The 140,539-nt window shown below is 43.4% G+C and overlaps 7 protein-coding genes, 1 non-coding gene and 1 pseudogene across 22 annotated transcripts; 3 read left to right on the top strand and 6 right to left on the bottom strand.

Annotated features, from left to right (window-relative positions):
- The first annotated feature begins 544 nt into the window (after nucleotides 1–544).
- MATR3 (matrin 3) lies at nucleotides 545–47,138 on the top strand. Of its 11 annotated transcripts, XM_054694338.1 has the most exons (17): nucleotides 545–593; nucleotides 1,786–1,823; nucleotides 3,141–3,226; nucleotides 4,023–4,096; nucleotides 35,022–35,083; nucleotides 35,920–35,961; nucleotides 36,302–36,414; nucleotides 36,656–36,708; nucleotides 37,127–37,252; nucleotides 38,035–38,160; nucleotides 38,326–38,493; nucleotides 39,415–39,546; nucleotides 40,252–40,295; nucleotides 40,381–40,750; nucleotides 43,292–43,658; nucleotides 44,159–44,280; nucleotides 46,074–47,138. In XM_054694338.1, the coding sequence occupies exons 4-17, from the start codon at nucleotides 4,067–4,069 to the stop codon at nucleotides 46,122–46,124; spliced, it is 1,806 nt and encodes a 601-aa protein (XP_054550313.1). In that variant the 5' UTR covers nucleotides 545–593; nucleotides 1,786–1,823; nucleotides 3,141–3,226; nucleotides 4,023–4,066; the 3' UTR covers nucleotides 46,125–47,138. The 11 variants fall into 11 exon arrangements, with proteins under 11 accessions (XP_054550313.1, XP_037365087.1, XP_037365086.1 ...); XM_037509190.2 differs by lacking the exons at nucleotides 545–593; nucleotides 1,786–1,823; nucleotides 3,141–3,226; nucleotides 4,023–4,096 and adding exons at nucleotides 18,698–18,794; nucleotides 29,159–30,244; XM_037509189.2 differs by lacking the exons at nucleotides 545–593; nucleotides 1,786–1,823; nucleotides 3,141–3,226; nucleotides 4,023–4,096 and adding exons at nucleotides 18,698–18,827; nucleotides 29,159–30,244.
- LOC119243843 (small nucleolar RNA SNORA74) lies at nucleotides 3,752–3,952 on the top strand. Its single transcript, XR_005124845.1, has one exon. It is a non-coding gene; the product is annotated as a small nucleolar RNA SNORA74 (small nucleolar RNA).
- Nucleotides 47,139–55,838: 8,700 nt separating the features above from the next.
- Nucleotides 55,839–72,812, top strand: PAIP2 (poly(A) binding protein interacting protein 2). 2 transcript variants are annotated; one of them, XM_037509187.2, is made up of 4 exons: nucleotides 55,839–55,952; nucleotides 66,430–66,593; nucleotides 68,784–68,963; nucleotides 71,781–72,812. In XM_037509187.2, the coding sequence occupies exons 2-4, from the start codon at nucleotides 66,456–66,458 to the stop codon at nucleotides 71,835–71,837; spliced, it is 375 nt and encodes a 124-aa protein (XP_037365084.1). In that variant the 5' UTR covers nucleotides 55,839–55,952; nucleotides 66,430–66,455; the 3' UTR covers nucleotides 71,838–72,812. The 2 variants fall into 2 exon arrangements, with proteins under 2 accessions (XP_037365084.1, XP_037365085.1); XM_037509188.2 differs by lacking the exon at nucleotides 55,839–55,952 and adding an exon at nucleotides 56,551–56,755.
- SLC23A1 (solute carrier family 23 member 1) lies at nucleotides 70,860–88,491 on the bottom strand. The gene is made up of 16 exons (XM_037509186.2): nucleotides 88,459–88,491; nucleotides 86,979–87,040; nucleotides 86,239–86,373; nucleotides 85,638–85,795; nucleotides 84,815–84,903; nucleotides 84,589–84,656; nucleotides 84,246–84,427; nucleotides 84,008–84,128; nucleotides 83,592–83,748; nucleotides 83,105–83,252; nucleotides 82,234–82,339; nucleotides 81,769–81,898; nucleotides 81,536–81,679; nucleotides 80,929–81,024; nucleotides 75,530–75,796; nucleotides 70,860–71,281 (listed from the first exon to the last, which is right to left on the bottom strand). Exons 2-15 carry the CDS (start codon nucleotides 87,012–87,014, stop codon nucleotides 75,549–75,551), a joined length of 1,818 nt encoding a protein of 605 aa, XP_037365083.1. The 5' UTR covers nucleotides 87,015–87,040; nucleotides 88,459–88,491; the 3' UTR covers nucleotides 70,860–71,281; nucleotides 75,530–75,548.
- LOC119243411 (60S ribosomal protein L9-like) lies at nucleotides 73,863–74,598 on the bottom strand (annotated as a pseudogene).
- A 1,210-nt stretch (nucleotides 88,492–89,701) lies between the features above and the next one.
- MZB1 (marginal zone B and B1 cell specific protein) lies at nucleotides 89,702–91,720 on the bottom strand. Its single transcript, XM_037508341.2, has 4 exons — nucleotides 91,510–91,720; nucleotides 90,612–90,736; nucleotides 90,157–90,267; nucleotides 89,702–90,061 (listed from the first exon to the last, which is right to left on the bottom strand). The coding sequence occupies exons 1-4, from the start codon at nucleotides 91,690–91,692 to the stop codon at nucleotides 89,905–89,907; spliced, it is 576 nt and encodes a 191-aa protein (XP_037364238.1). The 5' UTR covers nucleotides 91,693–91,720; the 3' UTR covers nucleotides 89,702–89,904.
- Nucleotides 91,721–92,368: 648 nt separating this feature from the next.
- PROB1 (proline rich basic protein 1) lies at nucleotides 92,369–97,108 on the bottom strand. Its single transcript, XM_037508229.2, has one exon. It carries the CDS (start codon nucleotides 97,106–97,108, stop codon nucleotides 94,106–94,108), a length of 3,003 nt encoding a protein of 1,000 aa, XP_037364126.1. The 3' UTR covers nucleotides 92,369–94,105.
- Nucleotides 97,109–98,263: 1,155 nt separating this feature from the next.
- On the bottom strand, nucleotides 98,264–104,794 carry SPATA24 (spermatogenesis associated 24). Of its 2 annotated transcripts, none has more exons than XM_037509184.1 (6): nucleotides 104,632–104,794; nucleotides 103,400–103,465; nucleotides 103,047–103,177; nucleotides 102,888–102,958; nucleotides 98,530–98,632; nucleotides 98,264–98,423 (listed from the first exon to the last, which is right to left on the bottom strand). In XM_037509184.1, the coding sequence occupies exons 1-6, from the start codon at nucleotides 104,746–104,748 to the stop codon at nucleotides 98,294–98,296; spliced, it is 618 nt and encodes a 205-aa protein (XP_037365081.1). In that variant the 5' UTR covers nucleotides 104,749–104,794; the 3' UTR covers nucleotides 98,264–98,293. The 2 variants fall into 2 exon arrangements, with proteins under 2 accessions (XP_037365081.1, XP_054550310.1); XM_054694335.1 differs by lacking the exon at nucleotides 98,264–98,423 and adding an exon at nucleotides 101,947–102,064 and having other exon boundaries at nucleotides 98,595–98,632.
- A 4,265-nt stretch (nucleotides 104,795–109,059) lies between these two features.
- DNAJC18 (DnaJ heat shock protein family (Hsp40) member C18) lies at nucleotides 109,060–140,321 on the bottom strand. Of its 3 annotated transcripts, XM_037509176.2 has the most exons (11): nucleotides 140,147–140,321; nucleotides 139,548–139,612; nucleotides 136,187–136,272; nucleotides 135,408–135,494; nucleotides 133,657–133,843; nucleotides 125,492–125,637; nucleotides 122,409–122,594; nucleotides 121,456–121,565; nucleotides 119,824–119,933; nucleotides 117,781–117,953; nucleotides 109,060–112,467 (listed from the first exon to the last, which is right to left on the bottom strand). In XM_037509176.2, exons 4-11 carry the CDS (start codon nucleotides 135,445–135,447, stop codon nucleotides 112,343–112,345), a joined length of 1,077 nt encoding a protein of 358 aa, XP_037365073.1. In that variant the 5' UTR covers nucleotides 135,448–135,494; nucleotides 136,187–136,272; nucleotides 139,548–139,612; nucleotides 140,147–140,321; the 3' UTR covers nucleotides 109,060–112,342. The 3 variants fall into 3 exon arrangements, with proteins under 3 accessions (XP_037365073.1, XP_037365075.1, XP_037365074.1); XM_037509178.2 differs by lacking the exon at nucleotides 135,408–135,494; XM_037509177.2 differs by lacking the exon at nucleotides 136,187–136,272.
- Nucleotides 140,322–140,539: the final 218 nt, after the last annotated feature.

The raw sequence follows: 140,539 nt of genomic DNA, 5'->3' as shown, positions 1-140,539 counted from the left end.
GCACGAGGTGCCGCGAGGTTAGGACTGTGGGAGGGACAGGCATAATCCACACGAAAACTTCCTAGACAGAACACGAAAACCAAGGTGACCTGTGTAGGTGGGGGATCCATTAGCCTAGTGACAGCTCTGCTAAGAGAAAGCTGAAAGATGGGCGTGGGCGGTGGAACAGGCGTGGGCCGGCCTGCGGGAAGGTGCGAGAGGAATCGGCGTCAGGGGGCGCTCGGGTACCGGTTGGCGAGAAGCAGGCCCCTCTAGGATGCACCGGGTTTTCTCTTTAGCCGCTCCAAGCCAGGACCCCCTCTCCATGCCTCTTTATTTGTAGATAAGAAATAGGACGGAGTCAAATAAACGTATGCCTTTCTCGAATTTGTATGCTCTCTTTTGGGGGGGGTATAATTCCTACGAGGAGCGCCCCTCTGCCACCGTGTTAGCGGTTTCCTAATTCGGCCTTTTGGGTGTGGCTTGGGGCCCCGCCCACTGGGCCCCGCCCCGCAGCCATCCCGGGGCGGGGCTCCCCTCGGCTCCAGCCTGCCCTTTCCCGTGCGGCTCCTGCCCCGGCTGGTGCACCTCAGCCTAGCTCCGAGCACGTGCGGGTGAGTACGGGTCAAGTGGGGAGAAACCTTAAAGGTTTAACTTTCCGGGGCGAGAGACAGCTGTGGGGCGGTTCTGCTGGGCCACTGGGTTCTACTGGGGCGAAATTGAGGTCCGTTCCCTTGTAATCCGGGGTCTGGAGGGCATCTTGAAGAAGCGCTGGGAGATCCGTAGCCCCCGCGTGGCCCCGTGTTCTCTCCCATCCCTTTTGTCCGTGGAAGCAACGATCTCGGTCTCGGAAAGCCTCGCTGGCGAGGCCTGAGGGACTCGGGGAAGGTTTGGGAGGAACACGTGTCCGGGTGCAGCGCGGTCAGTCCCTTCAGCCCAAGCCCCGGAAAGGGGCAGACTATTTTTAGATTCGTTTTCCGACCTGAGCATTGACCCTCAAGTTTCCTTTTCCTCTAAACTGTTTTAAGGAGGTTAGGCGTGAAATTGGAGAAGAGCCGGGAAAAGGTATGACCTTAGACATCCTAACCTTATATAAATAGGGTATATAAATGATAAGGGTGAGTGGGTAGGAATGTTTATTAACCTTCTTGCAAACATTTGGGTTATTGCTTTCAACCAGTAGTTGGGGTCCTTGTTAGGGAGGGCAACCTAACTGCCTCTAGTTCTTTCACACCCATTACTGCATCTTTATAAAGTGCTGCTTTTATTGTCCTTGAAGAGGTCCCATAACGAAGCCCTCCCCAATTTAGTTTTAACCAGCTTTTCCAATTTCCACTGCCCGTTAGTCTCTGGGATCACTTTACCCTTTCCACTCACCCATTATCTCCCTGCCTGGAATGTAACCACCTGCTAATAGCAAGTGTTTACTTAAATTTGCCCATTAAATTGGTATCTAATATTGATACTATCATATTGCAATTTATATTCTATTAAAGCCTTCCAACCAGTAGTTCTGTATACAAAGAACTACTAATCATCCCATTTTACAAATGGAGACCAAAGACTTTTTTATACGGGTGACTTTCCCAGTGTCACTTTTTTATACTGGTGACTTGCCCATTTGAGCAATAGAGCCACACTTCCTGATGCATAAGTAACAAAGGACGTGTGAAGATAAGGCTAGCCAAGGGAAAGCTATTAATCGTGTCATCTGCTATTTCTGTGGCTCAGCTTCACTAACTTACGGGATTTGAAACTATATAAGTGTCCACTAACTGTTGGCTAACCTGAGTGCTTTGATTGCAGAGGAGCCAGCCGTGGAATTTGGGCAAATGTGGTCCCAGGTGAGTGCAACTCCATTAGCCTAACTGGCCCCAGCTGTAGGCAGCTGCCTAGGTTGCCTTGTACCTAGGCAAGTGTTACACTGCTGGGAGAACAGCAGCCTATAGCTGGTTGGCATTCTGGGCTTGGTTCATGCCAACTCCCTTGTTAACTGTACCAGGATGCCAGCATAGTTGCTTGAACATTAAGGTTAAACCTGTAGGAGTATGATTTTATAGGGAAAAATTTAAAAACCCTGGCCTTTCTGAGTGGTTCTGGTCCGACAGGTTTGACTAGTATGAATCATACCTTGGAAACAGAACAAAGGTAATTGAGCCATCCGAGGGATGTATAAGTAGAGGGAAAAATAGATTTTTATATTTTGAGTGTCTACCAAGTGACCGGAAGGGACCTTATAGAGGGAGAAAGTCAATGGGATTTTTGCTAACTTCACTGAACTCACTCCCACTGCCCTCCCATACAAAACTTGCTGGGATGATCACTTTGTACAAGCTGGAGTTTACCTATGAGAATGCCATAGTAGGGAAATGGTGATGTGAACTTGCTTTTAAATTATAGGCATTCTCTAATGAAATGTAAAAGTAGCAATTGATTTAGAGTCTGTAAATAATAGGCTTACCCACAAAAGGTAATTCTGCTTTAGGCTGACAGTGGATTTATACTGGCTTACTGATTTGGGGGAGTGAACAAAGTTGTTGCCCCTTAGAGAGGTAAATTTCTAGTATCCTCTTCTAAAAAGACAGGCTTCTTAGTTCTAAGCAAACACTGATCACTTGGGGTAGTGCTAGAGATTATTCCATAGGATTGACTTAGTTTCTGCTTCTGTGAAAAGTGATATCCTCATTTCCACAGAAGGAACTGTTTGAGGATGTTGAAAAGGAGGCAGGAGCTATTTATCAAAGCTACTTTTTAAAATGGCATTTGGCTTTCACTTTAATAGGAGGCTCTGAGCTAAATGTTGAGTGCTTAATGAGAATACCACAGGTGTTCATTGAGACTAGCCTTTTACATATAGGCTGTGGGTTTGCTTTTTTTAATCGAGAAAGGAAAAACACCTGCATAGACACAGATGGGAGTCTTAAGGGACAAGCACTGTTGCCTTTTACATATAGATTTATAAGATTAGTGATATCACTAGAGCCTTAGAGGGATGGTAATCATTGACAATATAATGGGAAATAAAATAATTCCTAAGGATATTAAAAATACGGTAAATCATACTTGGCAGACAGCCTTCTGTTTCCATTTACAAAAAAGTGGCCTGAAGAGTTGCTGTTTTAGACTGGAGTGTTGCAACAGTGAAATCTTTTTCTTTTTAGGATGACTTGAAAGTAGGGCAGCCTTGGCCCTCCTGAAGAGAGGAAGGAAATTAGTGGCAGGTGGACTGTTGGAATGGCATTTTCAGGTAAATATCCCTATTCATTCTAACACCGACTGCCCTCCTATGTGCCAGGCTTGATTGCTAGTAAATGCCCATCAGAAACAATTGGGGAACAAAATCTTCTATATTGCACCTAACAAATTAGGGCTCTGGGCAGTGAAAAGCTGAATAGGATTTTGGTGATTATAGTCTTGAAGGGATGTAAGGATTTTTGAAATGATTTGTATCATTCCTTCTGAGGAACTTATAGTAAGATTTTAAGTTCCATGAGGGAAAGGATAGTATATCTTGCTTTTGTTCATTATTGGATCCCAAGCACAGTGCCTGGCACATAGTAGGAACTCCTTGAATGTAGAGTAAAATGACTGAAGACTTGGGAAAGTGATTCCTGTTTCCTATTTGTTTAAAGGATTTGGCAGCAGATTCTATAAATCAGTGGTATCAGGCCTCTATTTTGCAGTCAACATTCAATTCATAGAGATACCTATATTGATGTCTTCTAGGGTACCTGGGTAACAGAAACAAATAAGAAAGCTGTTTCAAGAATCCTCCAGCGGTTGTCAGCTGTCCAGGCCAGTGTGATGCCTTGGATAGTGTTACACTGTTGGAAGAGCAAATGCTGCCTTTATTAAGGTCTGGCTCCTAGCACTGTTTTGGTGTTAGGGCTGAGTACCGTTGGGCAGTATTTGGCACCTCTGAGAGTGGAGTACCTCCTCCTGTGGAGTTAGTCCTAGTCTGGGTGCAAACAATTTCATTTTTCTGATAGAAAAAGACCCTGTCTTAGGAACAGCCTATCATTCCTTTCCTTTTTGAATCCTAGGTGCCTTCACCTGAGTGAGAAACCTGTCTCCATCAGGACCTCAGATGTCTGACAGCCTGAGTAACACATGGAATGTATGTAGTGCTTTAGTCATATAGGTCCTAACTAACTTGCTTCAGCTCAGATGGGTGGTGTGAAATAATAGGAAAATATGTATGTCTATGTAGTGGTCTCTGCCCTCCCGTTCCTGGCACAGAGCTCCTAAAATCCCTATCATTTCTTAACCTGTTAAGAACATGACGGGCACCTTTTATGCTAATATTTGGTCTTTGACACTGGTTCCTTGATACTCAGCACATAAACCCCTTGGTTTTCCCAGTCATAAAAAGTCTTGTTCTAATGGGATCTGGTTACCAGAAAGACCAAGCAGCAATTAGAAGCTTGGAATTTTCAGCCCCACCCCCTATTCTCCAGAAAGGGGAGAGCTGCAAGTGAAGGTAATAACTGATTGTGACTCATCTAATGAAGCCTCATAAAAATTCTAATAGTATGGGCTTCAGAGAACTTCCAGATGGTGAGCACGTGGAGATGCTTAGAAAACAGCACTACCCAAGAGCATGGAAGCTAGGTGCCCCATCCCACATATTTTATCCTTTACATCACTAACATCTGTTAGTTTTTTATCTCTTACAATAAACTGGTAAGAGATAAATAAAAACTTTTTTTTCTGAGTTCTAGGAGCCTCTCAAACAAATTAGTTGAACTTGAGAGGGATGTGGGAACCTCCTATCTATAGCCAGTCTCTGGTAGAATCACTGATGACGTTCTGGACTTGTGACAATCTCAAATTGAGTTAAATTGTAGGGCACCCACCTAGGGACATACATTTGCTTGGTATGGGAACAAACTGTCACACATCTGGTATCAGAAGTGTGTGGTGGTGTGTGAGATTGAAGGGGGAAAAACAAAACAGGGAGATGTGAGGTTTTCTTTACAGGTGGAAAATAAAATTGTCATAAAAAGAAATACAAAAAGTACCAGAATTTTAAATACTATGACATAAACTAAGTGCATGACAAACTGCAGTGGCTATTTAAATTGACAAAATTTAAACAAAGTTTTTCCATCCCAGTATCTACACTTGGCTAGTGGTTACCATATTGGGTCGTTCACAACATTCCCACCAATGCCGTATGTTTCATTTTACATTGCTGTTCTTGTGCAGAGGTTGACAAACTTCCTGTAAAGAGACAGATGATATTTTAGGCTTGTGCACCATATAGTCTTGGTAGCAACTGTTCTGTTGTAACTACTGCACTTGCTGTATGGAAGCAGCCATAGGCAATATGTCAACAAATGAATATTACTGTGTTCCAAAGCAACTTTATTTATGGACACTGACATTGCAGTTTCATAGTTTTCAGTGTTGCAACAAAATATCCCGTTACCTCCATTCTAAGCTTGAGGGCCTTTCAAAAAACAGGTGGCAGGATGGAATTGGCTTTTGGGCTATAGTTTGCCAACTCTATTCAGATCTCAGTGACAGATTCAAAGCCAGTGCCAATATGTCATCCTAAAAAATTCTTGTTATCAATACTGGGCCTTATATGCTATATCATTTAAAGGACCAAGGTGACTTTAGTAAAATTATCCAATAGTAGAATACCCCTTTTTGTGTTTGGGGCTCATTATGTATACTATTTGCATGGGTTACTTTGATCATGGTAGTTCTTTCCACTTGTGTACACCTAAGGTAGAGATCCTAGGAAAGAACAGCAGTCTTCACTTTCCAGCAGAGCCTGATTGTAAACTCAGTCCTAGGCTGTGAAATGGAAATGGCTCTTCCATAAGGAAGAGGGAAATTCTGGGACCTCAAGTTTCTCTGAACATAGATTGCCTTCCTGATCATGTAAACCTATCAGAATGCAAAAAGAGTCCCCCGTGCTGCTACTTGAAAAGGGATAATTCATTTGATGATTGTGCCTGTATTCAATACCTCAAGAGGTTTCAATAGCTTAATCGTGCATATTAAAATAATTTAATGGGATTTTGTGCTTGACAAAGTGAAGTTAATTTAGTTACCTACTATTCCCTGTTGATTTTATTTCCTGGAGTGTCTAAGGTGAAGTAAAACATTTCAAAGCATCTCTATTCCTTTCCTTTTTCTATCCATTCCCCATTCCACGATGGAAAGAAACTGAATTGGCAGGGTTACTGATATGTGTAAATGTCCAAGTTGCCATCTCCTGCCATAGGCAGGAGTAAAAACACAAGTGCCCCCTCTTGATTGCTCTGCTCAAGTTTTAGGACCCAGTCCCATAATTATTAAGACATTGTTCAAAAGCAATGTTGAGTGGGCAACCTCAAGTATTGAGTGCTATGTCTGGCACCTATCTCCCTTTCAGGGTTAGAAGAAACTAGTGAAGTTTTGAATCACATCTCAGATTTTAATCAGGAAGACAAAACTCAGAGGAATAAATTTTGCAGGCCCCAAAGGGACACAAATAAGGTGGCGCTGTGCCAAGGATTTCACACAAAGGAAAACAGCGTGGTATGAGCAACTAATTAAGAACTTAAAAGAATGACAATGACTCCTGTGAATCTTGTTACTTAATTAGGGCTTTACGAACAGCTCCCCGTTAATGAACTTGTCAATATTCTTTTGGAAACAATTTCACTGAATTAGCAAGTCAACTATAATACTTAGAATGTCTACTTAATAACATCTTTCTCTTTACTGCTATTTAAGAATACTTTTAATGAGCCTCTGTGCTGGATCATATTTATCTGTCAATTTATTGTCCTAAGTCCTGGTTCAAAGGGGCCCTTATTTCCCAGTAAAGGCCCTTTAGGGTGTAAAAAAATTCTATACTGTTTAAGCATACTTAGTATTACCTACTACAATGGCATTAAAGTTTATCTTAGAATAGTTTGATTTACAGAAAAGTTAAGAGGCAAGCACAAAGAATTCCATGTTACCCAACCCAGTTTTTTCTAATAATCATGTCTTATATTAGCATAGTCAATCACAATTAATGGGCTGATACCAATACATATTATTAACTAAAGTTGATTTTCTTAGATTGGATTTTTCTGAGTGCAACAGATTTTGAGAGAAAGCACAGCGATAAAGTGCTATTCTCATCACATAAAATGATACATACTATCAACATGGCATAATTGTTTATATTAATCTTGGTCATCTGGATGAGGTCTTACTTGCCAGGCTTCTCCACTGAAAAGTTACTTCCCCACCCCTACCAAATACTGTACTCTTGGGAATGAGGTCACTGTTCAGCCCACATTTAAGGAGAGGGACGTTGTGCTCTCTTTGAGGCTGGAATGTCTATATAAGCTACCTGAAATTCTTGGGAAATGAATTGGTCTCAACCCTCGCTTACTTATTCAATTTGTTTATAGCACTGGGATTCTGGGTATTTTTAATAATCCTATGACACTATTTCTTTTGTTCACTATTTCTTTGTACTGGGAGTACTTTCAGCTTGATTCTGTAATCTTTCACTACACTCATCATTGTAAAGTTGATCTAACTGCTGTAGTTTTTTGTTTTTTAAAGATTTATTTATTTATGCATACAAGAACCAGGGTACAGCCAAAAGTGTGGTGGGTAGGACGGAGATGAGAGGATTCACCAGAGACAGTGGGGAGCAGAATGGGCAGAATGACTGAAATACACTGCTGAGGAGGGCAGCAAGTACGACAGAAGAGGTCTGCTGCACCATGTGGGTCACCTGGCCAGGGATAGCTTCATAGTGCTGTTGCTTAACTCCTTGCATGACCAGGAAGGCCTCTCATTTTTTGTTTTTGTTTTGTTTTGTTTTTTAGATTTATTTTTATTCATTTATACATACAAGAATAGGGGTATAGGCCAGAGGTGCAAGGGGTAAGAGGATTCACCAGAAGTGGGGGGCAGAACAGGCAGATCTACTGAAATACACTGCTGAGGGGAACAGTGGGAGAGACAGGAGAGGTCTGCTGTGCCATGTGGGTTAACTCCCTGGCCTGGGATTGAACTCAGGCCACAGTGGCTGTCAGTAGCTTGACAGTGCTGAGACTTTAAACCCCTGTGCCACTAGGGAGGTGCCTCTAATTGCTGTTGTTAAGCACTTCTCAATTTATGTCAATTTTAAATTTAGGCATATATATGTCCTGTCTTAGTTCTAGTCCCAGAGTCAACCATTTATCCAAGGCACCCTGGCTTCTTTTTTTAGAGAATGGTACACAGGAACCAAGAACTGGGCATTTAGACATGTTCTTGATACTAAGGTGCTGTCGCTCCTAAGCCCTGTCAGCTGATAGAAAAGTGACATGTGTGCGTACTGTGCCAACCAGGATCCTTAGGCTCATTGTCCCCTGCGGTCTAGAAACATTCCACGTCAAATATGCAATGTGTTTTATTCTCTGGTCTCTGTTTATTTCATCTAAAATAGCATCAGGCCTGTTGTCTTTCATAGTGGATGTTGTAGCCTTAGCGTGACTTATTTTTTTTTTTCAAAGATTTATTTTTATTTATTTATACAAGCACTGGGTATAGTCAGAAGCGCGGGAGGGTGAGAGAATTCACCAGAGCCAGAGCGGGGAGCAGAGCAGGCAGACGGACGAAGTACACTGCTGAGGGGAGCAGCTGGCGGCAGGGGAGGTCTGCGCGCCATGTGGGACCCTCCTCCAGTGGCTGGGGAGCAGCCCGGAATCAAACCAGCGCTGCAGAGGCTGCAGGCAGCTTCGCAATCCAGCGCTCAACCGCTGCGTCACCGGGGAGGCCCAGCGTGACTTATTTTTGCTCTATGCGCTCATAATAGATAGAGGGTGTGAATTTTGTAAGGGAGGAGCCAAATGCCAGCCCTGTTGTCCTAAAGAGTTGAGGAAGAGTGGAGATGCACTTACGGCACAGAACCTCTGAGATAGTATTTGGGCTTCACCAGTGTGGCAGATGGTAGAATATACTCTCCATCCCCTCCTTGTAATTCTGTAGAGGAGCACTGAGGTGGTTAAGTAAGGCAACAGCATGTTGGCCATCCCATCTAGTGATAGAGTAGATGTGAGACAATGAACAGAAGGGGAGAAATGCAAAATAGAAAAGTTATGTCCCAGTCTATACAACTCCTACTCCCAGGTAGCATTTTACTACATACTGCTATGGGCTTTATTATATGTATTATATATATATATATAATACAACAGCTGGGATATAGGCCAGAGGCACAGGAGGGTGAGAGGATGGGGAACAGAACAGGCAAAACATAGGAATCTCCCTGGCTGGCTGGGAATCGAACCTGCACTGTGGAGGCTGCAGACAGCTTCACAGTGCTGTGTTCAACCCGCTGCACCACTGGGGAGGCCCTGGGCTTCTATTTCTTAACCTTGGATAGTAGAACCCAATCATGATTTGTTCTTCCAGATGACACTACATGTTTAATTTCTCAGGACCCTAGCGTCCTTCTCATTTGTGCAATATCTCCAAAGCTAAGAGGTACTAACAACACCTATGCAAAATAATCATCTTGTCAAAAGATTGCTTATTTAACCCATACCCTTTTTATGAGTTTACAGCTAGATATTGGAGATAAGTGATAAAAAAGACAGTCTCTGCTCAGCGTAACATGATCTGTCAGGCATTGCACGGTCTAGCCCTTAACTAACTCATCTTATCTTTCCTCAGATTCCCTTCTGGCCACTCTGATTTCTTACAGTCCCTGATAATCCTATTGCTACTAGGTCTCCTCACATGTTGTTAACCTTTCTGATTCCAATTTCCTTCTGCTTCCTCTACTTTGAGATCTCAATTCAGAGAGCTTTTGGAGTTAAGTTACCTTTCCTGACTGACTGAGCACCCATTATATGTTAATATACGATATTTTACCACAGCTAAGCACAGGTGCCACTTAAAGAGTCCTTTGGAAAACATCTGACATCTATGTGTTGTAATGTATCCAAAATAGAGTAAGGCCATGGGCCTTAAAGTAATTTTAAGACATTTAAAAATTCCTCAAGAATTTACTTTTTTAAGAGGTCGGGAGTGACACTGGATTCCCTTTTTAGTTCTCTCTATATAGTAACTTATACATGTTAAATTAGGGAAAGTCCAATAGATACACTTTATCAATAAACTAATACATAAGAATACAGGTCATTCCTAGATTCATTCCAGACTACATCAAGAATATTTGCAATTAGGTGGTCTCAGTAAAAATTACATGCTAAAATTTTATTTTTTTTTTTTTTTTTTTTTTTTTTTTTTTTTGCTAAAGTGCTGAGCCACGTTCCTAACCTGTTAAAGTGTACCTTCCTTTCCAAAAGTCAGTAGAAGTCTAATATGGAAACCCTAGGAATTTAAAAGGTACTATACCAAAGGACATTAGGCAAGAAAAGAAAATAGATGTATTTATGTATATGGGGAAAGAGGTAAAATTCACTGTTGGTGCTAAGTTTACTTGGAAATTACTAGAGGTGTCAACTGAAAATAGTTCATTTAAGTACCAGGTAATCAGTCTGAAGATAAACTAGGAAGAAAAATAAAGCTAGGGATAATTAAAGAGACATGCCTAAGTTGTACATGAAGAAAATGCCAAAATGATAGACACAAATGAAACCTTAAGTGGTGAGTGATACTGTATCCAGGAAATGACAATATAAAATTCAGTTCTAAAGGAAACTTTAGCAACTTTGAAGTTTCTAAAAATCTCAAACAATAGGATTATTTTTAGAACTAGAAAAATTGATTCTAACATTCATATGGGAAAATTAAGAATAAACAATGTAAAGTTAAAGTCAAAGGAAGACTAGCCTTACCAGATATGAAAACATCAAAGAAATGAAACAGGGAGGTAATGCATCTGAGAGGATTATTTCATGAATAGAAAAGACAAGAAAGGACAAAAATAATTTTTTTCTTTACATAGTCATGACTTTGCCTTCTAAGTTAAAAACAAAATGAATCCTTAAAAGGAATGGTAGGTTGTTTTGTTGTTGTTGTTGTTGTTGTTGTTGTTTTTTTTTTTAAATTTTAATGAATGGCTAGATTTTAAATTTTTCTGTATAGGAAAATAGCATGAACCATTCCCCCCTCAACCTCCAGCAAAAAGTAAAAGCTGGTAAAAGATGTTTGCCAAGGGTTAATTTCCTTAATATGGTTTTTGTAAATCAAAAGTCAAAGCTAAATAATCCAATACATAGTTAAAAGATATGAACAATTAAAAGATGATGCTTAACCCCAGTTAAATAAAATCCATAGTTGAGGTTCCATTTCTAACAATCAGGTTGTCAGTTAGATTTTGATAAGTTATTGGAGAAAGAGGAAATAAACCGTCATTTATTCAGTGTATGATAAAAAGATAACATTAAGAATAGCATTCTAGTTTTTTTTTCCCCCAAAATTCATTTATTTATGCATACAAGAACTGGGGTACAGGCCAGAGGTGTGGGGGTGAGAGGATTCACCAGAGACGGTGGGGAACAGAACGGGCAGACTGACTGAAATACACTGCTGAGGGGAGCAATGGGCCAGTTAGGAGAGGTCTGCTGTGCCACGTGGGTCTCCTCCCTGGCCGGGAATCGAACTTACGCTTCAGTGGCTGTGGACAGCTTAATAGGCTGTGTCTTAACCCCTTGTGCCACCAGGGAGGTCCCAGCATTCTAGTTTTTTTTGTTTTTGTTTTTGTTTTTTTAACTTAAAAATGCATGTGCTCTGAAGCAATCCCAGTGCAATCAAAAGAATGTTTTGTGACATGTGAAAAGTAAATGAAATCCCAATTTTAATGTTTTTTGGAACACAGTCATGCTCATTTATTGAGGGAATGTTTGTCACTGCTTTGCACTATAATTGCAGAGTATTTCTGATAAAATTTTTAGCCCTCTACAGAAATTTTGCTGGCTGATGCTCTAGAACAGTTGTATATAATAAAAGTTTCTGCAATGACAGATATGGCCTCTACTCTACTAGCTAAATGAAGGTAATAAGATCAAGATGGTGAATGTGGCTTATGGCTGTTGGATGTTGCAGCTCTAGAAAATGAGGGGTTTATTTTCAACTACACATGGTTTTACATGTGTAGAGTAAAATGTATATAAATTTTTTTATATATCTTGAATAGTAGAAAACAGGAAATAACCTGTTGTCTATTGGAAAACTTTAAATATTGTACCAGCCAGACATTGGCATACTAGGCAGTTTTAGTGGAAGATAGCCAAAAAATTAAGTAAAATAAGAACAAAGCAGAACAGGCAGACAGACCAAAAGCACTGCTGAGGGGATCAGCGGGGGTGGGGGGGAACAGGAGAGGTCTACCATACCATATGGGAATCACCCTGGCCCAACCGGGAATCAAACCAGCGCTGCAGACAGTTTCACAGCACTGTGCTCAACCTGCTGCACCACTGGGGAGGCCCAAGTCTCAGCATTATGAAGCTACTAGTAGCCACTGTAGCACTAGTTCGATCCCGGGCCAGGAGCTAACCCACATGGCACAGCAGACCTCTGCTGTCTCGCCCGCTGCTCCCCTCAGCAGTGTATTTCAGTAGATCTGCCTATTCTGCTCCCCATTCTGTCTCTGGCAAATCCTCTCACCCCTGCCCCCCACTCCTCTGGCCTACACCCCAGTCTTGTGTGAATAAATAATCTTTTAAAAAAAAAAAAAGATAAAGTTTTGTTTCATGTATTGCTGGGTAATGAATCACCTTAACTTAGCAGTTCAAATAAGTATTAAAATTCCCTGGGTTGATTTGGCTTGGCTGGGTAGTCAGTTGTATGCCACATGGACTTAATTGCGGTTATAGCCACCAAGAAATTAATTTTTTAAGTAGCTGTTGGTGCTTGTTGTCACCTGGGACCTTGGCTGGGGCTGTTAAATGAAGTACCTTGATTCGTTTGACGTGATCTTTACATAATGGTTGACATTATGTAATATATGTCCTCAAATATATATGTCCGAAATATATGTCTCACAGTATGGCCACTGGGTTTCAAGTGGATAAAAGCAGATCTTCGAGTTATAGGGCTTTTCTGAATGCAGGTTAAGGGGACCTTGATTTCACTATTGAGAAAGAGTGGTAAAGAATTCGTCACCATCTTTAATTCATCATAAGAATGTACATATAAACCATGACTACAGATATAAAACGTTTATATAGGAAAAACTTAACCAACAGAAGGTAGCTTTATGTAGGGGAATAGAGATTGGGGGAAATTATTTGCTCTGTTCTTTGAATTTTATATGTATCACGTATTCAGAAGCTCCTTTTTAACCCACATATGCCTGTGAAAGAGCTACTGCTTAAGTTGGGTTTTTTTGGTTTGTTTGTTTTTTAAGATTATTCATGCATACAAGAACTGGGGTACAGGCCAGATGTGCAGGAGGGTGAGAGTATTCACCAGAGACAGAGCAGGGAACAGAAAAGGCCACCTGACTGAAATACACTGCTGAGGGCAGCCGTGGGCGAGACAGAAGAGGTCTGCTGTGCTATGTGGGTATCTCCCTGGCTGGCCGGAATTGAACCCGTGCTGCAGAGGCTGCGGACAGCTTTACAGCGCTGCGCTCAACCACCTGTGCCGCCAGGGAGGCCCTGGTTAAGTTTTCTGTTAAGTCTATTACATAATGTAGTGGACTGCCAGTAGATTCTGAGACCAAAACTGCTGCATGCAATAATGTATAATGATCAAAAGCTCTGGTTTGGGACTTATATAGAAATGGGTTCAGGGCCTCCCTGGTGGCCTAGGGGTTAAGTCTCAGCGCTGCCACCACTGTGACCTGAGTTCGATCTCTGGCCAAGGAGCTGACCTACATGGCACAAGAGACATCTCCTGTCTCACCTGCTGCTCCCCTTGGCAATGTATTTCAGTAGATCAGCTCTCCACTCTGGTGAATCTTGCCACCACCCCCACCTCTGGCCTACACCCCAATTCTATGCAAAATTAAAAAAAAAAAAGAAATGGGTTCAAATTCTGGTTTTGTCACTACCGAGCTGCATAATCTTAGGCAAGTTTCTTAATCTTATATACAATGGGAATACTTTGCCCTCGAATATTTTAATATTAATGCATAATCAGCTGTTTATAGTGATTGATTTCGAAATATATGTCCTCAAGATATCTGCTTTAAAAAAATGTGGAGGGCCTCCCCGGTGGTGCAGCGGTTGAGTGCTGGGTTGCGAAGCTGCCCGCAGCCTCTGCAGCACCTGTTCGATCCCCGGCTGCTCCCAGGCCACCGGAGGAGGGTCCCACATGGCTCGCAGACCTCTCCTGCTGCCCGCTGCTCCCCTCAGCAGTGTGCTTCGGTCCTTCTGCCTGCTCTGCTCCCTGCTCTGGTGAATTCTCTCACCCTCCCGCGCTTCTGACTGTACCCAGTGCTTGTATAAATAAATAAAATAAAAATAAATCTAAAAAAAAAAAACCTAAAGAACTTAAGAAAAATTACCATTTAAAAAAAAATAATAATAAAATAAAAAAATGTGGAAAGTCCACATCAGCTGAAATCTAGACTGTATCTTGTTACTGAGCAGAAGTTTTTTTGTCTTGTGGCCTCATTCACCATTTCTAGTGCACACCACCCCCACTCGCAAGTAACCCAGATTCGAGTGAGCTCTTATCCATCTCAACTAGGCCCGTTTTGAGGCCTGACTTCTTGTCTCTCTCCTTCATCAGATCCAGTACCTTCAACAGCTTGTTGATTTGTCTTAGCCGTCCTTGTATCCCTACCCCCACTCTACATTGTTCGTTGTCTTTTGGCTGTTGGGCCATTAAGCAGATCTTTAATAAATATTTACTCAATTGAAAAAGCTTGACTTTTCTTCTCCACACGATCAGCAGATGGCATTACAGTCTTATACAAAAGTACGGGTAAGTGCATATCTGAACTAAGATGCATTCATGTTTGTCTCTAAGGAGCTGAGCTTTTTGTTTTCATTTAAGATCTGGGAACAACATTAAGGGAAATTTTAGCCAAGATGAACTGGAGTAATATTCACAGAGTAGAAAGCAGATCAGTGGAAGGAAGACTGAATTGAAGAACTAGCACCCCAAAATTTCATTCTAAAGCTAATTATGTAATGGACTTAAACCACACCCTTAGGAGTCCCAGCCCTTGAATTCTACTGAACGCCTTTCAAAACCTGGAAAATCCTACACACATGCAGATTCGGGATTGCAATTCCAGTTTTTCACAGGAGATAAAATTTTCCTTCCTGCAACTCCAGCCCTCTGGATGAATTAGTCAGAAAAATCAAGTCACCTAATTTGATTCGTCAACCACACCTAATGAAACCTCAGCCCCCTCCTCTCCACACCTCATAAAAGCATGTCTACTTTATTTGGATCCCATCCTATTAGGTATGTACATTATGATCCCTTTCCTTTTTTATTTCAGTCCTTTCCCAAAATGCCCTATCTACCAACATTAATTGTGCACAATTACCTTCCTCAAACCTGCTTTCTGTATAGCCAAATCGTCTAAAAATTGGGCCGTTTCCATCTTCCTTTTGTCCATACACTGACTTCCTCTCCCTCTTGACTACAAGCAACCATGTTGCTAAGCCTTGCACATGCTTTTAGTCAGTCTTGACCTCTTGATACAATTTGACCCTGCTGATCAAGGCAGCACAGTTTATTTTTTATTTTTTTTTAATAATAAATTTTATTTTTATATTCCCCCATACAACTGCACATGCCCCATTCTGACCCCAATCCCTCCCCTCCCGGCCCCCACCCCCCAAAAAGTGTCGCTGGTTCATAGCTTTTTGTTGATTTTGATTTTCACTTTCTTATAGTTTTTCATTTTCCTGATCCCTTATTTAAGTTTTCTAGATTCCTGCTATGAGTGAGACCATCCGGTATTTTTCTTTTCGCTGAGCATGATCCCTTCCAGCGCCATCCATGTTGCTGCAAATTGCATGTGTTTATCTTTTTTGAATGCTGAGTAATATTCCATGGTATATATGTACCACATCTTCTTGATCCAGTCATCTATTTTTGGGCATTTGGGCTGTTTCCAAAGCTTAGCTATTGTAAATAGTGCTCAAGGCAGCACAGTTTAATGTCTCCCCCTCTTCATAATTGAAAGGTCCATGCAGCAGGCCGGAATGCAAAAGCCTACCCGGAAGCCCACCTGGGGGGCAGGAATGCGGATACCTGCCTGGAGGACTCAGACAATGAGCCTCCCCCCTCCCCCCTACGAGTCTCATCTCAGACAAAGAACCTCTACCTGCCCTACAAACTTTTCCCGCCGTAGGAGCCCAACTACCCACCTGACCTCTCCTCACCCTATAAAACCCTGCTTCCCCCTAACAACGTGCGCGACTCCACTGACCCCCGCCTTGGGTCTGTGAGGTCTGCCCGGGGCGCAATAAACTTTCCCTCCCTTTGAGAAATGTACCCTGGCTCTCCTTTACCGCGCCGAACCTTTCAATAATGTATGCGTATACCTAGAACTTTTTTTGCTCCCCTGGCTTGTGTACGCACTTGGTCACCTATGCCGTTCACTTCTGCCTGGTGATTTCTTCAAGGTTTGGTTCTAAGGCCTGTTTTAACCATACTATCTCCAGGTCACCTTTCAACTCCCCTTGCTTCTTTTAGGTCATTAACAAATTTGTCACTAATATGCACTGTTTCTCAGTATCACTCCTAACTAAAAGGATGTCAGAGTGAACTTACCTTACTCTTTCCCCAGCTGATCCTCTTCCAGTACTCCTTATCTTAATAGCATTGCTAACAGAGTTGTCATTAGTCCTCGAGACTTATCTTCCAATCAAACTAACAAGATTTGCTTCTTGTCCTAAATGATTTCTTCAATTTTCTACTGGTTTCTAGCCTAATCCATCTTTATCCCCTCCAGTATCTTTCACAGTAGAGCTAGAATGATTTTTTTAATGCAAATTAAATCTGATTCAGCACAGTAAAATTGGAATGCTGTTAATCGGGACTTGCATTAAATAATTCACTCAGACTTCAGGTGACTGCCGGTCTGTCCCTCTGCATTTGTCCACCTCAGTGTTCGCACATGTGCTAGTTCTTTTGCTCTTCGGCAATCTGTATCGGTCTCGAGCGTTTTACGTTCAAATTCACCAAATGGCGTTCTTCTCGGTGGCATGAGCTCGCTATCTGCCACCTCAAGGACACTCCTGCACGGAATTTCTGAGCGTGAAAACCAGCCGAAATGCTACCTCATTACCCTTTCCTAGCGCCTCTGACCAATCCCGGCCAATAATCAGAAAGTAACTAGAAAGGATGGTTACCAGGTCAGGGTGTTAGGGGGAAATGATGTCCTGAGTTAATCCCATACAGGCTTTGTGGACTCTACCCCCACTCCAGACTAAAGCCATCAAGACATTGGGAAAGACAAAACCCGTCACCACCAAAGGGAGGGTGGCTGGGACCTAAGGGTGGAGTAAATCAAACACGTGGGCCTTGGGGTCTCTCTCTGGCTCGCGATCGCTCGCCTCCTGGCTTCACTGCTCCTGGCTGGCGGCCAACTCTGAGAGTGCCATTTTGGGATTCCTGATCGGCAGATTGAGTAGGACTCATTTAAAACTTGAGACAGGGCAAGCTAGAGTTATTAGGCAGTTTTAGGGATAGTGCAGGAGGGGACCTCTGAAAAATTTAGGGAGGCTTCAGAGATAAGGACAAGCAAGGGAAAGTAACCCATTCCATTAGGAAAAACAAACATGCCAGGACCAAGGACAACATTGTTAATGCTGGTCCTGGTTTCCTTCAGGTGGTAAAGGGAGGCGGAGATTGGAGAAATGGAGAGTGGTTTAATTTATGGTCACATTAGAAGGGCAGCTGTTTAACTTCAATGCAGGGATGCCCATCCAGAAGACTGGGCCATAAATTTAAAGATGCAACAAATGGGGAAAGAGAAAGCTGTTAGATAAGGAATGTGAAGATCCCCACTCAGTAGCAAATTAAGTGAGACAGCCGAGAACTAACCAATCACAGAGACTGGGGCAGCTTTAGAATAATGAGGGGAAAAAAAGGTCTATATTCCCTGAGACACAACTCTACTTTGGCTTCCTTGCCCCTCCCAGGCCTGGTTCCCTGGCCTGGGAGTCCCACTTTATTTCTGCTCTTTTCCTCCTCAATAAACTTTTCCTTTCTATAAACGAACCTGCCTCTTCTCGCTTGCTTGCCTGAGCGTCTGCGAAGTTCCTGCTGTGGCTTTGTGAGACACCAACCCTTGGGGGTCTAGTGGCTGGGGCTCAGCGCTGCCCTGCAGCCTGGGATCAGTTCCTGGCTGGGAGACTAGACCTGACAATTCCGGTATCACTTTGTCTCCCACTTTTCTCCCAGAGCTGTACATTTCCTCATTTCCCTTTCCCTTGTAAATAAACCTTTTATTAACCTTTCACGTGTGCCTGCAGTAGAGCATTGATAAGTCCTTCTAAGTGCACGGGTGAGGACCCACAGTCAGGCACCCCGTTTTGTATCGGGGTTGCTCTACAACAAGGGCTGGGGGGTTCTGCCGACTGGCTTCTTAATGCATTACCCTACTCAAGTTTTGTATCGTGCAATTTAGAGATTGGCTAAAGCGTTTCTGAGGAACGGGACTCGAACTCGTAGGCTGTGGCTGTCTCTCCATTTCCCGCCACGAGCGGGCCCTGGGATGAGAGAACAACGACCGCCGCCGTGGGCGCGAGCGTTGCGCGCGCGCTGGGGAGGGGGAGGGGCCTGCCTCGCGCAGAAACGGGACCCGAGGGGGCGGGGGGAGCGAGTTCTCTCGCGAGAGTGGGTTTGTTCTTGGGCTGCCGCCACCGCTGCCACCTCTTAACAGCGCCGTTGCTGCGGGGGATTGTGGGAGCCTCCGCGTCCCGCTCGCTAGGAGAGAGGTACCTCTCCTTTCCCCTCTCCCTTTCCTTAAGGTAGGCGTGAAGCGGGTAAGAGTCGGGGTGGGGTGGCCGGGGCTCTCTGCGTCCGCCGGGAGGAGGCAGCGACGGCGACAGGGGCCGTGGGGAGCCGGCGGCGCGCCTTTCTTGCTCGCTCCCGCTCGTCTGCTCTGCCTCCCTCCGCGCTGCGTATGTGAGCCGCCTGATCGGCGGCCGCCATGTTAGGAGCGCAGTGGCGGCGCAACCAGCCTCCTCGGGCGGCGGAGGTGAGCGGCCCCGGAGGGAGACGCGCGAGCAGCAAGGGCCCCGGGTGAGGCGGGAGAGTCTGGGGGCGCGGAGGGCGGGCGATCGACCGAGCTTCCCGCGTCTTGGGCTTTCTGTGGGCGGGGGCGGGACGACGAGCCCGTTACACGCGGACTGTAGCGCTGAGGAAAGGCGGAGCGCTCGAGGCCTGAGGGACCGGCTGCCCACTGGGGCCTTGCCGTTTGGGGAACAGAGTTAAGCTAGCAAAGCCGTCGGATAGTTCCGGCCCAAGGTAGTTTTTTCCCCTGTGCGCCTGGAAATGTGCCCCAAAATGGAGGATTTCGCAGACTCTGAAAAGCGTATCCGTTTGACCAAGGGTTTTTTCTTTTCTTGGTGTCCTGGCCTTCGCCCGGCTCCTCACCCCCGCACCCCACCCCCGCACCCCACCCCCGCTTCATCGCGCCCCCTGAGACTCCCCTGTCCCCCGCCCACACACATGCGCGCGCGATTTTAGCCGGACCTCAAACAATTCCTCCCCGCCCCCCATCGCGTAAAAATGGCCGAAAAATGAAACGTTAACGCTTGTTTTTCGTATTGCGTCGTGGATAAAGCCTTCTGCAGTACGCCGCAAAGCAGGCGATTTGTTCTTGTGTCAAGAGTTATTTCACATTTCTTTTCTTTTTATTAAAATATTGCCACTCTTAAGTTCCTCTGGAGAGGATCTTATGGTTGGGACCTTCCGGTTTCCAGACAAAGGGTTTGGAGTACCACGGTGTAGTCGCCCCATCGCTGTTCTTTTCATGCGAGCCCTGTGCCTTGTTTTGTGTTCTGCCAGGGCTTTTCGCATTTACCGTGGAGGAATATCGCCGCGTGTTTTCTGCTCTGTGCCCCTTTTGTGTGGAATATTCCTGTTGGATCGGTTTCAGTTTTCCAGCTAGATATTTCTAGAACGGTTATGGCGATACCGAAATTTCTAGTCTTTAACGCGCGCTAGAATGAGAATCGCTGGTTTCACAGGTAGCAGTCACGAGATTTTATGTTGATAACTGCTTTTTACGTGTTAAATAAAGCGTGGTTTAAGATGAAACCTGTAAAAACCATTTTCTCCCAGGTAAACATTTAACCATATAAGCAAATTATTTTTTGGCTGTTTTCATACAAGTTCAAAATAAAATTTGCTTTTAAAAACTCAGTGGCTCAGTCATTTACCCAGCGTGTTGGCATAATTTTTCAACATCAATATTTTCAGAAATCAAGAAAGCGGGGACGGTGGTGTTGCAAAAACCCTGTGTATGTCTTTTCCATTTGACTAGAATGTTTTGGCAAACTTGACATTAAACACGATTGAAGTACTACTTGAAGATGCTTCTGGTTGGTTATGTAATATTTGGAAGAGAGCTCCCGAGCCAGAAAATGTTTGTGTTGAAATGCTTAAAACTTATGTTTCTTCCTTTGCACTTAACATTATATGTTTATATGTTTGTTTTACCCAGAAAGGAAGTTTTTGCTTTATCATCTTCACATATCTCCTTTTGGGCTATGTGTCCATTGCCTTGCTTTTCCATAGCATTTTGAACTAATTCGGAATGACTGCGCTACCCTTCTGAACATCGAATATGTTGAAGGAATTTTTCCACATACAAATTTTATTAATCCGTGTTGGAAAGTATAAATCATAAATATTAAAAGTCAGTGATAACTAAGCAAATTTTAACATTTGGGGAATGTAAGGGAAATGCTTTACATAATTTTTAAAATAAAATACAGTTCAAATTCTTAATGTTAGAGGAGAGAAAATTAAAGCCCAAGGGGTGGTGATTTTATAGTTAATCTGGCAATGCTGCTGGTGTGTTCCAGAACGTTTACATTTTGTTTGGGCACTTGATTCAGATTCTTATTATAATAAAGTCTTAAAAGTGGGAGACTTACTTAAAAGACATTTATCCTAAGGGAATATTGTGTCAAAGATGAATGTATATAAATTTTAATCACGGTTATTCAGCATATTAAAAATCTAAAAGATGCAACATTTGAGGATCTAATTACAGTGTGCCCATCAAATGAAAACCTGTACAGCTTTTAAGATAGTGCTTTAGGAAGAGAGAAGCTATGGGGAAATGATGGCAATGGAAATAAAAGTATTATTTGGAAAGGAGATGTAGTAAAACTGATGATGCCAAATTTGACGACGTTTTTATTTTTAAAGGAACATGTAAATAAACATAAAAATAGAGATACACGGGAAAACGTTACCTCTGAGTGTTGGCTTTATGGGCGATTGTGTGTCTTCACCTTAGTTTTTCTGTAATTTCCACAAGAAACTGTATTCACTTTTGTAATAAAGAGGGAGAAGTGAAACATTTTTTGTACATGCTGAACTGCTTAAGAGACCAGAATCTTGTGTTTTGGTTTTTAGGATCTCATGTATGTTTAAGGTGAATTGAAATAGATGTGGGCCAGCTTCTTGTAGTGCAGAGTATTCAAAAGTGACAAAAAGGTAGTGCTTGTGTAGACAAACATAGGGCTCTGAAGTCATTGTTATGTAAAATAATACTTTGCCACTTAGAGTAGCAGTAATTAGATTACAATATGAACTATGCTGTTAATTATTTTCAGAATAATCAAAACTGAAGAATTGGGGTTATGGTTTCTTAGAATTAAATTAAAACTGTCCCACACTTAGTACAGCAGATTCTGTACAGTACCTGACTGACTTCAATGTTTGGGGTGGGCAAATGCTAGGTTCATGGGAGGAGGGATATGTAGATGGGTAGACAGCACAGTTTTGTAATTTTGAATATACATCCTTACTATCTACTTGGACCTTCTTATTGAATCATTAGGAAAAGATTCTGAAATTCTTGAATTCAAATTTTATGTAGATAAGTTTGATAACAGCAGAGAGAAAAAATGAGAATTATAGATCTGTAGCCTTTAAAAGATTTTAAAATTTCAATACAATTTTTGACTTATTGCTGGTCTTATCTGTTACAAGTTTAAACATAAACTTACAAAGTTTCTGTGCTGTGCTGTCTTTCCTGATCTAAATATAACTCATTACTGTGGCAGGTCTGAGTGGATGGAGTGCCCTGATGTGATGCAGCTTCGTTATAATTTTCCAGTTGTAGATCAAGCTCTAATGTTTTCCTATATAAGTGAGGCTCAAACCTCTTTGATATTAAACAATTACGTGTATGAAGTAACAGTGAAAGCTTAGGTTAAACTTCCATTTAAAATCATTCTAGGTTCAAATCTTCAACTTAAACTTTAAAAATACTGTTCCAAAGTTTAAAACTTATCTTATATAAAATAATTTGTTTTTTCTGGAAAGTTTTTAAAATGGCGATTTCTGACATCCTCTTTGATCTTGAGCCAATTGCCTGTAATTGTTACTGCCAGTTTTTAGGCAAAAATAGGTTGGTAGAAAAAGAGGGTATCCATGAGGGTGTGGCAGTTGCCCCAGCTACTCCTGTTGGCTATCCTTCTGATAAAAAACGCAAAGTGAAAAAATTAAAATGACTATGACTATGATAGGTGTTATCTATTGGCAGACAGTAAACAAATGCAGGAAGTATGGAAGGTAATCAATTGATACAGGGTCTAAATAGGATCTCAGATTTGCTGATAAAGATACACAACTTCTGTGATGATCTGTATGGTTACTCTTTCCCTTTTATGGGGATTAATAGGCTTTTATATATCTTCCTTTTCTGTGGTAACTATATAATAGAATTTATACCATCTGTGAAAATTTAAGAACAAGCGTTTGAGTGCCTGTTTCCTACAGTAGATAGAAAAGTGATATCAAAGGAATACATACATTTGCACTTAAAATATTCTTGCTGTGAGATGTGAAACCAGAACAGTTGTAATGCTTGTGTGTTCTTGTGCGGGACATGATTTTCTGGAAAAGCACCATAGAGGAGGGAATTTTGCACTTAAGCATCAGGAGACATTTAAAAAAATATTCATAGCAGCAGTCTTAGTAATAAGAAATTGAGAACACCCTAAATGTTCAGCTGTAGAATAGTAGCTATCTTGATATGCACTGAAAGTATAGCTTTAACTCATGTTTTAAAAAACACAAACAATATAGCTTAAGTCAATTTGTATGAAATAGAGAAATGTAATATTAATACATTTTTTAAAGATTTATTTATTTATTTATTTATACAAGCACTGGGTACAGTCAGAAGCACAGGAGGGTGAGAGAATTCACCAGAGCGGGGAGCAGAGCAGGCAGAAGGACCAAAGTACACTGCTGAGGGGAGCAGCGGGCAGCAGGAGAGGTCTGTGCTCCTTGTGGGACCCTCCTCCAGTGGCCCGGGAGCAGCCTGGGATCGAATTGGCGCTGCAGAGGCTGTGGGCAGCTTCGCAATCCAGCGCTCAACCGCTGCGCCACCAGGGAGGCCCAATATTAATACATTTTTAAGGCCATATTTAAATGGAAATTCTAATAAGAGACTTAAGGGGAGAGGGAGATTCGTTGGAAATTGGCAGGTAGAAGGCATCTGAGGTCTTATTAATGCTCTGTTTCTGAACTTGGATGTTTGCATATACAGGCTTGTATAACACATGATGTAAATGCAGTAGTATTGGTCCCTGAGAATTACTAGGTTAACATTAAGTCAATTATTTTGCTAATGATTGTATTTGCTCTAGTATTGAGATTCTGCCTTTTTCAAAAGGCCCAAAGGAAATAGGGCTAGAGAAGTACTCAACCATTGTGAAAGGTTTTGGAAACCATATTGGGGATTTAATATGGTAAGTAGTAGGGAGTAGAATGTTTTTAAGCAGTGGTGTATAACATTATGAGAAATGTAGTAAGTTACTTATAATGAAAACTGAACATGGATGCAAGGAGGCCAGCTGAAAGGCAGGAGGAAAGAAGGTAAGAACGTCATTCTGAAGGATAAAGTAATTTAAAGATAGGTTGGAAATAGAGAATGAAGAAGGAAGAGGTTTAATTTGCCCATTTTCATTGGAATCAACTTGTTTGATCTCATTTATGTAGACTACTGTCTAAATCTGGTATTTCAAAACTGAGTTGTGGTTCAGTAACAAAGTCCAAATTTGAATTCCTGCTTTGAATAAATAGATGGAACATTAAAGTTGATTTATGAAATAGGGAATACAGTACAAGTGGAAAGTTTATAAGCTCTTTATTTGTATGTCTCGGTCAGTTTTTTAACTCACTTTTTCTCATTGGTTGTGAGGATAAGATTACATAACAGTGGATGCTGACTTTGTACCGGGCACTATTTTGTTTTATTTGAACTGATTTATTAAATCTTTACTGCTTTATGAAAGGTGTTTTTTATTCCTATGTGAAGAAACATGCTAATTTGCTCAAGGTCACACAGCTGTTTTGTAGTAGAACCAGGAGGATTTAATGAAGGCATTTGTGCTCCCAAAACATTACACCAAATTAAAGCATTTTTAGTAGTTGTTGGAATGTATGGAGGCCAAGAAAGGAGAATATAGAGTAGAGAGAAAAAAAAATTTTTTTTAAAGATTTATGCATACAAGAACTGGGGTACAGGCCAGAGGATTCACCAGAGACAGAGTGGGGAGAACAGGCAGATTGACCGAAATTTGAGGGGAGCAGGGGGTGAGTCAGGAGAGGCCTGCTGCGCCATGTGGGTTGCTCCCTGGCAGGCCAGGGGATCAAACTCGTGCTAAGGAGGCTGAGGACAGCTTCATAGGTTGTGTCTTAACCCCCAGTAGAGAGAAATCTTAGGGTGCAGAACAGTCCTAGAAAATCACTAATTTTGCTTTTGAGATGGGAATAATTAAAGTCTGTGTCATAGATCAAATCGAGAGTTACAAATTTGTCAAGTAAATGAAGTGACTAGTGTGAGTTTACTTAATGAGTTTCTGGATTGCTTTAATCTGAAATTTTTTAATGTCTTGTTGAAAGTAATTGGGGAAAAATTTAAATCTAGGAAGAAGAAAACGTTCAGAGTTTGAGTAGGAATGAATCCCCTTCTTATTAACATAATTTTCTGTTTAAGCAGCTGAAGGATTCTGCAACACTGTTATTATCATTAGCCCTAAGGATCAAATGTGGGCCAGAAGCCTATAAAACGAATTAAGGGAAATAGTCTCAAAGCCCATTAAAATTTTTTAGTATTTTTCAGCTTTCTGTTGCGTGGTGAGGTGCATACTGACTTATATACAAAGCTGAAATTAATAGAGCTGGGACTTTGTCTCCTAAGGGGTTTACTATTTAAATTAATTAGTAGGGTGTGTTTTTTTTTTTTTTTTAAGCTTTTAAGTCATTTAAAGGTATGCCATAATGGCACTTGAAAAACACAGATTAACGTTTTATAGTGGATCAAATTCTATATAAAAAATTGAATAGCTTCTCAGATCATTAAAAACAAACCCTTAAATAAGTTTCAAAATAACATTGAGAAAAGATAGTGACATTAAAATGAAAGTTTGCTAACACTTAAACTTAATAAATGAGAAGTTTAAATGAGCAGTTCACCTACCTCTAGGGTCAAGTGCTTGGTTTGGAAGTTCTTACCACAAGAATTAATGCATTTGTGTGACTGATGGCAAATATTAAGTTGCTTCCTCTCCAAAAGAGCTTCCTTGAAATTACTAATGAATTCTCCCTACCATATATCAATAACATGGTTAGGACCTCTTTACTATTTTGACATTGCTGGTTGCTGCTATAAACATATTTGGCATGTTTTTGCATTGTAATTTAAGTCACATGGATGCTTGACCTTGACATAGAACATTTGGGAAAATGGGGAAAATTCCACTATTTTGTGCTTCTTAACTTGGAAAGGGGAGATAGAATAAAAATTATAGTTGTTGACTAAGTTTTTGTGAGATTAAAGGATTAAAATGTGAATGGGTGTTCTGAGTATTTCTATAAGCTTTTATGGTTACCATTTTAAAACTGATTGTTTTAAAAGCATTACACAAATTCAGAACATAAAGATCTACTTGGTGGTAGGAGATAACTTTAAAACATGTTTTAAACGTTGCATTTGAAAGCTTACCCCCCCCCCCTCAGGCACACAGTATCTTTTAAAGAGCTAACATCTACTTAAGCTCAATTTAGTGGTCCTGCTAAATAACTGTGAGAAAAGGACTAAAGGCTGGAAGGGAAAAATCTTTATTTTAAATAAGACAATCAAGATATAGAACAGCCATTTATAGAACAGCCATTTATATGCTGCAGTTTTCTGTGAACTTTTTGAGTGTGTTAAACTTTTAATAGTTTAGTATTACACTATGGAGTACATAAACCCACAAAAGAATCTTCGTGCAATGCAGAGGGTTGAGTATCATTAACTTAAAGTTAGCATTATATACAGGAAATAATTGTTCAGCTGTTAAGCATGAAGCCAGCTAGTAGCATTTGCCAAATTGTGTTGTGAGCTAGGTTTAAATTCTGGGCTAATTATTTAGAACTATCTATAGAAATTAGTTTTAAGCATGATCATTAAGGATTTGAATGTCAGGTTAGTAAATGGTGTTTGTGAATTATAATTTGGCGTTTGTGAAATACAATTATGGATGTTCTTGTTTTTAATGTCCCTGATTTGGGTTAGAGATACTTCAAGGCACTGCATTGATGAGCAAAGTGAATTTTGACATTGCCTTCTAAATTAGTTATCTCAAAGGAACTGTTTTCAAACTATTAACATCTATAATTTTCTATGAAAATTCAATTTCATAATTATGGGAAAAACATACTGTTAAAGAAACAGCTCTTTTTTAAATGTAATTAATTAAATGACCATTGTTTGACTTCTGTCTTGCTTAAATGAATCCTTTAAAGTGGCTTGTTTGTCTTGTGTTCACCATTGATCAAAGATACTAAGGAAACTGTTTTCATAAATGCTTTTTCAACAGGACTGTAATGTCTGGTTTTTCTTTGTTCTAATAAAAAAAATTTTAAAGTTGTGTTTCAATAAAAACTGATTTAAGTTTGTTTTCTATAATGTCCTGTGTGGGACTGATTTTAAGTGGAAACTCAAGTCACAAAAATATTAATACTACTACGAAATTATAAGTTGTCATGGGATTTACATTGTCTTGCCATTTTCTTACATTCTTTTTTTGTTTTGTCTTAAGGTTCTCTTTTACCTTTACCGCTCTTAACCTTTCCTTTTTACAGATTCATCATTATCATATACACTCCAAAGAAAAGTAATTGAGATGGCTATAATCCAAGAATTATTCCCTTAAAATATGATCAATTAAAAATTTTACACATGATCAAATTAACATAATTTCCCTGGGAGGGAGAAAAAGATTCTTTTAAAAGACTGGCTTTACATAATACAAATAAAATACAAAGCTTTGACTATAACTTGATGGGCAAAGCTGCAGTTAATAATTTGATCCTTTGAAAAACCCTCTAAAGGTTTTGATTTTTTTTTTTTTTTTAATAAAGAATACTTGGAATTAGAGGGTTCTACCAATGTTGACACTGTATTTCAATTGCCATTCTGTATGGCATTTATAAGACATATCAAAGAAACCTTCATCCAAAAAAGTCCACTTAAGTCTTGTCTTTATTTTATTATTATTCTTTAAGCCTAAGTAGTTTACATAGTGGATCTCATCTAGAACTAGTTTCTTTGGTGTCTGTTCTCAAATTCATCTTTCTTGGTGTGCAAAAAAACATCTTCTGTAATTCCAGTCACCTCTGAGAGCATTTTTGTGTCTTTTTAACTTTGTTACATCTCTCTGTAATATCTAAGTCTTGCCTGTAGCTTTAAAGAAGGTAATTCTTCTACCACTGTATTCATCCAGTGTTTCCTTGCTTTAATCTATCATTGATGGAATTGATCCCATAATAGACTGTTAATTGGATATTACCTGGTTTGCACTATAATAAAGTTTAATATGTTGAACCACCAGTGCTAGGAGTGTGGGTAATCAAGTGTACAAAGCTTAACTGAACAATACCGCTTAACAATTCTATAGCAAACAATTGAGGAGTTAATCTCTATATAAGTGTGATTATAAAATTGTTTCATCAAAGACGTTATGTACATCATTTAGTAATTTATGAGGGTCATGCAAATGCTTTGCAAATTCTTGAGTAACAATATCTGAGGTAAAATGATTTAATTAAGAGAATGAGTTCATCCAGAAACACATCTTGGGGGATTGTATTCAGAATTTAAATTTTCCAGGTAATTGGACTGTTCTTCAGAAAACTTTACAAAAATCTATGTAAGCAAGGGCCTTGTTTTCTTTCTTTTTTTTTTTTTTCAAACCTGTTTTGAGCTCTAGCCATGCTGTAGCCCAGAACATTAAGTCAGCGAGAGCATTGATTGATGGTAATTTGGAGAGTTCACATCTTTAAATCCCCTATACTTCTGGTACCTGGGTATTTTCTTGGGATTCTCCTGGTTCTGTAGTGACTGTATTTGGTTCTCCTTCCCTTACAAGACTAGAAATGAAACAAGCACTGCCTCGTATAGATGGAAAGTAAGAAGGCAATTAGTTATGAGACTTAAATTTGTGCAGAAATCCTTAAACTGCAGGAAGTCACTTATTTTTCTTCACATCTGTCTTTACCTCAAATTGATTTTGCTGCATAAAGGTCTCAACTATTGTGTTTGGTCTTAGATCTTATACTAGGTACTTGACACTTAACGCCTTCATTTACTTGTGGTTTTACTTGGTTCTTTCTGATAGTGGTAATAGGTCTCATTTTCTAAAGCAGAATACAACTGATTCATCTTTGACTTGCTGACCTTGGTTTTTTGTTTATTTTTAGTCTTCTGGAACTTAAGCATCATACAATAGGTTGTATTTTTATTCTTCTGAAAGAAGAGACCCATCTATATTTTTATTGAAATTTTGATGTACTCAAACATCTAATCCATCAATTGAAATGTTTTTAAATTCAGTAATAAATTCCCTTTAGTAGTTAAACTTTAGCATGAAAGACTACTTTTTAAATATATGCAGGCTCTGCATACATCTGGAATCTGTTTGCTATGTAATAAATTCCTTGTAAGTTTGAGATCTTAAATGTTTTTTTTTTTAATCAACAATGATGCATAAGTTTTTTTTTCTAAAAAAAAACGGCATCTACTTAAAGGGATTTATGACTAAAATTGCTTATTTTTCTACAGAGTTGTCTGCTGGTTCTCAGCTTGAAGAAGATTCTACAGTCCTTATTGATCCTTTTTCTTGGCGTTACCATTTTTTGAAGCAAGTTAACTAGTTTTCTAGTTTGAGCTTTCTTTTTGGCCATCTTTAAAGCAATTTTTTTTTAATCTATAAACTAGACAAAAGCTAGTTCTACAATGTCCAAGTCATTCCAGCAGTCATCTCTCGGTAGGGACTCACAGGGTCATGGGCGTGACCTGTCTGCAGCAGGAATAGGCCTTCTTGCTGCTGCTACCCAGTCTTTAAGTATGCCAGCATCTCTTGGAAGGATGAACCAGGGTACTGCACGCCTTGCTAGTTTAATGAATCTTGGAATGAGTTCTTCATTGAATCAACAAGGAGCTCATAGTGCGCTGTCTTCTGCTAGTACTTCTTCCCATAATTTGCAGTCTATATTTAACATTGGAAGTAGAGGTCCACTCCCTTTGTCTTCTCAACACCGTGGAGATGCAGACCAGGCCAGTAACATTTTGGCCAGCTTTGGTCTGTCTGCTAGAGACTTAGATGAACTGAGTCGTTATCCAGAGGACAAGATTACTCCTGAGAATTTGCCCCAAATCCTTCTACAGCTTAAAAGGAGGAGGACTGAAGAAGGCCCTACATTGAGTTATGGTAGAGATGGCAGATCTGCTACACGGGAGCCGCCATACAGAGTACCTAGGGATGATTGGGAAGAAAAAAGGCACTTTAGAAGAGATAGTTTTGATGATCGTGGTCCTAGTCTCAACCCAGTGCTTGATTATGACCATGGAAGTCGTTCTCAAGAATCTGGTTATTATGACAGAATGGATTATGAAGATGACAGATTAAGAGATGGAGAAAGGTGTAGGGATGATTCTTTTTTTGGTGAGACTTCGCATAACTATCATAAATTTGACAGTGAGTATGAGAGAATGGGACGTGGTCCTGGCCCCTTACAAGAGAGATCTCTCTTTGAGAAAAAGAGGGGCGCTCCTCCAAGTAGCAATATTGAAGACTTCCATGGACTCTTACCGAAGGGTTATCCCCATCTGTGCTCTATATGTGATTTGCCAGTTCATTCTAATAAGGTGAGTTAATGCAACAGATACTTCTAATTTCTTTTACATTGTAGTGCCTATTCTGTATTTACCTATATCTTTTACTCTAATTCTATAGTCTGTTGACACTGAGTTGATCTAGAATTTTTATACTTTTGAGAACATTTATTTGGAAGGTAATTGTTTTTGGGCATTTTAAACCAGGGCTTTACATTAATACAATCTGCCTAGATTACTTCTGGCCACAAAGTTGTCATCCACTGGGATTATCTTGTTGGTTTTTGGCATCAATATGTTCTTCTTAATTACATATTTAAGCAGGTTTTTTGTCTGCTTTGTTGAATTGTTTTAAGTATTTTTTTTTGCAATGTGCTCTGCCATTCAGGATGCTAGATTTCAGCTTTCCATCTGTCTTGATTGCTGATTTGTATGTAGTAAAGTATTCTTGAACAATTCTCTTTTTTTTCCTTATCTGTGGCTACAGGGAAAGAGTTAATGTAGAGCCCTGGTGTTTGTTTCAGTGTGTTTCATATTTTAGATTAGTTCATTCTTCCTTTTTTAATTTCCCTCTAACAAACTCTCATACTATGACTGAAATTTTTCATCATTTTTTTTCTCCTTTTCCACAACTTTCTTAAACATACTTCAAAACTCACTTTTTATTATCCCATATTGCATCTATCCCTTTAAAGACTTGGAAAAATCAACTGCAGTATCCTGCTCTGTGTTCCTCATAAGCATATTCTTTTTCTGGTTTAGGCTTAGACTTCTGGTACAGTCATTTGAGAGGGGAAAAAAATCGAATTCTTTGCTTTAATTTATCACATCTGGCAAAATGGGAACTTTTTCAAAATGCCCTTTTAAATATGATGTGCTTTCTCTTTCAGTGTTTTCAATATAACTCATTCTCACAGGTTTTTTTTTTCCCCCCCAATACATAGTGCTGTTGACTTAAGGTCAACATTATAGCACTCCACTAGCTTGATTTATGTAATCTCATAGTCCATTTTTCCTGATGTGTTGTATAGTATTCTCCTTAACTGAAATATGTTGCTACCATGAATTGACTTGGTGGTTACTATTACTGGGCTTTTTCTTTACAGTACCATCTGGAAGGGTCATTTTCTTTTCATACCTATTCCTTTTAAATACAATTTTCAGTGAGTATTGATTGTTTTTTTTTAGTAAATCAGATTTTTTAATATGTCCTATTTAAAAGTATCACCAGTCATTCCCTCTTCTGTGTTGTCTCAGATAATTAAAGAGGCTGTATTGTTTGACTTTACAGAGTACTTTGAAAAATCTTTTGATAGTGTTTCTTCGCTAAATACATACATATTTATAAAATATGTAAATTAATAAATAGCCTAAGTACACAATAATTAATTCATATCCAAAATAATTAGTCATCAAATGCTAAATTTAAGTCCATAAATTAATCTTTATTTATGAAATAGAAACCCAAACTTAAAGTCAGGAAATTTTAATTGGTAGGTGGTTTTGGTGTTGTCTTTATTCAGTTTTGTTAGATATACTAAGTCTATCATGGAATCTAGATTTTGTTTTCAGCTTTTAAGTTCAAGGCCTAAACTTCAAGGTTTAGGTCCATTGCGAGTTGATTTTAATTAAACATTTCATTAAATTTGCGTGACTCGCAGTTTTTCCTGTTACTTGTATGTTTGCATAAATGACAGGGCGACCAATGTTTTCATATAAGATCTCCAAATTCCAAGAAAATACTTGACTCAAATAAAAGTCTAAGGGACTTAAAATCTCTGTTACTGAAGTCATCATAAATGAAAAAGTGTTGTTAGCAATTTGCTTGTCCTGACTTTGAGCAGTAATTTAACCTTGCTGCATACATACTTCAGAAAACTAGTTAAGAAATAAAAATGGAAAACCACGAGAGGACTTCAGTCAGAAAAGTTTGATTTTATATGTGACTCTAATCATATTTTGCCACATTCTAGTTTCTGAACAACCATACTAATAAAAAATAACATAATGTGATCTAGATTAACAAAGGAACAATTTAATGATACTTGCTGAAACTTTGAATTCAAAAGTAAGATTGCTTACCCCGGTGCAAGAGAGGTACTTTTAACCTGTAAAAATGGTTACACTAATTTTGGTATCCTCTTACAGAATTGGAAACATATAAAAATTATTTTAGAGCCCCTTTGACTTAAAAATTATGGTGTTTGTAGAATGGACCAATTTTAAGAAGTTGAAGTACCTAGGTTCTCAATGTATTCAAGCTTCCTTAACATAACTGATATTTCTGGTTATCTGCATTTTTCGGGGGGGGGGTGGAAATAGTCACTTAGAAGTGGTCCTTTCTCATTTTATAACTGATGAACAATGGCTTGAGAAATTTCCTTTTGTGAAAGTAGACAATGAAAAAATTTTAAACATTTCATCCTGCTCTCTGGTATTGCTGCATAACTTGGAAAATCTGTTCATTTCACTTAATGGTAACAGTTAGCCTTACATGATCAGGACTTCTTCTTACTATAGACTTGCAGGTGAAAAAACCATCTAATTTGTCATCATTATTTTTTATATTTTAAGTGACTTTCAGTGATACTGTTGCTTTTATTTCTTTCTAGGTCATTTTAGACTATCAAGTTGCTTTTCTACACAACCTCAAACTTCCCTCAAATTCCTTCACTTAAACAAAACTGCCCACTACAGCCCTTTCACTGTCTTGTCACTTGAGTTGATGTTTTTCTTTTTAGTATTTTTCTAGAAGCCATTAAGTTATTCTTTATTCTGCCATCCCAGAAAGTCTCTCCAAATAATCCTTTCTTTATAACTTAGTTATCTCAAAGACGTCAAGGTGAATGTATTTTTCCTATAGAACTTCTGAATTCAAAAAGCGAATCCTTATTCTTTATTAATCTGATGTGAGAGTTATCTTAGTGTATAGAATTCAAGGACATAGGTTTTTAAAAAATCCTTACACCAAATATAAAAAAATAAGATGTGGTAGTGCAGATTAGTAATGGGTGTGTTTTGGGAGGTACTTAACTGATTCTTTTATCTTGGTCTGCCTTGTACTTTGAAAGACCATACTTTTACCATAAATTACAACCTTTAAAAAAGCATGGGGTGGTGGATATAAATAATTTTGCTTCGCCTAAATAACCCTTTTCCATCTACTACAAATTAGAAGTATGCCTAATAGGGTGGCTTATATTCCTCTCCCAAAAGATTACTTCTCAAGTTTGTTTTAAATAGAATCTGAATACTTTTAGTTCAGAAAATTCGAAGTTAAAGTATTTGTTTACTCCCTCTTTGTGAACTTGAGCTATGGCGCCTTTTGCTTGCAGCCATTTAAAAAGTGGCCTCCAACAAGTCAGTGGTCTATTGCTTTAGCAAGTACAAGTTTTCTGTATCCTAAATATCTGAATGTAGGGCCAGCTGAAGAGATTGCTTCGTGTTCCTTATCCATTAGCCATTACCTTAAAAAAGACAATCTAATTTTGAGAGAGAATGCCCCCAGGTTATGAGGGTTGTGATTCTGTTTGGATGTGTTCCATCTTAGTTCTTTTGTGGGATTTTAGTTAATTCTGTTAGGGCATAGGACTATATGTAAATTATTTAAATATAATCAATTTAAAAATAACCCCATTTATAAAATGCCATTCTGAAGTTTTTTGGTTTTTTGTTTTCAAGTATTGCTTGGTAATTTGATTATTTAGTTCAGCTGAGAATTTCCCCCTTAAAAAATTAGGTCTTGCCATGTTTTGCATTCCAAATTGTATTAGATAGTGTGGATCTTAAAAAGGTGTGTCTCATTTTTGTGGGAATTTGTGAAACAGTATAGTAAAGCAGGAGTTGTGAAACAAGATCACTGTAATAATAGTTTACTTTTGAGCACTTTGTGTGCCTGGGAATGTTTTGATAACAGTTTTACCTTCATTAATTTACATTTCAGAAAACCTAAGAGAATATTGAATCACAGTGAATTTTAAATAACTTTGGGAATAGAATTTAGGCAGTCTGGCAGCAGAACCTATTTTCTTACATTGCCTAAAATGTTAAGCATTTATATGTGGATTTTTTTCCTAAAAGAAGTTTTATTTGCATAATGGGGGAAATTAATCCCCTCAAATTTAAAAGAACCACAGAGGAACCAAATATTGATGGAATCTAATGCTTTTCTCCCTAAAATTTGGAAACAGGCATTTCTGAAATTTTCTTCTTTACTTTTGGGAAATATAATGGGAATTAAGTTTTATAATAAGTGGGGAATATTTTCTAGAAAGATCATTCCTATTGAATCATTTTTGCTTTTTTATGCTGTAGTACACTTGTAAAACATCTCATGCTGGATGAATATCAAAAATTATATTTTTATCAAATTCACAATTACAGCATATATTTTTCTAAAAATGTAGCTATAAGTATTGATGTTTTCATATATTTAGAGTGCTGTAAATTAAGAGCAATTCTGATTATATATGACACGAATGATTCAATTTGGTCCACAGCAGAAATTAATGTCTAGCTGATTTCAAGGTCAGTTAAGATTTTTTGATCTTTATTAACTCTGTCTTTCCCTGTCAGATCTGTTAGTATGTTAACCGAGTTAGCCAGTTTTTCCAAGAATGTGCATGGCGTATTTGAGGGCAGGATCAAGCTATAAGGATTCAGAGACTTGCTTAAAATAATTCCTGAATGGGCACTTGTGTCTGCAGCCTATGATGTTGCATATAGATCGACATCCTAGAGTCTAAATCGTTCAAATGAAAATATTTTAACTATTTATTTTTGTTAATTCTACTAATTTACTTTGCTGCAGGAGTGGAGTCAACATATCAATGGAGCAAGTCACAGTCGTCGATGCCAGCTTCTTCTTGAAATGTAGGAGTTTGAAATACCTTTAAAGCATCCTTATCGTGAATCAGAAGCAGCCACTGATTGGTTTGGGGGAGTTCATCATTTATTTGTAATACCCACAATTATTACTACATAGCTGATACTGTCTAGGAGTACTAAGTATAAAGCACATGTTCAGATCTGGCATCTTACATGGAACATTACATGCAGTGATAGTGGTACTTTATTACCTAACAATTACAAATCAAAATAATTTTTAATAGCCTTTGATACATAGAACAGATTCATAATAATATTTTCAGTAATAATAATAGATGCCCTAAAAACACCATAAGAAGGAGTGGGAAAAGAGAGAAGTCACAAGTTGTTAAGCAACTTGTAAGCAATCCTTCTGGATGTATTTTTTGTTTTTGAAATACCTTTGCTTCTGAGTTTAAGCTATTTGAGTGAAATAGAATTCCTAAAAAATCTCCCTACTTAAGTAGTTGTAATCCCCATTGTTCACTGAAGTGGCAGTTTTCACGTATGCCTAGCTCGGATGGAGCTGTCCTGTCTTTCTAGTACCACAACGTGTTCTATACTTGGTATGTAATACTGGAGGAGGGAAATTGGTCAGTAAACAAATAGAAATAATTTCAGCATACATTACTTACATTTCAAGCAATACAGAACAAGTTTATTTTCATTAATTTAGATAATTGAGCTTCTGAAGTTTTTCTTTGGAAATATGACATTTGAAAATATTTCTAACATTTAGACTCATAGCTTTACTAATAAGTCTCTTATTTTAAAGGCCAATCAAGGCTACTTTCTGAAAAGGACAGTTTTATTTTAAAGTTTATTTTCTGGTCTTTTTAAAGCTACCCAGAGTGGAATCCTGACAATGATACAGGACACACAATGTAAGTTAAAATTTTTAAGCTATTATTTGTATTGGAGATCAATGTAAGGAACTCAGGTTAAACTTTCAACATTTCATAAACAAAATTATTTTCTGATTTTCTTAATTGAAAATGTAAAATGAGTATAAGTCACTGGGTAAAAGAATTTTTTACAAACCATATTATGTAGTCATTTTTATCTTGCAGCTATTATTTTAGATTTTCCCCTATAGTTACTTCACACATAAATGCCTTTAAAGAGTAAATTATCATGGTCATTCAAGGGCATGTTAACAGTGACTTAATTGTTTCTGATGAGCTTCTTTATCATGATTTATGGTTTATGTCTTCACATTACTAGGGGCGATCCATTCATGTTGCAGCAATCCACAAATCCAGCACCAGGAATTTTGGGACCTCCACCTCCCTCATTTCATCTTGGGGGACCAGCAGTTGGACCAAGAGGAAATCTGGGTGATTATAAAATTCATGTTACCTTTCTTTCAGAAGTTTTACCATAAAAATTAATCTAGTATACATAGACAAAAGAAAGTTAATTGAAAATGTTATTCAGAAGTAACATCGCATGAAAAGACATGGTTACTTATATATTTGTAATTTTCTTGATTTGTTAAAAGAGGTCATGATTTCAGTTAAAATAACCTGTTAAAGTGTATAAATTTCAAGACTAAAAAACATGCTTTTCCCTATAAAGGTGCTGGAAATGGAAACCTGCAAGGACCAAGACATATGCAGAAAGGCAGAGTGGTCAGTACTACAGCTCTTAAATTTACAGTATTTGCTCTTTGGGGGGAATGTTAAATGGTTTTCTTAAATCCCTGCTAATTGGATATTAGCCTCTTTGGTAAGAGTTAAAATTTTAATCTTCTGTGTCCATAGATATCCTCACCTTCATTCAGTCTTAAGAACTTTGTTATTCAGTTACATATGTAATATTCAATTTAAAAATCAATGTTCAGTCTGTTTCCTAAAACCGTGAGATACCCCTGTGACATTTAATTTCCTGTGTAGATTTTAAATTTTGTAGAATGTTATGAGTTGTTCTTTCAAAAACTTAATCTGTTCTGATTAACTATAAACAGTAGAATTTATAATGCATAACCTGTTACATAACTACTTTTAAAGAGACATATTGATTTAATTTTTTTCCCCCCTTAATGGATAGGAAACTAGCCGAGTTGTCCACATTATGGATTTTCAACGAGGGAAAAACTTGAGATACCAGTTATTACAGCTGGTGGAACCATTTGGAGTCATTTCAAATCATCTGATTCTAAATAAAATTAATGAGGTATGAGTTGAAATAATAATTTATTTCCTAAAGGGATCACATGATTTTGTGTTAGAAAAAGAATTCACTGTAATCGTAAATGAATATGGAATATGATAGGGGAAAAGCCAGTAATAGTTGAAGCATGTCAATAATAGTAAATTTTAACTGATGGATTATTAATAGCTTTATAAGTTATGATCCCTAAGTAGTAAAATTCTTACTGTTAATACTCCTGTAAGAACTATAAAAGATAAGTCTATGAAGAACTATTCCAGATTTTTACCGAAAGAATGCCAATTTTTTTTTTTTTAAAGATTTGTTTGTTTGTTTGTTTGTTTGTTTGTTTATACAAGAACCGGGGTACAGGCCAGATGTGCGGGAGGGTGAGAGGATTCACCAGAGACAGAGCTAGGAAAGAACAGGCAGACTGACAAAATACACTGCTGAGGGGAACAGCGGGTGGTACATGAGAGGTCTGTCCCACCATGGGGGACCCTCGCCTGCCAGCTGGGATCAAACCAGCACTGCAGAGGTTTTAGACAGTTTCACAGCGCTGCACTCATCTGCCTGCGCCACCAGGGGAGGCCCAAGAATGCCAAATTTTTTAAATCCACTAGGCATAATCAGTGATAAACTAGTTTACTAGCACGAAGATAATAAAATCTGAGGTGGCCTTTAATAGTGAGTTAGCAGTGTTGGTCTTCTGCTTTTAGGTTCTTGAAAATGGTTTCTATTTAATGATTAAAATATATCTGGAAAGTCATTGAGCAGTGTTTTTGAAATTTTTTGTGCAATTTCAGGCATTTATTGAAATGGCAACCACAGAAGATGCTCAGGCTGCAGTGGATTATTATACAACCACACCAGCATTAGTATTTGGCAAGCCAGTGAGGGTGCATTTATCACAGAAGTATAAAAGAATAAAGGTAATTTCATTTTTTCCATATTCGTATTATGAGCCATTTAATGCATCATTTTAATATTTAAAATTATTGTGTGATAACATGGTTAATAATCTTAACTACTAAGTAATAATTAGAGCATACCACGAACGTTTGACTTACCTTTTTCCCACCCATATTTTATTAAAGAAACCTGAAGGGAAGCCAGACCAAAAGTTTGATCAGAAGCAGGAGCTTGGACGAGTGATACATCTCAGCAATTTACCTCATTCTGGCTATTCTGACAGTGCTGTCCTCAAACTTGCTGAACCTTATGGGAAAATAAAGAATTACATACTGATGAGGATGAAAAGTCAGGTAATACACATGTGGAGGTTTTGTGAAAGATTATTTCTCATTTTTTTTTTAAATATCATTTATGATAGTGATGGGGGAGTAATTTTCTTACAAGTTTTCTTAGCTCAGCAGTGGTAAGTGGTGATTTTAAGTGATGGGAGAAGCATAAGGAAAGCATTGAATAGGTAATTGAAAAAATAGAAAGTGGGAAGTAAAGATCTCTTTGCTGTAGTAACACTATTTGTTTCTATGAATTACTTCCAAAAATTTTTTATGTATGTATGGTATGCTTTTTTTTTTTTTCTTCCAGTTGTAATGTGTCATTACTGCTTTCTACTTTATACATGATTCTCTTAAATGAACTTTAATGTATTTAACTAGTTTTTAACTACAATGTTGCTGCTATGGACTTTGCAGCATGTGAATTTTTGCATATTTCTATGCATAAAATTTCAGAATTGGGATTCTGAATCCTAATACTAGCTTAATTTTGATACAAAATGTTCTTTCAAAGAGAGTGCCATTTTGTAGTCAAACTAGCATTGTCTGAGAATGCTTTGCACTGGATATTACAGACCTTTCAAATTACATGATTTTAATTTAATGGATAGATTGTTAAATGTACAGTTTTCATTTAAAAATTTCAGAATAAGGAAAGCATTTTTTTTTTTCTTTTAGCCTCTTTATTGAGGTCATTTTAAGTTTAATCTTTCAGGCATTTTAAATTTTTGTTTTTTCATTATTTTGAGTAACCTTATATGCCATTCCTTTGTAAATCTGACAAATTATACTTATGTATTGGATCATTTAACTTTTACCACTGTCTCTGTGTTAAAGATTAAATTTTCCTCGCACAGGTGGATAGAAAAAAAATAGTACTGCTCTATATTGTTCTCTGAAAAATAATGTCTTATGTTTTCTTTCTTTCTTTCTTTTTTTAAGGCCTTTATTGAGATGGAAACCAGAGAAGATGCAATGGCAATGGTTGACCACTGTTTGAAAAAGGCCCTTTGGTTTCAGGGAAGATGTGTAAAAGTTGACTTGTCTGAGAAATATAAAAAATTGGTACTAAGGGTATGTAGTATTTGATTTGTCATAATTAAATAGCTAATTTTTGTGTATGTTAAGCCACAACATTTTTTTTTAAGATTTATTTATTTATGCATACAGAGCTGGGGTATAGACCAGAGATGGGGGAGGGGGGTAAGAGGATTCACCAGAGACTGGGGAACAGAACAGGCAGATTGACTGAAATACACTGCTGAGGGGAGCAGCGGGGCGAGTCAGGAGAGGTTTGCTGTGCCATGTGGGTTTCTCCCTGGCTGGCTGGGGATTGAGCACGTGCTGCAGAGGCTACAGACAGCTTCATGGGTTGCATTTTAACCCCTTGCGCCACCAGGGAGGCCCATGCCACAACATTCTTGAACATTTTTTGTATGCTAAAATTACAGCGTTTGATTGTGAAAAAGAGCACAAACATTTTATCTTATCTAGACAGTAGCACTTTTTTTTTTTTTACCTGATGTTCTGTGAAAAAAACCTTTATTGCTTTTATATAAAATTTTGTTTAAAACAAAGTTCTAGCAGAATGTTTGAAAGAATGCCCTACTCTATTGGAACTGCTGGCTTTATAGGAAAATTATTAGAAATGCTCACATGAATCAAATGAACATTTAGTTGGCTATGTAAAGGATGATCAGTTATTAATTGGATAATTGTACATCCACAAATGCGTATTTCTAGTACATTTATTCAACTTTGAAAAATTTTGTCTTCCAGATTCCCAACAGAGGCATTGACTTACTGAAAAAAGATAAATCTCGGTAATTTCATTATATGTGTGTATTCTTACTATTAAACTTTTGTATTCCAGCTCAGGAAAATTGAAGTTTATGTTTTTTATTTCAGAAAAAGATCTTATTCTCCAGATGGCAAAGAATCTCCAAGTGATAAGAAATCTAAAACTGATGGTTCCCAGAAGACTGAAAGTACAACTGAAGGTAAAGAACAAGAAGAGAAGTCAGGTGAAGATGGTGAAAAAGATACAAAAGATGACCAGGCAGAACAAGAGCCTAACATGCTGCTTGAATCTGAAGATGAGCTGCTTGTAGATGAAGAAGAAGCAGCAGCACTGCTAGAAAGTGGCAGTTCAGTGGGAGATGAGACTGACCTAGCTAATTTAGGTGATGTGGCTTCTGATGGGAAAAAGGATCCTTCTGACAAAGCTGTGAAAAAAGAGGCAAGCACTTCAGCAGCTGCAAAGAAAAAGCTTAAAAAGGTAAAGGAAGATCTTAAATTGACTTATAATAGAGAACTGGTTTGGATAGATGTTTCATATTATTGCCCCTGGCAGGGTTAGAGAAAAAGAACTAAGTCATTTAGAAAAATGTCATATACAACCATGACATAAAAATTTAAGCTCTGCTATGAATAGATTAAATAGGGCTTTTTTAATTTTAGTTTCAAAAAATTTTGCAAAGGGAGCTTTGTAATGAATAGAATTCTTAAAACTGTATATTTATGTATGTTATAGTGGGTTACTGTGTATATAAGTATTGTTAGGCAGCCTTATGGGTGGTTCAGTTTTGGCTTTGTATAAGATGGGATATGAGTTTGCCATTAGTTAACTGACCCATGGCAAAAAAAAAAAAGTATCTCTGGTGTAAGGACTTAAGAATTAGAGCATTAAAATGTCTCTGAAGTCCCTTCCTAATTGATTCTTTCTGAGCAACATTCAGAGTTAGAAAACTAATACATACTTCCATATTTTGATGGCTTAGTCAAATAACTTGTTATTTTTTGGCTGGAGTAGATGACTGTGGCCATATATGTTTTCACACAAGCCGATAATTATTGAACATTATCTACTATAGAAAATTTTAAAGCTCTATATACTGAATTGCCTTATTCTCACAATAAAAAACCATATTCAGTAGGTAACTTTTTTCTTTTTCTTTTTTTAATTTAAAGATTGATTAAATTTATTTATGCATATAAGAACTGAGATACAGGCCAGAGGCATGGGGGGGGTGAGAGGATTCACCAGAGAGATTGGGGAACAGTACGGGCAGATTGACTAAAGTGCACTGTTGAGGGGAGTAGCATGCAAGTCAGGAGAGGTCTGCTGCACCATGTGGGTTAGCTCCCTAGGGGAGGGATCGAATTCATGCTACAGTGGCTGCGGAGAGCTTCATAGGTTGAGTCTTTTTTGTCTTTTTAAGATTTATTTTTTATTTATACAAGAACTGGGGTACAGGCCAGAAGTGCGGGAGGGTGAGAAGATTCACCAGAGACAAAGCGGGGAACAGAACAGGCAGACTAATGAAATATACTGCTGAGGGGAGCAGTGGGCACGACAGGAGAGGTCTCCTCACCATGTGGGTTGCTGCGAGGCCGGCGGGGATCAAACCGGCACTGCGGAAGCCACAGGCAGCTTCACAGCGCTGCGCTCAACCACCTATGCCACCAGGGAGGCCTTCGTAGGTAACTTTGATACCTCCATTTTTTTTTTTTTTTAATAATTTTCTCCCTCCCTCTGCCAAAGGACATCTTTTCTTTGATTCTTAAGAACTTAGCTCCTTTACTTGGGCTTTGGGACATTGTGGGGCAGCACCCACAGGTTTATAGCAAGATAGGAAGTTCTTCCAGTCATCTTGAGAATAGTTCTGACTACCTCGACATAAACGGCAAAGCCCACACGATAATATAACTTCACATGTAGCTTGGGAAAGCACACAGACATTAAAGAGACTTATTTGGATATGGCCCAGATGGCTGGGCCGTCTACTTGTTTCAAATGACAGGTTCTTAATAGCTTTGTCCTTGGGCATGCATTGGGCATGCATTCACTGTACTATTAGGTACAGTGAATAGACGGCATGTGGCTGTCTATATTTTTTTTGACAGGACTATTAGTTTTTCTTTTCTTGGTGATTCTGGAAGCAAGGACCTAAAACAACTTTATATTCATATCGTGAATGAGGACAGTGAGGCATGGACAAGTTGAATATATTGTCCATGGTCTGGGGCTAGAAGGGATGATATGCTCAGTGAAATAAGTCAGAAGGAAAAAGAAAAATATTAGGTGGTTCACTTACAGAAGAAATAGAGGAAAACCAAGCTAAGGGTTCAAAAAAAAGACAAAACTTGGCAGGCAAACTAAAGATCTGAGGCATACAGCAGGGGAAGAGAGTAGGAGAGGGGTCAAAACAGAAGGGAAGAGCACAAGGAACTATGGTGATGGCACATGGGTGTATAGTGGTGGTGGAAGATATATGGGATCTACACCTGAGGGGGGAAATCAAATATTGTACCAAAATGAACAATGTAAGAAAATTTAAAAGTTCAATCAAAAATAAAAAGTTCGCCAAGGAAAAAAAATTGCCCGTGGTCATACTGCTAAGTGACAGCCAAAATGAAAATCTAGATGTTTGATTTTTTTTTTTTCTTGTAAGTCACTAAAGTAGTTTAGACTGAGTGTTCTCTAAAAAGAGTTTTCCCTTAAGATACTGTTTGCCATAGTATATCATTCAATTACTTGATAGAATTCCTGGCAACACTGTAGTCTGAGGAATCATAGAATATGAAGATACTTAGATCATTATTTTTTACTCTGTGTGTGAGGCAAGGCTTCCACTACATAGTTTTAAAGTAAGCTAAGTTTTTTTTAAATCAGTGACTCTTGGGAGAGAGAAAAAAGTCAGTATTTGGAGAGAATGAATAAAGAAAAAGACGCTACTATCCCTTTCCCTTCAAGTAAAACAAACGGAAGGGATTCTGCAGGATAATTGTTGCAGAGTAAATTTGTCTTTCTTAACAGCGTCGTTTCCCAGGGAGTATGGAAGGTTTTGTCACTCTAGATGAGGTTGGTGATGAGGAAGATTCGGAGCTTCAGAAACTTCGTAAATCGGGCATGGCATTTAGATCTGGTGACAAAAATGATGATGGTTTGGTTGAAATTAAGGTGGACAAGATCGAGGAACTTGATCAAGAAAACGATGCAGCGTTGGAAAATGGAATTAAAAATGAGGAAAATACAGAACCAGGCGCTGAATCTGCTGAGAATGCTGATGATCCCAACAAAGATGCAAGTGAAAATGCAGATGGCCAAAGTGATGAAAACAAGGAGGACTATACAATCCCAGATGAGTATAGAATTGGACCATATCAGCCCAATGTTCCTGTTGGTGAGATTTAAGACTTTGTTGTTCTTCTCTCACCCTCCCCTAAACTTTTAAAAAATAAGATTTTAAAATTGGTCTTACTAAGCTCTGATAACATTTTAAATTAACTTTCTTTGTGCAGAACAATTTGTAAATCTTAATATATTTACTCTTCTTCTTACACATTTCCTGAATTTGTATTATCTTTTGTTACCATTCTACAATAGGCTCTTGTTCCTCCTCAAAGATTTCTGAGTATGTCACATTGCTTTCTGTTTTATCTGCTATATTTCTGCCTTTTAAGAATACTATTAGGTGGGACCTAATCAATTTAAGTACATACTATCAACTAATAAATGTCCAGGTTTGTTTTGTTTTCATTTTGTTTTAGCTTAGGCCATATTGGACTTCTCAGAAATGTTATCTCATTCAAATTATATTGACAGGAAAAAAAAAAAGATTTGAGAACACTAATTAAAATCTTTAGTTTACTGAATTTGTAAGAATGTATGTTTGTGTTCTAGGTATAGACTATGTGATACCTAAAACAGGGTTTTACTGTAAGCTGTGTTCACTCTTTTATACAAATGAAGAAGTTGCAAAGAATACTCATTGCAGCAGCCTTCCTCATTATCAGAAATTAAAGGTAAGGCTGAATCTAAGAGAGGAGAGTTCTTTTGTGAAAACTAACAAATCATGTAAGTTTATCAAAAGTAAATTGTGTAGTACCTTCTGTGGACTCAGCTCAATGCTTTTTCCTGGAGATAACATTTTTCTCTCTTTATTAATGGGCCTTAAGCAGTTAATGAGTTCCAGAAACATCTGTTGAGCCTCTTTCTGTAGTACACTCTAATTAAACAATGACCATTTTGTAATTTCTAACCATGTGATAAATTATAAACTAATTTTTCTAGTTTGAAAGATTTGAGAGGCCTGATAGCCAAGTGAAATAATAACCTTTCAGCTTTATAAAGTACCATGTCCTTCTTCATACTTGATTTTTAGTGACTCTATTATTAATAATTACACTGCATTGTTTTATGACTAACAATATAAATAAAAAAGGATAAATGAATAAAGCACAATGTAATAAATAACATTCCTATTTGGATATGTTGAAATTTGATATTTTAATTATTTCTCTAAGGCCTAAGTATTGAAATAATGCAAAAAACTTTAGGAACTTGTAATTGTAGATAAGTTTTTATTTTTTTCACATGACTTTGTTATTCAGTTACCAAACTCGACCTATGTGTTGACTAGATAGATAGATATCCTTGAATTTAGGAAATAATTCTAGTTCTTGATTTGTCACACAATGGCCTGTTGTAAGTGTTCTTGCTGCTTATGTCATTATGAATATGGAGTTTCAAAAATAGCAGCAATTTAATATATTTTATCTTGTTTGATATTGTCGTTTTGAGGGCAGAAACTGTTACCTAGAATACTGAAATACTATAAAACTGGGCTCTGGGTGCTTAATCGATTAAAATAATCTTTCTGGTATTTTCTAGCTATTGTAGTTTTCTAGATATTTGTTCTACTGAACTCTTTATTATTTCCTTCTATTTCCTTCTATTTTTAACTTTGTTTAAAAGTTATTATACAGTACAATATCTTGCTAATGGTCAATGATTTGACACCTTCCTAACTGGGGTTTTTTCTGCCTCCCCTTGTAAAGGATGTAATTGCTTTTAATCTCATCAACTTGCAGTAATTATACAGTTGATAAATTCCAACCAAAAGTAATTTGTTATTTTAGATTAGAATTTTGAATTTTTTTTGTGCTTCCATTAATCTCTTAACAGATCTCAGGTGTCCAAGAACTAGATGTTCCAGGTCTAATACAGGGGTCAGCAAGCTGTATCTGCAGACCATTTGCCCTGCTTTCGTAAAGTTTTGTTTGGAACGCAGCGGAAACCTTTCCTTTTTAAGTATTGTCAATGGTTGCTTCTATTGCTGTAACGCAGAATTAAGTAGTTTTCAACAAAGACTAAATGGCCCACATACCTAAAATACTTTATTACTGGCCCTTTAAGAAAATGCTTGCCCGCTTTTTATAGTGGGAAGGGCATTAAATAAATAACATGTCATTTTAACAGATCTGTTTTCTTGGAGGAGTTGTTCTTTGATGTCACTGTGGTCTTTACTCATTTCTGTAAGTTAGGGTTAATTGCATATTGAAATAACCAATTTTCCTTTCTTTTTTTTTTTGTCTCTTCCCCCGTGCTTTATTAGGTATCCTCCAAACCAGTTTAGTTCTGCTAATTGAATAATAAAAATGACTGCATCTTTGCAATACTGATGAGGTTATAATTAAATCACACTCTAGTCCTTAAACTTAGTTGGGAGAATATTTTATTTTGGTGCTAATCCATTTGTTACGTTTTTCTTTGATGACTTTAATCCCTACAAATTAAAAAAATTTCTTTTTTCCAGAAATTTCTGAATAAATTGGCAGAAGAGCGCAGGCAGAAGAAGGAAGCTTAAGATGTGCAAGAAGCTAATGATTTCAAAGAAAATAACGGTTCTTTGTTTTTAATGTTAACCTTTTTTAAATACAATACTGTAGGTAGAAGAAAACTATTGTACTCTTTTGTTTTAGTGGCAAAATAATAGATGTCTGTTCATGTGTTAAGTGTTATAGCAAAATTACATACATGGTTAAGTTAAAGAAGAGTTGTTTTTGTTTATTCAGAATGGTAACAGACAAGTAATTTGTAGAGACTGATTTCGTAAGCTACTTAAGACAACTTGCACCACTAAGATATGTTGAACCAGAGAAATGAAATTTAGTGATTCCAGGCTTCAAAGAAATGTCAAACTTTTGAGTCCATTCAATAAAGAACAAAACCAATTGTATTTTTATTACTTTCATCTGAAACATTCCACATTTTAACCTGAGCCTTGCAGGCTTTTCATTTGGAGTTGGAAGCTTTTTTGGTTGTGTTTTGCTTTTGGAGATCTTCATTAATATGAGAGTCGCAATTAAAATGCAGGTGCAGTTTTCTTTTATTGTCATGCTGTTGTTTAGGTAATAAGTAAATTGGCTTTAGATTTTGTAATTTTTCCCCTAAGTTCCTGCTAGATTTCGTATTCTAGTAGTCAATGTATTTTCAGTGAAATGTAAAAATTCCCGTTCTCTTTGACCAGTATTAATTTCTTGAGATCATATTGCTTGTCACTTGAATCCTGTAGCTGTCATACATATGGTATAAGCAAGATTTGATTTTTTGAAGTGTGTAGACCATCTCTTCATATTTTCAAGATGTAATTTTACATTTCTGCATTTTAAAAAGTTTGGCCGTAATCTAGACGCACGCTTCTAATTCATATACCTGCACATATGACCTTTGTGAACAGAAATTTGCATGTATAATCTGTGTTTACTTGTAACTTTCTGGTTATATACTGCTTATATCTGTGGATTCAAGTTTCTGAAGTGAATACCAATAAAAAAAAACCTAGGCCATGTTCATTGGTTATACATGTTTGGAATGTTAACCAATATATTTGTCAGTTGTGATTTTTATTCACTGTTACACATTGTTGCATGCTTTAACTAATTATTACTTTTTGAGTCTAGAGTGTTCTAAGGTTGCTACTAAAGATCTGAGTTTTAAAGTTTTTGGTGCTAAGTGGATTTCTTGTTCCTGTTACATAACTAAAAATTGGGCTATTTGTTTTTTTTTTTTTCAACCAGACCTTGAAATGCTAAAAGTGAAAATATGTGAGAGCTCATGCTTTGACATATCTAAGTGTTCAACAAAAAAATTGGGAATATCAAGAATTCTACCAGCTTTTCAAAATATGGGATTCCTGTATAGGGGTTATCTTTTGTCAAGAAATAAATTTATATTTAAAAAAAATTGTAAGGATTCTCTTAGGAAGTTTTAGTTCCATGTGTAGTAAAGGGTATTACAAATAATTGTACAAAGTTTTATGGGCTACCTGTGAAAGGCAGATGACTTTTTTTTTTACTGTAACATGCACAAAAAATCCGAGACAGTTTAATTTTAGCCTTTACTAACTACCCACTTAATTCCAACTTTTAACTAATAACAGCTACAGTAAACTATTATGTCTATGATAATTATCCCTTCTTATTGTTTCCTGTTGATGATAGTTTTTTTTCTTTCATAGTCTACTTTGCAAGATGTACCAAGTTCTAGAAAAGAAAGTTTGTTTTCATTTAGAAAGCAGTAATTCTCAAACTCAGTGATAAATAAATCTGTAACAACTGTTTCCCAGATTATGATAAACCTTTGTTTAATAGAAATACTTGCACTTAAACCTAATGCACAGTCTAAAGATATTTCCCCCACCACCATAGTGGTCGTTAATTTTCTGTCAGTTGTGTATATGGAGGAATTTTAGATAGATCTTGAGTTTTATTCTTTTTAACCCATTACTGGTACATTGGAAACTGTTAATAGCTTGAATTGGCCAGCCTTTGTATTGAGTACATTGAAAATAAGTTTTATTAATGAGGAAGGTGAATGTCTGCCCATGAATATACCATAATATATAGAGATTTTTAAGTGGGAACATTCTAAGGAACTGTTTAAGGTTCTACCCATTCTCTGAATTCCATCTAAGAGGGCGTTTCCTTCAACCCCCTTTTAGGGCGATAGAGACAAGAAAATACACACTGTGGATATTGGTCTTCCTTATAAATTCTGGCTTAGAATAGTTAAAAGCCAGTTCCTTTAAAACAGTAATGACTTTGGGGCCTCCCTGGTGGCACAAGGGAGTGAGACACAACCTATGAAGCTATCCGCAGCCACTAAAGCACAAGTTCGATCTCACCAGGGCAGAGACCCACATGGCAAGCAGACCTCTCCTGACTCATCTGCTGCTCCCTTCAACAGTGTATTTCAGGCAATCTGCCTCTTCTGCTCCCCACTCTGTCTCTGGTGAATCCTCTCACCCTCCCTGCACCTCTGGCCTATGCCCCAGTTTTTGTATGTATAAATAAAAAAATAAATCTTAAAACAGTAATGAGTTTGAGAACAGTTTCTGGCAAGGGCCTCAAGTTGATGATTAAACTGAGGTTAAGGTACCCTTCCAATCTAATTAAGTCTTGTCACTGTAGGGGTAATTGTTCTTAGAACCATCACTAGTGAAGAAAGAAAATGCTTGTTTAAATACTTTTCCTTCAGACTAGTGGTTCTCGTATAATATACCTTAAGACTTTTATTAGAAACCATTACTGGACTTGACTGAGTTCTGATGAGGTTTAGGGTGGGTTTTGATAAAAAGTAGTTATGACAATTTACCAGGTAATCATGTCAAGGATAGCTTTACCTGTAGCTGAAGTGTTTTTGCTAAACATTAGTAACTAGATGCCTGGTTTAGTTTTTGTTGAAATACTGATTTTGTTATGTCCTTGAGAGGAAACACTAGAAAATAATCATTTGGAGGTACGTAGAAAGCATTTTTAGAACTATTGGATAGCTAGTTTTCCTAAGTTTATCTTTTACCTCTTCCTTAGAACTTTTTTTTTTTTTTTAAAGATTTACTTATTTATTTATACAAGCACTGGGTACAGTCAGAAGCATGGAGGGTGAGAGAATTCACCAGAGCCAGAGCGAGCAGAAGGACCGAAGTACACTGCTGAGGGGAGCTGCGGGCAGCAGGAGAGGTCTGCGCGCCAGGTGGGACCCTCCTCCGGTGGCCGGGGAGCAGCCGGGGATCGAACCAGCGCTGCAGAGGCTGCGGGCAGCTTCGCAACCCAGCGTTCAACCGCTGTGCCACCAGGGAGGCCCCAGAACTTTTTTTTTTTTTTTAAGATTGATTTATGCATACAAGAACTGGGATACAGGCCAGAGGTGTGGTGGGTGAGAGGATTCACCAGAGACAGAGTGGGAAACAGAACAGGCAAATCGAAGGAAATACACTGCTGAGGGGAGAGTAAGTCAGGAGAGGTCTGTGCCATGTGGGCTGCTCCCTGGTTGGGAATCGAACTCTTGCTGCAGTGGCTGTGGATAGCTTCATAGGTTGTGTCTTAACCCCTTGCACCACCAGGGAGGCCCACCTTAGAACTTTTTTTAAATCATGTAATTTTCTGGGGACTTGGTGCAGTTAGAGATCCCTAGGAAGGTTAGTGGAGCCAAAGCAATGTCTTGGAAGTTAAGCTAACAATTGAAGTTTCAAGTAAAAGATTGAATGAAAGTAGTTGCTTCATCACTCAAGTACTTCTGACTTGCCGGTATGCTTTAAAGTTGATGACAACCTAGAGCATAGTGGAAATAAAGAGTATCAGGTAAAGTGTAGGTGGAAATAACATCAAAGTACCTGAGATTGTTAAAATATTTCTGGATGAGAAGACTGTCAAGACAATTTCACTTTAAAATTAATACCTCATTTGAAAAGGGTTTGTCTTAAATAAGTTTTAGCCCTGGTTTTTCCTTGAATTTTATTTTATACTTAAGTTTTGTGCTCTCCATGTAACTTAGGAATGCTCTTAAACCTAATGTGTGCAATAAATAGGGAAATTGGAACTAAGAAAAGCATGCAAGGAAAGGACAATCTGTTGTGGTCATGGGCACACCCTGATAGCACCTGTAAACTTGGGGTGAAAATGATTGGTGTTAGATACAGATTTAGAGACCTTTTCAATTATGATATAACTTTTCATATATGGTAGCACTGATGAGGTATTGGTTCCACAAACCTGATCCAAATGGGAGATATGAAGGGAAAGGAACAATACCCTGTTTTTGGGATAAAACAGTTGTCTCAGCCAGGGCCTCTGTCAAAAGGGCCAATTCCGGTTTGCTCAAGTTGACCGGGGTTAAGTCAGAAGCGGTAGCTTCTCGGGCCTCCGTGGTGGCACAAGGGGTCAAGTCAGCACTGTGAAGGTATCTGCAGCCACTGCAGCAGGAGTTCCATCCCAGCCAGGGAGCTGATCCACATGGCGGCAGCAGCAGACCTCTCCTGTCTCCCCTGCTGCTCCCCTCAGCAGTGTATTTCAGTTAATCCACCTGTTCTCCCTTCTTTGGTGAATCCTCTCACACACACACCCCCCCCCCCCAGCACCTTTGGCCTACACCCCAGCTCTGCATGCATGCATAAATCTTTTTTAAAAAAACAGCTTTTTCACTGGTTGGTTGTCATGAGGTTTAAAGAACGCTTTTGTTTTAAGGATTAACTACAAAAACCTGGCGGCTTTAACAATTGGATTCCAATTATTTGTAACTGATAAGCCTACCCTTGCTATATGGACTCTTCCCTTGTATCAGTATAATCCCAAATGATGCTGTCTGAAAGCTGGTTTATTTTGTGGTGTCATGAGAGCCTATGGAAGGAGATAGGAATTTAAGTGATAATTGGTATAATGGATGATAAAACTTGAATGCTACCTCCTAATTCATTTTCCTGATTCTGGCTGTTACTGTAGCAATTTGTCTCTTACCCCTCTTCAGGGGTAAATAGCTGAGCTGCACAAAGCAGCATGAAAGGGCTTGGCTTACGCTGTTGAAAAGGAATTGCCACTGACCTTTTATAACATGCTACACAAACAGGAATACAACCTTCAAAATCTTACATCTAAGTGTACACTGCACTCATACTACATTCTCACTGTTAAAACAGCCATCATCCACCTCCATAACTTACCTTATAAAACAAGCTACCTGTTAACTCCACCTCCCCTTCCCTCATCCCTGGATGCCATTATAATCCCTGTACATGAGTTTGGCTTCATACAAGGTTCATGTAGTATTTTGTCACATTACATGTGTACTCAGTGTTCATCTGTGATACATGACAATTTGCTGACCTTTATAAAGATAGTAATTGTACATGCTGCAGTTTGCTTATCCATTTCTTGATGGACGCTGTGTTGCTTTTGCATCTTAATCTGTGAATGAATAGTGGTTGTACAGGGTCCTCCCTGGTTGCACAAGGGGTTAAGTCTCAGCACTATAAAGCTATTGTCAGCCACTGCAGCATGAGTTCAAGCCCAGCCTGGGAGTTAACCCACATGGTGCAGCAGATCTCTCCTGTCTCCCCTGCTGCTTCCCTTAGCAGTGTACTTCAGTCAGTCTGCCTGTTCTCCCCACTGTGTCTCTGGTGAGTCTTGTCAGCTATCGCACCTCTGGCCTACACCCCAGTTATTGCATGCATAAATAAATCTTTTTTTAAAAAATAACAGTGCTACAATTGGATTTATGCCTCAAGACCTTCCTTTCAATTCTCTCAAGTAACAGCTTTGTTGGTTCATCTTGTGGTTCTGGCTTCATATTTTTTTAGTGATCGCTATCGTACACAATGGCTGAACCATCTTATATTCCCACAAACAGTGCACATGGGTTCTAGATTCTCCACCTCCCTTCATTCGCCTTTTTTTAAAAGATTATTTATGCATGTAAGAATTTGGGTGTAGGCCGGAGGTTTCAGGGTGTAAGAATTCACTAGAGACAGTGGGGAGCAGAAAGGGATCTACTGAAATACACTGCTGAGGGGAGCAGTGGACAAGACAGGAGAGGTATGGTGTGCCATATGTGGGATACCTCCTTGACTGGGGATAGCTTGATAGCACTGCGGCTTTTAACCCCTGTGCCACCAGGAAAGCCCTCTTTTCGCTTATTTTTTGATAAAGTCGCTATTGCAGTGTCGGAAGTGGTATCTTGCATAAGCTTCAGTAAAATAGCTGTTCAGGGAAGATGCCAGTTGTGTATCAAACGTCTTGAAGAGTGTAATAGTTGGTAAAGTTGAATGTTTTGTCTAATTGTGATCATTCTGAGCGGGAACCATTTACTCTCAGTGCAAGGCCCTTAAGACTCAGTAATGCCGGGATACATACCTTGCCCAGCTTCCACATGATACAAATTAGCACAGTGGCACGGCCATTATCAAGCTCCAGGACTGTAGTTAAGTTTTGAGAGGTAATTTTATTTCTCATTTATAAATGCAATTCAAGTTTTCAGTGAGGTTTCAGGCAATACTGAAATGTATAGCTAAGATAGTATCTACCAATAGGGAAAATGTTACTGATAGTTCTGTTATACCAATTGTTTGCATTTATACCTACATGTGTATGTTTACATATACAGTTTTGGAAGATTATACATGCTGTTTTGCAGCCTGTGTTAAAAAGTTCATGGATATTACAATGAATATATCTTAAGGTGTATATTATTCTGTTACATTGTAATTTACTTCAATTCCCTATTGGGCGGCTCCCTGGTGGCGCAAGGGGCTAGGGCACAATCTATGAAGCTGTCTGCAGCCACTGCAGCACGAGTTCAATCCCCAGCCAAGGAGCTACCTACATGGTACAGCAGACCTCTCCTGATTTGCCCATTGCTCCCCTCAGCAGTGTGTTTCAGTCGATCTGCCTGTTCTGCTCTGCACACTCTCTGGTGAACCCTCTCACCCCCACACCTCTGGCCTGTACCCCAGTTCTTGTATGCATAAATATATCTTTTTTAAAAATTCCCTATTGATAGGCTTTTTAAAAAAGATTTATTTATGCATGTAAGAACTGGGGTATAGGGCCTCCCCTGGTGGCACAGGCAGTTGAGCGCAGCACTATGAAGCTGTCCGTAGCCTCTGCAGCATCGGTTTGATCCCGGGGGGCCGGCGAGGGCACCACATGGGTCCCACATGGCGCGGCAGACCTCTCCTGTCACACCTGCTGCCCCCCTCAGCAGTGTATTTCATCAGTCTGCCTGTTCTGTTCCCCGTTCTGTCTCTGGTGAATCCTCTCACTCTCCCGTGCATCTGGCCTGTACCCCGGTTCTTGTATAAATAAATATTTTTCAAAAATCGAGTATAGAATTTGGTTACAGGCCGGAGGTGTGGGGGTGAGAGGATTCACTAGAGACAAGAATGGGGAACAGAACAGACAGATTGACTAAAATACACTGCTGAGGGGAGCAGCGGGCCAGGCAGGAGAGGTCTGCTGCGCCATGGGGGTAGGCCCTGGCTGGGAATTGAACTTGTGCTGCAGTGGCTATGGATAGCTTCATAGTGCTGCATCTTAACCCCTTGTGCCACCAGGGAGGCCTCTTGGTAGGCTTTTAGGTTTTTAAAAATTGTAACTGCTGTGAATATGTTTACATAGGACATTTATTTGGGCAGCTTCCTCTGTATGGCGTGTTTGAGTCAGAAGGCCTAAACATTTTACATTTTAATCAAAAGTCTGCAGAAATATGGTAAATTGAGATGGGAATCTAGTCAGGTACAACCTGGGCTTTCATTACCATTTCCTGATTCTGACTTCATCTTCATTTACTAATATAAACCCTTCAAAATCTTCAGAACCAAATTCCTGATTACCTGAACCAAACATGAATTTCTGCAGTTGTGGACCTCTGATGTCTTATTGCAGTGTGTCATCATTGGCAAACTTGTTGGCCCTCATTCTGACAGCATTTTCCATTCACAGACCATCACCACCATCCAAGCAGATGATGAACCTCATTTTACAAGTGAGCAGAGGGGTCCTTGGAATAATATCCAGAGAATACCAAGGAAGTACTCTGGGCCCATCAACTTTTGATCACAATAGTGGATTCACTATGACCTGGGAAAAATTGTATGTGTCTTGTAGGTATTGGAGTAAGCCAGATTTATCAAAGGTTCTTCAATAATAAAGTGGTTTGTTTTACTATAATCTCATGACTAGCTTTTTAAGAGTGTCCAGGTCAACTAGAGATTAACATCTATTTGATTTTTTAAAAGATTTTTTTATGCATACAAGAACTGGGGTGTAGGCCAGAGGTGCTGGGGGTGAGAGGATCCAACAGAGACAGAATGGGGAGCAGAACACAGGGAAATCTGATATATAGTGCTGAGAGGAGCAGCAGGTGAGACAGAAGTGTGCTGCACCATGCCATAGCTTAATAGTGCTGAGACTAACCCCTGTGCCACCGAGGAAGCTCAGATTAATATCTATTTTAATTCTCCCTCTTGGTCATGCTGCTTCAGTGTCAGGTTGATAACTTATCTTCAACGGTGGATGGATCATACTCCACAGACAGGTATAAAACAACACTCTCTTTCCTTCTGGAGCTGTATGCTCAATGGGCAACAATGAGAAAATCTCTCCAGCTTTAGGTATTCCAATCTGCAAACATGGCCAAAGTGGCTGACCCAGGAGCTATGGCAGAATGCCTGTGTTCATTTCTTTGGATCTTTGAAATGGCCCAAAGCAGACTGCCAGTGAATGAAATGGTCTTAAGCCACAGTAGCCCTTTGGCAGATTCAAAGCTTTCCACAGAGGGAACGTGTGGTTTTGTTAGTTTTTAGTTTTAGTAAATATTAAAAGTATGTGGTTTTTAAGCTTCCACTGTTACCTTAAAGGAAGGAGAAAAATCTGTCCATTTTTTCCTTTCCCAGAGGGAAAGAATTACCATTTTTTGTCTTTCAAATATAGCTCATGCATACTCAAACATCCAAAAATTTTTACATGTGCACTATCTTAATCGCTAAAAATACTGGGGCTTGCCAATAATGACAGCAAAGGACTGAATTAGAGTATCATGGGTGAGTCAGGAGGCGGGGGTGAAGGGAGAGTTGTATCTAAGGTCATGGATGAAGAAATTCTTGGGTCATGAGGGCTCACTTTTCTATTTATGGACAGATATTTCCTCCCTTATTCAGGAAGGTTTCACAGGCTGCCTGGGGCCATGCGTTCATTATATGCATCCGTGTGTAAAGGTCCAGTTTTAGTGAGCGCGCGTGAGCATCTTGGCTTTGGGGCTTGTAGATCAGTTATTACATTTATCAATTTATTGTTTGTGTCAGGATCACTGGGTGTGACTCGGAGCGAGTCACTCTTAGGTGTGTGTGGGGGGCGTGCGTGTGCTGTTGTTGGCTACAGGTTACTCTCGTGCGTCCGTGTGTCTGCGATAACTGCTCTCGGGGTCCACGACTGTTTCCCGTCAGGGTCTTCGTACCCAGCTCCTCCGCTCACCAACACTCTTGAAGGATGAGGGTGTGGAGACCTGGCCCGCCCCACCCCGGTTTCTCAGTGAACGGGCCAGGATTCCCGGTACGCGCCGCGGCCGCCGGGTACGCAGGACTGGCCGTCGCGCACGCACACGTGTGCAGCCCGGGGAGGCCGAGGAACTCGGGCTCTCGCGTTCTCGCCCGCTCTCTAGCGGCCTCGGAGGGCAGCGCCGCCAGAACGAGGAGGCGGGGCCGCGGCGGCGGAAGTGAAGTCACTTCCGGGCAGGGGTGTTTGTTTGGACTGGAGAAGGGAGGCGGCGGGCGAAGCGCGCGTCGAGCGGGGGAGCGGCGCTGCCTGTGGAGATCCGCGGAGGCCGACCGGATTCGTTGGCTGCCGACCCCGCTGCCGTGCACTGGGTGAGGGGTTCCTTCGGGCGGTACGGCGAGAAGGGTGCTGCGGCCCCGGCGGTCTGGGAACAGCACCTCGGCGACGGCTGAGGGGCCTAGAGGGTCCCCCGGGTTGTGGAGCACCACGTCCCCAGTGGCCTTCGTTGTTCCTTGACTCTTTCAGCCGAGTCCGAGGGATGAGCTTGGCCCGACTTCATCTCTTTCTTTGAGAAATGGCCGTCGCTTTTTTTTCTCATTGTCATTATTATTTATGATTTGGATCTCGCAGCTCTCTATCCGGGTCCTCGGCGGCGCGCGAGGGCTGCCGGGATGGCGCTTTCTCGCTTTCCGCCCCCTCCCTCCAGTCCCTTAACCCCCGCTCTGGTCTCCTCTCCCCTGCCCCCCGCTGCCTCCTCGGCAACAAAGCTCATTGTTTCTCCCCACTTCACGCCTGCGCGTCGCCACGCGCAGCCCCTACTTGCTGCGCCTGCGCGCTCCTCCCGAGACGGGGAGGGAGAGGCCCGGGCGGAGGGAGCGGCGGGCTGGCGGGCGTCCTGCGGGAGCGCCCTGCAGCCGGAGATGGGGCGGCCGGTACCTTTGGGATTGTTTTCCCCTGTTCTTCCTCTGCCTCTCACTTTTAGTTATATTGTATCCCGTGATCTGGCGAGGAGGAGGCTCCTTGGGATACTGGGAAACCCTGCTGTAGTGCTTGAGCTAGGTGAACCTAAGCGTGGGTCCGTTCACACACTTGGATTCGGTGCTCTTGTCATTTCTCCCATCTGCGCACTGGCTTGGCCTGGCACCCCACCGCCGCCAAGAATGCATCACTTGCGGTGAGCTTTGCTTTTCCAAACCTTTGATGAGGCGGCCGTTATTGCTTTCTTTCGTTATGTTATTTTCCCTGATTTTGCAGTCCCATCACCTCACAGAAACCGCGGTTACTAGAGAGAGTTTGGCTTCCGGTTTTCCGCGGGAGAAGATCAGACAGCTGACAAGTTTTGACATTTATTTCAACAAGACAAACCCCACTTTTCATTGTGCTGGCTACTTTTGTACCCTGATGGCATGATTTTTCACAAATTGCATTTGAGCAGTTCACCAGGTGTTGGTTCGCATTTCCATTAAATAGCCTTTGAAATTCATCTGCTGCGCGTTATATTTGCAAATAGAGAAAGGATCTCTAAGGATTTTTAATGAGATTCCCAGTGCTTGTGGTTTTCTTCTTCTGCTTTCCGTTAGTGAAAAGATATTTGTGGCAAATTATTCTGTTACTTGTTAATTGTGAACTTAAAAGTTTTTCTCACAAATAATATCTATGACAAAGGTAATTTTCCAAATATTATAGCCTGTTTTTAATCTTACTCTGAAAGAGATGAGAGAGAGAGAGGGAGACTCACTTGAATGGTTAAAGACTTGGGAACTTGGGCATTTTTATATTGGTATATTGCATATGTCTCCTAAAGAACTCAAAATTAGTTAAGTAATTTCTACCCAAGGGGACAGAGAAAGTTTATAGTACACTTCCTTTAATAAGCACTTCTGCACCTTTTATCACTTGAGAGCATGATGCTTCAGTTAAAATGAAAATGTAAAAATTTACAAAATGTCCTGTTAACACAGCAAATGCCATGGGTATTGTAGGAGATTAAAGAAGATGAAAAAATACGGCTCTTCTTCCTTTTCTTGTAAACTTTAGTGATTTTAAATGTCCTTACAACACACAGATATTTCATATTTATTATAACAGCCTATGAAGTAGGCAGAGCAAGTTATTTTGTCCAGAGATTATTTTTATCAGGCACATACATACACTTAGTAATGCAGGCACTATCTTGAGTGCTTTTATAGGTATTTAATCTCCAACCTTTTTGGAATGTAAATACTACTCAATAATAACGATAACAAGTGAGAGATGTGCAGTAACTTACCCAGTGATACATAGCTAGTAAGAGGTGGAATTCAAATCTGAGTAGTCTAGAGGTTATGTGATTTTAACAGTTATACTAGGCTGCCTGAGATTTAGTGATCCATCCAAAGTTTTGTGGCTGGTTAGTGGCATATCTGAGATTTGAACCTACTCCATCTTAAAAGATTTCCAAGGGCCTCCCTGGTGGCGCAAAAGGTTAGGCACAGCATGGTGAAGCTATCCTCAGCCTCTGCCAGCAGGAGTTCCATCCCCAGCTGGCCAGGGAGCAACTCACATGGTGCAGCAGACCTTTCCTGTCCCTCCTGCTGCTCCCCTCAGCAGTGTATTTCAGTCAGTCTCCCTGTTCTGTTCCCCACCCTGCCTCTGGTTAATCCTCTCACCTCCTGCACTTCTGGCCTGTACCCCACTTCTTGAGGCATAAATAAATAAATCAAGTTATTTTGTCACTGGGCGCTCCCTTTTGCACATGTGCATTAATAGTTTGCATTTGATACAATCTAAGGTTTAGTTCCAATAACTCAGTCTTTTTTTTTTTAAATCTCCTTAGAGGAGTGCTGTCTACGAAGGAGAATGCTGTGTCTATTGAGCACTAGACATGTGGCTACTGAATCTAAAGAACTAAACTTTTAATTGTATTGAATTAAAAGTTTTTATATTATATTTTATATTAAAGAGAAAAATGAAGCCATCTTGAATTGTATGTTTAGAGGTTTGAACTGCCAGTTTCTTACTATTTATGTTGTTTTTTATTAATAAGCTTGGTGTTTCCGATGTGCTTTGAGTTTTTATTTGTAGTAATAGGCAGTGCTGAGCCACTCATACTCTCACTTGATTTTGTTTCACTCCTACAGTGATTGTTTCACTCCTACAGTGAAAAATCAACCCTATGATTTTTACCTTATATTTTATACTTTCTTCTAGCAACTTTTAATTTTTCTAAATTAAGAAAGATAATACTATTGCATGCTAGACCCGCCTATGTACTGCCTACAGACAGGAAACTGAGACAGAAATTTAAATAACTTGCTTATGGTCACACCACTAGAAGGCAGCTTGGTTCTAGAGTGCATGCTTTTTTTTTTTTTTTTTTTTTTAAAGTTTTTTTTTTATTTATTTATACAAGAACCAGGGTACAGGCCAGATGCATGGGAAGGTGAGAGGATTCACCAGAGACAGAGTGAGGAGCAGAACAGGCAGACTGATGAAATACACTACTAAGGGAATCAGCAGGTGCGACAAGAGAGGTCTGCAGCACCATGTGGGACCCCTCGCTGGCCACCTGGCCGGGATCAAACCGGCCCTGCTGAGGCTGTGGAGTTGCGCTCAACCGCCTGCGCCACTGGGGGAGGCCCTAGAGTTCATGCTTTTAACCATTACTTTATACTGCCAAACATTAAAACAAAAATTGATGCTTCTCACGAGCCTCTGACTAGAAATCAGACTGATGCAAAAATTTCCTTATTCTCTAACTGCAAAAGAAACAACTGTTGTGTGTGTATATGGAAGTCCAGTGGAATAAGAAATGGTGTCAGTGAAGTAAGTTTAATGGGAAGAAAAAAAAAAAAAACAACAACCAAGAACTCTTGAATTTTAATGAGAATTTCTTTTAAGATTTATTTATTTACGCATACAAGAGCTGGGGTACAGGCCATAAGTAGGAGGTGAGAGGATTCACCAGAGACAGTGGGGACAGAACAGGCAGGCTGACTGAAATACACTGCTGAGGTGAGCAGCAGGTGAGACAGGAGAGGTCTCCTGAGCCATGTGGGTAGCTCCCTGGTGGGCCAGGGATGGAACTTGTGCTGCAGAACCTGTGGATAGCTTCACAGTGTGGTGCTTAACCCTTTGCGCCACCAGGGAGGCCCTTAATGAGCATTCTTAAGAGATGGAACTGGAGGAAAGTTCTAAAACTTAAAATATTCTCATATTTTAAATTTCATAGAGAATATAAAAGAATGGATACTGCTGGAAACTAATTTGTGCAAGAGACATTTCAGGAGGAAAAACCATTGAAGACATGAATTTATGTAGACTGCAGGTGCCAGGCAGCATTAATAAGAAAAATTCGCTGTCATCTACCAAAATCTGGTGAAATTTCTGAATTTAAGTGTTAAAAACATGTCAGACTTACAGCTAAAAAGAATAATCACAAAAGTGGGGCCTTACTGGTGGCACAAGGGGTTAAGCACAGCACTGTGAAGCTCTCTGTAGCCTCTGCAGCACAAGTTGATCCCTGGACCACCAGGGAGCAACCCACATGGTAGAGCAGACCTCTCCTGTCTCACCCACCCACTGCTCCCCTCAGCAGTGTATTTCAGTCAGTCTGCCTGTTCTGCACCCCACTCTGTCTCTGGTGAATCCTCTCACCCCCTGAACCTCTGGTCTATAACCCAGTTCTTGTATGCATAAATAAATAAATCTTTTTAAAAAACTCACAAAAGAAAATTATTTTTTGGTTGAGATAACATACATTTGTAGAGATATAAACCTACAGCCATAAAACATGTACAGTGGTGCCTCCCTGATGGTGCAAGGGGTAAGTCTTAGCACTATGAAGCCACTGCAGCATGAGTTTGAACCCCAGCCAGAGAGCTAACCAACATGGCGCACGAGAATGCTCCTGTCTCACCCACTGCTCTGCTCAGCAGTAAATCCACCTGTTCTGCTCCCCACTCTGTCTCTGATGAATCCTCTCTCCCCGACTCCCACCTCTAGCCTACACCCCAGCTCTTGTAGGCATAAATAAATCTTTAAAAAATTGTACAGTGGTGTAAGCCAATATTACCTTATTACACATAATTTTTTCAAAAGAAGAAAATTAGTTTTTTACAGCAGTGAAAGTTGAGATGGTTGTAGGTTATTGACAAAAGGACAGGAGTCTGAGTTTTCAGATAACTGACTTAGAAACCTATATCCTCGTGACCTTTTGAGGAAATATTAAAATTAAAACATAAAGAGATCAAGTTAGAGGAAGATGAAAAGAAGAAAATGAAATATATCGGTGATAAGTTTTTTTTTTAAGATTTATTTAGGACCTCCCTGGTAGCGCAAGGAATTAAGCACAGCTCTCTGAAGCTGGGTTGCTCCCTAGACAGCCGGGCATTGAACTTTTGCTGCAGTGGTCTCTTTTCTGTTTTCTGGATAATTTCTTTTAACCTATTTTTATATTGTGGGTTTGTTCTTTGTGCTGTTTTTTTTTTTTGTTTGTTTGTTTGTTTGTTTTTAAAGATTTATTTATTTATACGAGAACCGGGATACAGGCCAGATGCATGGGAGGGTGAGACAATCCACCAGAGACAGAATTGGGGAGCAGAACAGGCAGAATGATGAAATACACTGCTGAGGGCAGCAGTGGGTGAGACAGGATTGGTCTGCCACGCCATGTGGGACCCTCTCTGGCTGGCTGGGATCAAACTGGCGCTGCAGAGGCTGCAGACAGCTTTGAAGCGGTGCTCAACCGATTGTGCCACCAGGGGAGGCTCTATCTTGTGATTTCTTTAAAAAAAAAAATAAATAAAATATTTATTTATTTATTTATTTATGCAAGCACTGGGTACAGTCAAAAGTGTGGGAGGGTGAGAGAATTCACCAGAGCAGGGAGCAGAACAGACAGACTGACGATACACTGCTGAGGGGAGCAGGGGGCGGCAGGAGAGATCTGCGTGCCATGTGGGACCCTCGCCCAGTGGCCAGGGACCGAACCGGCACTGCAGAGGCTGCGGGCAGCTTCGCAACCCAGAGCTCAACTGCTGCGCCGCCGGGCCCTATATTGTGATTTCTATAGAGAATTTTTATTTGACGCTCTTCTAAATCTGCTATGCAGTTTTTATACTTTGCTGTTCTCTGAAGATATTTTCAAGCCTGATATGTTAGACTCATTTGTTTTGTTACTTTTTCCACATAATCCCTGCATTGATGTCCGATATGGGTCTAATTAGACCGATATGGGTCTAATCAGACCCAAATTCAGTAAATTGCGCTGCTTCTTGTTCCTTTCGCCTTGTTTTTTCCTTCTAGATTTGATTGTCTTTTATTCTGTACTATTTGTTACCCTTGAAAAATAATTTGTGGAGGTACCTAAATCTAGAATTAAGATACCTTCCTCCCAGCAGTTTTACATTAGTTTTACCCTGGCACTAGTGCTGAAGACACTAACAGTGTAGGACCACTTAGTACTAAGTTCATGACAGAATTTTTTTTTTTAAAGATTTATTTATTTATGCATACAAGAGCTGGGGTATAGGCCAGAGGTATGGGGGTGAGAGGATTCACCAGAGACAGCAGGGAACAGAACAGGAGGCAGATTGAAAGAAATATACTGCTGAGGGGAGCAGCAGGTGAGTCAGGAGAGGTCTGCTGCACCATGTGGGTGGCTCCCTGGCCAGGGATCGAACTCATGCTACAGTGGCTGCAGACAGCTTCATAGGTTGCATCTTTTTTTTTTTTTTTTTTTTATTTTTTTTAATTTTCTAGAGGCATGTCTTATTTATTTATTTATTATTTGTTTGTTTGTTTGGTTTATACATGCACTGGGTACAGTCAGAAGCGCGGGAGGGTGAGAGAATTCACCAGAGCCAGAGCGGGGAGCAGAGCAGGCAGAAGGACCGAAGGACACTGCTGAGGGGAGCAGCGGGCGGCAGGAGAGGTCTGCGCGCCATGTGGGACCCTCCTCCGGTGGCCGGGGAGCAGCCGGGGATTGAACCGGCTGCAGAGGTTGCAGGCAGCTTCGCAACCCAGCGCTCAACCGCTGCGCCACTGGGGAGGCCCTTCATAGGTTGCATCTTAACCTCTTGCGCCACCAGGGAGGCCCTCGAGACAGAATATTATGAATCGTGTAGGTGATGAGAATTTACTCTTCCTTTCTATAGCAGGCCCAGCTGTAGTCACATTGTATCTCCTCTTACCTTTTTCCTCTTGATTTTTTTAAAACATTTTATTTATTTTTGCATAGAAGAACTGGGGTGTAGACCAGAGATGTGGAGGCCAGGTAAGAGTATTCACCAGAGACAGAGTGGGGAACAGAACAGGCAGGCAGACTGAAACACACTGCTGAGGGGAATAGCGGGCAGGACAGGAGAGGTCTGCTGTGCCATGTGGGCTACTCCCTGATAGGTTGGGGATCGAACTCCATGCTGCAGAGGCTGCATATAGCTTCACAGTGCTGTGCTTAACCCCTTGTGCCACCAGGGAGGCCCTCAAAGCCTCAGTTCTTTTAAGGGTTTCTTTTAAAATACATCATCCAGGGGGGGCTCCCTGGTGGTGCAGGGGTTAAAGTCTCAGTGCAATCAACCTATTGCCAGACACTGGGGCTTGAGTTTGATCCTCTTTTAAGTTCGCTCCCCAGTCAGGGAGCTAACACACATAGCATTAAAACATTTTGAGGAAGTAGATACACCGTCTTCGCGGCCAGAAAACTTTTAATACCAATCCTGATCAAAATGTAGAATTTCACAAGATTTTAGTCACAGTATTATGGACAAAATTATTCTGAAGTTCATATGAAAAAGAAATTTGTGCAGTATTTTCCCCCAGAAAAATAGATGGGGATGAAAGTTGTGTTACTATATTAAAAATGAAAAGTTACTGTAATCAAAACAGTGTGATACTGTGTGAAAATATTTGAGAATGAAAGGTCATGGTATTTGCACTTTAACAGATTAAACAAAAAATACATAGAGAGAGAAAAAACAACTATGGCCAAATCTTAACAGTTGATAAATCTAGATGAATGGTGCAGTTGTTCATTGTACTATTACAACTGTTCGGTAGATTAAAATTCTACAAAATAAAACTTGGGGATAAAACCATGTACAACACCCAATTATAGAGCAAAGAATCTAGAGACAGTAGGAGTAGGAATTTTAACTATTTAAAGAAAGAGTAAAACTTTCATTAAATGATAAATGATGTGGGGGCCTCCCCGGTGGCGCAGCGGGTTGAGCACAGCACTGTGAAGCTGTCCACAGCCTCTGCAGCACAGGTTCGATTGCCGGCTGGCCAGGGAGATTCCCATATGGTGCGCCACACCTCTCCTGTAGCGCCGCTGCTCCCCTCAGCAGTGCTTTCAATCTGTCTGCCTGTTCTGCTCCCTGCTCTGTCTCTGGTGAATCCTCTCACCCTCCTGCACCTCTGGCCTGTACCCCAGCTATTGTATTAAAAAAATAATAAATATTTTTTAAAAAACTATAAATGATGTATTCATATGGGAAAATAAAGATCCTTTACACTATAATTGTACTCAAATGATCACATGAATTAAAAATTTAAATGTTAAAAAAAAGAAAATACTGAGAGAAAATACAGGAAATAAAACCTCAAGATAGGAAAAGATCTGTCAGAAGTTGTGAAGAAAAATAATGAGATTTCATTTTTAGTTAGCTGTTTGCAAAAATACTGTTGAATTTGCAGAGAAGTGTGAGGACTTAATACATTACCACAGCATGTTTGACAAATCTGTCTTAGAGTTACCAAATGCATATGGCCTTTGACTGGGTTGTTCCTACTTATGAGAATATTTTCTACAGAAAGCACAGCTAGAAAAGGATATGTATACAAGGATGATCAAAATGGGATTGCTTGTAATGGGAACATAAATGTGCATCAGAGGGAGAGTGGTTAATAATTGGTGCTGCAGTCAGTTAAAAATAAAGTATATCTCTTACCCCCGCCCACACACACCCACCCCTCTGGCCTGTATCCCAGTTCTTGTATGCATAAATCTTTAAAAAAAAAAAAAAGAATAGGGCCTCCCTTGAGGTGTAAGGGGTTAAGATGCAACCTATGAAGCTATTCGCAGCCACTGCAGCACGTGTTTGAGCCCCAGTCAGGGAGCTACCCACATGGCGCAGCAGACCTCTCCTATCTTGCCCGCTGCTCCCCTCAGCAGTGTATTTTGTCAGTCTGCCTGTTCTGTTCCCCACTCTGTCTCTGGTAAATCCTCTCCTCCTCCTACCTCTGGCCTGAACCCCAGTTCTTATATGCATAAATAAATCTTTAAAAAAAATGAAGTATACCTATACATCTTAACTAATATGTGATCCATTTAGCATGATTTTATTAAAATATATAAATCCTTTGTTTCTATAAGCAAAGAAATATGAACTGTTATATACTAACTTGTAAATATTGACTAAAGATGAGGAAAAAACATACTTTAAACCTGGTTTATATATTAGCTTCTATAGTCTTTTTTTTAAGTAGATATACTTTGTATGTATGTTTCTTTCACTGTAGTGTTTCCTTTCCCATCAAAATGTCCCAACTGTATAGAGAACCCTACTTTTCAGAAATTTTTTAAATGATTAAGGAAAACACTGTACAGTGGCATATTGAGTGTTTTGTTTTACTATCTTGTAACTTTTCACTTCAGGAAATGTTATTACATCTATTATACCAACTGCTAGATATATTGGGGTACTTGTTGGAATTAGTGTTACTGTGTTATTAAAAAATAAAGTCTCAGCGCTGTCTAGCTATCCCTAACCAATCACTGCACATGAATTTGATCCCGGCCAGGGAGCTGACCCACATGGCACTGCAAACCTCTCCTGTCTGGCCCACTGCTCCCCTCAGCAGTGTATTTCAATAGATCTGCCTGTTCTGCTCCCCACTCTGTCTCTGGTGAATCCTCTCACCCACCCCATGTATCTCTGGACTGCACCTCAGCTCTTGTATGCATAAATAATTCTTTTTTAAAATGTATTCATTTATGCATACAAGAGGTGTTGTGTAGGCCAGGATTATGGACAGGGTCAGGGAGCGGGCAGGATGAGAGGATTCACCAGAGACATTGGGGAGCAGAACAGGCAGATCTGCTGAGGGGAGCAGCTATTATAAATTGCAATGTCTTTGAACATAACAATGATCGGTTCATACTCAAGAGTAAAAAAGTTCTACCCAGTTGCAAAGCAGGATTGATCCCTGCTTTTTATAATGTTGAGGCAAATCTAAAATTATGTTAATTTTAAAATAAGCACATAAATGTTTGGTTAATTAAATCTTCCACTTCATACTTGTTTTGTAAAGAAAGGGTTAGTAAATATTTTAAGAAATGGATGGTTTGAGGTTCTTTTTAAGCAACTGAATGCCTTCATTGACTTATCAGAAAATATTAGATGAGTCTAGGCTATTCTCAGCTATTAAGTACAGTGAAGTCATTTGAGAAGAAAAGTGGGCCTCCCTGGTGGCGTAGGGGTTAAGATGCAACCTGTGAAGCAATCTGCAGCCACTACAGCACGGGTTCGATTCCTGGCTGGCCAGGGAGAAACCCACATGGCGGGACGGACCTCTCCTGTCTCACCCACTGCTCCTCTCAGCAGTGTACTTCAGTCCGTCTGCCTGCCTGTTCTGTTCCCTGCTCTGTCTCTGGTGAATCCTCTCATCCCCCCCCCCCCCCCCCGCATCTCTGGCCTGTACCCCAATTCTTGTATAAAAATGGATAAATCTTTAAAAAAAAAAAAAAGAAAACTGAAGCTCTATCCAATTGCTCTCTTTATTATGTGATTTTAACACCTACCTGTGAGGTAATATATGGTCACTAAAAGTTAACAGTATGACTAAGTTCACTATTTTTTTTTTAAGGTTAAAAACGACAACTAACGCCAACCATGAAAGATCCAAGTCGCAGCAGTACTAGCCCAAGTATCATCAATGAAGATGTGATTATGAATGGTCATTCTCATGAAGATGACAATCCATTTGCAGAGTACATGTGGATGGAAAATGAAGAGGAATTCAACAGACAAGTTAGTTTTCTTTTTATAAACATGCTTTTTCATACTTGATGAATAATTGTACTTGTCATTGAAATATGTTATCTGATCTCATATGAAATACATGGATTTATTTGCCACTACTCCTTTTTTGTTTGGATGTTGATTATTAGTGGGTTTAGTTGCTCATTGAAATAACTTTGGAAGTTTTTTCCCCACCCCAGATTCTGATTCAGGAGAACTGGGGTGTAGCCTGGGAAACTTGTTTCTTTTTTTTCTTTTCTTTTTTTTTTTTTTAGATTTATTTATGCATACAAGAACTGGGGTACAGGCCAGAAATGTGGGTGTGTGAGAGGATTCACCAGAGACAGTGGGGAGCAGAACAGGTGGATCTACTGAAATACACTGCTGAGGGGAGCAGTGGGCGAGTCAGGAGAGGTCTGCTGTGCCATGTGGGTAGCTCCCTGGCCGGGGATCGAACTGGTGCTGCAGTGGCTGTGGACAGCTTCATAGGCTGTGTCTTTTTTTTTTTTTTTTTTTTAAAGATTTATCCATTTATCTATACAAGCACTGGGAACAGTCAGAAGTGTGGGAGGGTGAGAGAATTCACCAGAGCCAGAGCAGGGAGGAGAACAGGCAGTCAGATGGAGGACACTGCTGAGAGGAGCAGTGGGAGCGGCAGGAGAGGTGTGTCGTACCATGTGGGACTCTCCCCAGTGGCCAGGGATCAAACCGGCGCTGCAGAGGCTGCAGGCAGTCTTGCAGCCCAGCGCTCAATTGCTGCGCCACCAAGGGAGGGTCTTTTTTTCTTTTAAGATTTATTTATTCTTTTTTTCATTCATTCTTTTTTTTTTCTTTTAAGATTCATTTATTATGCATACAAGAGCTGGGGTACAGGCCAGAGGTATGGGGGTGAGAGAATTCACCAGGACAGAGTGGGGAACAGAACAGGCAGATTAACCAAAGTACACTGCTGAGGAGAGCAGCGGGAGAGTCGGGAGAGGTCTGCTTCACCATGTGGGTTTCTCCCTGGCTGGCTGGGGATCGAACTCATGCTGCAGGGGCCATGGATTGCTTCATAGTGCAGTGCTTAACCCCTTGCACCACCAGGGAAGCCCAAAACTTGTTTCTTTAAAGCTCCCATATGGTTCCATTGAGAATTTAGCCTTATACCAATCAGATTGCTCTATTGTAGTGAAAGTCAAGAGAATGCAGTAGTTGGGAACAGACAGGTTAGAAGAACCAGGGTGCAAATGTCGCTGTTTTTGTCTGTGCCTGGATTTTCTGTCTGATCAATCTGACACTCTTTCTTTTGCAGGCTCCCATATACTGATAAATGTTGTCTTTTCTTTCCATATTTCTGGCATCCGTTCCTGTCTTCCATCTAGTTAGTCCCCAAACTTAAATCATTAGCCATCTTGATTTTTCCATGTCCAGTGATGGCTTATTGAAATAAGACATAGTCTTGTTTCAGTGAGAATGAGCTGGGTTGTTTTTGTGAGTTTTTTTTTTTTTTTTTTTTTTTTTTTTTAAATAAACCATACCTTTAAACCCTAACCTTTAAAAATACTCTCAGTCAATTTTAAGTAAGGCTAGGATTTGTATGTTTTTTCTTTAAGTAACACAGTTAATTCTGATACATATTCCTCAATGAGAGCATTCCACCCCAATGGAAAAAAGAATATTCTGTTATGGAAAGACATGGCAAAACCCTACACAGATCATGCCAGGTCTTAAGGTAAACATTTTTTTCCTTTAGCACAGAAGCAGAGCAGGAATTAAGACATTGTTTTTTTTTTGTTTTTTTTTTTTTTTTTTTTTTGAGGCATGTTTTTCTTTATTTGTTTGTTTGCTTGTTTGTTTTTTGTTTTGTTTATACATGCACTGGGTACAGTCAGAAGTGCGGGAGGGTGAGAGAATTCACCAGAGCCAGAGCGGGGAGCAGAGCAGGCAGAAGGACCGAAGTACACTGCTGAGGGGAGCAGTGGGCGGCAGGAGAGGTCTGCGCGCCATGTGGGACCCTCCTCCGGTGGCCGGGGAGCAGCCGGGGATCGAACCGGCGCTGCAGAGGCCGCGGGCAGCTTCGCAACCCAGCGCCCAACCGCTGCACCACCGGGGAGGCCCAAGACATTGTTTTTAAATGGCTTAGTTCAGGATATTTTAAGCCATTCCTAGTGATATCTCACCAAGTGTGCTATAAATTAACCTTTGTTATAAATCTAGATAGAAGAGGAGTTATGGGAAGAAGAATTTATTGAACGCTGTTTCCAAGAAATGCTGGAAGAAGAAGAAGAACATGAGTGGTTTATTCCAGCTCGAGATCTCCCACAAACTATGGACCAAATCCAAGACCAATTTAATGACCTTGTTATCAGTGACGGCTCTTCTCTGGAAGATCTTGTGGTAAAAAGTTATTTTTCATCTTTTTAAATCCTAATTCATCTTTCGTAAGTGGAAAATCCACCATCCATCTATTTAAGAAGAGTTCTACATCTCTTCCCTTTGTGCTGTTTCTTACTATCAAAAGCAGAGACCTCCCAGTCTCACTTAGGACATGGAGTGACATTTGGCAACACTCTGGAGCTAGTCTGAGACCAGTGATAGACCTCTTGACACTACTTTTACTTTTGGTAACTCTGTTGCCCTAAAATACTTCAATGTCTTAAAGCAGTAATCCAAAAATACACAGTATGTCCATGTGACTTGCTTATATGACAGTAACTTGAAGATTGCTCTTTAATTTTGTCTTAAATGTTTGGTAAAATTTCGCAAATTTTACCTGAAAGTTAAAATTTTGGAGTTCTGCTGTGGTTTTTTTTCCATTGGCCCATGATCTTTTTTGCGTTACCTTTAACTCTCTTTAGAATTGTGATTTAATAAAGGTTGGAACTGGGGTATAGGCCAGAGGTGCAGGGGGTGAGAGGATTCACCAGAGACAGAGCGGGGAACAGAACAGGCAGACTGACTGAAATACACTGCTGAGGGGAGCAGCGGGCGAGAATGGAGAGCGAGATCTGCTGCGCCATGTTGGTAGTTCCCTGCAGGCAGAGGCTACAGATAGTTTCACAGTGCTATGGTTAACCCCTTGTGCCTCCAGGGAGGGCCCCTAATAAGGGTTTTTACAAGAATTTTTTTTAAAGATTTATTATTTTTTTAAAGATTTATTTACACCTCTGGCTAAGGTGTAAGCCAGAGGTGCAGGGCGGTGGGGGGGAGGTGAGAGGAGACAGTGGGGAGCAGAACGGGCAGAGCTACTGAAATACACTGCTGAGTGAAGAAGCGGGTGAGACTGGAGTGGTCTGCTGCGCCATCTGGGTTGCTCCCTGGCTGGCAGTGGCTGGCAATAACTTGATAGAGCTGTCTTTAATTAACCCCTGCACCACCAGGGAGGCCCACACAGAATTTTTTTCTTGGCAGAAAAGGAACACCAATCCATTTGCATTTTTACTTATTCTTAATGTGTAATTGCTGAGAGTGTTTCATAATGTTTTTTAAGAAATTGTGATAAGCAAACTTAAGTACTAGAACAGAACCTGATGAATCCTTTAGTAAAATTAAGATAAAATAATTTAAAGTTTGAATGTTAACCTTTCTGTCCATATTTATAATCTGTGTTATAGTTATATATATCTTCTACAAGATAGTTAATCTGGAATTTACCCATTATTTGCCCACCACACTGAAGAATATTTTGTGCTCATCTTCTGTTCATTGTGCAGTGGCTTCCTGATCTGACTTTATATCATAGTTATCCATGAAGCATTAAAAACAAAAATAAGTTCTTTAGTCCCAGACCTGCAGAGTCAATGTTAATTTTTAAAAGCACTCCCAGTTATACAGGCAGCCTGCCTGCCCTATCAGACATTTGGAAACCATTTTTCTCTGAAGGTTACATTGTAGTATATTGCCTTTGTTACTCTAAAGGACAGTAACCCAATTGATAGATGTGTGATCTAAAGAGTCGTTGGGATATATGTTTGCTCTATGTTAGTCATTGCACAAGTAATCCGGTTTGCCCTGCTGAAGAAAGCTTTTGCTGGACATAATTTATAACTTTAATCTGATCCCAGTGTAATTCCATTGTATAGAACTGGTTTGTTCAATTAGATCTGTTTGAGTTACTTGAATTCCTTCTCATTCTTTGGTAGCACCAAACGATTACGTATTAAAGAAGACTGTTCTTGTATTTCACCATCATCTTTAAAGTTTAGATATATTTTCCTTTTGAGGAGGGAGAATGTGTTCTGTACAAGGGAATGGCTCTGTATAAATTAGGAAACTAAGATTAAATTTATTGCTCCAAAATGTTGTTTTAATGTGGTTTGGTCTTGAAGTGACTGAAAGGGGGAAGAGGCGGAGTCAGATTAATCTAAAAGCCTCCCAGCATTCCTACATTTTAGGTCTTAGACTCCATCATGATTTCTTTTCATCTTTATCAACTTATATTCCAAGATGTAGTAGAGGAAAAATTCCAGCTACCCTAAATGCAGACACAACTTAGGAAGTAAAGATTTAGATATGTAGAATAATGTTTGCACAAAACTCTAACACACTTAAGAGACATTGGCCCATTATTCCCCATCTTTTTGATGCAAAAATGGAGTCCCAGATTGACATATCCAGGCTTACATAGGAAGCTTCGTTAGGGCCAGAACTGGGATTCCATCTTAGTTCTTCTGACTTCCCATGTAGTTTTCTTTTCCTGTTATATGCGATCCTTCCTGTGGGAATTAGAATACAGCATTTGTAAAAAGACAACTCATTTTCAGCAGGGATCATAAAGTGAAAATCCATGAGCAATTCCCCACTTTAATCATCATTTCAGAATTTACATTTTTTTGTAATATGAAGCTGTTTAAAGAAAGTCAGATGCCATAGTTAAATTAACAGAATTCTTTGTTTGTGACATTCTTTTCAGTTTAGGTGAAGTTCCTGGGTTTCTGGTTACACATAAGCAAATTTAATTTCAGTTCCTACTTTCTCTTCAGAAAATTGATAAAAATTGATATAATATATATAGCTTACATCTGGTTCCTCCTTTCCCTGCCATAGATTGGGGGCCGAGGGGGTAGGGGGTGGTGTTTCAACTTGCAATCTGAGTTCCTGCTTTTGTCTTATATTTCTTGGAAGGTATTTTTGCATGTGGATCTGGGTTGAATGCTTCTGAGTATCTGAAGCCATCTGTTAATGAACTTGCTTTTTTATGTACTTATTTTCCAGGTCAAGAGCAATCTGAATCCAAATGCAAAGGAGTTTGTTCCTGGGGTGAAGTACTAAAATGTTTGAGTAGACGGGGCCCTCTTTTGGTGGATGTAGCACAATTTCCACACTGTGAAGGCAGTATTAGAAGACTTAATTGTAAAAGCTCTCTCTTGTCACTGTGTTACACTTATGCATTGCCAAAGTTTTGTTAGTCTTGCATGCTTAATAAAAGTGCTGAGACTGTTATTAAGTAAAAAACTGTCAAACATTTACTGAACATAGAATTGGCCCCATGGCTTGATGTGAAGACAGCGAGGAAAGAAGCACCAGTCAAGTTGTGACAAAGCATGAAATTAAATGACCTCTAAATCTTAGTGAATTGTCTTTTTTATTTTGTTGAGGCTTAACTACTAGACCCTTATGGATAACTAATACTTGTTAATGTCTAAACATTTTTTTAATAAGTAAATTTAAATTAAGTTCTGATTGTTAAGCAGAGTTCTCAGTTCAGACTTAAATTTGCATTTGCCCCATCAAAAATAATCTTTTTCTGAAGATGGTTTGTTCAGTTGAAATAATTCAGTATATTCAAGTATGTCTTTGGTTACTGAGGTTATAAGATATTGGTCACATGAAAATTAGTCTTGATTTGTATGATATGTTATCATGTAAGAAATACTGGATTCCTTTCCTAATGTTATGTATGAGGAAGTATGTGATGTGAGAACTGCATCTTCGAAGGAGTCATTGCATTGTAGCTATGCCAGTGTTAAGTCCAACATTTGACCAACCCACAATTCAATTGAACAAAGAAATTGTAATCAGTAATTTGAGTGGTGCTTTTCCTTGCTTTGTTAACCATCACTACAATAGTCTGCAGCACAACTTTTCTTTTAACAAAGCTAGAACAGTTTTGGCTTCTTAAACTTCATATCTGGGTAGGTTAAGCTGCCATACGTGTTCAGTGTGAATAGTGTTTAAGTTGAAAATATTGTAAAAAAATTATATTTTTTCAAAAATATTTAAAAAAATAAATAATAGTAGAACTGAGCTGATGGTTGTGTTTTTTGGTGCTGGAATGCAGATTCTCCGTTGATGATACTCACTTTAATGTGGACTGAGTACCTCAAGATGGGACAGCAGGCTTTATTACATTCTGTACTATCAAATAATGTTATGTCAGTATCTGTCCAAAATACAGTGATAAACCCCATAGCTAAACATGTCAAGAAAATTTGACCAGTATAGTGGTAACCTTACTCTGATCACCACTGACTTGTATTTTTCACAAGCCCTTTGCAATCTTGATTGGGCTGGTTTGCTATTTACCTGAACCTTTAGCCATTTTTCCCCTAACGATCTTATTTGTAATAAGTTTCTGGCTAGTATTTATTTTGAATGGCCTGTCAACCTAGCAATTAGCAGTTTTATGATTCCAGGTGCCACTAGAACTGGCATATAATACTCCCACATATCCGTACTCAGTTGTTGACAATGTCCTTTGTGCTTTTCTTGAGCTTGGCTCAAGGAGATTAAGAAGGTAATGGTGTCAGTTCTGGCTCCCATTAGCCTTAGAAGGATCCTTTGGTGTGAGCAGTATGCTCCTATGTTTTTTAATAGCCACCTTAATAATCCAATAAATAGGTAGTTTCTTTAAGGAGCTATGAAGCAAAGATGATCCTGCTTGGTGCAGTCCTTCCTGTACCCTAATGGCTCAGTACCATAAGTGATACAGCAGGCTGCCAAATAATTGAGACTTAAAGATCTTTTCTCAGAGAGAAAAGATGGGGGGACACAGGTAAGTTAATTTCAACAAACTGCCAAGTTATTATAATTGGAGATAATAAACTTGACTTAGAGAGGTGAAGTAGCCTAAGGACTAAGGGCTACAGATTTTCTGGATATGAAGCCAGTGATCATAGGCAAGTTACTTAACCTTTCTGTGTCTTAGTTTCTACCTCTTTAAAATGGTAATGATAACAGAATCTAGCTCAGAATTGTCCTTAGTTGACATACCTGAAGCACTTCTGACAGTCCTTGGCACATAGAAAGTTTTAAGTGACCGCTATTATTTTTTTTAAGATTGATTTTTTTTTTTTTTTTGCCCAAATCAATGACGACTTTTATTATTGCATCTTAAAGATGTATCACAAATAGATCTAAGAAATCATCCATTATCTTGCTGCTCTGTAGCTGGACAACTTAAATCTTATTCATCAGCATGCTGAACAGTTCCTTTTTCAGAAACATAGATACCATCCAAAAATTTCCTGATATCCTTGTTTTTAATGTCGTGGCTTGCTGAATCAAAGCAGCTGAATTTGATACAAGTTCAATGTCGTTTCCTTCAAGAGTCAACTCATCTTTCTGGACTTGAGATACTGAACAAGCAACACCTTGTCTTATCTGAACCCTGCAAATGTATTTTTCGCCCAAGAAATTTTGGATTTTAACAAGAGACCCATTCTCCTGAATAACAACGTTGATAGGGAAGTGAGCATACACAGACCTCAACTTATAACGGAAGCCCAGTGTAACACCCTTGATCATGTTCTGTACATGACTACAGATAGTGCGAACAGTAGCCAGTTCCTTTCTATTTCCCCACCATTTGTCAACCCGGAGCCCCTTCTTTTTCTTCCCAAGCAAACTGAGTTGACATTGATGTGATTGAAGTCCCTCCGCAGGGTGCCTCTGGGGCCCTTCACAATAACAGTGCGACCCTTCAGGGATGTGTCAACATTTTCTGGAATGTCGACAGTCTGATTGCTGAGAATGGTCTTCATTCTCGCAGTAGATGCGGCAAAGAGAGCGCGTCTTTCGTCATTACGTTCTTGTAGGCTGTCAAGATTGATTGATTTATGCATACAAGAACTGGGGTACAGGCCAGAGGTGCAGGAGGGTGAGAGGATTCACCAGAAACTGTGGGGAACAGAACAGGCAGACTGACTGAAATACACTGCTGAGGGGAGCAGTGGGTGAGTCAGGAGAGGTCTGCCGTGCCATGTGGGTAGCTCCCTGGCCAGGGATCGAACTCGTGCTGCAGTGGCTGCGGACAGCTTCATAGATTACATCTTAACCCCTTGCGCCACCAGGGAGGCCTATGACTGCTATTATTATTAGGGAGTCTTCACATTAAGCTCTCATTTTGTAAGAATGTTTGTGTGAGGGAACATACACATTAAGTCAATTTGAAGATAAACTAGAGAGCCAGACCACCTAATAATGGGAAGTTGTAGTATCAGCTTTTTGATTTTGAGGCCCTTGGAAAAAAATTATCACACCATCAGGGCATGCCTTAGCATAACTGAAGTCATCCTGTTTCATACATTTCTTATTTTATGACCACTGTTTATAAGGCAGTTTATATGAGAGGTTTTTTCCCTGTTCTTGTGCTGTCATTATTTCTCAACCTTTTCCATCAGGTGATAACAGTATACTGGAGTGCAGGGATGAGGCTGGCTGTGGCTCATGGGCTCTGGTTGACCCGTTTCTGCCCAAATACCCAGAAGATTGAGGACATCAATTAATTTTAAACTATTTGTATCCTCTTTGTGACACACCTTTGGGAAGTTCCATTGTCACTATAAAATGGCTAAGGAGTTCCACCCAAAAGCCATGTATTGACTTTTGACCCAGCCTACCTTCTCCTGAATGACACTCAAATAGGTCACAAAAATGGAAATTGAGTAGTTTCTTAAAGAGTAAGAATTTTGTGATTTTTTTCAAATCCTCCCACAAAAACCATCGACTAAGTTATGTCTTACCTTTACTGGGAGTGATACTTCAGACCTTTGTTGACACAGGCCCACTTTCTGTATTTTCTAAAGTATCTTCTGGAACTGGAATTTGGTCTTTTGACTTTGAAGAAAATCCTTTGAAGACTGGGCAGATAGGAATGTATTTCAGAAAGGCAATCCTCTTTATCCTGCTCATCCCGAAGGGGAAATCATAGCTCTTGAGACTGGCAGATGTCTCGCTGTTGGCATGGGCTCCAGCTTTCCACTGTATCAGCCCTCGTTCCTCTGGGCTCCCTAGAAGTGGATAATGGAAGAGGTCATTTACCAGAGACAACCATCCTCTCTCATGTATTTCCCCTTTCCAGAGCCTAGACCTGAGGCAGGTTTCTGAAATAGAGTGTCAATTCTCAGATTTTTTATCATTCTAAAAGTTGTTAAATACATGATTTACCTTGCTCAGAGTTCTAGGGAAGTTTCCCTAGAAGGGAAACTAAAAGTTTCCCTAGATATGGGGTATAATTAATATTTATTGTGTATATATAGTGTGCCGAGCTCTGTGCTAAATGTTTTAATTTAACTATCTCATTCCTTTAAGATTACATGTGTGGGGCCTCCCCGGTGGCGCAGCGGTTGAGCGCTGGGTTGCAAAGCTGCCCGCAGCCTCTGCAGCGACGGTTCGATCCCCGGCTGCTCCCCGGCCACCGGAGGAGGGTCCCACATGGCGCGCAGACCTCTCCTGCCACCCGCTGCTCCCCTCAGCAGTGTACTTCGGTCCTTCTGCCTGCTCTGCTCCCCACTCTGGCTCTGGTGAATTCTCTCACCCTCCCGCGCTTCTGACTGTACCCAGTGCATGTACAAACAAACAAACAAATAAATAAATAAAAATACATGCCTCTTTAAATAAATAAATAAATAAATAAATAAATAAAAGATTACCTGTGTGGTAGGAATATAGGCACTATTATACAAGATTTTATAATGAAACAGGGAATTGTCAACCACCATCATTGAGTATGGAGCCTAGTGTGTGTAGTGCCCAGACTCTTCTAGGGGGCAGGGAGGTATGTTTCAAAATACTGTAATCAGTATCAATATTCAATTGCTTTTCGGCCTTTTGGCTAAGATCACACGCAGTATCAATATTCAGTATGATCATTCCATACTTAGCAAATAATACGAGCCTTAGAAAGTCAAGCTAGGTAAATTCTTAATAGTTGATGGTTTGGTAGGGGTATATAAGAGAGATTTTTTTTAAATGAGGGAATTTCTCCCTTAGTTTTGGGGGAGCTGTGAGGTTTTCACGAGAACTGGGGTCGACAAAGACTGACTAAATCCAGTGAAAAGAGAGATTTCCAGATGCTGGCAACCCAGTCCGAGAATACCATACAGTTATACAGGGTATCCCCAAAACGGATTTGCAACAGGGGTTTGGGTAGGCATCCTTAGACCAACAGATTATTCTGCTCGATTATGACACTACTACCTCAAGATAGCATCAGATCCCACAGGTAAAAGGCTCAGTATCCCAAAACCATCCCCCATTTCAGACTCCCTTGGCAAGCCCCAGGCTTTTTTTTTTTTTTTTTTTTTTTTAAGATTTATCTATTTATACAAGAGCTGGAGTACAGGCCAGAGGCGCGGGAGTGTGAAAAGATTCAACACAGACAGAGCTGGGAGCAGAACAGGCAGATGACTGAAAACACTGCTGAGGGGATCAGTGGGCAAGACAGGAGAGGTCCACCGCACCATGTGGGTATCTCCCTGGCCAGCTGGGAATCGAACCCGCGCTGCAGAGGCTGCGGACAGCTTCACAGCGCTGTGCTGAACTCACTGCGCCACCCGGGAGGCCAAGCCCCAGACTTCTATATGTGCTCAGGACACTCAAGTTCTAGTAACTTCTAGAGCATGTCGCAGAACTCGTAAAACCCATGTACTCAAAAGTACCCATTGAGGGCCTCCCTGGTGGCGCAAGGGGTTAAGTACCGCACTATGAAGCAATCTACAGCCTCTGTGGCATGAGTTCGACCCCGGCCAGAGAGAAACCCACATGGCACAGCAGACCTCTCCTGTCTCTCCCGCTGCTCCCCTCAGCAGTGTATTTCCGTCAATCTGCCTGTTCTGTTCCCCACTATGTCTCTGGTGAATCCTCTCACCCCCCACATCTCTGGGCTGTACCCCAGCTCTTGTATGCATAAATAAATAAATCTTAAAAAAAAAAAAAGTACCCATTGATTACAAAGGGTATCATAGAAGGGAACAGCCAAATGAAAGAGATGGAGAGGTAAATGTGGGGAAAGGATGCTTTCCATGCCCTCTCCAGGGGCACCATTCTCCCTAAGTCTCCATGTGTTCACTAACCCAGAAGCTCTTACGAGCCCCGCCTTTTGGGCTTTCATGAAGACTTTATTACATATGTAGGTTTCATTAACTCATTGGCCATTGGCAGTTGAACTCAAACTCTAGCCCCTCTTCCATCCTAGGAGGTCAGGGTAGAAATTCCAACCCTCTATAATCATGTGGTTTCCCCTGGCAACGAGTCCCCATCCTTAAGTATTTGCTCATAAGTCACCTTGATGACTTAATAAGAGACAACTTCATCACTCTCAACACTTAGGACATTACAAGGAGTTTGGGAACTATGAGGAACCATGGATGAAGATAAAATACGTGAAAAATACAGATATTGGTCATCTGAATGACCACAATGCATTTATCTTGTAACTCACAATATTCCCACAGTAAAACCAAATTTGTCCTGAAATCTCAGAGGGTAGGTCTAGGCTTCTGGGGGAAGGTACTATTTTAGCAGAGTAGAAAGGAAAGGTGGCCAGAGTAGAGGGGAAAAGCCGTCTGTGGACAGGACTGTGATGTCTATCCACCCACCACCACCCACACACAACAGAGCGTCCTATGCTTCCAGTTTCTAGCCCCATCCAATTTCATCAAGCAAGCCCTCCAGATGACTCCAGACCAGGCTTATTGACTGTACTGTTCTACACTGCTCTCAGCCCAGTTTTAAGTCCTATCTTGTGCTAGGAGCTCCCTCAAAACAAACATGGGGGGCCTCCCCGGTGGCGCAGTGGTTGAGCGCTGGGTTGCGAAGCTGCCCGCGGCCTCTGCGGCGCCGGTTCGATCCCCGGCTGCTCCCCAGCCACTGGAGGAGGGTCCCGCATGGCGCGCAGACCTCTCCTGCCGCCCGCTGCTCCCCTCAGCAGTGTACTTCGGTCCTTCTGCCTGCTCTGCTCCCCGCTCTGGCTCTGGTGAATTCTCTCACCCTCCCGCGCTTCTGACTGTACCCAGTGCATGTACAAACAAACAAATAAATAAATAAATAAACATGCCTCTATTTAAAAAAAAAAAAAAAAAAAAAAAAAAAACAAACATGGGACTTAAGCTTTTTGGTTTTTTTTTCCCTTGCATTCTTTTCAGTGTCTAACCCAAGGTAAAGTTCTCTTAGTAGTTGCTGGACTAAATTGATTGCCCCCTAAGGTTGGACAGTGAATAGGTAAAGAGATGGAGCAGATAAGAAGTGGCCCATCAGTGAAGTGTGATCATCACACAGAAGCAAGCTGTGCAATTCCATGGCTAACAACTGTTCTGCCATCTACCTAGGTTTGTTTTTTGTTTGTTTGTTTGTTTTTAAATATTCATGCATACAAGAACTGGGGTACAGGCCAGAGGTGTGGTGGGTGAGAGGATTCACCAGAGACAGAGTGGGGAACAGAACAGGCAGATCAACGGAAATACACTGCTGAGGAGAGCAGCGGTAGCAGTGGGCTAGTCAGGAGAGGTCTGCTGCGCCATGTGGGCCGCTCCCTGGCCAGGGATCAAACTTGTGCTGCAGTGGCTGTGGATAGCTTTATAAGTTGTGTCTTAACCCCATGGGCCATGAGGCAGGCCCTACACCTAGGTTTGAATCCAGATTGTATGGCTTTGGGGAAGTGATTCTACCATTTCCAATCTTCAGATTCCTCATCGGTGCTCATAAAAGGAGTGTTGAAGATTATGTGGCATAACACATGTTATGATTTCTGGCAAAGGTGTTGCTGACATGCAGTGGGGTTGAAGGATAGGGATGTGAGGAACACAAGAGAGGCTGCTCTGAGACTTAACATCTGGTACCTTAATCCAGTTACTCAAATCTTAAGCCTTAGCTTCCCGCCCAGATGCCCTCTATGCCCCCAGTTTTCTTAAGCATTGAGGCTGCCACTTGTCTCAGGTTCACAGAGTGGGCTATTCCAGCATACACCCCAGTCTCCTCTAAATGGGGAGGAATAGGTATCACAATTAAGTATCCACCCATCATCCATGGGGCATCTGCCACCAAGAGCCCTCTCATCGATGCTGTTAAATTCCTAAAATTGCCAGGGAGCCAGGCCCTTCCCTACCCACACTCCAACCCACCAGCTGTGCAGTCAGCTTGACTCTTGCACTCTGAATAGATATTTGCCTCTTCGGACAGAGAGAAGCAAGTGAAATTGCACCTGCGTTCAGGCTGGTAAGTGGTGGGAAAGGAGGGTCACTTGGCTACTCCCATCCTTCAACTCCCTGCACTGATAGTCTGTAAATTCCCTTCTCCCCCCCACATACACGGTTTCCCCAGCTTTCCTTGATCTTCCAGTTCCCCTGAAGCCCTCTAGCAGAGGCAATGTGGTGCAGTGCTGGGACACAGGACATGGACTACATCAGATGAACTTTGTTAAAATCCCAGATTTGCAACATTTTAAGTCTCCAAACTGAGCTTTGGTGAGTCACCTCCCTGATTCTGTTTCCTCATTTAAAATTATGTCTATAGTCTCAACCTCACAGGACAATTTTTGAAGCTCAAATGAGACACTTAGCTCCAAACCTGACCCATATGTAGTAAACAGTAAATATCAGAGTACCTAGTGACATTTAATGTGTATGTATTTAGTGGGCACATAAACAGGCCAGGCAGGTTTTCAGAAAACCCAGCAAGTATCCTCCATGATCTCTGCAAAAACCCTGATATCATAAAGGCTCTTCTCGTAGCTAACATGACAGGCTGCTGGCATATTTGGAGTGGGTTTTGCAAACAACGATGCTGCATTTGTATCTGTCCTAAGAAAGTAAAGGCACTTCTCAACCCTGGTAGCATAAAGAAATGGAGAGGAATTAAGAAAAAAAAAAACATTCAAAAAAGAAAAAGGGATGGAAAGTAAACAATGCAAAGAGCCCTGAATAACTCGTAGGGCCACCCTCTCAAGACCTGTAATGTTTGTCTAAGCCAAGTGGTCTCTCCCTTCAGCCAGCAGGCACTCCGCCAGCCCACCTGTTCCTGCTTCTCCCTGCAGGACCTGCATGGCATCATCAGGCCTGGCCACGGCTCCAGCTCAGGGGCCATCTGTTGGCCTGTATATCAGTCCAGCCCAATTGTATGTGCCACTCCCAGAGCTGATCCATACCAGGCACTGTGTTGTCCAATAGGAAAGCCAGGCATCCACCCACGAACATCTCCGTAGTCAGCAGCACAGTTAGAATCTGGTCTATTTCAGGAATGCCTGTGGAATAGGCCAAGGGGCAATGGGTGTCAAGGCCAGATCTGCAAAGCAGAACGCAGGGTCTTTTCTCCCAACTAGTGCAGGCTGCAGACTTCCTTGAGCCAGGGTGGTGATGGAAGGGTGTAAAACACTGACTTTCAACCCTATCTGCATCTCTGCCTCTCCCATCCCTGGATTGAAATTCCAGTTTTGCCAGTTGCTACCAGGGCCTTGTCACCTCACTTTCCTCATCTGTAACAGGGAGATGAGATAATAGCTATCTCGTGGAGCTCTTGTGAAAATTAAATGAGCACATGCAGAACTCAGCACCAGTGCACAGAAAGTATCTTAATAAAGGACAGCTGCTTATTAGTTTCTTGACTGCTGATTAACATACGGAGTTGGGCAGAATTTCTGGCTCCAGCCGTGTGAAGTCTTAGAGGAAGGGGCTGTGCTCAGAGTCGGAGCCCACCACACCTCTCTCCTCTCCCCCCCTCCCCTGCCCCCCCCCAACGTAGACAAGGGGTGGCACCTGTGTTGATGGCTCCGCGGTTGGACTCCAGGTAATTGGGGAGCGTGAGCCCGAAAAACATAGAAAATCCCAGCACAAAAAGGTTGCGGGAGGAGTTCATGTCCACGAACTGCAGGTTGGACAGTCCCACCGCCGTAATCATGCCTGAGGGCGCAGAAGAACAGATGGAGGCGCGGTAGGGGCGGGATGGGCTCTACCCCTCGGCGCCCTGGGGCCCTCGCGGTGGTACTCACCAAACAGAGTACAGAACATTCCCCCCAATATGGGGTCAGGCAGCGAGGCGAAGAGGGCTGTGAACTTGCCAATGGTGCCCAGGATCAGCATGATGCCGGCACCGTACTGCACCACACGCCGGCTGCCCACCTGCCGGGGAACCAGGGGGTGTGGCTGGGTCGCGGTTAGCTTCGGGGCGCGGCGGGGCTGGGGGTCGGGGCTGGGGGTCGGGGCTGGGGGTCGGGGCGGGGCCGGGGCCGGGGCGGGGCGGGGCCGGGGCGGGGCCGGGGGGCGGGGTGGGGCCTGGGTGGCGAGGCCGGCGGGGGCGGGGGCGGGGCGGGGCCGGGCGGGGCCAGTGGGCGGGGTCTGCAATAAGAGCAAGGCACACACTTGGGCCTGGGCTTAAGGGTGGGACCAAAGTTGGGATGGACTTGGGTCAGGGAATGGGAGGGGACTTCGTGCTGCTCCTGCGCTCGACTTGGCACCTTGGTAATCCCCAGGACGCCAATGTTGGGGCTGGACGATGTGGACCCGTTGCCCGTGCCGAACAGCCCTGCGATAATGCAGCAGATGCCTTCGGTAAAGATACCCCTGTAAGGAAAGGGTGAGAGGGGTTTGTGATCCAGCCTGTGCCCCAGCAAGTGTCCTCTTATCCTCCTGGCCTAGCTGCTAGCCTTCTGGAGACTGCGAGCTGCAACTCTCCGTTGGTAGTACTCCCAGCTTCAGGCCAGAGTAGGCCTGGAAATCAGGAGTCCAGACCAGAGCATCAGTCCCAGGGCCCTGGCACTTACTCCTTTAGGATTAAATTTCCTCATAAGTAAGCTGGGGACAATAAGGATGCTTGTCTCACAGGATTGTTAGCAAACTGTTTTAAGAGAATGCACATGGAAGACTAGGGACCCTGAATGTTGAGTGACTATGGTTCCCCTAAGACTTCATTATCCCCTCAACTACTGACAACATGCAGATAGAGTGATGAGTGCTTCCAGATTTCTTAAGGAGAATGAGGTCTGGAGAGTATTGTGTGGGGGTTTGTGTGTGTGTGTGTGTGTGTGTGCGCGCATAGAGGAACTGGGGTGAAGGCCAGAGGTGCTGGGGGTGAGAGGATTCACCAGAGACAGGGTGCGGAGCAGAACAAGCAGATTTTACTGAAATACACTGCTAAGGGGAGCAGCAGGCAAGACAGGAGGGGTCTTCTATGCCATAAGTGGGTTAGCTTCCTGTCTGGGGATCGAACTCAGGCCATAATGGTGAAAGCATTGACACTTAGCCCTTAGGCCCCCAGGGAGTCCCAGATACAGAGAGTATTAATTCCTTGCCCACATCCACACCTCTGGGATTCAGATCTTTGCATACCTGTTGATAGCATGTACTGGAGGGGGTGGTGCACCAGCCAGGCGGGCACAAGCATAGTAATCTCCAATGGATTCGATGATGCCCGCTAATGTGGCACTGAACATTCCCAAAACAGCAGCTGCAGTCACTGTGGGCAGGCCCCACTGACCTAGGTCCAGGGAGACAGGAGGATGGATGTGGTGCCCTTTAGTGGGTCCAGAGTGGATAAGGCAGTACTTAGATGGGGACTTGGGGGGAGAGGCAGGTAAAGGGATCTCTGTACTGTGATCTTATTTGATCTGTATAGGAGCTTATTTGGGATCACTCAGACTCATGAAGTTCGAGTGAGGCTTTACCTGAGTAAAATACCACAGTGACTGGCACACTATAAATGTGCAGCTAATTCTAGTTACATCATCAACTGGATCGGGGTCATCAGTGGCCTCATAGATGGTCTCAGTGAGAGGCAGAGGGCCTCCCCTCACCCCCCTCCTGTGGGGTTACTCACAGGGGTAGGGGATGCGGATCCAGGGCGATATAGCCATGATGTCCCCTCGGGCATCTGTTCGTGCCTGGAAGCCGTAGGCTGTGGGATCTGCAGGCAGCACATTCGTGAGGGTCAGGATGTAGCAGAGCAACCACATGGTCATGATAGCCAGCACAATCTAAAGTGGGGTGGGTGAGAGGTGCACTTGAGGGCATTGGAGTCTCACTCCAGGCCCAACCTCAGCCCTAGACCCCAGCCTTTGCCTTTGCCCTAACACAAACCACGCCTGAACACCTGCTCCAATCCCTGGCTGGGACCGCCTCTCTGCTCTGGCTCTAAGTCCCTGCCGTCCCAGCCCTTGCCCCCATCCCCTTGACCCTGGACACAGATCCAACCCCTGGCCTGGTCCCAGCCTTAGTTGCCTGTCAGCTCCTCACAGGAAACATCTTGAAGATCTGGATGCGGAAGAAAGTGAAGCCTTTGCCCCATCGGTAGACAGGCAGCAGGAAGGTCAAGTTGCGCAGGTACTGGGAGAAGAGGATGATCAGGACAATGGAGCTTGGGGCAGAGACACAAGGAGAAGATGGCTAGTAGACCGGCCTGGGGCAGGACATAAAGGGATGAAGGGGATAAGGGAATTGGGACTGGGAAAGAATTAGGCCCATGTCCACTCACCAAGCTGAAATACCCCAGTGGGAGCCAGCTCGGTCACCAGCAGCTTGGAAGACAGAGAGGCCAATGAGGGAGACAGTGGGGGTGACTGTGAGAGGCCCAATGTAGCTGAGCAGGGCCCCAGGCAGCCCTGTCAGCCCAATCACCACCTCTACCATGCTGGACACTATGATTGCACCCTGGACCTGGAATGACAAAAAACAGCTATGTCATTAAGAGGCCATGACCTTTACATAAAAAATTTTCCTGGATCACATGCTTGTATCTCCCAACTCAGCAGAGGCCCTGACTCCCATCTAGCCCCCTCCTCAGGTCCAGGTCTCGTCTACCCCACCTGCAAACCTACCTCTCTTATCCGTGGGTGCCAGATATGAGAGGTGTTCAGGGGCAGGGTCCAGTTACCGTAGATCTCCTCTGGGGCCAGAATTGGGGCGCGTATAGCAACAAGGAACAGCAACAGAAGGGGAGAGAAGACACTGCCATGAATGAATGCACTCCCTGTCACCAACAGCTGCCCAGACCTCCAGGCTCCTGACCCTCCCTCTCCAATGCAGATCCCAAAGTGTGCCCACCTTCTGGGGGACATTTCCATCTCTCCAGAGCCAGGATGGCTTTGGCTGGGACCAGAAATGCAAAGGCACTGGCCTGGAACAGTGGCAGCCTGGAAGGAAGGCAGGGGAGTGGGAGGTTGGAGGGGAGGAGAGAAAGGTGGGAGCAGGGCAAGGAAGGAGGACCCGCCAGAGACAGGAAACCAGGAAAATGGGGCATGGAGAGGGGGACAGAGAATCACACAAGGGACAGTGACACAGAGGGACAAAGGCAGGAGCAGAGCAAAGGGAAGCCATTGAAGCTACAGGCAGGACTCTAATATTTGGGGGATCCAAAGGAAGAAATCAAATGGAGCCCCCGGCCCAGTCTGCCCCCTAACTTGTCAGCACCAGCTTCTGCACTGCGAGGGTCCACATGCACAGAGGTAGACTGCTCAGTTCCTACATCAAGCTCCTCTCACAACCCCCTTCCCCCACTCCACCTATAACCATCCTGTGGCCTCTCAGGCCTAGGGCTGTGCTCATGGGGGCAGGGAGGGTCTGGAGGATGGATCATCGACGGGGGCTGCACAGGTTTAGCGGCAGGGAAGAGGAGGTCCTGCTTGTTGGGAGGAGGGCATAGCGGGATTCAGCCCAGTCAGGATATATGAAACCCAAAGACTCCTCATCCTTGAGGAGTCCAAATCAAGGGCCCCAGGGTATGACCCCAGATACCTGACTGTGAGGCTGACTTGGGAGTCAGAGCAGCAGGTAGGGAAAGAGAGCAACTGTTTTTTGTCCCATCGGAGTCCAGTGAGAGAGACTACCTGCTTTTTTGGGGGTGAAGGGTGAAGGTGGGGCAGCTCACCGGATGCCCAGAGTGGTCTGGATGAGGGTGGTGATGCCCACGCAGGTGAAGATGGTACCAATGAGCTGGCTGACCATGTGCTGGTCTCGACCCACACACAGCGCCTCAGCCAGGAGGAAGGGCACAGCGATGGTGCCACTGAAGCACGTCAGGTAATGCTAGGTAGGGGAGAGGGCATGAGGCAGAGCCCATAGAGCTCAGAGGGATACCCTAACAGTCCTCATGACCGCCTCAGTGGGCCTGCATCCAGGCCAGCCTTGGCAGCGTACCCACCCAGGATTGACACTCCCATGGGGATAACTAGGGAGCTACTGCTCACCTCTCCGGGGGTTACTAATCAGCTTCCCAAGTGAGTGCTGCAGCTACTGTGGAGTGTGCCCTCCTCCCTGTCACCAACACTGCCTGGCTGGTGTCCCATGCTCCCAGGGGGTTAATCCTCTTTCAGGCCCCGTGAAGGCTTTTTTTCACCCCTGCTTGGTGACAGTCACTGTTGCTTACCTCAGGTTTCTCTTCCTGTTACCCAAGATAACCTGTTGGCCAGGGAGAGGGCTGGGATCCTGGGGAGTGTGCAGAGGTGGGGAGACCCATAAGGGAAGCCCACCTGGAAGCCGAGCAGGATGCACAGGTACCAGGGTGGCACATCCTCAATCTTGTACAACATGTCAAACTTGGGCCCTGTGGGCCCGGACATCGGGGGGTCCCTCGTGGAGGTCTCAGCTGGGCCCGGGGAATCATTCTGGGGGCAGCAGAGAGAAGTAGCTCAGGGTAGATGATAAATGATGAGGACTGCAAAGCCCATGCTGCCTCAGAATCAATCAGGCAGCTTTGCGTGGACACCTCAGAATGGGGACCGAGCCTGAAGCCTCCCACTTCCCCCACAGTTCAGCCACTCAGCTGCCCCTTTCCTTGGCTACTCCTGGCTCCCGCCTCACATTGCTTCCCACAGGAATGAAGACCAGGCATTCTAGTCAAGGGAGTGGGCCAGTGGGCCCCAAGTCAGAGACCTGGGGACACTAGGAGAAGGGCCCAAGAGGACTGGGACAAAGGACAGGCCCTCTTGGACCCACTCCAGTCTCATTTCTGCCCCTTGGAGGTCCTTGGGGTAACACTGGAGAGGGTAGGATGAGTCCCAGCTAGTCCCAAGTTGGAGTCAGCCAGTTCCAAAGCTGGTCTCCTTTACCTCAACTCCCACACCACTCCCTCCCCCAACTACAAGTTCAGTCTGGGACAGTCACTCTTGATCAAGTTCAGCGGAAGCTTTATCTCTGCCCTCCCAGGAAGAAGCTCCTTCAGCCCCTACCCCCACCCTACCCCCACCGGGCTCCCACCATCCCCCAGCACCTGTGTTGTGCCCTCGGGTTCCTCCTGGGCCCTCATCTTTGGGGCACAGGTGTGAGCAGTTCCTGAGAAGAAAAGGGGAGAGCTTTACAAAGGCCAAGGAGGACTTTACTCGGCACATCAGACATTGTTCAAAGTAAATCTGTAACCAGATCCCCAGCCCCTATTGCGAAAGGACCGGGTGGAGATAACGTATTAACTCTGGCCATAGTGGTAAAGGCCACTCAAGTCTCTGCCACCTTTACCTCTGAGTGCTCCCCACCCTGCTGGCACGCGAGCCAGTACACGGGACCTGTCCTGGCTGCCAAGAGAGGGCCCACATAGGGGATGAGACCTGGACAGCCTTGGAAGTTTACCAAGCCTTGGGTGAGAAGAGAGGAAGTAGAGTAGAAATAGGCACTTTTTATGTCACATGCTGAATGAGACTCTTCCCCACTTAGTAACAGGTTAATCATTATTATTATCATTATCCTAACCACTCTCATCACTGAGGAACGATTACATGCCAAGCAACATCCATGTATCGTGTATAACCCCAGGCACTAGGTTGTATTAACCTCTTTTAGAGCTGAGGAGACAGATTTAGGAGATATGATCTGGCCAGGGAGGGCCACACTGGTAGCAAGATTTTAGAAAACCACACCTAAAATTCTTGAACTCCAAGTTCCTGCATACATTAAATGTGATAATAGACTACCCTCACTCCCCCACCCACCGCTGCTGCTTCTTCGCACTCAGGATCCCTGAGGCACATGACATGACAGATGGGCCTCTAGGGAAGGAGCTACGCAGGCTGGACAGCTGTGCCTGTCCCCTGTGTCAGGAGAGGATTCCCTTACCCTCTCAACCAGGACTGGTTGCAAATTTAGGGGACCCAGTGCAAATGAAAACGTGGGTCCCCGGTTCCAAAAACATTACAAATTTCAAGAAAACAACAGCAAAGCACTGGGCCTCCCTAATGGCCCAAGGGGTTAAGCAAAGCTCTGTGAAGCTATATGCAGCCTCTGCAGCAGGAGTTTGACCTCCGACAGGCCAGGGAGCTACCCACATGGCGCAGCAGACCGCTTGTCTCGCCCGCTGCTTCCCTCAGCAGTGTATTTCAGTCAGTCTGCCTGTTCTGCTCCCCACTCAGTCTCTGGTGAATCCTTTCACTTCTCCCCACCCCCACACCTCTGGCCTACACCCCAGGTCTTGTATGCATAAATAAATAAATATTAAAAAAGAAAGAAAGCGACAGCAAAGTATTAAACTGAGAGCATTAAGCCTGAGCACTGGGTGCTGTGTGACTTCACGTCACATAGCCGGTGAAGCCGACCCTGGGCCCAGCCCGTCTTCCTCTGCTGGCAGCCCCAGCCCAGCATGACCAAGGACCCTGGAGCAGCTGAGGGGGCGTTAGGAGGGCCAGAGGAACATAGGCTTTCCAGCTGGTGGAGCAGGACATGTTCCCACCCTTCCTCCACCATCCCCCCCAGGGCCCACCTACTTCTGGATTGTTGTGCCCACGACCAGAACCTGCCCTGAGGCCCCACAGGCAGCATCGCTCTCCAGCTGGGCAGCAGCTTCATGCCACAACCCTGAATCCGTCAGCCTGTCCAGCTTCCAATCTCTGTCGGTCGCTCTGTCTGTTCTCCTCTCTGCCTGTCCTCTCCTCTTCTCTCCTTTCTTGGCGCCAGCTCCCGGGTTCCTGAAGTTGTCTGACCAGTTCGAAGCCTTCTCAGCACTTTTTTCCCCACCCTCTCCTCTCCAGTACTCCCCAGGGGGCTGTGGAGACAGAGCCCCACCCCTTACTTTGCAGTCCCAGTCCTGTGGACACGCAATACACCCCAAATCACACACCACACACATAAAGACAAGGTTGGAAGTTGCATGTGGTCTCAGATACACAGTTACACACATGGACCCATGACGTCAGACTCTGATGCAGAGTATCTCTAAATCACACAAATACAGGTCACACAGGGTCACATCACAGGCTGTGGGTTCCACGCCCCATACTACTGACGGCTCAGCTGGTTCCTTGGGTCCTGGGGTTCTCCCCTGGGATGAGGGCCAGTGAGAGAGGCCTCAGGCATGTGGACAACATGTGACAGGTTATGGAATGTAGGGGGCTGGGCTGCAGGGCTGCTCAGGGAAACTGGAGTGGCCAGGGCCTGTCTAGGGTACTCCCATCCCCCTAGCAGCTGACCACCCCCCATGAATGCCTTCCTATCGCTCAGCTTGGGACTGGGCATTATGCTGTTCTGTTCACCTGACCCCCAAACCAGGTAGGGCCCCAGGAGAGAATTTCTGGAAATACAGGACTTGGAGCTAAGATGCTGAATCCCGTAGGTTCCAGGAACCCTGTCCTGCCCTATCCCAGTGGGCACTTAGGGTCCAACTTTGCCAGCTGGGGTCAGAGGCAGAGTCCAGAAAGTGAGTAGCCATAGGGTATAGACCCAGAGAGACTAGCCTTCTGGGAAGGGATAGTAGGCAAAGTAGGTGTATCCAACAGGTGGCCCGCTTAGGGTCTCACCTTTCACATAATTGACTGCTTATATATGCCTTTGACCTGACCACTTGCTCACATTTCCAACCGTGACAGAGCTCTCGCACCTCTGGGAAACGGGGGGGACAAGCATTTGGCCCTCTGTAGGAGGGACATGGGTAGAAACACCGGTGTCTGTCTTTCCAACACCCTGCCCCCTCCATTACCTTTTTGCAAAGAGAATGAATTGAGGTCACTGGGCTTTATTTCAGTCCAAGGAGAGGGGAAGGCGTTGGCCCCTGCCCAGGCCACAGTGCCCGGAAGCTGGAGGTGAGAGGGCGAATGGCAGCACAGAAGAGTAAGTCCTCCCTGCCTTCTGGGAAGCCGCAGAAATGAATGGGGCCAATGTAAAGGAAGGCTTGATGATCTCCAGGGGCAGACTGGGAAGGGGAAGGAAGAGGTGGACTACAGCTCTGCCTTTGTGGCCAGTGCGTCCCCTGAACAGGCACCCCGCGGGGGTCCACACAGCAATGTCTCCAGAGCCTCTCGGCCTTGTTGGTGGGCTTCATAGATCTGGTCTTCTCCAAACTCCCCCAGGTAGTGAAAACATGTCATGGAGAGCCTAGGGGAGAACAGCAGGAGCTTCAGGATCCCCTTGGCCCCAGATGGGCACAAGCCTCTAAGGGCTCCATTCCACCTTCACCCTCCTGTGATCACCTGCTGGGCCAAAGTCCCCCGGTGATCATCACGCTGACGACTGGCTCTGTCTCCTTGTTAAGCCCAGGGCCTGTGAGATGTTTTACCTGGTTTACTTCTCGGACCCCGTAGCTGGAGGCAGCAGGGAAAAGGACGCAGAGTTACCAGGAGCCCAGCCATCAGAGGATCTGTCTCTCAACGAGGCTGGGCACTTGCTGAGTTCAGCAAGTTCTGATCCTCCTGATGGAAAACTGAAGACCAGAAAGGGGGAAGCCTGGCCCAAGAGCAAACAGCCACCTGGCCCCCCACCCTTTTACTTGCTTCCACCTCCAGAGTTCAGGCTTCTTCCCAGCCAGCCCCCTAGTTTGGGCCAGCGAGCTTAGTGGAGCACGCAGGTGGTGTGAGAGGGAGAATGGGAACCTCTACCCAAGAGCCCCGTCCCTGGAGGAGGGAGGTAAGGCTGCACTGTAACTCACTCCTGCCAGGTCTGGGAGCAGCTCCGGTCCAGGACATCGGTGTATGCCGACTCACTCAGCTCCTGCCACTCCCCAGAATCTGGGGTGTGCAGCTTGGCTTCTGCCTTTGCCAGGTGTTGCCACATCTGGAACAAGGACGTCCTGAAAGTCAGGCCTTCAGGACTGCTCAGTGCAGGGGAAGGGAGGACAGGAGTCTGGGTCTTTGGGGGAGAATGAGATGGCAAGGGAGGCTTTCGAGGAGGAAGCACCTGTGAGGCAGGCTTCATGGCCCTCCCTCAACCCCAGAAAGCTGAAACCGGGCCAGCTGGGATTGGGTGGAGAGGTAGGAAAGGCTGAAATGGAAGGTTTGGCCTAGGCTCTAGGTCTCCCTTCCACCCTCAGGGCATACCTGCCCATCAGCATTTGCTATTTTAAGCTACAATAATAAGGAAAGAAGGAAATCTCCAGAGCCAAGTCTTCAAAGACACTTGCACTCAGGCCCCGCACACACAGTACACAGACACACTGGAGGGTGTGTGTGTGTGAATGAAGACACACATACTCACATATTCATGCACTCAACATGTGCACACACCAGCACTCCCAGTCATGTTTTAGGAGGGACTCCAGACCTGAGATAGGCCTGGTAAAGGAGTCTGACAAACTCATGACTCCCTGGGGTCTCAAGAAATTGGACCTGGTGGTGTCCCAGATTGTCTGCTCTCTGCTGGGCAGGTGAATGGGTAAACTGAGGCATGAAGGTTTGGATGAGGTGAAGATGGCAATATGGAGACTGAGTATAACGCAGTGGCCAGGGTTGGGGCTCAGAGGCTGAAAGGCAGTGATAGAATCTGAGGTGGATGGAGGTGTCTGGCTTGGGGAGGGGCCCAGGTAAGGGGTCCTGGGGGGGGGTTCTCACCTGGTAGGCTACCGCCCTGCAGGCATCACAACGCAGGTGAGCAGGCATATGAGTAGAGTATTTCTCCTCATCATCCAGCTGTGGGGCAGTGGCTGTAACTGGGGCCCTGTCCCCGAGGTCCCCTGGGAGGGCCCAGGCTCCCAGCAGTAGCAGTAGCAGTGGCAATAGCAAAGGCAGCTTCATAGTGTGGGAGCCAGTTCAGTGAGCACCGGCTGTGTTCGTGGTGTAGATGTACATGCGCATGGAGTGCAGTGGGCCCACACCGGAACACCTGACCCAGACCAATGGGGAACCGACACTTCACCCCTCTTCCTCTCCCTCCCCCAGGGCCCTGGAGATGCCACGTATGCACCCCCTCTAGCGGGTCCCTGGTGCCGGTCAACTGAGCTCCATTTCACAGATAAGGCACAATGAGGCAAGGGGAGAGGCTGGGCCTAGGCAAGGGCACCCGGCGGCTGATACCTCCCACATCTGGGGGTCGGACAGTGTGACAGGTTCTGTGCCGAACACCTTGGGAGAGGACGAGATTGGTTAGTGGCCTCTTCACCCCTGAGGACAGGAAGACGCAGAAGCGACAAACCCAAAACCCCACAGCTAGAGGGACCATGGCTGAAATTGGAACCCATGCTTGATAGATTCCAAAGCTCACTGGCCAGTCTGCCACCAAGGGGAGTGAGACCTCAGCTGTGTTTGGGCTTCCTCCTACGATGCAAGTTCACTGATGAATGACGCCACAATGCATGAAAGAAAGACACGTGGTCCCTTCCCTGATCCCTGCTCAGCTCCCTTACTCAGGCCATACCCCAGCATAGAAGGGCCCCGTGGGGGGAAATCAGACACCTGACACCAGTTTGTTCAGCCATCATGGCTCATTGTGTCAGAGATTTATTGCACACCAGAATGAGGTAAGGGGCCCAGGGGTGGCCCACGGCCCTCCATGCCCTCAAATCTGGCATCTCTGGCCATGAGATGTCCAGGTTATTCTGACTCAGGTTATTCTTTCCCAGACAGATTCCAGTCCAAGGCAGGGGGGCAATGACTAAAGGACCCAGGCCCCCCAGAAACCTAGAATTTAGGAAAGGCATCCATCTCCATCCCTAACGCTACTTCTAATGGAAACTGGCCTTCCCTAAATTAATCATATCACATATTAGTCCAGCAACACCCAGCCACTTCAAGCTCACAACTACACACAGATCCACACAGAGCACGTCCCACCCATGCAAATTCCCCTCATCTCCCTCCGCCTTCCTCAGTGACTCTGAGTTGTCCCTTCCAATACTGTGACCAGCCTACAGAGCTAGCCCCTTTCTGGGCATGGCTGCCACAGGTGTTATTGGGGAGTGGAATCAGCTGCCACCCCCCACTCCCATGGGAATCCCTTTTCTGCCAGCCCTAACACACTTTCCACTCCACCCAGAGGGGTCAAAAGGCTCCTCTGGGACAATAGCTCAACCATCCTTCCTGCTTGTAAGTCCTTTCTGACCACTTACTCTATCTACCCCCCACTCTGGAATGACTGAAACCCCCACTCCTGGCCCTGGATGAGCCAGCTCAGCTCTGAGGGTTTCCAGAAGCCAAGTCAGAGACTGTGGGTGAGGGGAAGGTTGAGGTGTAGTACTCTCAGCTGGTGAATACAGCCCCCTCCTCCTCACCCCCAGATCCCTATTTCAAATCCTGGCTAGCCCTCTCCCTCCCCTCCTGTTACTTCCCTGCTCCACCTCCACCTGTTGTCCCCACAGCTTCCTTTCTCAGACCCGACCTGGCAAGGGGGCTGTATTAGCCACTTTCTCCCTCAGCCTTCCAGGCAAGGTTCAGATTCTTGCAAAGAATAACAGATTTGAGGGCCTCCCTGCTGGCGCAAGGGGTTAAGCCTCAGCACTATGAAGCAATCAGCAGCCACTGCAGTACCAGTGTGATCCCCAGCCAGGGAGCTCACCCACATGGCGCAGCAGACCTCTCCTGTCTCATTCCCTGCTCCCCTCAGCAGTGTATTTCAGTTGATCTGCCTGTTCTGCTCCCCACTCTGTCTCTGGCAAATCTTATTCTACCCCCCCCCGCCCCCACCTCTGGCCTGTACCACGGTTCTTGTATGCATAAATAAATAAATCTTTAAAAAAGAAAGAATAACAGATTTGATTGCCAGAGTCCTCCTTCCATCCCACCAGAGCTTTCTAGCCTCTAGACAGCTCTCTAGACCGCTAGAGCTCTCTAGACAGCTCTGGGGCAAGCCCTCCCTGACTGCTCCCATTTCCTGCTGCCCCGTGGGAAGTCCAACTCCCTCTTAGGTTGGCTTCTGGAGAAAAGTCCTGTGTTTCCTCACTTTTGCACACACAAACACACCACACTCTGGCAATGCCTGGGAAAAGGGATATTCAGTTTTGTTTGCGGAGGAAGTAGGCAGCCACTTCCTGAGCTCTAGTTCCATCAGCTCTGGAGTCTGGGACACATCCCTGAAAGGTAACTTTCATTTTGAAGCCCGGATAGGATGGGGGAATAAAGAGGTGATAGAAAGAAAGAAGGGCGGGGGACAGGATGCCAGAACCTCCAAGGCCATCAATAGTCTCCAACACCGTGGGGGTCAAACCCCGGAGCCTCACGCTGGAAACAAGGATCCTTTACCCGGTTGGGTGGGACCGGAGCAGGGGGGCGGTGCACAAAGCAGCAGGGGAGGCGCAGGACTGGGGTTCCCGCTCACCGGAAGGTAGTACATCCCATCCAGGGACGCCGCCTCCGAGGCCCAGGGTAGCTGATGGCCGCTGAAGGCTTGGGGGCCGGGGGACGGCGGCAGTGAGAGGCCGGGGACAGGCCCATAGGCGGGCGGGTAGAGGCCAGGACCCAGGGCCACCGGGGTGTAGACGCGGCGGGATGGCCCCAGGGGCGAGGGCGGCAGCAGCACCTCCACGTACTGCCCGCTCTCTGGGTCGAAGAGCAGCCGCAGCCGAGGCTGCCGCGGCGCCTCCACAAAGTAGTAACGGCCGCTCTCGGGGTCCACCAGGACCTTCCCCGAGGGCGCGGCCCGGGGCTGTCTGCGGGGCCCCAGGGAGGGGCTTCCAGGGGCTCGGTCCATGGGGGGCGCAGACGCCGCGCGGGGCAGGGGCGGGGCCGTTTTGCCAGTGGACTCCCGGGAGGGGGACGATTGGGCCGCGGCCTCAGGCTTGGGGGCAGTGGGGGGTGTCTCCAGCTTGGGCGCTCTTCCAGGGCTCGACCTTGGGTGTACCAGCGGGGACCCGGGTCCTGGTCGTCGAGCCCCTGCTGACCCCACGGGCGACCTCTGGGGTGAGCTGCGAGCGCCGCCTTGAGGGCTGGCGCGGCCCTCGCCCTCCGGGAGCAGGCACTGGACCTCCGCATCCAGGTTTTCCCCAGCAGGGTCGTGCGCCAGGGCTCCCCGGGTTCCCTCGGGTCGGTGGACCAAGGCCAGGGCACCAGGCAGACGGATTTCAGTGCGAGCGAAGGGTTTTGCCGTGCTGTTCTCCGCTCTCCTCCGCAGGACCCCGTTGGGCTGCAAAGCGTCCCTGGGAACTGTGTCGGGGGGTGGCTCTGGGGGCTCGTAAGGGTGCGACACGACCGGCAGAAAGTCCTTGAGAAAAACGGAAGTGTAGTAAGCCGGGGCGGGGGACCCCAGTTCTTGCTTCCTGGATGCGCCGCCTTTCTCCTCGTTGGGGTCTGCAGGAGGCAAAGGCTGCCCTGAGCCCGAGGCTCCCGCCAGGAAGCTGGGCGCGTACGTGGTCTTCACCATCTTGCGCACGTCGCGGGGCCGCGGAATGGCCACGCGCCGGCGACCCGAGGCCGCTTCTCCCGGGCCTAAGGCTTCGGGGCGAGCGTCGGTATCCACCGTGCCCAGGAGGCTATTGGGGGGCAGCTCTGGTGCAGCCACCTCTGGCAACCGCTGACTGCTTCCGAAGGCGAGGTCTGGCATCTCCCGCGTGGACGGGCTCCGCGCCTCTGCAGGCTCCGGAGTCTCCGGCGCCAGCCTCTCTAGGGCTACGCCATTCAGAGCTTCCCGGTGAGACACTATCGATGAATCCCACATCTCTCGGGGTGATGGGTTCCATGTCCCAACAGGACGATCTGGAACCTCCCATGATGGCAAGGCCTGTGGGGACCGGCTCCTACTTTCTTCCTTATTCCCCACAGGCGGATGCCGAACCGCCCACTGGGAAGGAACTTCAGGAGATGGGCTGCCTGCCCTGGCAATGCCCTGATTCCACTGGGAAAGGGTCGGAGGGGAAGGGCTCCTCCTGCTGACAGTTTCCTCCACGGTGGGATCCTGATTTTTCCATTCAAAGGATGCCTGGGGAAGCGGCGGGCTACGGGCCCTAGGACTAGCCCGAGTCCACAGGGGCAGGTTCTCGGGGGACACGCAACGAGGACCTCGCACAATCCCATTTGGAGCCTGCCACGGCGGGGACTGGCTCCCGGGCGTCGCGGCCTTCGTCAGAAGGTCCCAGGAAGCCCCAGACTCAAAAGCCGGACTCTGCGCCCTCGGAGCCGCTGGCTCCGGAGTCTCTGGTGGGAAGCGAGTCTTGGGCTCCTGGTCGGGTGCCTCGTGGGTCTTCTCCCCTGACTGCAGGAAGATGCTGGAACTAACCGGACCGAGGGGCTCCGTTCCGGGAGCGGGTTTGTCTCGACGAATCGCACGCTCCCGGAGGCTGGGCCACGGCCGCGGGGCCCTGGCGGGGACCGAACTGCCGTCTATCCGGGGCGGCCGAGATCTGGTCTGTTCCTGGACCACTCGGGCACTGCCGGTCGTATCCCGGGGCGAAGACTCTGGTCGCCGGGTGGACCCGAAGGTGGCGCTGCTGCGGGCAGGGGCCACGGGGCTCAGTTTTCTGGCCAAAGCGGTCTGCACGAGGCTCGCGGCAGCCTGCAGGCGGCCCAGCGACTCGTCCAGGGAACCGGTGCGCAGGAGCAGGGGAGGCTTCGGCGCGCTGGTCTCCCGCGGGGGGCTCCGGTGCCGAGGGCGCAGCTCGATCTGACGCTTGGGCACCGTGCGGGACCTGGCGGGCGCAGCGCTCTCCTCGAGCGCCACCTCCACACACTCGAACTGCGCCGGGGCGGCAGGGCTCCGTCCGCGGGGCCGCAGCTCCAGGTAGGTGGCCCAGCGGGAGCCACCTTCAGGGTCCTGGGGCTGCTGTGTGGCGGGGTCTGGAGACGCGGGACCCGGCGGAGAGAGGCCGCGGAAGGCCTGCTCGGTGAGCTGTTGCACCTCGCTGTCGGCCGCGTCGGGGCGGCTGAACAGGGGTCCAGTGCTGAAGATGACTTCCATCTCCCCCGACGGCAGCGTGCGCAGCTGGGGCGGGGGTGGCCACGGGTCCGAGCCCAGGCCTCGCTGGAAACCCGAGCCGGGCCGGAGCTGCTGGCGGCTATTCTGGGCGCTGACGGACAGGCGAGGCTGCGCGCCCGCCCCCAGCGCAGGGGCCACCCGGGGCCAATTTGCCAGGCCTTCTGCGTCCGGCCCAGCGTCCGGGGTCTCTGGCGAATCTGGAGCCGTGTAGTAGGAGCTGGAAGAGCCCGAGGAGTCCTGGCGCCGTGCGGGTGCGGCGACCAGCGGCTCTGGGGGCCCGGGCAGGGCTGGCGGGGCGAGCGCTGTCAGCATGGTGGGCCGGACGCCGCGCACTACCTCCCTCGCACTCGCCTCCGGGACGCCCGCACTGTCCCCGCCCCGCCTGCGGATGCCGAGGGGTCAGCGCGCCTTAAAGCGGACGCGTCTGCCTGGGAGACAGCAGCGTCCACATCAGGAGAGACCTGGGCCCTGGGGCTACCCTTCCAACCCCTTTCCCCACTGGCGCTGCCTGGAGCGCTTGGGGTAGCTCTCCAGGCTTCGGCTGACAGGAAGGTGAGGGGAAAGCAGGCCTGTCACCACGAGCCAGGAGGTAGGCCCAACTCTACTTATTACAGGTGAGGAAACCGAGGCTGAGCTGGGGCCGCATCTGCCAGACACCATGGTCAGTGTGCTTCCCCGGGAACCAGACCTTGAGACCACCCCGCCAGGTCTTGCTAACAATTGCATGTGCAATTTGAGCCAGTCGGTCCCTTCCAAGACTGTTTCCCCACCTTAAAAATAGACACAGCATTGTCCTTTTCCTTGCTTCCCACTTCTACAGACTGATTAGGCTTCTGTTTGGGGAAGATGTAAGAAGGTAAAAATGTGATTCATATATGTAACATTCTTGAATGTGATGGAAACTGTGTTCCCAAATTCATTGTGGTCCTGGAAGAGCTTGTCTTTAAGTCTCTGCTCAGGACACACACACACACACACACACACACCCCACCCCCACACACACACCACTCCTCTGTTGGGAGAGTTAAATTTACCAGGGCCCTGGGAGTGGGTGGGGTGTTACTAGGGTAACCAGGGCTGTTTATATAGGGAAGAATTAAATACCAAGAGTGAGGAAGGACAGACAACAAAGACCCAGTTCCTTCACTAGACTACAACCTTGTAACACATAGATCCCACTAGTAGCCAAGGGAGGCAGTGAAGTTGCAGGGGCCAGGAGTTTGAGTAGCATTCGCCTCTAAACCTAGAGATGGCCTGGCAGGTGGTGGTCCAAGACCTGTCCCCCACCCAGTCTCCAGTAACTTGATTCTCAGGTCACCAAGGCCAAGGAGGCAGGAAGCAGAGTCCCTTGTACTCTTCCCCTACCCCTTCCTGGGGGGGGGGGGAGTGTCAGACCACCAGTGAGGCCTGAGGAGGGAGCACAGGCACAGGGAGGGTAAGAACAGGAATCCCCACAGCAGACAGGCATTACAGCGGAAGAATGGAAAGGTGACAATTTTATTTTTCCCTGCGACGCTGATGGCCCTGGGCCTGACGGGTCCCGGAGACTTTCTTATGCTTCTGGTCCAGCACCTGAGCCATGTAGTTCTCCTGCTGCTTCTGGATCTGGTAGTCAGACATGTGATTCCTGCAATGGAGCCGGCTGGGCATGGGCTGGGCACAGCCCAGGACAGGGACCAGAGTTCTGGCTCCCCACTTCCATCAACAACCCCCAGCCTGGCCCGACCCCTCACCTGAAGATTTGTTTCTGCTGGCTGATAATTTGCTGCAACTCCTTAATCTCATTCTCTTTGCCATTAAGTATATCTTCTTGCTTTATTATGTGGGACTCAATTTCTGTGGGGGAGAGAGGTAGGGAGGAGGGGGTGGCTCCCATCCCCTGGGCTCCTTCCTGAGATAAGACATTTCCTTGTGTGTCTTTTCAGAACTTGGCTCCCCCCACCGAGGGGTTGTCCATGAGTAGTTACTAGTACTTTAGTATGAGAGTTTATTACAGAGTCTTGGTAGGGGTGGGGAAAAGGGTATGACACAATGTCTAATGATGTGCCAGTGACTTCACAGCTCTATTCTGGACTAGGTGACCCACATGAAGAGAGGGGAAGGCCCTTGGAGAGAGATGGGTAGCGTTGTCCACAGACGACTCCTCTTAACTCCTGTAAATCTTTTTTTTTTTTTTAAAGATTTATTTATGCATACAAGAACTGGTGTACAGACCAGAGGTGTGGGGGGTAAGAGGATTCACCAGAGACAGAGTGGGGAGCAGAACAGGCAGACTGACTGAAATACACTGCTGAGAGGAGCAGCGGCCGAGACAGGAGAGGTCTGCTGCACCATGTGGGTAGCTCCCTGGCCAGCTGGGATGGAACTCATGCAGAGGCTGTGGATAGCTTCAGTGCTGTGCTTAACCCCTTGTGCCAGCACGGAGACCCCACTCCTGTAAATCTTTAGAGACCCTCTGGTGAGATCTTTCTAGTCTGTAAGTACAAGTTTTCCCAATACTGCCTCTCACTTTTTCTTGCTTTATTTTTCTTCTTACCATTTATATTTATCTATGTATTTTACTCATTTGTCTTCTCCCCTACTAAGATGTAAGGTCCACAGGAACAAGGACTTTGGTTTTTATTTTCAGATTTAATCCTAAGGCCTGCAACAGTATCTGGCACATAGTAGGTACGTAATAAATTTATTTGTGGAATGAACAGAACATCATCCCCTGAGGATTTAGGACTCAGAAACATCACCTCATTCAATGACCTCAAACCAATCAGACCTACAGAGGGCCAGCAGGCCAGGCTGCTCAGTCCTGTGCTAGAGCTTCAGAGAAAAAGATGATCCCTGCCCTCATGGAGGCAGTTCCTGGAAGAAGAGTTAAGACTCAGGAACCAATTAGATAACAAAATAAGATGAACAAGGCACTTTTAAAGGGCTTCCCTGGTGTTGCAAGGGTTAAAGTCTCAGTTCTATCAAGTTATCACCAGTTAATGCAGCATGAGTTAGGATCCCTGGCCAGGGAGCTGACCCACATGGCGCAGCAGACCTCTCCTGTCTCACCTGCTGCTCCCCTCAGCAATATTTTTCAGTGGATCCACGTGTTCTGCCCCCCATTCTGTTTCTGGTGAATCCTCTCACCCCTAGCACCTCCAGCCCACACCCCAGTTCTGTATGCATAAATAAATAAAAACTTTACATCAGCTTTAGCAGACCTCTGCTGTCTAGTCCGCTGCTTTCCTCAGCAGTGTATTTCAATCTGCCTGTTCTGCTCCCCACTCTGTCTCTGGTGAATCCTCTCACCCCCTGGTGCCTCTGGCCTATACCCCAGTTCTTGTAAAATAAATAAATCTTAAATAAATAAATCTTTAAAAAAGTTAATATTGATGAGACAGTAGTACCATTTTGGGACAGCTGTCTTCCTTTTAAGACATTTCTAATCTTACAGATGACAGAGACAGTAGTTCCTGTTCCACAGTGGGGTGGGAATGACCCAGTTAGATGGTAAGCAGCAAAGCTTACCTCCAAATTAAGTGCTTCACTATGCGCAAGGATTTGTGTGTGTTGGGTCAAAATCCAAATAGGCTGTAGGGATCTCAGAATGCTTCATTTACATAAATAATCCTGTAGGGAGCCCTGGAAAATTCTGAACCTCACAGGAAATTCCACTGCCTTTTCAGGCAAAGGTTAAGGAACATAAGCTCTGAAAAAGCACTTAAGATTTCAGAAGAAAATATCTGGTAAAAAATTGGAAAAGAGGGCCTCCCTGGTGGCGCAGCGGTTGAGCGCTGGGTTGCGAAGCTGCCCGCAGCCTCTGCAGCACCGGTTTGATCCCCGGCTGCTCCCCGGCCATGGGAGGAGGGTCCCACATGGCGCACAGACCTCTCCTGCTGCTCACTGCTGCCCTCAGCAGTGTACTTCGGTCCTTCTGCCTGCTCTGCTCCCCGCTCTGGCTCTGGTGAATTCTCTCACCCTTCCGTGATTCTGACTGTACCCAGTGCTTGTATAAATAAATAAATAAATCTAAAAAAAAAAAAAAAGTTGGAAAAGAGTGCCTCCCCTGGTGGCGCAGCGGTTGAGTGCTGGGCTGTGAGTCTGCCTGCGGCCTCTGCAGCACTGGTTTGTTCCCTGGTTCATTCCCTGGCCACTGGCGAGGGTCCCACAAAAACAAAAAAAAGTTGGGGCCTCCCGGGTGGCTCAGCGGTTAAGCGCTGGGTTGCAAAGCTGCCCGCAGCTTCTGCAGCGCCGGTTGGATCCCCGGCTGCTCCCCGGCCACCGGAGGAGGGTCCCACATGGCGCGCAGACCTCTCCTGCCGCCCGCTGCTCCCCTCAGCAGTGTACTTCGGTCCTTCTGCCTGCTCTGCTCCCCGCTCTGGCTCTGGTGAATTCTCTCACCCTCCCGCGCTTCTGACTGTACCCAGTGCTTGCATAAATAAATAAAAATAAATCTTAAAAAAAAAAAAAAGTTGGAAAAGAAGGGAGATAATGAAAACGTGAGCTCAGTGGGTCATAGAACCAGGACAACTGAACCTCCTTCCCCGGGTCATTCAGTTAATCCAGATTGCTTGCTTGTGAAGTTCTTTTGGGAAAAAACAGAAACCTATGTACATCTTTCAAAATAAATAAGAAATAAATTTTAATGTAAATGGCATCCAATGAAAGAATGCTTAGAAAACCCCTTTGGAAGAATAAGGAACTCTGTAAGTATAAAAACCAAACTGAAATCACACTAAAGGAGGTGGGGAGGCACAGGCCAGGGGAGGCTCATGTCATCTGATTAACAGCTGGAGGCCTGTGCCCACTGGAGGGGTTCTGGACAATCTGGAAGGAGGCAGCCAGAATCCATCCCCATGTCCCACATATACCTTCCACAAGCAGATACAGAACTATGTGGCCTTGGCAGATCTCTAGATGATGTTCTAGAGAAAGGATGTCTCTGACACCACCAGGAAAGAACCCTACATTCCTTTTAGGGAAGCAGGGGTATGTCCAGTGAGATGGGTCTAGGGGACCAGTGGCCTTGATTATGGAGGCACTGCCTGCCTGTTGGGTCCTAGATGGTCCCAAGAGGGGCACCTAGTCAAATACCACAAAGGTCTGTCAGCCTACCTGGCCAGATCAAGGTGGCAGCCTGCTGGTATCTTACCAATGAGAGTGCTCACCAGGGGAGAGAGAGGGCTGGTTTGGTAGGTAGGTGGTGCTCAAGGTTCCAAGTGGGGTCTCTATCAGGAGGGACCCTGAACCTCTTTTGGCGTTGGGCTCTGACTTCCTCAAAATCTGCTGTAGTGCATGAAACAGATACTGCATGTAGAATTCATATCTATAAATACTTTTAGACTAGGTAAGGGGAGTTTAGCATTTGGGGAAAATGAAAGGGGTTCCTGTAGTCTAGGGACACAGCGTAGCTGACTGAGAGTGCCTCACAAGTCACAGCAACACGTGGGCTAACAATTGGCCACAGGCATCTGCAAAGAGCAGAGTTAAAGACAAATGGCCCACAGACATATTTTACTTGGCCCCTACATTACTCTTAAAAAGTCTAAATCAGCTGTTACTACTGAAGTCAGAAAAGCTTATGTTAAAACCTGCTTCCCAGTTTCTTTTTAAACTCTGACAATACTTGGCCCCCCTCCCCACAGTAGAGGCACTAAGCCCCTGAGAGGGAGCATGACTTTCCATATCACCACAGTGCCTACCCCTCTCTATGGATCCCCAATCCTGAGACTAAGAGTCAGCTCCCAAATAGGGATGCCTTGCTCTGATGTTCCTCTTGTAACAGTTGCGAGTAAAGTATACTATTTCTAACACCCACCAAGAGTGGGGAAAATAAAAGGTGGACTAAGAAGGTCAGGTTTCAAGAAAAATGGGAGCGAGCCCGTTCCTTTATGGCCATGAAGAATATTGTACACCAACTGCTTCCCTCATTTCCGTGACCTGCCTGGTCCCTGAAGGCATTTGCGAAGGTGTGGCCCGCTTGGGCCTGCCTGAATCCTCAGCCGGGAACAGAAGTTGGGGTGATACCCTGTCTTGGACACAGGCACTGGGCTGTTAGGGTGGAGCCCATGTAAGCAAGCATGGGAGGGTGTGCGGGCCTCCCGCCTACCATTGCACTTGGTGATGAGCTGGTCCTTCTTGCTGGACTCCTGCAGGGCTCTGCTCTTAACACTGGAGAGCCTGGGTGTGGAAGATAAGAAAGGGTAGCAAGGCTGACAGGCAGATGAGACCCCCCCACCTCTTCACCCCCCTATCAAGGCCCACTCACGCTTTTTCAAAGGCCAGCTTCTCTGTCTCCAGCTGTTTAGATAGTACCTCTACCTCTCCGAGGGCAAACTGCAACTTCTCCTCTTCCTTGGCCAGGAGAGTCTTGGTCTTGGTGTGGGCAGCTTTCTCTTCCTACAGAAGCAGTGGTCTCATTACTCCAAGCCACCCTAGGTGTCCTAGACACCCTTAACCAGTGTCCTTTCCCAGAGGGGACTGTAGAAGCCAGGATATAAGATTCTGTACACACTACTGCAGTTAGAGGCTCTCAGAGGGCAGTACTCAAAGACTTTGCCCAACCAAAGATCCTGGGAAATGGGGGAAGATTAGGAGCCTGCTGCAGAGGCCATTACTTACCTCCAGCTTTTTCTCCACTTCCTGGAACTCTTCTTTACTGACAAAATTTTCATCCTGGAGAACCATCTGCAATAGAGCCTGGCTCAGGGAGGGCCTGGGGCTAGGGTGGGAGGAGTGCCCTCTAGGGACCAAGAGCAAGGATGGATAATGGGATGGTTCCCAGGGCACCTACGACAAGACTGGGGCTCTGGGAAGGGAGAATTCAATTTCACACGATTCACTGAGGCTCAGTTCTAGGTCCTGCCCTTAAGGGACATCCAGTCTCAAGGAGGAGAGAGGCCATGACTGGCATTTCTAACACAGTGTGTGCTAGGATGGAGAAGCACACAGGGCTGTGGTGCCCAGAAGAAGACCCTTTCCCAACTTGGGGAGGGGTCAGAACTGCCTCGGGAGAGCTTACTGCTAGATAAGAATGGGTCTAAAGAGAAGGGAAGAAAAAGAAAAGTTTCTCAGCAAAGTCTGGGAACACACATGCAAAGGCTGGCTGCAAAGGCATGGAGCTGGGTACCTTCAGGGAATTGAAGGTAATTAAGCTCCTAGAGCTGCTTAAGATAGTTACACCACGAGATACAGATGTAAAGTCAGTTTTATTTTGGAAAGGAAATTTATCCCAATCTTCTTATCCCACCAGAAAACAAGAACAGAAAAGCCATTCAGTTGGTCAGGATTTTACAAAGCCTTTCCAGAAAACGGTGGTCCCAATGCTTTGCACCCAAGAACTGGGGTTTGATTGAGAAAGCAAAATCAAAGGGACATAAAAGGGATGGGAAGCCCTTAAGTTAGGGTGTGCAAGGGCCAAACCTGTGCTTACTGTATACAGCAAGGAGCTACATTAGACACGGGGAAATGTCCATAGTGAAAAGTGTGATAATAGTTTCTCCAGCTGCATACGAGCCCCTTGGGAAATCAATTCCAATCAGAAACTGAGGGGGAAACTGAGGCTCAGTGACTAAATGAATATCTACCAGGCTCTGCATAAACAGGCAAAAGAGTGGAGAACAGTGCTTGATTTTGATTAAAATTCCCTGCTCTATATATATATATTCATGAAGACCGCGCCCCTTTTCGGCTCCACCCCTGGCAGCCAGAACAGCTCCCGGCCCCGCCTCCTCCTGATGACGCAGTTGGCAAAGCGCTCTCAGCACGCCCTCGGCATCCGGACAGGGGCTGGCCCCGCCCCCCGCCATTTAGTTCGTCCACTCCTGCCTCGCCCAGCTCTCCGGACTGCGTACCACATTCCTCAGCTGGTGGATCAGTTCCTCCTGAGACTCAATCACGTCCCGCAGTTGATCAAAGGCGAGACAGACCGAGCCTGACCCCCCTTGCGACCACCCGAGGGGCGTCGCCATCTTTCGCCCCCGCCAGCTCGTTGGAAATGGCTGCCGCTGGGCGCCTCACCACCGTCACCCACCAATGAGAAGGCGACCTCACAGAGCACCATGGCAACCGTGGGCGGGGACTTCCTTTGTTAGCACAGGTGGGGCCCACCTCTTAAAGGAGCCGCTTGGGGCGCGGGAACCTTTACTATTCGTAAGAGTTCATAGGGAATTTGCGCTTTTATCATTTGTTTTTCACGCCGCCCTGAGGAGCAGACTGGGCCCGGCCTGTACTTCCTTTAATGCAAGGTGAACAGGCAACACCCATTTACCGGCCCTCTGCTTTCTCCCAGTGAAACAGCGAGCCAGGAAGCTAAGGCAACCCCTGCTGCTTTAGCTTCACGTCCCTTTTGTCCCACCTCAGTGGCCAAATTTTCCTCACAGCACGGCATTCGGGCCTCCTAAGATCCCTCTTCTTCCTGTGGACACACTTGGTACTTAGAGGGCCTGAGCTGAAGCATTGAAAGAAAGCTCGAAGAGAGAGGAGAGTGGTGTCACCCCAGATGGAGTCCTCAGACTCCGGTACTGCAGCCATGCGTTACCAAGTTAAGGTGCTGGAGGGGGCCCCCGAAGAGTCTGACGCATTTAGGAGAACTGATGTGGAACGTGAAGAAGACTTCTAAAAATGGAGGCAGAGGAGTCTGCAGAGCTTCACCAATTCTCCATTGAGAGGGCCCTTTTCCTGAAACCCAAATAAGATTAGGCTCGGGGGACATCAACTAAAATTTATCTAGTGGTCACTATTTTGTGGAACCATTAAGTCTATCAGTATTATTTCATAATAAACTTGTGAATAGATTCTAATATCCCATTTTACAGATAATGAAAGGCAAGTTCTATAAGAATTAATGACTTGCCTAAAGTTAGGGAAACTAGTAAGCCCTTGGAACAGTTTTGACTTGGGCATTTTGATTGTGGAGTCTGTGTTCTTTACCATGATGCTGTGCAGCATTTTTGAGGAATATGATGGATGCCAAAGATGAAAAGTGATACCCCTAATCAGGAAATGACTGTATTACACAGGAGTTTGGGGAAAATGTTATCGGTATTGTGGAAGTTGGAAGCTGAAAGTTCAGGTAAGTCACTCAGGCTGTTCCCCCAAACAGGCCCCTATTTAGATGTTGACCATTTCTGTGGATGTCCCAGTGGTAGTTCTTGTTTTATCTTGTGTCTGTTTCCATGTCTTTAAGGGTCAGGTCATTTCTGCTGCCCAGTCTTCAAGGATCTAGAGCAATACAGTCCAAAGGAACATCTGTGCTGGAAATGTTCTATTTTTCTGCTGTCCAGTATGACAAACGCTAGCCACATGTGTCTATTCAGCACTTGAAATGTGGCTCACATGACTGAAGAATTGCTTTTCAGATTAAAATTTTTTTCAATTAAAATTTAATAAATAGCCACAGGTGGCTCATGTCCACTGTGCCGGACAGGGTGGGCCTAGAATGTGCTCACGTAGGTGGTATGCCTTAGCACACAGCCCTCTCAGAACTTTGTCTGTCAGATGTGAATGTTCACCTGAATTACCCTTGACAAAGCCAAACATTACTCTGGGGCAGCGATCCCTGATTCTTTACCATGAACTGTGTTCTTCTCTAGATTCTTTGTGAGGTACAGCTTACTGTCCCTTGCCATTTAACATTTACCTCAACCAGCCATAACAGAGTGACCTCCTCATGTAGGGCAAATATGATGGCAGCAAATTGTGAGAGTGAAGGTTATGATTGAGAGAGAACCCTGAATTTAAGTCTAGGCTTCGTGGACATGAGGGAAGGTCACCCTCGTTGGGGACTGCCACTGATGGGTTCCACTCTGTATGTCAACAAGCATTAGAGGTTCCTGGCCAAACAGGCCTCAGCAAGGCTCAGGATGACATATCACAAACAGCTCTGTGATTGTGCCCCAGGGAGGGCTGCCTTTCTGCACAGGGTCATTATTCTGGTTGATTTTCAATTACCCAGTGCTATTTAACAGACCACCCCAAATTTACAGCTTAAAAATAAAAATTTTGCTCATCAGTCTTCAATTGGGCAGGGTTCCATGGCCAAATCTCATCTCTGCTCCATTAGTATCAGCTCTGATGAACCGTGAATGTGTGTTTATTGGGCAGGGGAGAAGTTCCACTTTCAAGATGGCTTACATTACTAGCAAGTTGGTGTGTCAGCTTGGAATTCATCTGAAGCTGAGGACCAAGGATCTTGGTTCCTCACCATGGGCTGCTGGGCCTTTTCGATATGAAAAGGATTGGGTTCAAGAGGAAGCATCTAAAGTAACAGAAAATGGAACATTTAGGGAGAGTTAGCTTAGTCTAGTATCAGAGAAGGCTTCTGTGAGGAAGTGATGTTTGAGCCGAAACCTGTTAAGATAACCAGGTATTTGGGCCTCCCTGGTGGCATAGGGGTTAAGTCTCAGCGCTATCACACTATTGTGGCTGCAGCCTGAGTGACCTGAGTTGGATCCTGGCCGGGGAGCTGAACCACATGGCACAGCAGACTTCTCCTGTCTCACCTGCTGCTCCCCTCAGCAGTGTATTTCAGTAGATCTGGCTGTTCTGCTCCCCACTCTGTCTCTGGTGAATCCTCTCAACCCCTGCACCTCTGGCCTACACCCCAGTTCTTCTATGCATAAATAAATAAATAAATAAATATTAAAAAAAAAAAGATTACCAGGTACTTAGCTAAGGGGTGCTTAGTAAAGGAGGTACTGATCTGTCGTTCCAGAGGGATGGTATATGAGAAGTCCCTGGGGCCAAAGGCTAGTATGGCAGAAAAGAAAAACATGTACAAGGGCAAGCGGAGGTAGAGGCTGGAAATGTGGTAGAGCCTGGTTAAGCATTACGCTAAGGACTTATTTCTCTCTGGGGGCCAAGGAAAGGTACTGAAATCTTTTAAGAGGGTGACGTGATATATTTGGCTTTAAAAGATATCTATGATTGCAATGAGGTGTACAGATTGGAGATGTGGCCACTGCAGTGGTTATTGTCAAAGAAAGTGGATGGTAGTTTGGGAGTTCAGACGGTGTCAGAAGAGAAAAGAAAGGAGCTAATTTGAGGATTGGAACAGTGATAAAATTGTAAAATTGGTAAATTGAAATGGTAAAATTGAAAACTTACTGATGGAGAGGATATGGGGGGCGGGGAGCTGAACTACTGCAAACTATCTTAAGTGTACTGGGTCAAAACAGCAACCATTTTATGAGTTGCTCACTATTTTGTGGCTTGAACACAGCAGCTCATTTCTGCTTGGCCCATCAGCTGGGGTAGCACAAATAGCTTGGCTTGGATTATGTGTCTCGGTTTTCAGCTCTTGCTGCCAGCTGAGTTGTTTGGTTATCTTCTGTGTGGCTTCTCCACGTGGTTAGCAAAGAGATCTCAGAGTGTCTGCACTTACACAGCAGCTCACTTGCCCTGGGTGCAGAAAATGGAAGTTGCTAGTTTTGCCACATTCTGCTGTTTAAAGATCACAGTCCAGCCCAAACACAAAAGGGACTGATTTCATAAGGGCATGGGTGTTAGGCACCCTTGTCTATCACACATTTTCTTGGATTTCTGACTTTTGTACTTGGATGATGGTGCCATTCATAGAAGTGGGAGCACTCGGAGAGTTGCTTCCATCTCCACTACAAGCAACAATTCTGCACTGTATGTGAGGGGTGATTCTAATTTCAAGTACGTCTTCCTCAGAGCTGCTTTCACAAATCCTTCATATTGGACTAAACCCCTTTGTTATAGACTCCCAGATTTCCCTCGGTTACCCTTTGCCATTCATCCCACGGGGGAGCATCGTTTATTAGCATTGTTCCCCATTAGATGTGAGTTCCAGGTACCTTGGTGCTGGGTCTCAATCACTTCCTGACCCCCATCCCAAAAGCTCAGCCCACCAGCCACACAGTAAGCTTTCCATTTTTGCTGAATCCAGTCTCATTTCAACCTCTTTTCAAATGAAATATTGTTGTACTTTCAGACGCCCCAGCACGCAACTGAACCATATAGACTTTTCTAAGTATGTGCCACTGGGAACAAAGCCGGCAAGAACTGAGCTAACACTTCATTTTCTGATGCTGAATAGTTTTGATCTGTACATTAGCTGCTATTATCTGTTAGGAAAAAAATATGGAAATTGGCGAATCTACCGGTGCTATCTATTGTTCCAATCAATGATAATCTCACTGATGGATGAGGGAAGGTTGGAGCAGAGGCCAACAAACTGTGTAGTCTTAAGCTCTATGGAAGTCAGGTTATATACAGTACTCAAGGATGCCCAGCATAGCTAAAAGAACAAAGGAAAAATGCAAAGTTATTCTTTTTATATAAAATCGTTTAATTTCTTTCTCTGTTAAAATACACTCAATCCAGATGCAATGGATCAGGTGACCAGATTCTTCTGGCTTCTTACTCCACCGGAGCTGATTCCTCCTGTGTCAAACCTGGCTCTGGTCACGGAACATTTACATCTTTAGTTCCAAATACTGAGTGTGATGCAAATGATGTAATCAGTATCTAACACATGGGTATATAGTTACTTGGTGGTCACTGCACAAGGTTTCAGTAATGCAGGCTCAAAAAATAAGATATATAGTAACTTGGCCTTTCCAAAAATAAATATATTAGAACACTAAGCTTACACCTTAAATGAATTAAAAATAAATGCTAATTAAGTGCTAGCTCCTGTGAGGAACAGTGCATGCAGAGACAATGAACTTGCATGTGTGGCCAGTTGTAAGAGAAAGCTTCTGGGATCTTAACAGTGCCTCCTCACAAAGCCAGTCCTGAGTGTGAGGATGAAAATGAGAATAACACAAAGCTTGGACAGGCTGCTGGATTCCATCTTCTAGTGGGGTTTGGAGTTCATTGCCATTTCTAATAGTTTCCAACAGAAAGCCTAGCAGTCGCATTTTCTTACTTTTCACTTCTCCCAAGCAGTGAGGCCTGGCGTTGACCAAGGAAGTTCAGAAGTTTTCTGGTTTCAGCAGATGAACCCCAGGTCACTCATCTGGGGATACAGATTGTTTTAAGTTGCATTGTCCTTTGTGATGAGAAGGCTTTCTAGCCCTCCCTCCTCACTGCAGATCGTGCAGTGCAGACAGCACTTTCATTCTAATGAACCAGAGCTTCTCCTTGAGTCTCAAGTCCCATTTCTCAGCTCTGCTCCCATAACACATCTCCGGTCTGCATTCGTGTTCACAGAAACAGCCTGGTGCTGCACACCAAGTTTGGACAGCAAGAAGCAGCTTTACCCAAGAGTTTATATATGATCAGGAAAATTGCCAAAGGATATAGGCAAGAGGAAAATGCTTATTTTACCACCATGCAGACAACCTGTCTAAAATATAACCCAGAAAATTATCATTTAACAGTATTCTGGATAGTTCCAAATAGATTAAACTATCCTTCAACCCAAAGCAAATACCATTCCCTTGAAGAAAACCAGATGTGAATGCTGTGGTCTATTAGGTAATAAGTAAAACAGTACCATTAGTGCTATAAAAACAGACAATAGGCCTGACATTTAATGGAGTTAGTGTCGCCTCTATTTAGTGTCATTGCAGATAACTCATCTTTGCCATGAAATCCATAAAATGTGTGACTACACTATTCATGGGCAACTAGAGAGGGTCTTTTAACCTGTCAAGTCAGCTTAATTATGGCCCATTTTCTAGCAGTATTGAGATTCGGGATGGGAGAGCTTTTCTGTGTGTATAGGAAAGCTTTCCACAAGCCTGTTTGGCTCACTTTATAGTGTGAATCCTCAGTCACTCAGTGGGGGTTAGGGAGGTCCCCGCCAAACCAGAAGGGAAGACCTAGTTGGGCTGCAAAATCTGGCTTTCTCTGGAACTGCTCCTCTTCCCCACAGGGAGCACTTGTTCCCTACCACCACTCTTTACCCCGCCTTTACCGTCCACTGAGCTCCTGACCCTGTGGAATGCCCTCACGTTTGAACCATGCTAGACACCACTGCCTAAATCATGGGTATGCATCTGAAAGGGGGAACTACTTTGGAATCAGTTTGAATGTACACTCCTCCCAACAGGAACTTTTCTCCCATCCCGAAGAAAACATGGAGTGTAGACTAGTAAACAACTGTTTCTTCCAGGCTCAGATTCAAGACAACATGGGCAGCTTGATCCTAGTAACTTCTTTCCACAGGAAGGCCCAGAAGTTTTCTGGTTTGAGCACAGAGCCCAGGCAACAATTCACCTCTTCCTTGCCACCAGTGGGGAAGGCTGCCTGCCTTTGCCAGATCTCGTTTTGTATACAGAGAGGGTCTTAAGACTGGGGGAAGGTATCCTGAATGGATGCAGAACTGCTATCGGCAGGATACAGGGTCAGAGGCCTGGTGCACAGTGACATCCTTAGGAAAGATTCTGCTTTACCAACCTGGCTAGAATCACCTGAGAAATAGGAATGATCTCATACTTTCAGCTTGATAATAAGCTCACCCTTTAACTCTGCCATGAGCACTTATATTTCCCAGGCCTACTACTCGTCCTCCCTGGCAGGTGTTCTCACGCAGAGAAACAGATAACATCTATTTCACAGAGTTGTGAGGAGACTACAGGAAGAAACTATATGTGAGAGTGCCTGCTTCAAACTAGGCACTCAAATGCTGAATAAACGAAAAAGCAACTGCAGGGCCCTGGATTAAACAAAGTGACTACAAGGGCAACACCAGAACACCCCCAGCCACGAAAAGAGAGGCTTTCCCCTCTCTTAGGCTTCAGCAAACAGTCCAGTTGGCCGGCCATGTACGTCTGTGGGTGTAGGGACTCAGCTTAAATGTGATCCTGCAAGGGGAAATGATAGAAAGAACATTCTCTAGCTCTATGCTGAACTGAGAACCTGCACAGAGAAACTGAGACTCAGCCATATATTGACCTTCAACTCCCTTCCCCGGCTTCCTGCTGCTGAGTTGTCCAACTGTTTTACTCAATACCTTTTAATTTCTGGACCCTCTATAAGAAAGGGTTAAGGAAATAAAAGAAACTCCGATCAGGCAGTTTGCTGATGCTAGTAATTCTAACAGAGATTAGGCAAATAGAAAACTATTAACTACAACAGTTTACATTTCTCCACGTTCCCCTCAGAAAATGGAAAGCTGATTAGGAGCATGTTCCAAAGGCTGAATCCTGGGGAGCTAGTGACTCTTATGAAGGAAGAGGTATAGTTCTTGGTGTGCACTGTAAACAACTGATATTAAGCTGCTTTGGCTAAGCCTGGAAATGACTGAGTATTGGGACTTAACTGAAGAGGTACGAAACAAAAAATAGGAATTCACCGGGGATGTCTGAACTACATTCCTAGAGGCAGGGTAGGCAAGGAGCAGGGGGCTGAATCCAACACTCTGCCATGACTCAATTTAGATGAACTGCTTCTGGCCCCTGGAGCCAACCCCTTAGAAGGATTCTGTAATGCCAAGGCTGGCTCCTTGCTCAAGCACCTTCAGCTCTGCCCACCAAAGTTAGCAAATTGTAAAATGTTCAGTATTTCCTAATTTTGTTTTATAAAATGGAGTTAGGAACATAAATAGTAACAGGTAGCAAAACCCCGACCCTGCGAAGGACTATCATCCTGTCAGCCACCTCTGCGTAGGTCAATGAGTTTGGAAAGTTTTTCACAGTTTTCAAGTTTCAGCGACTCTGCTTTCTGTTTCAGTCGTTCATCTCTATATAATCCTGCCAAATTTGTCAACTCGGACTCTGAAAGATAAAAGAGGGAACCAGCTCATCAACAGACTCCAACTGTTGGTTTCACATCAATATTTCTGGAATCAAAGCTCCTTTTACCATTTAATGTTTTTTTTCTTTCAATTAAATTTAAGAAACCTTTATTCAAGGAACATCTTGGACAGCTACACCCGACTCTGAGGATTAAAAGACACCTGTGATCCTGTAGTCTACAATATCTGTGCTCTATTATAAAGGCACCGGACTGAGTTCTTATCAATAGAACATTTGGCACCAGACTTAGGAAACCTGCACGTGTGCAGTAAGAGGAGACTGTTGCACGGCTTTCCTACGAATGGCATTCAGATGGCAGTTGGGAGAGAATGGAGTCCAATCGTCCTTTCCTGTAATTTGAAACAAAGACAGCTGCTTCATCCTTTCTCCTGTGCGGCTGGATCGTAACTCATATGTGCTAACTGACACGGCGCCTACCTCCAGTGGGCAGGACCTCTATAGAAGGCCAGGTTACTGGTGGTTTTCTTCATTCCCTCACCACAGGTGGGGTCCCTAACTCAGCGGCTAAAGGCAGCTGGGCTCTTTTAAAAGTGAAATCATCTGGATCCAGTGACCTCTGTCTCCTTGACTAAATGAATTTCATTTTCTCTTCATGGCAGAGAAGGTCATTCTATTTTTAACCAGAATATAATCTTTGCTGTCTTCCGTGATTCAATGGTGCTTTTGCTGCATCTGTTTTTTTTTTTTTTTTTTTTTTTCTTTTAATTCTTTTGTAAAATTTCAGGGACATTCTTGGGAAGGAATGCCTGAAAAGCACCTCCAGAGACGTGTTGTGTATTAACAGGACGGCATGCTTGGATGGGCTGTGTGGCTTCTGAAACCTCCGACAGCAGGCAGCCACTCAATGTTTAAAGGACCATACTTGTGAAAATGCTATTTTAATCATTTTGAAATATGTCTATCCATTCTTAATCATCCTGTTGACAGATTTTGTTTTTCTCGGTGGAACGAGAGGCACCTGTCTGATTAATCAGCAAACTGCCTGGAAACAAGAATTAAGACTTAGCCAAGGGGAACAATGGGCATTGGTTTCTGAATAAGTTTCTATCAACACAAAACACTGTCTGGCATTTCTGCTCACAATGAGTCTATTTACATCAAGAAAGGCCCAAAGTGCAGATTAAGTGCGGGACTCCAGGGTGAGGGGTGGATATGCATGAGAACCATTCCTCCACAATGGAGACTCAGAGCCTGGGCAGTTGCTTGGCAAGCAGCAGGTCTCCTAGACTCCAGAACAATGTGCTCTCTCCCTTGGCATGGGTGCTCGGAGTGTTTGCTAGCCAGAACTTGCCTTGGCACAGTCATCCTCGCAGGTGATGGGCTTCATGGGGTATCATGTACCGCACCCAAATGAAGCCCGTCTGCTCCTGCATTTTGCTCAGAGCTCAGCACTAACCCGGTTCCCCTGGTTTCTGTGCATGCAGGAAACCTGTTCGGGAGCCTTCTGTGAAAATAGTGTATGCCTCTGGTGCTATCGAGTCATTCACACAGTATATGGAACACATTTGGTGGTTTTGCCTCTTGAAATAATTTCCTTAGGGCCTCCCCAGTGGCGCAGCGGGTTGAGCACGGGTTCAATTCCTGGTGGCAGACCTCTCCTGTCTTGCCCGCTGCTCCCCTCAGCAGTGTCTTCAGTCTGTCTGCCTGTTCTGCTCCCTGCTCTGTCTCTGGTGAATTCTCTCACCCTCCTGCACCTCTGACCTGTACCCCAGTTCTTGTATAAATAAATAAATCTTTTTTAAAAAAAAAAAGAAATAGGGCCTCCCCAGTGGCACAGCGGTTGAGCGCTGGGTTGCGAAGCTGCCTGTGGCCTCTGCAGCGCCGGTTCGATCCCCGGTTGCTCCCCGGCCACTGGCGGAGGGTCCCACATGGCGCGCAGACCTCTCCTGCCGCCCGCTGCTCCCCTCAGCAGTGTACTTCGGTCCTTCTGCCTGCTCTGCTCCCTGGTCTGGCTCTGGTGAATTCTCTCACCCTCCCGCGCTTCTAACTGTACCCAGTGCATGTATAAACAAAGCAAGCAAACAAATAAATGCCTCTATAAAAAAAATAAAAAATAATAATAAAAAAAGAAATAATTTCCTTAGGTGGTGGTTTTGGGTGGATTTGTTTTTGTTTTTTTGGTTTACTGAGCTTTCCTAAGTGCTTCATTGCCTCAAATCTCATTCTAGAAAATATTAAGGGCTAGTGATTCTTAGTATTTTCAACACATAAGACCAGTGTAATGAGCTGATGAAAGATAAATGCATATATATGAGTGCTTTTCTCAAAACATCACATTGCTTTATGTAGTGTTCAGTGAAAGCAAGTTTCAGTGTTCTGGAGCCTGGGAACCCTGCTCTAGAGCAATGACTGTGCACAAAGTCAGTGTTTCCATGAACAATGTTATACCATGCTTCGCAAAACTCCTCTCCAAGCTACCAGTGAATCCTTTTGCCCTTCAGTGAACAAAAGGTCAACTCAATGAATATTCTACTTTTAAAATGTTCTGTTAATATTCAATAACTTTTAAGTAACTAAAAAACAAACAAAAAACCACCAACCCAAAAAAACTCTGCAATGGGCAGGATCAAGAGAATATCTTTCCTTCTTTGCAGAATGCTTCCTTTGCCCTGCATGCCACTGCAGTAAATGGACAGAGCATTTAACCTTTAAGGTAGAATTCCTTGGGCAAATTGCCAAGAGAAACACATTTCAGAGCCTCTCCCAGGAACACTGCACCAGAGCCCAGATTGGAGTCGTGACAACAGCAATACCTCAAGCGATCCTGATATCCTCACCCCCATGAGACAGTGCTGCAGCCAGTCAAGCAAGGCCTGGGCTTCTCCAGGAACCAGGCACTTACTATATGCCAGGCACCGGGCTGAGAGTCGTAGCTGCCCCATCTTCTATAATCCATACAGCCTCTCTAGCAGGAAATGGATTTCTCCCCATTGCAAAGCCTACGCCTCTACCCACTCTGCTATCCTGCTCCTGAGCCTGGTAAGAAGTGTGTCTCTATCAGTCAGGGCGAGCATGTCAGCTCAGCCCGGCAGGCCAGGAGGCAGTTCCTGCCTGTTAATTTGCCCAACCCAGTGCAGTGGCATGGCCACTTCCCTTGGCATTGTGTTTATTATTTAGATGCAGCTGTGAAGGAGTAAACAGGGCAATTAGTCTCATAGTAAGGGATTACTCATAAAGGTTCATCCAGACGAAGCATTCTAAGGAAGAGCAGAGAAAAGAAATGAACAAAAGATAAAAAAAAGACAATGGCTATCTTTGCTATAAACAGTTTCCATTCGGTATTTTGCCAAGAGGGAACTTTGTTCTCAAGTGGGTTTATTTTTATAACCTCCAAGTACTAAATTTAACCTTGTTGGCAGCTCTTGCTGCTGGATCCGGAGGGCAGATGCTGCTCGTTCTCAAATGGCACTTGGGTAGTGTGGAGGCTCCAGACAGCCACCGTTCTTCAATGCCAGAAATAGATTATTAAGGGGCGTGTGCTGATAAACCCCATTTGGAACTTGTGGGTACATGCATCATGCTTACCCACTGGTTTTTTATTTATGCTTGGAGAATGCCGAAGCCCTGAAACTAGACCTCATGGGGATGGGAACAAAAGGCTAGAAGCCACCTTCGTCTACTCCTTGCCATGAGCTCTTTGCATAGTTCCAGCTGGCGCAGATGTGTAGGTGTGCGTGAAGAACATGAAATGCATATTTTCATCCCGTTCTTGCAGAAAGCAATGAATTTCAAAACCCTCCCAGTGCTCAAGACAATGGGGCCTTTTAGGACATAAACTGGATTTCACCAATTTGGATCCACTTATATATACTTCCTTGCAGTCTAAAGGCTTTTTTTATCTTGCTCCAAAATTCCTTCCTGATTTTCTTAATTTTCAAAAACTAGTTTAACAGTGAAGTAGAGTATTTCCTGACCTCTTCATTTTTTTTCCCAATAAAAAGGCAACTTTCTCCTCTTGCTCAATTCCCCTACACTCACTGCCCACCCAGCTCCTAAGGCAACTGTGAGTCCAGCTGGGCTTCGCCCTACAGAAATAGAGGGCGGTCCCTAAGGGCTAGGCTTTGGATGCCAACCCTGCTCTGTGATTCTTAATCCTCAACATTTTCATTGCTTTGCAGTCCTGAGACTCTTCTCTTCAAAGGACATTTGTTGAGCACCTGTTCTGAAATAAGGATTGTGCCAGGGGCCTGGGAAACAAAATTAGTAAGACATAGTTCTTGTCCTCAGAGAGCCCACAGTCCTACATGTGTCTATGAAACACTACCGTTGTGCTTTAAGAACACAGGAGATTAGCTTGAGGGTGGGGTTGGGTGCATGATGGGTTAGTGAGAGCTTAGCAGCACTATCTGAAGAGCTAATTTTATCAGATACTGTTAGATGTTTAATAATACCTAGTAATAAGGTTTAAAAAATGAGTTAGAATTTGCTTTTTTAAAATTAACCAGTCAAGTTTTATAAGATAGTTATGGGAGTGTGTGTGTGTGTGTGTGTGTGTGTGTGTGAGAGAGAGATAAGTGGGATAAAATGTGAACCTATTGGCTGAGAGACTGGGTTCCTCTTGTGACTAGCACTCCCCACTAATACTCACTGGAATTGTAAGCCAAGTGATAGGCACTGTCACCCCAACTGTCTCCAGAGAGGGAAACAGAGTGGAAAGCCTGCGGATACCTACCCTTACTGAAGAGGCCGAGGGTTGCTTTGTCCTATGTGACCACAGTGGACTGAAGCAGAGGATGGGAGGCACTCACTCAATACCAACAATCTACAAACCTTTGGTCTGGCTCACAGAGTTAGGCTGGATCAATCAGATGTCTCTGAAGGGAATATGGGATTAGGAAACTATGGCAAAAGCCAGCTAGCAACGAGAACGTAACAATGACCCTGGCAACACAGAAAGGGGTCAATGAATGGCATAGTTGGGGAACTTGGGAGAGCGACGTGCAGGGCAGCAACCAAAATAAACCATGGAAAAACAAGGTTGTGAAGGAGGAGAGCTTGAAGAAACACAGGAAAGGGGTTGGCAGAGAGGAGAGTGGAGAAAATGGGGTAGAGAGAGGTAGAGACTCAGACAGACAATGAGTGTTTACAATTTCCAAATCCCAGCCATATATATCCTATCAATAAACTTTCCTTTTTTATAGTATCCTGAATGGGCCTCTGTCCATGTAAACACATGAGACTCAAGTAAGGAAAGAGGAGGAACCAGAAAACTGGGGATGCCTCAGGCTGGGAAGCAGGGCCACCAGATAACACCCATTTAGAGCATCTTACTTTGTTGTTTTTCCTTCCAACAACTTGTCTGGATATAATCAATATAATCCTTCTCTATCATCTTCTCCAGGTCACGAAGAGATGCTCCTCTATAGGCCTTGTCGAAGTTTTTATCCACAAAGTAAGGCACCTGCAGGTTCTGGGTTTCTCTGGAAATGGTGTGGCCCAAGGTCCTGAAATCAGCAGAGAGGCTCAGGTAAGCTTGTTATTTTGAGCAGTATCACTTTTAGTATTGGCCTCAACAGATATCATTATCACATTCACCTCTTCACAGGAATGATGCAAATATTTTCCAAAACACCTAACATTTATTATTTCTCTGACAAAATTTTAAGTGTAATGTCATCATAATTGCTGTTATGTGAACATGTTCATATTATGGATTCAGCGTCAGCATAGTTACATTATTCTTTTAAAGGATTCACTTTTTTTATACTGCTTTTGAGGCTAAAAGTAAATGCTTTAAAAAACAAATTGTATGTTTTATATGACATAACATAGTAATGGCACGGAGTAAATGCTGGTTAATGAATGATTAATGTTACAGTAAGGTATTTACCAACACCAAATAGCTTACACCAACCTTGCATCAATTTTTAGGACATGATAAAAAATATTTCACATATAGCTACTAAGTAAGAACTGCAAATGCCTCCACAGAGGATGTCATTGATGCTTCTGGGCTAACTCTCTGTGGGTCTAAGACATCCAATGGTATCTGGTGCTCAGAAACCCTGAGGCTTGGGTTAACTAAATTCTAACCATAAGGAAGTATAAAATAGAGCTAAAATTACAACATGACAGCAATGTGCAAAATCCAAGTTGATTTTGTTCAAAATGAAGAAATTCCATCTTAAGTGAGTTATATTTGGCCTTTCCCAGCCTTTTCCTTTGATCTCTTAGAGATCTTGCTCAATGTCTAAGAGCTCAGGCCATGCCTGCTCCCCCTTCCTCTGGGGAGGTTTCTGTCTGCCCCACTGGCCTGACAAAAAAGGAGGTAGCAGTAGCATATGGAGAAAAATAGGAATTCAGAAAATAGAAGGAATCAGGCCAGAGTGACATGATAGCAATAATTTCTCTCTGAGATTTAACATTACTCTTTGTAAAAGAAAGAGAAAAAGACAGTCTGGAATGACAGTCTTTAGTCTACAGTGATCAACAAAGACTTATATATTACCCATGGTTTTCAAATTTTGTAAGATTTTTGTCTATTAAACTATATTCTTTTTTATTGCTTCCTTTTAAAAATTTCTTTCCTTCTGCAAAACAACAAGTAATTATTCATTTCTCAATAATTAACTAAAAAAATTAATCTAGTGATCCTCAAACTTTAATATGGAGCAGGATTATCTAGAGGGCTTGTTAAAACTCAGTATAGCTGGTTCCTACCCACAGAGTTTCTGATTCAATAGATAAGGAGTGAGGCCCAATAGTTTTAACATGTTGCCAGTTGATGCCAGTCTAGAGATGAAACTTTGAGAATTGGAATTAATTAAAATAATTAACTGAGCTTGTAATTTGCATGCACTATAAACATTACTATTTTCTACATTTTTAGCAAAAGCAAATAAATGGAATACTATGGTTTGACTACATAGCTTTCTCATGAATAAATGTGCTATTCTTGCAATAGTTTAAGTTAAAAATCACCACTGATCTCAGCTTATGTCCCTAGATACAGGGCTCTATCAGTCGCATCAATCTATCAAGCTCCACAGAACCTTTTCTAACTCTAACATGGTGTGACAAGGATTTAATCTGAACACAGTTACTCTATTGATCCTTCAGAAAACAGTTCCTGCTATTCTGCAGCTGACCGAATGATGTCACTGTAGAACAAAACAATGTGTGTCTTGAGGTACAAGGACAACTGCCTACAGTATTTTTAGATTTCTGTGTTATTTATCCAGCTGTTCCTTTAAACCATAAAATTAGTGTTTTTTACGATGAAAGGTGAAGCAAAATGTTAGTAATGTACCAGCAAAACCTTTAAATCTTTCACCCTCCAGATTGTTAAGAAAGATTTCTAAATATTTGACTTACGATTTATAGAATAGACTATATGGGGGATTAGCAGCCAGCAGCTGAGTAATGACAGATATAATAACAATCACCAGAACAGGCAGTAACTGAATAAATGCAGAATATGTAGTCTGAAAAAGAAAAAAATACTGAATGTAAGTATTCTCATCAATAGAAAGCTTAAACAGGGAGGGGGCCCAATGGACTATGGTGGATTACTAGGGCTTTGGTGGTGGGCATGGTGTGATGACATAACACTTGTAGAGGTATAAATGTTTACTACTAAATATATATATATATATATATATATATATATATATATATATATAATGGAGCAGAATATATATAAAGAATAGCAGAATATATACACACACAAACACACACACACACATATAGCTAAAAACCAGTGTAACTCAACAAACATAATTAAAAAATAAAGCTTATCAAAACTAGTCTAGTTTTCCCAAAGAAAATAAGGCACAGGGCCTCCCTGGTGGCACAAGGGGTTAAGAGGCAGCCTATGAAGCTGTCCACAGCCACTGCAGCATGAGTTCGATCCCCGGTCAGGGAGGAACCCACGTGGCACAGCAGACCTCTCCTGTCTCGCCCGCTGCTCCCCTCAGCAGTGTGTTTCAGTCATTTTGTCTGTTCTGTTCCCCACTCTGCCTCTGGTGAATCCTCTCACCCTCACACCTCTGGCCTGTACCCCAGTTCTTGTATGCATAAACAAATAAATCATAAAAAAAATGTAAAAAAAAAAGAAAATACTGCACAAAGCCCAAGGCTTTTCTAGGAAGACTGTACTTTCCGCTGAGGGCACCAAACAACTGAAGGCTGAAGGAAGTCCACCCACAACGTGGATCAACACTCAGTAATCCTTCTGCAGCCCCCTTTTCTAAGACCCATGAAGTCCATTCAGATACCTCTGGATGAGTCTTTTCAGTGTCTCATCCAGTCTACCCTGGATGATGTGACTCATGGTCCATGTTAGGATCAGGCATCTCTGTTGACTTGGCCACAGCTGAACAGATCGGGGGACATCTAATCCTAGAAGGGGTAATCATGTTCTCCCTCCTAGGAGTGTGGGATTGACATTTATCACCATTCTTCAAGTGCAAGGTAGGCACTTGAAGAAAGGACACTGAAGAGAGGTCACATACTCTTAGGCACTACATGTAGACTGACCATTGGCAAGGAGAAGCAGAACAAGTCAGGCTGCTTAGAGAGAACAAAGCAGATGCAGAGAGGCAGGAAAACTGGAGACAATCTGGCCCCAAAGAGTCATGGGGAAAAAAAGAAAAGAGTCATGGGGCACATAGCTGCATGGCACCAGATAGCATGCCAGTTCCTGGGCCCGTCTGTCATGAGGCCCAGCTGTGCTCATTAGTTATGAATATTTTGAAGGAGGATTCATTTTCTGCAGTCAAGAAAATCCTGATCAAGATGGCCCCATAGGGAAACTGAGCCACCAAAGAAGGGGCAAAGAAAAGCGTATCACCCTCGTCTCTTTGGGCCAATTATCCAGCTCCTACCAGTGCCTCTGCTTTCCAAAAGCACATTTTAGCAATGTATCTACAGCTGAACTTGTAACACCTGATCATACACCACAAAGGGCAGATCAGTGCATATGAGTAGTTCTTTCCTCGTAGGTACCTGGGGTTTATCTTCTTCCTCTTCCTTTCGTGTTTGCATCCGCTCATGTCGGTGACGGCGGTGGTAGTAGTGGGTATCATCAGTCACATTTGAAAACATATGAATATTTCCTGGAAAAGAAAATAAACAAACCAAATACTGAGCATGGGGTATGGCAAACACGCCTTCCTTGCCTTCCCAGGACCCTTGCCCCCAACTAGGTTCTCTGAGGGTAGGGGATTGTTTCATTTTATCCAGTAGACAAACAAGAGAGTAGGAAAGCCAAGCGAACCAGCTGAAAATGGAATGTGCTTAGGCCCCTAGCCTTTATTTAAATAGTCCTTTGTAACTAGTAAGCGAGAGAACCTCAAAAGGCTAGTAAAGAAAGAGCATTTGGGCCATGAATCTTGTCTGACATGCTCCTTGCCAATATCGGATTATGTCACTAAGTGTATCTAATAGTGACTCATAAAATTCAATTTACTTCCTGGAGATTTAATTATCTCAACTTCCAACTCTCTGGGGATACTTTTCTAACTTTTCTCTTTATATAGCTGCTATTTTGCAATTATAACAGGCATTTTGTTATTTATTTATAAAGCACTTAAAATAACTAATCTTCATAGCCTAGCAGTCCTTTGAGGTAGGTATTATCAGGTGAGGAAAAGAGAGAAAAGGATCAGAGAGACTAAGTGATTTGGTCAAAATCATGGAAATCTGGAGGTTACAGATATATGAACCTCAGCTCATCCAATTCCAAATTCTTGCTGTTTCCATATCTATTTATATTCTCAAACTGGAGCTTCTGATATTTTAATATTTTTATATTTATATATAAATTATAAATATAATATATAAAATATCAAATATATAATATATTATACACATATAATAAATATATTAATATTTATTAATATATAACAATTAACAATAATTTAACTTTAACAATGTAATAATAATTTTGGGATAGTAACCTGTAGGAAAATGTCCTCCAAAGAAGACATTGAACAGCTCTTCTGGAGTGATGTCGGCTTCGAAATCCCTGTAATAATTATAGGGTCTGGCTCGAGGGGCAGTGAAAGTCACTTGTTCATCTCCATACTCATCATAGCGTAGCCTCTTGTCAGGGTTGCTCAGCACAGCAAAGGCATTTCCTATTGCTGCAACCAAAACAAAAAGCACCTGAACACATAGTCTTTGCTGTATTTGAAGGCAATCACAGAAGCAGCAATGACGAGCCCACAGTCGACTGGTGCCGGATAATTTCACAGGGCCCAAGGAGTGGAGCTTGGGTCTAGAAAGGTCACCAAAGAATTTGCCCTTGAAATTTTCCATGATCTAGTCTGATAAGAAACAACACTAGAATCAAAATGAAGTAAAAACTACTGCTGAAGTGAGCATTAACTCCTAATCAAGAGCCCTTAAGCCATCCCAGTTTTTTTCCTAGAAATTAGAGCTCTACCCCCTACCCTAGGCTAGGCTGCCACTCACTGCAAGTCCCAGACCTGTTGGAGAAGTACCACCCACTGACCAGCACTTGAATTCATCAAAAATGTTTTCATATTCTACTTGGCTTATGGTTGGATACTGTAACATACCTAGTGGCATTCTAACTTGAAGTTAGAAATAATCTCCTGAATAAAATAACCAGTAAAAAATTTCCAACTTGGCTAAAACTTAGGCTAAAAACTAAGTCTTCATTCATCACAGTCTTATTTCATCTTACTTTAGAAAATGGTCTTTCAAAATTAAGAATCCCCCAAAGTATTTCCAATATCTCAATGGGGGATCAAAGACTGAATAGATTATATATGCTTCCAATCAGCTCTCCTCCCTTTGAAAAAATGTGCAAACTTTGTCCAAATTCACTTAAACATATAATTAGTGAAATCCCAAAAAGAAAATCATATAAGACATTCCCACCTCCTATCTCTAATTCAGTTAACATTATCAGAAACACAGCCAGAAAGAACATTTCTTTATTATTCTTCTAGTTAGGAAATTATATTAAGCATTTATAGCAATAAAACAGCTAAGCAGAAAAAAAATCTAAACAGAGCTGCTTAAAGTCATAGCCCTTGAAATCTGGCAAATTTCTCAAAGACATGCAAATACTCTATGAGATATCTACAAGAAGGCATAACAAAATATGGGCTGTCTATTGATTTCCTTTAGAAATTGAAGGGAGAACTGATTCACAATGGTACATCAACAAAAAATGCACCTCTGAGGTAAATGTTGACTTTCCTCAGCTCTATCATTTTTCTCTTGTTCTTTGAAAAATTTCAAATATACGTAAAAATTTAAAAAATAGTATAATAAACACATGTATATTCTTCATCTTGATTCAATTGTTAGCATTTGCCACACTGCTTTCCTCAGCTCTATATATACATACATATAATATATATATCTATATAAACTTGCTTTGCTGACAATTCATCTCTAAATATTTCAGTACACCTCTCCTAAGAGACATTCTCTCGCATGATTACAAAATCATTATCACAGCTAAGAAAATTAACAACTCATTATCCAATGAATCTATGCAAAGTTCATATATTGTGTTTGGTTTTAAGATTAATTTTCTTTTATTTATTTATTATTTTTAAAAGGTTTATTTATTTATTTATACAAGCACTGGGCACAGTCAGAAGCACGGGAGGGTGAGAGAATTCACCGAGCCAGAGCGGGGAGCAGAGCAGGCAGAAGGACCGAAGTACACTGCTGAGGGGAGCAGCGGCGGCAGGAGAGGTCTGCGCGCCATGTGGGAGGATCAAACTGGTGCTGCAGAGGCCGTGGGCAGCCTCGCAACCCAGCGCTCAACCGCTGCACCACCGGGGAGGCCCAAGATTAACTTTCTTTTAATCTTAAAGTCTTTTCACTTTTTTCTTTGCCTTTCATTATATTAATTTTTTAAAAAAATTAATTTTAAAAATTTAAAAAAAGACTCCAGTGGAGGGGAAGCTCTTAAGATTATTATTTGTGTGTTGTATCCAAAATATTTTTTTAAAGATTTATTTATTTATGCATACAAGAACTGGGATTCAGGCTAGAGGTGTGGGGGGTGAGAGGATTCACGAGAGACAGAGTGGGGAACAGAACAGGTAGATTGACTGAAATACACTGTTGAGGGAAGCAACGGGCGAGACAGGAAAGGTCTGCTTCGCCATGTGGGTCGCCTCCCTGGTCAGCCGGGGATCAAACTCATGCTGTGCCGTAGTGGCTGCAATAACTTCATAGTGTTGTGACTTAATCCCTTGCACCACCAGGAAGGCCACCCCAAAATATTTTTTGAAAATTTATTTCTGAAAGCATGGAAATCAATGGAAAAAAGATTTGATGTAAAATTATATTTATGATCTTTATATATGGTCCTTTTCCATAGGAACATCTTAATAACATGTTTCATAAACAAAGAGTTTCCATGGTTGAAGAGTGCTGTCTAGGCCCTAATTGTCAGGGAATCATATTTTTTTTTAAATTTTTTTAAAGATTTATTTATTTATCCAAGAATGGGGGTACAGGCCAGAGGCACAGGAGGGTGAGAGAATTCACCAGAGACAGAGTGGGGAGCAAAACAGGCAGATGGACGAAAGCACTGCTGAGGGGAGCAGTGGGTAAGACAGGAGAGTCTGCTACGCCAAGTGGGTATCTCCCTCGCAGGCCAGGAATTGAACCTGTGCTTCAGAGGCTGCAGACAGCTTCACAGCACTGTGCTCAACCCACTGCACCACCCCGGGGAGGCCCAAATCGTATCTTATTTTATTCATGATCCCGCCTGGCACATAGATCTTTAATAAATATTTGCTGATTCAATGAATGGGTAGTTTCAGAATGTATTACAGAAAAATCAAAGAATATTTTCTAAAAGATATTAAGTTAAATGAATGGAGACAGGAGGGAATTTTGCCTGAAATCATCATTTAAGAGGTGTGGTAGTAAAAAAGACCTACTTGTGGCCTTATAGAACAATTACAGGGGAGACTGAAAATAACTAGCTGTGACCAAATATCACAAGAAGGGCAGAATTAAGCATCATCAGTCAGCATCAAACCTTTGAAAGCATCTGTTGCTCCAGGAGCACAGTTCTTGTCAGGATGAAATTTTAGGGCGAGTTTTCGGTAAGCTTTCTTAAGCTCTTCATCACTGGCATTTCTCGAAACTCCCAGAATTTCATAGTAATTTCTGCATTTCTTGATCCTAAAAGCACATCAGGAACATGTAGGTCTACAAAATCCTGTTTTGTAGAATTAACTGCAAATTATTTGTTGATCCTCCCCTCAAACCCGTAAATCCCAAAACAAACCTAAAAGAAAATTCTTGAACACATGAATGAAACATTCAGATTCACTAACAGTGTTCTCTGACCACTGAGAGCTTAATGCTTCTCAAAGTATTTTTACATTTAACTTTATTCTTTCTGTATCCTGCAAAAGTGGGTTGAACAAGTATGCTAATCTTTACATTAAAGTGCAGGCCAAGGTCCTGAGAGTTACCTCACAGGACAGCAAAGCCAAAAGAAACACCCATTTTTTTAAACCACCCTGTTTTTCCCCCCTCTCTTTTTTCTTAGCTATCTTTTAAAACTTTGCTTTAAAATGTTAATATATACACAGGTAGAAGAAAATATGTAATAGTACTAAGCTATCTTAAGAAAAATCTTCCTGCTTACCTAGTTCCTGTCCCTATCACCTATGCTAAGGACAACCACTGTTAGTTTTCTGTGAATCCTATGTACAGATGGTATGTGTATAGAGACCTCCCAGTTTTTTCTTACCTAGAAGGAAGCATATTGTAATCACCTTTCTATATTTAGCATTTTTTAGCTAACAATTTTATCTTGGAACTCGATCCATAACTGAGAAAGATGAGAAGTATAGGATAGTAGTTTAGACTAGAGTGGCAGTTCTGCACTTTTTATCGGAGAAGTCATATACTCTTAAAAAATAGGGCCTCCCCCATGGCGCAGCGGTTGAGCGCCACGCTGTGAAGCTGTCTGCAGCCTCTGCAGGGCCGGTTCAATTCCCCGCCGGCCAGGGAGAACCCCACATGGTGCAGCAGACCTCTCCTGCCTCGCCCGCTGTTCCTCTCGGCAGTGTCTTCGGTCCGTCTGCCTGTTCTGTTACCCTCTCTGTCTCTGGTGAATTCTTTCACCCTCCTGCACCTCTGACCTGTACCCCAGTTCTTGTATAAAATAAATAATCTTTAAAAAAAAATATTGAAGTCACCAAAGGAGATTTTGTTTATGTGAAATGAAAACAAAATTGTAAAACACAGAGGATTAATATATTTATCATATAACCTCTGAAAAACTCTATAATCACAAAGGAATGGCAGTGAAAAAGGCAAATAATGTGTTTGTATTACTGTGGAAATAACTTTAAACTTGCAGAGCTCCCCCAGAAGTCCTTGGGGTTCCCAAACCACACTTTGAGAATTGATGGACTAGATTATAAACGAGTCAAAATGCCTCGCTTGGGATCTGATCTTTCTGTGTACTTAACCTCTGTGTCTTGGTGTTGTCTTCTGAAATGATTTAATAATTATACCTATATTTCACAAAGCTGTTGTTATGATTAAATGAAGTATCATTAAAATGCTTGATAGCAACTGACATAACTCTCAGCTATTATTATATGCCTACCACATTCTTTTAAAAAGTAATATTACTGCATTTTATAGATTTTATAGGTCCCCTACTGATGGGCATTTAAATGTCTCCAGTCTTTTGCTACTATACAATACAGTTGGGCAGGCAGAGTTGAAGAGTTCATGGTAAGTTAGCAACACAGGCTGAACTATAAGGTAGGGTCAGAAGTGTCAGCCAAGGTCTCTCTCTAAGAGCTCCCCAAGGGGATCCTTAGGATCCCAGCCCAATTTTAAATCCGTGTTGCTCTTTCTTTTCTTTTCTTTTTTTTTTTTTAAAGGTTTATTTATTTATGCATACAAAAGCTGGGGTACAGGCCAGAGATACAGGGGTGTGAGAGGATTCGCCAGAGACAGAGTGGGGAACAGAAAAGGCACATAGACTGAAGTACACTGCTGAGGGGAGCAGCGGGCAAGTCAGGAGAGGTCTGCTTAGTCATGTGGGTTGCTCTCTGGCTGGCTGGGGATCGAACTCGTGCTGCAGAGGCTGCGGATTGTTTCATAGTGCGGTGCTTAAACCCTTGCGCCACCAGGGAGGCCCATGCGTTGCTCTTTCTTTTCTTTTCTTTTTTTTTTTAGATTTTATTTTTATTTATACCAGAACTGGGGTACAGGCCAGAGGCTTGGGAGGGTAAGAGAATTCACCAGAGTCAGAGCAGGGAGCAGCACAGGCAGACAGAAAGCGCTGCTGAGGGAGGGGAGCAGTGGGCAAGGCAGGAGAGGTCTGCTGTGCCATGTGGACACCTCTCCGGCCTGGCCAGGAATCGAGCTGGTGCTGCAGAGGCGGCGGAGAGCCTCACACCGCTGCGCTCAACCCGCTGTGCCACTGGGTAGACCCACGTTGCTCTTTCTTATAAAATTATTATGTAATAATTTTATTGAGATACAGTTCACATATCACAAAGTTCATTCCTTTAAATGTACAATTCAGTGTTTTATAGTATATCCAGATTTGCGCAACCATTTTATATTCCTGCCAATTATCTAACAGGGCTCCAATTTCTCCATGTCCTCAGCAACACTTGTTATTGTCAATCTTTTTAATTATAGTCATCAGTAGATATGAGATGATATGGTATCTCCTTGTGGTTTTGATTTGCATTTCCTTAATGACTAATAATATTGGGCAGCTTCTTATGTGTTTATTACCTGTTCATTTATCTTCTTTGGAAGAATATCTATTTAAATCTTTGTCCACTTTTCAGTTGGGTTGTCTTTATTGTTGTAAGAGTACTCAGTATGTTCTCAGTATATGATCTGAAAATATTCTCCCCCATTCTTTTTTTTTTTTAAAGACATAGTCACATATTTTTTAAAAGGTTTATTTTATTTATTTATGCATACAAGTGCTGGGGTGTAGGCCAGAGGTGCTTGTGGAGGGGGGATTGAGAGGATTCATCAGAGACAGAGTGGAGAGCAGAACAGGCAGATCAACTGAAATGCACTGCTGAGGGGAGCAGCCAGTAAGACAGGAGAGGCTGGCTGTGCCATGTGGGTAGCAACCTGGCCAGCCAGGGATCCAACTCGTGCCTCAGTGGCTGCCGATAGCTTCACAGTGCTGAGACTTAACCCCTTGCACTACCAGGGAGACCCCTATTCTCTCCCATTCTTTGTGTTGATTTTTCACTTTGCTGATGGTAACAGAAGTTTTTAATTTTGATGAAATTTTTACCTATTTTTCTTTTGTTGCTTGTGCTTTAGATATTCTGTAAAAAAACTGTCACCTGATTCAATGTCGTGAAGATTTATATTTATGTTTTCTTCTATGAATTTTATAATTTTAGCTCTTACATTTAGGTTTTACATTTGGTGGTTTTTAAAATTTTTTTTTTAAAGATTTATTTATTCGGGCCTCCCTGGTGACGCAGCGGTTGAGCGCTGGGTTGCGAAGCTGCCCGCAGCCTCTGCAGTACCGGTTTGATCCCCGGCTGCTCCCGGCCACTGGAGGAGGGTCCCGCATGGCGCGCAGACCTCTCCTGCTGCCTGCTGCTCCCCTCAGCAGTGTACTTGGGTCCTTCTGCCTGCTCTGCTCCCCGCTCTGGCTCTGCTGAATTCTCTCACCCTCCCACGCTTCTGACTGTAGCCAGTGCTTGTATAAATAAATAAATCTTTAAAAAAAAAAAGATTTATTTATTTATGATACAAGAGCTGGGGTACAGGCCAGAGATGCAGGGGGTAAGAGGATTCACTAGAGACAGAGTGGGGAACAGAATAGGCAGACTGACTGAAACATACTGCTGAGGGGAGCAGCCGGTAAGACAGGAGAGGCTGGCTGTGCCATGTGGGTAGCTCCCCGGCCAGTCAGGGATCCAACTTGTGCTGCAGAGGCTGCAGATTGCTTCATAATGTGGTGCTTAATCCCTTGCGCCACCAGGGAGGCCCTTTAAAATTTTTTTTTTAAGATTATGTTTATTCATGCATTCAAGAACTGGGTATAGGCCAGAGGTACAGGGTGGGGGGTTGAGAGGATTCACTCGAGACAGAGTGGGGAGCAGAACAGGCAGATTGACTGAAATACACTGCTGAGGGGAGCAGCAGGCAAGACAAAAGAGGTCTGCTGCACCATGTGGGATGTAACTCATGCTGCAGTGGCTGCCAATAGCTTCATAGTGCTGAGACTTAACCCTTTGTGCCACCAGGAAGGCCTATATTTCGTTTTTTATTTAATTTTTGTATTTGTGTGAGGAATGGGTCCAGTTCATTCTTTTGTATACAGATACACAGTTGTCTTAACATCATTTTTTTTTTAATTTTTTTTTTTTAATAGAAGCATGTTTTATTTATTTATTTATTTGTTTGTTTGTTTTGTTTATACATGCACTGGGTACAGTCAGAAGCACGGGAGGGTGAGAGAATTCACCAGAGCCAGAGCGGGGAGCAGAGCAGGCAGAAGGACCGAAGTACACTGCTGAGGGGAGCAGCGGGCGGCAGGAGAGGTCTGCGCGCCATGTGGGACCCTCCTCCGGTGGCCGGGGAGCAGCCGGGGATCAAACCGGCGCCGCAGAGGCCGCGGGCAGCTTCGCAACCCAGCGCTCAACCGCTGCGCCACCGGGGAGGCCCGTCTTAACATCATTTTTAAAGACTTTTCTTTCTCCCATTAAACTGTCTTGGCACTCTTGTTTAAAATCAACTAGTCATAAATGTAAGAATTTATTTTTTGACTCTCAGTTGTATTCCACTGATCTACATGTCTATGTTAGTTCACACTTTTCATTACTGTAGCTTTGTAATAAGTTTTGAAAATTGGAAGTGTGAATGTTTCAACTTTATTCTTCTTAGCTATTTGGGGTTCCTTGCATTTTCCTTTGAATTTTAGGATCAGCTTAAATTTCTATTGGAAAAAAAAAGCATCTGGGAATTTGACAGGGATTGTGTCAAACTCTATTGATCAATTTGAGGATTCTCCCATATTACCACTATTAAGCCTGCCAGTTCATGAACACAGGTTATCTTCCCATTTATTTAGATCTTCTTTAATTTATTTTGATAAAAAACTTTTATGGTTTTTATCTTTTTTTTTTTTTTAGATTTATTTATTTTTACAAGCACTGGGAACAGTCAGAAGTGCGGGAGGGTGAGAGAATTCACCAGAGCCAGAGCGGGGAGCAGAGCAGGTTGAAGGACCGAAGTACACTGCTGAGGGAAGCAGCAGGCGGCAGGAGAGGTCTGCGCGCCATGCAGGACCCTTCTCCAGTGGCCGGGGAGCAGCCGGGGATTGAACTGGCGCCGCAGAGGCTGCGGGCAGCTTCGCAACCCAGCGCTCAACCGCTGCGCCACCAGGGAGGCCCATGTGGTTTTTATCTTAAAAAGGAAGATAAGCTCATTATTTGCTCCTAAGCATTTTATTCTTTTTGATGCTGTTATAATGAAGTTTTCAGATGTTTTTATTGCCAGCATGTAGGAAAACAATGATTTTAGTATATTAATTTTGCAACTTTGCTGGACTCAGTTATAGTTCTAATTGCATGTGTGTATGTGTGTGCCTGTGTCTGTATTCCTTAGGACTTAAGTCATGTCATATGTGCATATAGTTTTACTTCTTTTCAATCTGGATGGCTTCTGTTTCTTTTTCTGATCTAATTGCCCTGGCTTGAATTCCAACTACAGTATTGAAAACATACTGTCTTGTTTCAATCCAATTCCTGATCTTGGAAAGCATCCAGTTGTTTACCATTAAGTATGATGTTAACTGTGGATTTTTTTGTCTATGGCCTTTATCAACTTAAGGAAATTCCCCAGGAATAAGATATTGAATGCTGCTTTCATGAAAGGGTGTTGGGTTTTGTCAAATGCATTTTCTGCATCTACTGGAATGATCATGTGCCTTTTGTCCTTTGATTCCAACATGATACATTACATTGATTTGTATGTATTAAACAACCTTGCATTCCTGGGATAAATGGTCAAGGTATATAATTCTTTTTACATTTTTATTTGTTAGAATCTGTATTCATAAGGGATATTGGTTGATTAGTTTTCTTGTGATATCTTTGTCTGTGTTTGGTTATAAGGTAATTCTGGCCTTACAGAACAAGATGGGAAGTATTCTCTTCTCTGGTATTTTCTTTAACAGTTTTTTTTTTCCTAAGATTTATTTATTTATTGTATTTATTTATACAAGCACTGGGTACAGTAAGAAGCGCGGGAGGGTGAGAGAATTCACCAGAGCCAGAGCAGGGAGCAGAGCAGGCAGAAAGACCCAAGTACACTGCTGAGGGGAGCAGCGGGTGGCAGGAGAGGTCTGCGCGCCATGTGGGACCCTCTTCCAGTGGCCGGGGAGCAGCCGGGGATCGAACCAGCGCCACAGAGGCTGCGGGCAGCTTCGCAACCCAGCACTCAACCGCTGCGCCACCAGGGAGGCCCAATTCTTTAATAGTTTATGAAGAATCAATTCATTTTTCTTCAAGCATTTGGTAGAATTCACCATTGAAGCCGCCTGGGCCTGGGTTTTTCTTTGTGGGAAGTTTTTTGATTATTAATTCAGTCTATTTGTTGTGGGCCTATATAATTTTCAGTTTCTTTTTGAATCAGTTTCATTAGTTTGTATCTTTTAGGGATTTATCCACTTCATCTATGTAATCTAAGTTGTTGGAATGCAGTTATTTATAGTATTTTCTTATAATTCTTACTATTTACATAAGATTGATGGTGATGTCCCCTCAGTCATTCCTAATTTTATTTTTAAAAAATATTTATTTATGATTACAAGAACTGGGGTACAGGCCAGAGGTGTGGGGGGTAAGAGGATTCACCAGAGACAGAGTGGGGAACAGAACAGGCAGATTGACCAAAGTACACTGCTGAGGGGAGCAGTAGATGAGTCAGGAGAGGTCTGCTGCGCCATGTGGGTTGTTCCTGGCCGGCCGGGGATCGAACTTGTGCTGCAGTGGTTGCGGAGAGCTTCATAGGTTGCGTCTTAACCCCTTGTACCACTAGGGAGATCCTTATTTTATTTTTATAAGTATTTATGCATACAAGAACTGGGGTACAGGCCAGAGGTGCAGGGGTGAGAGGATTCACCAGAGACAGAGTGGGGAACAGAACAGGCAGACTGACTGAAATACACTGCTGAGGGAAGCAGCGGGTGAGTCAGGAGAGGTCTGCTGCGCTATGTAGGTAGCTCCCTGGCCGGGGATCAAACTTGTGCTGCAGTGGCTGTGGAAAGCTTCATAGGTTGCGTCTTAACCCCTTGTGCCGCCAGGGAGGTCCTATAACTATAAATTTCTATTTAAGTATTGTTTTAGCTACATCCCAGATGTTTTGGTTATGCTGTGCTTTCATTTTTTAGTCATCATATAGTATTTCCTAATTTTCCTTGTGATTTCTTCTGTAGCCTATTTGTTATTTAGGAATATGTTGTTAATTTTTCACATATTTGTAAATTTCCTTCTGTTGTTAATTTCAGAGGACATAAACTTACATGACTTTAATACTGTTAGATTTATTGAAGCTTGTTTTATGACCTGGAGAATTTCCATATATACCTGAGAATGTGTGTTCTATTATTGGGTAGAATGTTGTATAGATGTCTGTTATGTATAGTTGACTTTCTCTGTCTCTCTTATAGTAGAAATAGGATAGTTACTTCAGACTACATCGTAATGCACCCTAAAATCACCCTGTTTTGTTTCTAAGGCCACCAAACTACCATGTTTCTTTTTTTTTTTAAGAATTAAAAAAAAAATATTTATTTATTTATTTATACAAGCACTGGGTATAGTCAGAAGCGCAGGAGGGTGAGAGAATTCACCAGAGCCAGAGTGGGGAGCAGAGCAGGCAGAAGGACCGAAGTACAGTGCTAAGGGGAGCAGTGGGCGGCAGGAGAGGTCTGCGCGCCATGTGGGACCCTCCTCCAGTGGCAGGGGAGCAGCCAGGAATCGAACCAGCGCTGCAGAGGCTACGGGCAGCTTCGTAACCCAGCACTCAACCGCTGCGCCACCGGGGAGGCCCGGAACTACCATGTTTCAATAATAAAATAACAATAAATATAGCAGTCAAAACTTGTATAGCACATTTTCTAACCAGGCACTCTACATAAAATAAATCATTTATTTAATCCCACCATAGGCTCACCTTTGTACCCCAAGCAGCTGCTCCTCAGTATAAGTGGCATTCCCTTCACCTTGCCGGGTCTGGTTCCACTCATTCTCAGACTTCTTTTCCTTTTGTGCCTTCATGCAGTTACAGCAACTACAGGGGTCATGACTTTCAGGAGGTCTGTCTTCTGGATATTTATTTCTTCTAATTGCATCAATGTAAGCTACAAAGTAATAGCCCTTCCATTAGGCCTCAGTCTGACTTGCAAGTCAACTTTGCTACCTAACTTAGCTATCTGGAATGCTAAGCATCCATATAAAGCTGAGCAAACCTCTTTCTTGAGAACACCATATAGAAAATATGGTGGCAACCATGAAAATTTATAAAGTCAGAAACATGAAGCATAATAATGTTCACCAAACCTACAATAATCAGTCAGCAAATCTTGACTTAAAGTCAGAAAAAAAAGGTTAAAGGGCTCTGCCCAATGCCTTGTTTTTAATGCAGCACAGGGCATGCCTTTTTCTTTTTTTTCTCTTTGATGAGTCAACATAATTTAATAATATATTTTGCACAGACTTGATACGAAACATTCTGGGATACCTATTTTCCTGTGGTCCATGGTCAGAAATGGCACTGCTTATGAAATATTTTTCATTGCAGTGCCTCCCACCACTAAAATTAAAAGTAGAGATGAGTTCAGTTGTTTTAAACTGAAAGTCATAGAACTAATGTGGATCAGACACTTGGTGAGAGTAGTGCAAGGGGTCTTACTAAGCACAAAGAGTATAGTTTAAAGGGAGAGAATTCGATTAATAGCAATCCAGTCAGTGAAGGCAAAGGTACTCAGGTCTTGCCTGGAAGATCTAGGGAAGGCTTTAAAAAACACCTTTCTTCTGTTTACATCCCTACTCCTTTTCCAAAATTCTGATAGACCCAGTCTGCTTCTCCATCTCATCTCTCAATACAGGCTCCTTTGTAGTCTATACTCTAACCACACCAGCTACTTTCAGATCAGCAATACTTTCTCTTTTCTCTGTGCCTTTGCACATGCCTCTGCCTGCGACATTCTTCCCTCTAAGTCCACCTAACTCCAACGCATCCTTCATGTCATCCTATGTAATACTTTCTCCATGAGGCCTCCTCTGACACCCAGGCTGTTAGGTCTTGTCAGTGTGATCCCCAAACCTACGACCTTGCTAAATAGCCTAGGACTTATTGTCTTGTAATTGGCTGTTTACCTGTCAAACTCCCTCAGTGGACAGAGAGCTCTGTCAAATCCCTGCTGCGAGATCAGCATAAAGCCGGGATACATAATAGTATTGGATAGTCTGCCTGATTAGGATGAAACAGGCCGGCCTAGCAGTCTAGAGAAAGGGCTGCAAGTATAAGACCAGAATCCGAGGGCCAGGAGGCGCAGTTTGGCTGTCAAAGAGTAAGGTCTGGATAAGCAAGTTGCAGGAGACGCACCACCCGCTGACCCACCTCCTAGCCAGGTGCGGGCGGGGCATGGGCTGGGGCGGGGCGGGAGGCCTCAGGCCACAAGTTGTCGGGGTACACTCTGGGCTCCGCCTCAGCTTGAGCCAGCGATCCCATTTTCCTGATCATGGGCCCCAGTCTGGGAGGCCCCCCACGTCATCCGGAGCCTTACTGAGGCTCAGCATCTTCTCAAAGGCCTCCATCCCTCATCTCACGCCCGGCTTCTCAGCCCTTAGGCGCCTCCAAGAGCCCCATACCTGACCTCTCCCGCCTCCCGCCCTGTCCCACCCTCTATCAGGATCTGGTACCTTCGGTCCAGCGCTCCCCGCTGCCCAGGGTCGCTGCCATATCGGTTCCCAGTTAGTAGGTCGGCTGAGCCTCCCCCGCGCCGGAGACTGAAAGGGAAGGGGGCAAGAAGCCTGGGGCATGCTGGTCATTGTAGTCCAACCCATAAAAACGGGGGTGCAGTGGACTACAACTCCCGGCAGGCTCCGCGCGAGGGGACGCCGATGATGCCGCGGTAAGAAGGGACTCGACCCCCGAGAGCAGGCCTGTGGACGGAGCGTCGGCGTCCAGACTGCTGCGGGGCTCGTGGCTCTCAGCGGGAAGCCGCGGCTACTGCGAGCCGCGCTTTTCCTCATCTGCACTGGGCATAATGCCTTTGACGCCACCTACCACCGGAGATATTCAAGGAGGCCTCATGAGATGCTGCCTGGGAAAGGCTTTGCATACTCTGGCCTCGAGGGTGACAGTATGCCAATTTTTCTATTTGGATGCCCATTTAAATACAGCTATTGCCCGTTCTGTGCACTGTGAGCTAGATCCTGGAGATTCAGAGATGCGTTTGGTGATGCTGAACCCAAACTTGGGAACTTAAGAGCTAAGAAAATACAAACGTGAGGTACATTTATGTATTAATAGTTAAAAGGCAGCCTGGATATCCCCCTCCTTTCCCTGCTCCTCTGGTACAGCGTCATTAGAGACGCTTTTGTGGTCAGGGGTAGAGAAAAAAGAAAAGGGAAGGCATTAGAGTCAGTATTTAAAGCACCTGTCTTTGCTTTTCCTTATCCCTCTTTGTTTTCCTTACCTTTCATCCATCCTATCCTACATTTCGCTCTCTTCCACCCCAGTCATTTCCTTGACCTGTTCCCTTCTTTTCTGAAGGACCGTCCTCTAGATGAGTAAAAAGGAAATAAAAAAATATTACCGCCTTCCACACTTATGTTTGCATGAAGCTTAGCAAAGAATAAAAGCAAAGAACTGGGCACCTATAGACTTTTCATAGGTGGATGGGTATCATGTACTGCCTCATGCCTTTAAGTTGGTTAGAACTGCCAAAGGTGCCTTCTGAAAAGGGGAAAAAATGATCATGTTTATTTCCAAACAAAATTACCCGGAATACACTGAGCTCTTACCCAGGAAAACCAAAACAATTATGTTAATTACATTACTAACCATCAACTACTTAAGTGGGTGGTGTGGGGTGAGATGTAAAGTCCTAGAAAAGAATCCTAAAGGGCACAAGCCTCCAATGTATGAAGTTCCTGCTCTTTCTTGCAGTTTCAGCCCAGGATATGTGAGCATCCATGTGCTCACAGAGGTTGGGTCCTGAAGAAGCCACTTGCACTCTGCAGACAAGGGACCTGATCGGGACATATATCTGGTAGTTGACTATAAGGAGGGCATTTATTCAATTTGGGAAGGCTAGACAAATTGCTCTAGAAGAGCAGGAAAGTTGTAATTGGGAGGAAGGGTGTACCTTGGAGTCCAGGAGCACAGGGCTAGGGTCTGGAAGTACTCATGTGTTGGAATACCATGCAATTAGAGGTATCTGGGAGTGGCATGCTAAAGCACTGTAGGAGGTCATTGAAAGCGTATTATGGATTAAGGAGCAACATAGAATTAGACAAGTATGCTGAGCAAGATTTGGGGAGTTGGGGCCTCTTGGAGATATCTGGTGCCTTGTCACCCTTTCCCATCATCCTCTGAAACCTTGTGTCTTCTTTTCTAGATTATTCATTTACTCCTAGATGAGTAAAAACTGCTTCAACTTTGCAACCTTTTTTATATGTATTGCAAATATGTACCCTTCAGCTCATTTATACTTCATTCAACACTTTTGGATGATTTTATTTATTTTTATTTTTTTAAAAAGATTTATTTATGCATATAAAAACTGGGGTACAGGCCAGAGGTTGGAGGCAGTGAGAGGATTCATCAGAGACAGAGTAGGGATCATGCCGCGGACCAGCACAGCAGTGAGCGATGAGGCTGTCTCAGGGTTGAGAGACTGCACAGGGTGGTCAGGGATTCGGCTGAAGAAATGACAAACAGACACACTTCAAGAGAGAGTGTAAATCTGAGTGCGATTTTATTTGAGTTAGTCGCCAGTATATATACAGGAGCAGTGAATGGATTTAGCTTATCGTTGAGTGGTTTACATCTGGACCTAGCCTTTTCTTTTTTTTTTTTTTTTTTTTTTAATTTTTTTTAATAGAGGCATGTTTTATTTTATTTATTTATTTGTTTGTTTGTTTTTGTTTTGTTTATACATGCACTGGGTACAGTCAGAAGCACGGGAGGGTGAGAGAATTCACCAGAGCCAGAGCGGGGAGCAGAGCAGGCAGAAGGACCGAAGTACACTGCTGAGGGGAGCAGCGGGCGGCAGGAGAGGTCTGCGCGCCATGTGGGACCCTCCTCTGGTGGCCGGGGAGCAGCCGGGGATCGAACCTGCTCTGCAGAGGCTGCAGGCAGCTTCGCAACCCAGCGCTCAACCGCTGCGCCACCGGGGAGGCTAGCCTTTTTCTTAAGTAGATAATCCATTAGTTTTTGTTTTTTTTTTTTTTTTTTTTTTTTTTAAAGATTATTTATTCATTTATTTATTTATACAAGATTGAGTGATTGATTGATTGATTTATACAAGCTCTGGGTATAGTCAGAAGCGCGGGAGGGTGAAAGGATTCACCAGAGCCAGAGCGGGGAGCAGAGCAGGCAGAAGGACCGAAGGACACTGCTGAGGGGAGCAGCGGGCGGCAGGAGAGGTCTGCGCGCCATGTGGAACCCTCCTCTGGTGGCCGGGGAGCAGCCGGGGATCGAACCAGCGCTACCGAGGCTGCGGGCAGCTTCGCAACCCAGCACTCAACCGCTGCGCCACCGGGGAGGCCCCATTAGTTTTGTTTTTAAGCTATATGATTGCATTTTTTGTTTTACTAGCTACTTTTTCACTTAGACTATATTTTAATTATTACAGGGTTTAGTAACGTTTCATTTGAGTCAGCCTTGTGTTAAGGATTTCATATGATTTTTTAATTAACAACAAATGACCTTTATAGAAGAAAGAAGGAAGTTTTAGAAAGACAATGAAGGGATAAAGTTTGTAGTTCTAGAAAGACGAGATAAGGTTTTAGCTCCTGGTGGTCGTAATCCTTTGATAGGCTTCTGTCTTATCCATGTCTTCAGGGAACTTTGATGTACTCCCCTGCCTCAGGGAGTTTTTGCTGTTCTCCCCCTGCGCGCTGGTTCCTTGCCCAGCCGGACCTAGGGACCTTGGCGAAAGCCATTAGCCCTAAAGGTCACTGCAGGGGGAGGTGCAGCAGGATCAGGACAGGAGGATTAACTGAAATACACTGCTGAGGGGAACAGCAGGCGAGTCAGGAGAGGTCTGCTGCGCCATGTGGGTAGCTCCCTGGCCGGGGACTGAACTCATACTGCAGTGGCTGCAGATAGCTTCATAGGTTGCATCTCAACCCCTTGCACCACTTTTGGATGATTTTTAAAAAAATACATATTTTTTGCGTGGAAGACTGGAGTGTAGGCCAAGGTGCAGGGGTAAGAGGACCCACCAAAGACAGTGGGGAGCAGAACAGGCAGATCTACTGAAATACACTGCCAAGGGCAGCAGCTGGCAAGACAGGAGAGGTCTGCTGTGACACATGTGGGCCAGCTCCCTGGCCAGGGATGGAACTCAGGCCTTAGAGGTGATTGCGCTGAGACTGTACCCATATGCCATCAGGGAGGCCAATATTTTTGGATGATTTTTTATAGATTGTACCTCCAGAAATAACTTAAAACTCCAAGCCTCAACATTTGGAACACTTCTGGGTCAGTTTTTGTTTAAGCACAGCAACCATTCAAAAAAAATTATTCCCACTGTCAAAATCACTTTCTGTATTTGGTAAGAGAGGAGGCTGTAGGCTCAAAGACTTCAAGATGGAGGTGCCAGGGAGAAATAACCAGCAAGTGGAGAAATAGGGAGATCCACAAGTCCCATAAGAGATTGGTGAGAAGAGCCACATCATGTCTTCTAGCAGATTCAAATAGAATTGAGTATTGTCTGGCTTTGGGTAATTGTGTGCAAGAACTAGCCAAGGGGACTGCAGTGATCCTTCGCCTGCCAGAACATTTTATCTAGAACCAACCTCAGAATTCTATCGGCTTTCTTTACTTACTTTTAGAAATACTTGCTGGACTGTGGTGAACTTTTGCTGGTTGTCATCTGCTGCCCCATCCAGTCCTAGAAGAAAGATACTGAGGAAATGAGTCCCCTGTCCAACTGGACCTATATGCCTGAACTGGTGGTTGGCTGTCCTCCCATAGAATGAGGGAAGAAACAAGAGAAGGACACTTTACACAGACCACCCCACCCCTACCACCTGTTCCTGCTTGGGGGCCATGAAGTCCTGTGTTAGAATAGGGAGGAAGCTGTCTTGTAAATGGCCGCCATCCTGTTGCCTATACATCAAGGAAGAGATAGGGTCTCAGGGAAGCTGTAGAGGCTGCAGAAGGCAACCCTTGGATTTCCTGGCAGGGATGGGGACTTGTATTTGCATAAATAGCAGGATCCTTCAGCAGAACCCCCTCCAGTATGGTTTGCTAGAGAACAGAATTCAGCGTTAAGTACATTCATCCTCAACCCCTTCCTAAAGGGTAGTTACTTAGTGACAGAAAATCTACAGGGCTAATGTGGTACCACAGTGTCAGATTCCAGGTAAAAACCTTTCAATCTCATACTAATATCCATTCACCCCTCTCCCCCACACATAAATACCTTATGACTAACAGCTCATATTTTCGGGATATTGTCCAGAGTCAGGGGGAAGCTTGTGGCCTTATAATGGAGGCAACAACTGAGTTAACTAGAGTGAAACCCATGTCTTTGACATGGTTAGTCCAGCACAATAAGCATCTGAATCAAGTGCCACTGGCAGTCAGAATAACAATAACAATTCACACAGAATCCAGTATACTTCTAGACATTGTTATGTCATCTGGAAAGTTCTGTTCCAACAATGGATTTCTGTGCTGGAACTGGCTAGTAAGTCATGTGCATTTTGTGTGGTTTAAATCAAGTACATCTGGGCCTCCCTGGTGGTGCAAGGGGTTAAGTCTAAGCCAGGGAGCTGACCCACATGGCACAGCAGACCTCTCCTGTCTCGCCCAC

This window comes from Talpa occidentalis, unplaced genomic scaffold, assembly GCF_014898055.3.
Source record: "Talpa occidentalis isolate TD23 unplaced genomic scaffold, MPIMG_talOcc4v2.1 talOcc4.13, whole genome shotgun sequence".
Lineage (NCBI taxonomy): Eukaryota > Metazoa > Chordata > Mammalia > Eulipotyphla > Talpidae > Talpa > Talpa occidentalis.
The sequence above is the reverse complement of the archived record's forward strand: the minus strand, read 5'-3'. Positions and strand labels throughout refer to the sequence as shown.

Coding starts and splice junctions, on each gene's coding strand:
- MATR3 (XM_037509190.2), top strand. CDS start 29,333: ATGTCCAAGTCATTCCAGCAGTCATCTCTCGGTAGGGACTCACAGGGT. Junction 36,709..37,126: donor ATATGCAGAAAGGCAGAGTG/GTCAGTACTACA, acceptor CTTAATGGATAG/GAAACTAGCCGAGTTGTCCA. Junction 40,296..40,380: donor CTGAAAAAAGATAAATCTCG/GTAATTTCATTA, acceptor TTTTTATTTCAG/AAAAAGATCTTATTCTCCAG.
- PAIP2 (XM_037509187.2), top strand. CDS start 66,456: ATGAAAGATCCAAGTCGCAGCAGTACTAGCCCAAGTATCATCAATGAA. Junction 66,594..68,783: donor AAGAGGAATTCAACAGACAA/GTTAGTTTTCTT, acceptor TTATAAATCTAG/ATAGAAGAGGAGTTATGGGA. Junction 68,964..71,780: donor CTTCTCTGGAAGATCTTGTG/GTAAAAAGTTAT, acceptor CTTATTTTCCAG/GTCAAGAGCAATCTGAATCC.
- SLC23A1 (XM_037509186.2), bottom strand. CDS start 87,014: ATGAGGGCCCAGGAGGAACCCGAGGGCACAACACAG. Junction 84,904..85,637: donor CAGACCACTCTGGGCATCCG/GTGAGCTGCCCC, acceptor CCTTCCTTCCAG/GCTGCCACTGTTCCAGGCCA. Junction 83,749..84,007: donor AGATCTTCAAGATGTTTCCT/GTGAGGAGCTGA, acceptor ACCCCACTTTAG/ATTGTGCTGGCTATCATGAC.
- MZB1 (XM_037508341.2), bottom strand. CDS start 91,692: ATGAAGCTGCCTTTGCTATTGCCACTGCTACTGCTACTGCTGGGAGCC. Junction 90,268..90,611: donor TGCTCCCAGACCTGGCAGGA/GTGAGTTACAGT, acceptor TGCTGCCTCCAG/CTACGGGGTCCGAGAAGTAA. Junction 90,062..90,156: donor GGGGGACTTTGGCCCAGCAG/GTGATCACAGGA, acceptor GTTCTCCCCTAG/GCTCTCCATGACATGTTTTC.
- PROB1 (XM_037508229.2), bottom strand. CDS start 97,108: ATGCTGACAGCGCTCGCCCCGCCAGCCCTGCCCGGGCCCCCAGAGCCG.
- SPATA24 (XM_037509184.1), bottom strand. CDS start 104,748: ATGGCGACGCCCCTCGGGTGGTCGCAAGGGGGGTCAGGCTCGGTCTGT. Junction 103,178..103,399: donor AAGTGGAGAAAAAGCTGGAG/GTAAGTAATGGC, acceptor CTGCTTCTGTAG/GAAGAGAAAGCTGCCCACAC. Junction 98,633..102,887: donor GCTCATCACCAAGTGCAATG/GTAGGCGGGAGG, acceptor TCTCCCCCACAG/AAATTGAGTCCCACATAATA.
- DNAJC18 (XM_037509176.2), bottom strand. CDS start 135,447: ATGGCAGCGACCCTGGGCAGCGGGGAGCGCTGGACCGAAG. Junction 125,638..133,656: donor CAGCTGCTTGGGGTACAAAG/GTGAGCCTATGG, acceptor ATGTGCTTTTAG/GATCAAGAAATGCAGAAATT. Junction 117,954..119,823: donor TATAGTCTATTCTATAAATC/GTAAGTCAAATA, acceptor TGCTGATTTCAG/GACCTTGGGCCACACCATTT.